Genomic DNA, 124,296 nt, shown 5'->3' with positions numbered 1-124,296 from the left:
GGATTGGAAGAACAAATATTGTGAAAATATCCATGCTACCTCAAGCAATCTACACATTTAACACAATATCAAAATGCCATCAATTTTTTTCAAAGAAATGGAACAAATAATCCTAAAATTTATATGAAACTAGAAAAGATCCCGAATAGCCAGAGGAATGTTGAAAAAGAAAACCAAAGTTGGTGGCATCACAACTCCAGACTTCAAGCTCTATTAAAAAGCTGTCATCATCAAGACAGTATGGTACTGGGAAAGAAACAGACACATAGATCAATGGAACAGAATAGAGATCCCAGAAATAGACCCTCAGCTCTGTGGTTAGATAATCTTTGACAAAACAGGAAAGAATGTCCAATGGAAAAAAAAGACCGTCTCTTCAACAAATGGTGTTGAGAAAATTGGACAGCCATATGCAGAGGAATGAAACTGGGCCATTTCCTTCACCACACATTAAAATACACTCAAAATGGATGAAAGACATCAATGTGAGACACGAATCCATCACATCCTTGAGGAGAACACAGGCAGCAACCTTTTCGACCTCAGTCAAAGCAACTTCCTCCTAGAAACATCACCAAAGGCAAGGGAAGCAAGGGCAAAAATGAACTCTTGGGACTTCATCAAGATCAAAAGCTTATGCACAGCAAAGGAAACAGTCAACAAAACTGAAAGACAATTGACAGGATGGGAGAATATATTCGCAAATGACATATCAGATAAAGTGCTAGTATCCAATATCTATAAAGAACTTATCAAACTCAACACCCAAAGAACAAATAATCCAATCAAGAAATGGGTAGAAGACAGGAACAGACATTTCGGCAAAGAAAACATCCTAATGGCTAACAGACACGTGAAAAAGTGCTCAACATTACTCAGCATCAGGGAAATACAAATCAAAACCACAGTGAGATACCACCTCACACCAGTCAGAAGGCTAAAATTAAACAGTCAGAAAATGATAGGTGTTGGTGAGGTTGCAGAGAAAAGTGAACACTCCTACACTGTTAGTGGGGATGCAAGCTGGTGCAGCCACTCTGGAAAACAGCATAGAGGCTCCTCAAAAAGTTGAAAATAGAGCTACCCTATGACCCAAAAATCACACTACTGGGTATTTATCCTAAAGATACAAATGTAGTGATCCAAAGGGGCATGTGCACCTGAATGTTTATAGCAGGATGTCCACAATAGCCAAGCTATGGAAAGAACCTAGATGTCCATCAATAGATGAATGGACAAAGAAGAGGTGGTGTATATATATACAATGGAATACTATGCAGCCATCAAAACCCCAAAATCTTGCCATTTGGAAGGTGGTGGATGGAACTAGAGGGTATGATGCTAAGCAAAATAAGTCAATCAGAGAAAGACAATTATCATATGATGTCTCTGATATGAAGAATTTGAGAGGCAGGGCAGGGGTCACAGGGGCTAGGGAGGGAAAAAATGAAACAAGATGGAATTGGGAGGGAGACAAACATAAGAGACTCTCAACCTCATGAAACAAACTGAGGGTTCCTGGGGTTTGGGGGGGTAGGGATAGGGTGGCTGGGTTATGGACATTGGGGAGGATATGTGCTATGGTGAGTGCTGTGAAATGTGTAAGCCTGATGATTCACAGACTTGTACCCCTGGGGCAAATAATACATTATATGTTAATTTAAAAATTATGTTTTGTAATACACTGAACTGGGCTCAATCCCATGACCATAAGATCATGACCTGAGCCAAAATCAAGAATCAGATGCTTAATCAACTCAGTCACCCAGGTGCCCCCAATATTGCTCATTTTTACTAAAATTTTTAAAAAGGTGAAAAAAACCAGAAAAACTTGACAATAAAAAGAAGAGTAGGAATGAAAATAGTCCTAATTAATCCCAATAAACATAAATGAAAGTATTTGTTGGAAGAAGGGGATTTTAGATAGAATTTTTAAAAACAAGATATAACTTACTAATCAAGGATCATGTTGAGGGGTAACTGACTGACTCAGTCAGTGGAATATGTGACTTGAACTCAGGGTTCTGGGTTTGAGCCCTACATTTTGTGTAGGGATTACTTAAAAAATAAAATCTTAGAAAAAAAACAGAATCATGTCTAAAATTTACATAGAATGTTTGAGAATAAAAAGATAGAGAAAGACATACCAGGGTGCCTGGGTGGCTCAGTTGGTTAAGTGTCTGCCTTTACCTCAGGTCGTAATCCTGGGATCCTGGGATCGAGCCCCTCACTGGGTTCCCGGCTCCACCCTCTCTGTCTGCTGCTGCCCTTGCTTATGTTCTCTGTCAAAGAAATAAATAAAATCTTTTTTTTAAAAAAGGGGGAAAAAGACATACCAGAAAAATACTCATGAAAGCATATTTTGTTTCCTTCCTCAAATGGCAAAATATCAGCCTTGGAGCTACTTTGTTAGCTTAAGTGCTTTGTCATTCATGCACTTCCCCTAGTTAGCACAGGGCCTTACACATAGAAGGTTTTCAATAAATGCTCACAGAGGGTCAATAGAAAAGTTTGGGAGAGTATTTGAAATACTCTTAATTTTACATATAAAGTGAATATGGGGTGGGAAGTAATTGACTTTCCCAAAGGCCCCGGGGAGGTCATACCGCCCCTGGCAAATAAACATCCTATGCTTTCCAGTTTACAGTGCACTCTTAAAATGTTTGTTTAGGTATATTTATGTAAATATATTTATGTAGTACATGTAAATACATTTATGTAGTCTATTATATAAAATGGACTGTGTGCATTGAAAGTGTACAACTTGATGAGTTTTGACAACTGTGTATGCCTATGAAAACACCACCACGATCAAGACACAACGTTTTTACTACCTGAGTGTTCCTGCCCCTTTGCAGTTTACCCCTCCCTTCACCTTCGGCCCTGTGTGATCATTGATCTGTCGTTTGACACTTAGATTGGTTTGCATTTTCTAGAATTTTATATAAATGAAATTGAACAGTACGTTCTCTCTCTCTGTGTCTCACTTCTTTTGCTGAGCATGATTTCGAGATTTATCCATGTTGACTCTATCAGTCATTCATTCCTCCCCGCCATCCCCTGCCCCCAAGTTGTATTCTGTTTGTGGAATTGTGATATACCACAATTGTTTATGCATTTGCCAGCTAACAAACATTTGGGCTGTTTCTAGCTTGTGGTTGTTATGAATAAAGCTGCTTTGCATATTTATAGGCAAGTCTTTGTGTGGACAGACATACGTTCTCATTTCCTTTGGGTAAATACTTAGAAATGGAATGGTTGCATTGTGTAGTGTTGTTTTTTTTTAACAGCTTTATTAAGATAGAATCCACATACCATACCATTTGTCCATTTAAAGTGTATAATTCAGTGGCTCTTAATATATTCACAGAATGATCTGGCAGCTGACAAAACCAAGATGGCCGCTAGATGTGCCACCTTCCTTATGAATGCCAGAGCCAAGGGCCTGTGCCGGTGAAGTCCTTCACCATCGGGGGCCTTGCTGTAATTCTGCCCCCACTCAGCCCCCACATCATGATCAACATCATGATCAACTGAGCCACCCAGGGCCCTTCTGAGATGATGGGAATGTGCTCCACATGCCAACCACCCTAGGATCCCCAGGTCCAAGCATGGAATGGCTGAAGAAACTATGAGGCCCCCCTTCCCTGTCAGAGGCACCCATAAACGTGTAAAAACCAACCACAAGGGGCTGGGAAGGAGAGATTGATGTGGTAGAGTTACATATGACCCACCAGTTACACTCCTGGGTATATATCAAAGAGCAAGGAGAACATATGTCCCTGAAAAAGTTTATACAGGAATGTTCATAACATTATTCACAATAGCCAAAATGTAGGGAAAAAAAACCCCAAAATGTCCATTGCTGATGAATGGACAAATTAAATGTGGGATATCCATACCATGGAATACAATTCAGCAATGGTAAGGAATGAAGTAAAGATTCATGCTACAATAGGAATGAATCTTGAAAACATTTTGCGAAGTGAAAGAAGTCTGTCAGAAAGGCCACATAGGGTGTGATTTGATATGAAATGTCTGGAACAGGAAAGCCTATAGAGGCAGAACGTGGATCAGTGATTGCTGGGGCAGTGGAGGAAGGGAGCTGGGGAAACATGGAGTGTTGAGTGCTAAGGGGGGGGAGGGGGGATGGAAGTGTCCTTAAAGTCATTATGGCAATAGTTGCACAACTCCATGAATATACTTAAAAACACTGATTTGCACATGTCAGTCATGCTGTTATAGAAAATAAGAATAATCTGGAGTTTCTTGGAGGTGAGAGTGGAGCCTAGCCCGTGTTGACCAGTGTTCTGTTCCTTAGAGCCAAGTAGGGCTAAGCTAAGGGAAGTCAAGCTCATTGACTCCTCCACCCTTAGAGCTAGGGCAGGGGCCCTGCTAGTGGGTCCTGTGGGCTGCAGGGTGGCAGGCGATGGCACCCCAAAATGGGACGGTAGGAGGTCGGACGTGCTGCCCCAGGAAATGCAGCCTTGGCAGACCGATCATGTTGAGTTGAGCTTGAAAAACAGCAAATACAGGGAGAGGCTTTCTTCAAATTCTCCCCATCTACCTGAAGACAGATTTTCCAAAGAAACTCAATTGTCATAAATCTTCTCGCTGGGAGTGCCATCAACCACATAAGATTGGCTCTTATCACAGGAGAGGAGTTTAGAAGTCAACCCCACACCAGACAAAGTAGGTCACAAACTATCATACCTCTCATCTGTTCTTTTAAGGGCCCATTCATCTTGCTGAAAAATCAATTTCCTTCCCCTAAGATCATGAACATCTCCCTTCCCCTTTCTTATTAAGATATTTAATCCTGAATTCTGAGCCCCCTTGGGGAGTTATTCATTTTCCCCCAGTTATCTCCCGTGTATCCATGAAATATATACATTAATAATAAAGTTCTGTTTGTTTTTCTCTTGTCACTCTGTCCTTTATTACCGGGGTCGCAGCCAAGAGCTTAGAAGGGTAGAGGGAAATTCTTCTTCCCCTTCCACAGGGCTTCTGCCTCAGAGGAATTCCTCCCACGCCCTTCAGGGCCAGGAGTGAACAGTGCTGCTGGTGTTCCAGAAATGAGGAGGGCTGTGGCACTTTCTTCCCTTCCCAAAAGCCGAGGGGCTCTCCCAGGACGGGTGTTTGGGACGGGGGAGAGGATAGCACAGGGCAAGGGAGTATAAAGCAATTTCAGGAATTACACAACTTCTCTGGTTATGCATCTGGCACGAGGTGACATGCAGTGCAACTGGGAAGCAATGAAAGAGAGGAGTTTCTCTGGCTTGGAAAATCTTGTCGAGACTGGCTGGACACTGACAATGAGAGAATTGAGAGAGTGTGGTTTGAAAGAGGGTGTGCCTATGGGTACACTGAACCACATGGAAGACACGGGAAGGCGGATGTCCACTCCTACAAGGAGCTGCAGGCCATCAGCACAGCCACCATTGCTGGGAGTGTGATACTGGCCTCGAGGACTCTCTTCCTAAGGGGGACCCTCCATGCAGAGGTGCTGGGACTGTGCAGCCTGGGTGCCATGTATCCGACCTTGGATTCTGGAAGTCCATAGTTCCAGGACTGGATGAATGAGAATCGTGGACAGAACTTGCCCAACGATATAAAGGTGACTGGGGTCCCTGGCCAGCCCCCCAGTGTTGGTAGAACTGCTGAGGGAGCTCAGTGTTTAAAAATCTCTGCTGCATCTCAAGTCTATAACATTTCCAGTGCATCCCAGCTTATGCAAGGGTTTCTGGGCTGTGAACAACTCATCTGTAAGAAAGCGTGTTCCAAATTCTAAGTCAACAAATCTTTGGAGCACAACATCTTTGCTGGCAAATTAGACACTTGCAGTAGCTGGGTCCCAGAAAAGTTGCTCTAAATACTCAAAGGACCTGAGCCACTCGTGGCCAGACACAATGTGGGAGAAGGCTCCCCAGGTCTTTCATGGGCAGCTGGAGGGGTGCCTGTCCCAAAGGTCCCAGCTCCCTTCAAGTCACTCTTTTTCATCTCACCTGGCTGCGACCCCAGTGGGACTGGGAGGACTCAGCATGCCCACAGTCAAGAACAGGAGATCCACGGGACCTCAGGGTCCTGCCTCCACATGACTCTGGTCCAGCTGGGTCCCTCGTGCCAGGACCACGTGCTTCGAGAAGAAGAGGGGAGCTGACGCAGGGACCACAGAACATCATAATGGCAGAAACTACCTCAGCGCTAAGAACAGAAGCTGTAATTACAGGAGAACAAACCCACAACAAATTCCAAAATGTGACCCTTATGATCCCCAGGCCGGAAAGGGGGAAGTTAAGTGGAGGTTCTCCGTATCCTGGTGAAAGTGGCAGCATGAGGAGCGCTGTGCACTCAGGCTGAAAATTAAACAGATGTGAGTTTCTTTAATTCGAAGGCTTAATTATTCTGACGTTTTCCATAACTTAATCTGAGCCATCACTTCAACTTTAATTAGGCATAATGAAATGGATTATTTACAGTAACTAATATGACAGGAAAAACTGAGAGGTGAGAACTGGTAACTTGGCAACTGTTTCTTCTTACGTGTCCAGCCCGCGTTTAGGGAGGACCTCCTAGTTTTTCGCCTTTGCCGTGGCCCTAGAGATGTCCTACTAGGAAAAAATAGTATCGCCAGAGCATATCCAAGGGCCGGTTTCTTTCTCTTCGTTATCTTATTGCTGCTGGCAAGAATACGGCATGACTGGCGTTATCCTCCTGGATTTATAGGAGCAGAACCGAGATTCTGGAACGTTAGGTAATTTGCCTAAGGTCACACGGCAAAATGGGGAAAGGGGTCTCAGGTGGTACAGTGGAGGCTGGAAGGGGCTTGACGATGGTTTGGATGCCGTGGCGAGGAGGAGGCCAGTTTTACTTTTGCTTCCATCTCATACTGGACCAAAGTCCCATTTCAAGGCTCGTGCAGCGGGAGCTGGGACTCGGAGAGCCTGGGGCCTGGACGTGGGGTGTGGTCAGGCCTCCCCCCTCTGTGAGGGAGCAGAAGGACAGGGAGGAGGCAGAGGGGAAGCGACTGGTGTGTCCACCTAGTGGGCCCTCATGACTGTCTCTCTCGATGGGCCTTCCTCTGGCTCAGACCGACTAACTGGCCAGTGGTGACCTCTGAGTGGCCAAGTACTGGTTCAGTGGTGGGGTGCCCCCACTCCTGCCATCAGCCTTGGGCTCCTGGGCACCCCTCATGCAGCAGGCAGTTTTCGAGTGTGAGGAGCAGGAGGGAGGGGCCAAGTCTGACTTCCTTCTGCTATGTCAGCTACTATCCACTCCCCACCCCTCCCTCTGTGCCACCATTGCTCCTGCTCTGAGCAGAGGCTGGACCCCAGCCCACCTGTGTCTCACTCACCAGGCCTAGGGGCCCGGTCTGGGGCCACATCACTCTCCAGTGGGTGGAAGCCTCACTACCCCAGTCACCTTAAAGCCACAGACTTCATTAAAGGCTAGAGGGCCGGTGGTGATGGGCGGGGGTCTATCACAGCCAGTCAGCCTTGAGGAGGGGTCTGGTCCCAACTCTGAGCCCTGCTCCTTAATTCAGAGCAACAGAAAAATTCCCACACAGCTCTGGCCTCTGGGAATGACGAGATGCCTGGCTCCAGGGTGGTGGGGACCATCGCGGACATCGATGCTTACGGTCATCTTTTACCACCATCTCCGGGCTTCTGCTTTCTTTGCTCTTGCGGACTTTTAAGAATGGCTCTGTGAGCTCACCAGGGCTGGCTGGTTGGCCTTTTGGGTATCATGAGGTTACTGAAGCAGGTAATCAAAGAACAAACAGTCCCGTGGTGTTTGGAGTCTCCCTGAGTTACCAGCAAAGCCTCTGTTTGATTTCTCACATGGCAACAAAGCCAAGAGCTGCAGATGAGTGGCATCTGGAATAAAGTCTGGGTGTTGGGCGGGACTCTGCTGCTGGATAATATGCTGGAAGTGCCTACAGACGTGAACTCTCCAAGATGCAGGGAGCAGTTTTTCTCCTAGGTCTCCTGGGGGCCATGTCAGGTAGGGACACCATGTTGCCGCCTCCCTCGGTCTAGTTACTATCACTGAGTGATAATGCCCCCAAAGAGGAAATGGCCTCTGGGAGGTCTTCTTCAAAGATGGGCTCATTGGCACTGGTGAATGAGATGATACAGCAACAGGGAGCTCTTGGAGGCTGGGGTGGGGTTGTCCTGGAGAAGAGGGGCGCCGAACGAAGCCACAGTCTAGTCTCTGGTCTCGCAGACTTCACTTTCTCTCCTTGCCTACTGGCCTGTGCCAGACGTCCTTCCAAGATATAAGGTTGGGAAAATGAGTTTCACAGCAGAGCTTTGTGTGTATGTCAAGTCAGCCTTTGTGGAGACTCTGGCTTTTCTCTGGAGCCTTCTGGAGGCAACCGGAAGTTGGCAAGTCATCCTATGGGAAAACCGAGGTATCAAGGGGCTCTTGTCTCAGTCTTGAGCAAAGAAAACATCTTCTGATTGAAGAACCAGATTCACTCTAGAGTGTCTTGTACTCCCACTTCCTTATTCAAGAGTTTGGAGAATCTTGGGTGATCCTTTTAATGTCGTCAGGTTGGGTTATGGAAATTGAGCTTTTTAAATTCAATCTTATTTTTGAATAGGTAGTATATGCATAATGTATGGAATTCAATCATGCTAAATTTGCAGATTAGTTTGGGGTAATTTACATATTTGATGAGTTATATAGTAACACACTTGGAAGAGGTACATGGTAAATGCTTAGTAAATGTTAGTGATTATTACGTTAGACGTTGAGCCTTCCTGTTTGACAGTTCTAGATACTTGTTCAAGTCTTTGTTTTCCTCTGGAGTAGTTTAAGATTTCCTTCACAGAGATCTTGCACATTCTGAATACATTTGTTTCTAGTTCTTTCTTCGATTTTTTTCTTTTTCCGTATTTGTGAATAACATCTTTTCTTCCCTTGTCTGTTTTCTTTTTTTTTTCTTTGTAGAGGTATTGTTTTATTATTTTTTTTAAATTTATTTTCAACAGTATTCATTGTTTTTGTACCACACCCAGTGCTCCATGCAATCCGTGCCCTCTCTAATACCCACCACCTGGTTCCCCCAACCTCCCACCCCCCCACCTCTTCAAACCCTTCAGATTGTTTTTCAGAGTCCATAGTCTCTCATTGTTCACCTCCCCTTCCAATTTCCCCCAACTGTTTTCATTGATTATCATACAATGGATGAATGTCTCCTAATGCCTTTTCTTATTAATTGTCACGGTTTTGCAGGTGCCTCTCATGCATTTCCCACGTTTGAAAATAATCAACATTTATACTTCTCCTTGCCTATTTTTCTGTCTTGTATTTCTTTCTCTTATCTAATTAACCAGGCCCATACTTTCAGGCTGTTGTTGAATAATGATAAGAATGTGCGCTCTTGTCTTATTCGCCATTAAGCATGATGTCAACCTTTGGTGTGAAGCAGAAATGGTTTATATGTTAAGGAGATACTTTTGGTTTGTTTTTTTTTTTTTTCTTCTGGTATTTATTTCTGAACCACAGTGGATTTTTAAATCAAATGTTTTTTCCAGATTTATTGAAATGACCACTTAATTTTCCCCTTTGATCTGTTAATAATGTAAGTAAATGACTGGGTTTCCTTATACTGAACCCTCTTTAATCTTGGGCTTCTCTTCTTGGCAGAGTGCAAGAGGAGCAGGGGATATGAGGCCAGGTCTCGAGCAGCTCAGACTTTCCCTTGAAGCAAACATTTGAGATTTTCCCGGAATTATAGGCTTTTTGGACCATGATCATTTGAGTTAAGAGGTGACATTTGTTGCCACTGGGGGAAGAGTGAGGTTAGGAAGAACCCAGTGGCTCACACTGAACATTATTATTTGGAACTTAATCATCAGACATGTGTGTGAAAGGGACAGATCACAAAGGTTTGCAAGCATATTTGAAATTCCTTGACAAAACCACGCTCACATCCCTCTGTTTCCAAAAGACCATGCACTGTACCCTGCTTTTGCTTCCATGGGGGCAAATCCTGGTTTGTTGAAGGTCTGCTGTGATGCAGGCTGTTTCCCTCTCACCTTCTTTTGTGAGTCTGGGAACATGATTCTCATCCTGGCTCTCCAACACCAGAGTCCCATGGCATGAAGGGGAGGGGTGGGCAGCCACACTGGTAGCTGCCTTAAGGCTGTTGGAAGCAGGCATCACCATAATAATCTCAAACAAGCTAACATGCTCCAGTGTCCTCTTTCCTCTCATTTTCTCTAAGTCCTCTACACCCCTCAACAACCAAGTCAAGCCCCACATCCCCCACGGAGCCTTCCCGGATTGCCCCAACTCCCAGTGGGTAGTCTTCCCGCCACACCATTGGCGCTCCTTTTGCCTATACACGGAATGTATGCCAAGGTTTGGTTACAGTGCCCAACACAGAATAAGTGCTCAAGAACAGGCAGCATGAGTTATAGAATTCATCTGCCACGTTTCCACGAGGAGAATGTGGGCCCTACAGTCACAGGTTTTGCTTCTCATATTGCTCTGTGGTCCCCGCATGCCACACACATATATGGGACTCAATAAATATTTGTTGGTTTCATTGATCATCATCCCTTTTGGGGTCTTTTTTTTTTTTCATATTTATTGAGACCCCTCCAAATGCAGAAATTTACATCTCATGTCGGCATTTTTTTTAAAACGATTTTATTTATTTATTTGAGAAAGAGACAATGAGAGAGAGCATGAGCAAGGAGAAGGTCAGAGGGAGAAGCAGACCTCCCGTGGTGTTGGGAGCCCGATACGGGACTCGATCCGGGAACTCCGGGATCATGACCTGAGCCAAAGGCAGTCATCCAACCAACTGAGCCACCCAGGCGTCCCTCATGTTGGCATTTAAATTAGCTTCTGTCTTGGGGCGCCTGGGTGGCTCAGTGGGTTAAGCCGCTGCCTTCGGCTCAGGTCATGATCTCAGGGTCCTGGGATCGAGTCCCACATCGGGCTCTCTGCTCAGCGGGGAGCCTGCTTCCTCCTCTCTCTCTCTCTGCCTGCCTCTCTGTCTGCTTGTGATCTCTCTCTGTCAAATGAATAAGTGAAGTCTTTAAAAAAATAAATAAATAAATTAGCTTCGGTCCTTCCCACCTCCTACGAAGATGAGAGAAATGAAACCATTTCTCTTCAAGACTTTGCGGATGCCACAGTGTCCCATTCCCCCCATGGCTTACACGGGAAGGCCCCAGGAGAACATAAACTAGACAAACCCTCCCAAGCACAGCGGTGGGAGAGTTGGGTTAAAACAGTCTTCTGGGGACACCTGGGTGGCTCAGTTGGTTAAGCAGCTGCCTTCGGCTCAGGTCATGATCCCAGCGTCCTGGGATCGAGTCCCACATCGGGCTCCTTGCTCGTCGGGGAGCCTGCTTCTACCTCTGCCTCTGCCTGCCATTCTGTCTGCCTGTGCTCGCTCTCTCTCCCTCTCTCTCTCTGACAAATAAATAAATAAAATCTTTAAAAAAAAAAATAAAACAGTCTTCTGGTTCCATCGGTTCTGAAGGAGCGAGCATCATTCACGAAGCTAGAGGACTTAGCGAGGACCCCTCGCTGTGTTTAAATCCACCACATCCTGAAGTTGTCTACATTTTTGAGAAAGTTCCTCCAGGAAACTAACTTTTATATCACTCTCTTGGAAATAAACAAATGCCAGGGTGTTTAATGAGAGAAGGGTTCCCCAGTAGCTAGAACATCCATGTGAGCCCAAGAAAGGTACAAACCTCACTGGTTTGAATTTTCCTGGCCGAGCACCAGGTAGGAGGCTAACTCGTGTCTCTGTAGGAAGAACTCCTCCCCCAAGCCTGCCATCGCGCCTGGCCCCCTGCGAGGCAATGTTGGGAAATCAAAAAGAGGCCCAAGACTCAGTGTCTCAGGCTCCTTGAGGAACAAGGAGCAACCCTTCCTTATCCAGGCTCCCCTCATTTGAAAAGTCAGGAAGATGGAGTCCATCTCCAGAAAATCTTGTTGGCTGATTAATACTGTATTGGGGGGGTCCAGTGAACATTGCAAAAGGTTTCTACTTTTCCTATGATGTCACTTTTCCTGTTCAGAGTTGACATCGGAAGGAGAAAAGGTGTCCCTCTTCTTGGCTTTCCTCCCACCCCCTTTCTGTGGCAATCTGGCTGTCTTCCCCTCTCCAGCTCCAAGACAGACTACTGCTCCAAAACAAACACATCTTTCTCCTGCTACTTGTGACCCAGGGTAATGTACAGAATCGCAAGTAGAGTCACCGTCTTCCCTTCTGCGTCCTCCTATGAGCTCCCCACCGTTAACCTTGCCTGGCATGGATCAGCCCTCCCAAAGAATGCGGGTGAGCGTCCCATCCAGGGAAGAAGATATCATGTAAATTAAAAGTAGGAGAAGGCACTGCAAGTAATGAAACCACATTCTATAATGTTTTATGGTTTATCGAGTATCTGCATGTTCAGGATATGGTATCTGTGCTGGGAGAGTGAATTCTAGTGGCCCTGAACTAGCCTGAGTTGCTTTGCTAAAATAAAGTTCCTGCCCAGAATGGACTTAGGGTCAAGGCCAGAAGTGTGCTGATGAACAGTGCTGCTTTGGAGCCCTGGGTCCAGGGAGTCTTGCAACGGTTTGTAGGGGCTTGTAAGCTTGTGCGTGGATAACGGTGAGATTGATGATTTGCACCTGGCTTGGAAGGCTCTGCCGCTGAGGCTGGTTACGTAAGGGTTACGTAACGAGATGGTGCTTACATGACCAGCAGAATATAAAAATGTCCAGCCGAGACTCTATTTTGGGCTCCCTGGTTTCGAGGCTACATCGATGGTTTCTGATCGGAGCGAGTGCATTCTGTTATGGCCCAGAGAGAAAAGAAGATGATGGAGGCTGGCCCCTGGCCTCTTCAGTCCTAAGGTCCTAGTAGGCAGCCCTCAGCTGTGGGACATACGAACCCGCCTCCTTTCTCTGTAATAAACCATAGACGTGTAAGCTTTCCCTTCGGGTCCTAGATGCCTTCTTGAGCAGTTAAGCTCTGTTCCATGGGCACTGGTAGTGTGGCACCACAGCCCTGAGGGACAGAGCTGACAGAGGGCCCCAGAGAAGTTAAAGGACCAGCCTAAGGTCACACAGTCAAGCGGTGGCAGAGTCTACCTTGAAGCAAGAGCTCTAGTTGCCAGTCCTGTGCTCTTTTCCCAACACTCTCCCATCTCTCTCACTACCGTTTTCAGTACTTACTGGAGAGAATGAAAAGGTCTTTATGGAGCAACAGTCTTGGGCGAGGACTGCTCTGTGTATTGAAGTCACGCTGTAAGTGACAGCTGCTGAAGCCCTGGGTTGGGGAGAGGGCGACTGCACCCATGTTTCCTAAACCCCACCACCGCTTTGGTGTCAGAGGTCCCGGCTGGCCGGCTTCTGCCCCCACAACTGAGGCTGTGGAGGCCTTGTGGGTCCATTTCTGGCAAGGTGATAATTTTGCTCATTTGGAAACAAGTGAACACGTCATGTCCCCAGATCTCTACAGCAAGGAAGACATTTGAGTGGGCTCAGTGACTGATAATAAATCTTCTGCATGCTCTTTCTTTTTCAAAGTGTACGCTTCAAGCAATTCTAATTTGATCCTTAATTAAGATGCATGTGTAAGTCAAATTCCATTAAAGCCTCCTTCTTGGTCTCCAGCACTCAGACCACCGGAGAAAGTTCGGAAGACCAACCTTGGAAGGCAAGTGTGTGTAGTGTCTTAGAGCCATTTCCTGGCTTCTAACCTTCCGTCTGCCCCTGATCAGCTGAGTACCTTTGGGCACATTCCTTAAACTGATTATATAATGAATGGTTTGAACATTTGGTGAGTTTTGTGTCTTATTAAATGCTCTATTTTGGGGGCATGGACCCTAGGCACCAGTCGTTATTATTACTATGGCTATTAATGGTGCTCCTACTACTTTTTGTAATAACAAAAGGGCTGGAGGAGCTTGTTGTTGACCCAAGAATCAGGAGATCTCAGCTCGACCACCTTTCTTACCAGTGTTTTTGGAGGATCTGCCACGAAGGCTTCAGGATTTGGTGGCATGCCCCTGGCACATGTGACCTTGCCCTGGGAATGGACGCCACGGGCTGAAGCACAGAATATCTCCAGCAAGAATGTGAGCAGAGGGCTGCACGGGTGGCTCAGTTGGCTAAGCGCCCAACTCTTGATCTCAGCTCAGGCCTTGATCTCAGGGTTGTAAGTTCAAGCCCCCAAGCCTACTTAAAAAACAAAACAGAAACAAAGAGCGAGAGAGAAAAGAATGCCAGAAGAAAGGACATATCCAAGGATACAGCCTGGCTTTAGCCATACATGAAACAGGCAGTCCCCAACACGAAGTGCTTGAAGGGCACAAATAGACCCACTCCTGCCCTCAACATATCTCTCTCACTCTGCCACACACAAAAAATGGCCATTCAAGGAGGACTATGGAAAGGTCCATAATGTATGGAGCCATGCAAAGAGCCCGTCCTTGGAGTCTGATGCCTTGGATGGGAAGGCTGCTTCTTTCATGGAATTAGTTTCCAGAAACCAGGGCTTATCGAAGTTAAAATAAACACAACAAGATCGATGGACACACTCTCAGCAGAGTAAACTAGGAGCGATTGGCAGGGGATATTTGAAGAGCACAGTGTATCTAACCTTCTCAGTTCATTGAAGGAGATTCAGCCAGGCTGGTGGCCATGGCTCAGGGCAAGGCTGCGGAAAGCCTCTCACCAAGCCCCCTCCCCCCACCGAGCCCATGTCAAGCTGATACTGCAGCACAATCCTTTATCTTGTTCCCCCAGACAGCCTCCCCCAGATTGCATCAGCATGACCTAACATCTGGGTGGAGGGGCCAATGTCGTACCAGACCCCGGCACCATCTGGCTACCATGTCACCGGGTCATAGAATAACCATAAAGCGTTATGTGTGTGTGGTCACCTGACAGGCATGTGACAGACTGTCTGTAGTAGGTATGTGCCACCTGTTAGCGGGAAGCCCCAGATGCTGCGAGCCAGGCCTCCCATGGCCCCTCACTGTGCCACCTCAGGCATGTGGAAGGGTGACAGTGACACTTGCACCACGGGCTTGTGTTGAGAATGGCTGAGATCAGGCAGCAGAGCTGCACAAAACCTGGTGAATAGGTGCTCAGTAAAGGCAAGTGGTTACTTGTTTGGGTCCGTTCATCTGGGCTGGGCACGTACCTAACCACAGGCGATTCTTGAGAAAAATCCAGTGAGCTCTATCTTTGCTTAAATATGAGCAGAGTCTTCCTTCCTCCTTGGCGGGAGGGGCCCGAGTCACTGGGGTGAGTGGGAGGGGACAAGAGAAGGTGGGGGTTTCCTTGAAATTACCAACCTTCCACTTTGCTTATGACCATCCCTGTCTTACTGAACAGAGAGGAAACAGTCTGAACAGAGGAAACACCAGCTCAGTGGGCCTGGTGACTTCCGGCCACGGGATGAGAGGGCGTTGAGGGAATGATGTCTAAAAAAAACCCCAAGCACCAAAGCAACTGATTAATTTGCTCATTTAAGGAAACTATTTGGGGGGTGGAGTGCCTGGATGGCTCAGTGGGTTAAAGCCTCTGCCTTCTGCTCAGGTCATGATCCCAGGGTCCTGGGATTGAGCCCCACCTCAGGCTCTCTGCTCAGCAGGGAGTCTCCTTCCCCCTCTCTCCCTGCCTGCCTCTACCTACTTGTGATCTCTATCAAATGAATAAATAAAATCTTTAAAAAAAGGGGCACCTGGGTGGCTCAGTGGGTTAAGCCGCTGCCTTCGGCTCAGGTCATGATCTCAGGGTTCTGGGATCGAGTCCCACATCGGGCTCTCTGCTCAGCAGGAAGCCTGCTTCCCTCTCTCTCTCTCTCTGCCTGCCTCTCCATCTACTTGTGATCTCTCTCTGTCAAATAAATAAATAAAATCTTTAAAAAAAAATCTTTAAAAAAAACAAACAAACTATTTGGGGGAACTTCTTTCTTTCTTTCTTTTCTTTTCTTTTCTTTTTTTTTTTTTTTGCCTTGAAATAGCTTATTATTTGGCTTCCAATTTTTACCACGAGAATGCTATAATATTAAAGTCAATTTTAATAGATTAAAAAAAATCTATTCCCATCCATGTCACCCTAAACCTCAGCTGCTTTGTTATTTCTGAGCCCTTGCTCTGTCTGTGTCCATAACTGGAACATTCGGGGAGCAAAAATAACTTATGCATAATGAACTTTAGTCTCTAAACTAAAATGATTTTAGATTTATGAAAGCTTGTACCAATGTGTTTGTATTTCAACTTTTCCTACATGGCCATCTACTTCTCTACATCCCTTCCCCCAAGTCTGAATAAAAACATTCTCTGACAAAAGCCAGCACTTCCTCATGGCTCATTTGTTCCCAGAAGTTCTACACTTTTTGGTAGGACAGATCCTTTTCCTGTCCCCGGAACCTTCCTCCCATTCCAAGTGGCTTATCCCCAAGGGCTAATGGGGGCCAAGATCAGGAAGCTGGCTTTACTTCTTAAAGTAGAGCTTCAGTATAAATTTTGGTTTTTTACTTATTATTATTCAGCTCCGTTTTCTTATCTGTAAAATGGTGCCACTAATACTCATCTCTGAGAGGATTGTTTTGGGGAGTAAGTGAGAGAAAGGATTTTACATTGTGTGCTTACTTGGAACAATGGATAAATGGTTTTTTGACTTTGACTTTTGACTTTGACTTCCTAGAGTGGCCATAATAAACCACACACTGGATGGCTATGAGCAACAGGAATGTGTTCTCTCATAGTTCAGGAGATCCGAGGTCTGACATCAAGGTGCTCGCAGGATTGGTTCCTTCTAGAAACTCTGAGGGAGATCTGTTCTCCATGGACTTCCTAGCTTTCGGTGGTTGCTTGCTGGTCCTTGTTATCTAGCTGCATCAGTCCATCTTCTGTCTCTATCATAACGTGGCTTTCTGCCTCCTGTGTGTGTCTTGGTGCCCTGTCCTCCTCTTAGAAGGATGCCATTTGGTGGGTTAGGGCCCACCCCGATCCAGAATGGCTGCCTCTTAACCAATTCATCTGCAAAGACTCTATTTCCCAATAAGGAAGATTCGGAGATTTTGAGTGAACATGGATTTTATTTTTGGAGGGGGGACACTTTTCACACACACATACCCCCTCCCAAGAGTAACCATCACTATGGAAACATGAAAGAAAAGGACCTGGCCCTCTCCTCCATACCTGCAAAATCTTTCAGAGGATCAAGGAGACTGAAGAACATCCCAAGTCTTTCCTGGAAGAAACATCCTTTCTCTTAGATTGTAAAACTGTGGCTGAGACACAGCCCAAGGCAACGCGCATGCCTTCCCTGAGTCTCTCTCATTTCCTTCCCTGTGAAATGGGAGTTAATCTGTCAATCAAGATGTACTGATGGGTCTTCAGCATCATGACAAATCCCCCCAACCTAGAATGTCAAACAATTGTCCTTGAGATTAGTTATGGATGCGGGGAGGTCTACCATGATTTTGGAGCTTGGCGGTCATGCACACTCAGTTTTGATGACCTCTGAATCAGACGCTGACACAGACAAGGAAAAGAAACTCCCATAAACTCCCGGCCCTTGTAAGAGGGTGTGTCATGGCCGGCCTTGGTCGTCCAGGGCGAGGTCTGCCCCCTGAGGCATCACTTTCCTCTTTCCCAAGCTCTTCACAAAGGCTGTGAGAAAAGAGAAGGGGCGCAGGCAGATGAGGAAAGCAGCAGCTTTCTTTACAGAATGACGGGAACAGATTTCATGGTTGTTTGGTGGTGGTCATTTTCTTGGCTCCTGGAAGATCCTATATTTCCATTTCCAGTCCTTGGCAAGAGTGTCTGCTCTTGGGGAGTGACCAGGTTCCATCAGCGCCCCGGGCTACAGGTTGAAGCCACAGACCAAGCTGTTCAGTCCTTGTTCCCAGCACAAGGCTTTGCATTCATGCCATTTTGCATCCTTTTTAAACCCGCAGGGAGAGAAGCGCTACACCTTGTCCACTTGCCGGCTACAAGCACTGTGGCTGAAAATTCTCCACCTGAGACGCCAGTGCACAAGTTTTCTGTGAACTTATCAGCCTCGCTGTCTCCTGTGATCCCAGGGTGGCCCCTGATCATCAACACGAGCCCCCTCACTGAGGCCTTCAAAGTGAACTGGCTGTCAGGCACCGACTTTGAGGCAAGTGCATGGCCCTGGGGGAGGTGTCCACAGAGACGGGTCTTGAAGATGAAGATGGATGGATTCTAGATGGTGGACCTGTTCCTTCTCTTTCCCGGGCTCACTCCCTCCTCTACTAGGACCCAAAAGGCCCGTGTGGGGCTTCTAAGATCTCTCTTTGAGAGAGGCCTTTAAATACTTTGGACCTTCTTTCTGCACTTAATCCAGTGCGGTAGACAATATGCTCAAATTATTACAAATTGTTACAAATAAAAGTCCTGTTTCTCATGGCCACCCGCCCTCAAGGGACGTCAGCTGTTGGCGTGTGCAGACTATCTAAATCCTTTGGGGGGGGGGGCGCATTGCGTGGGGATTCATCTCCTCCAAAACCAGGCCCTGATGAATTTGTGTCTGTTGATTCTGTTCTTCTCGTATTCTGTGATTTGTCCAGAAGGAAATCTATGAGGAGACTTATTTAATATGGAAGAACACACCTTTCATAAAAATACAAGCCTGAAAGCCCAGCTGTGCTGTGTGAATGTTTCCTCTTGGATAATTCAGACCCCGTCATTCACATTCAGGAGCTGTTACACTCTGCTCTCTTTCCTAGTTTGTCATTTAAGTCTTTTCCAAAGTCGGCGCTCCTCCTTAGGTAGGACAAATCTATCTGTGTGTTTTCTATTGGTACCTTCCGAGGCCCTTCCAGGGATGCCTTTAGGATCCCGACGTCTGAACCCCCCACCCCCAACCCCTGCCCTTCCCTCCATCCGCATAGAGACCTCTGGCGGTTATCATTAGCCCTGAGTCCTGCCTGCCATTACCCTGGGGAACTGGTGGGACCCTGTGGGCTCAACCTGCTTGGTCGAGTCTTGGTTGCCTCCTTGAGGTTAGGTATTCCTAAACACAGCTGATCATGAGAGTCCTGAGGGGAGCTCTTAAAAAGCGTGCATGTCTGGACCCCAGAGCGGACCTGGACAACCCGTGACGTGCAGACAGAGCTCGGGAAGACAGTACTCTGAGCACCCCGGGGGGGCAGGTTTTCCGGTGCATACGGAGTGCACATTCAGCATCCGGTGTAGAGGCCCCAGCCCCAGAGGCTGATTCTGTGACTCATCTCCCCTCTCTCCCTGGCCCTGGACATCTGGCTCGTCTTCCACAGCTGCTGCGCACCTGGTCCTAGAAGCCCCGCCCACAGCTTGCACGCGTGTGGCATGGCGTATATGCTGGACACCGTGGCGCACGCTTCACGTGTGTTTCCTCTTGTAATATCCAAACAATCTGATAATTTTATTGCTGTTCCTATCCCCTTTTCACAGGTGGAGGAAACGGAAGCAAAATTCGTTAAATAACTGCCCCGGGTGGCACAGCGCTTCGGGGGCGGAGCTGAACCTGGAACCCGGGCAATCTGACTTCAGACCTCTGCCTATTTTTGAAAATGATATAATTCGTACAGCATGCAACTCGCCCATTGAAAATGTACAATTTGGTGGTTTTTACTGCATTCACAGACCATCACCACCATCTAGTTTTTTTTTTTTAAGATTTTATTTATTAATTTGACTGAAAGATCACAAGGCAGAGAGAGGGGGAAGCAGGCTCCCTGCTGAGCAGAGAGCTGGATCCCAGGACCCTGGGATCATGACCTGAGCAGAAGGCAGAGGCTTAACCCACTGAGCCACCCAGGTGCCCCATCACCACCATCTAGTTTTAGAACGCTTATCCTGTTTCCCCCAGTCCCTGCACCCCCTGATCTCCTTTCTGCCTTATGGATTTGCCTATCTTGGGTGTCATCTATGAATGGATTCATATTGTATGTGGTCTTTAGTGACTGGCTAGTTTCCTTTTAGCCTGGGTCAGCTCTTCCTTCCTTTTCATGGCTGAGTAAGGATATATCCGTAAGGATAGACCACAGTTTGATTATCTGTTCAGCAGCTGACCAACATTGGGGTGGTTCTCCCTTGAGAACTCTCACCCTTAGCCTCTAGAAGTTTATTGCCTTTGATGGTGACGATGGCAACCGTGCAGCGGTCCCACCACACATTCTCTGGATTATGTAACCTCTGTTTATGACCCCAGTTATGTTTAACTGGGGCAAGGAGTATTTGCCTGATTATAATCACATGGAAACATAATCCAGTAGTGACCTCTGGATTGTCACTACTGACACTGACGTTACCACCATTGCAAAGGATTTATTTCTATTTTCAAACTAAGATCACAGAGAGACGGCAGGGTGGGCTGGTGTGTCCAAGATCATGTAACCACAACAGATGAAATACTTAACTCAGGTCTTCTGATGGCCAATCCTAGGCTCTTTCTTCCATGTTGCCCTGAGCTTCTGTCGCTGGTTGGTGAGCCCCCCGGTCAGGTAAAAGGACCCATCCTTTCCAAGTTTGATATGATTCCAAAAGGGCTCACAATCAAGGAAGAATTCCATCCTGTGTCTGACCTCTAGAAATGGTGACTTTCTTAGCACCTCAACTGATGTTGGCTCTAGTGTCCAGTGTACTGTCTGAGGCCTGGTGCCCTCCTGGGTGCTATGTCAGTAACTAAGAAGGGCCACACGTTCATGGGTCCTGAAGCAATGACTGCTTCTCCCCAGAAGCCACCCAATAGCATCAACTATCTCCCCACCCTGCAAGAAAGATCCTATTCTCCAACCCAAAATGCTCACAAGAGTTGCTTCTGCGGCCTACAGAATGGGTCAGTGCCATCCCCTTGGTGGAACTTGACTCTCCCATGGGCCAACTTGACACTCTGCAGGAGAAGGCTAGCGACAAGGTTTTTGGTCTCTGGCCCAGAGGTCTGGGCACTGTTGGCCTTGGGACTCTGTTATACTAGGCTTTCTGAGGGTGACCTCTGATTCATGCCAGGAGCCAGTCCTCTCTGCTTTTAAACACAGCTGCTGGGACGTCTGGGGGTGCAAATAAGGGGGGTTAATAATAATGAGGCTAATGATAACAACTCTTATTTATGGTGCTTTGACCATATACAAGGAATCCCCCCTAAATATTTTGGGAATTCATTTATTTAATCCCCATAACAGCCCCACAACACAGTGTACTACTATTATTTAGACGTTAGAGGTGGGGAACTAAGGCACGGGGAGGTCTCACCTGTCACACATCAAGCATAGAGACAGGTCATCTCTATGTATGTGGGTCCCAGGCTGACCCTTCTCACAGGTAGAGATGAGACTACGTCATTTCCTCTCTCAACCCTCCTCTGCACTTTCTGCCTCCACCGCATGCACTCATTCCCATCTGTGGTTGTCTTCTCTCAACCAATCGAGATCTTGCACAGCCTCTTCCATGAAGTCTTCCTTGACTACACAGAGCTCACAATGAACTTTGTCCCTGATTCTCCACAGTATCCTGATCTAGCGTTTTGTTATAATCCCCTGTGTTACACTTCAGCTGTTTTACTGGGGCAAGGAGTATTTGCCTAATTATAATCATATGGAAACAAAATCAGGGAAAGGTAAAGGACTTTCTCAAGGTCACACCCATCAGGTCACACTGTCAGTCACGACAGTGGGATGGGAGCTAAATGCTCTCCTAACGACAGGAGAATGAACACCTGCCTGGCCCCAGGCGTTTTAGTAAACAAAAATCTCCATAAGCATAATTAAGACATTTATGAAATTTAGTCCTTGAGGTCCCAAAAGGCCAGGGGCTCTCCGTGGTTTAAGCTGGTGGCAGGAGCATGCATGTAGGTCTGAGAGGTCACAAGTTGGCCTCCAGCTGGCCTCAGGAGGACCCTCACTTGTGGACCAGCTGGGTTCCTGCTGATGATTCCAGTGATATTTCTCTGGCTCTGGTTCTTGGTGTCCCTCCCACAGCTCCAAAAACACTTAGAGTGCAAGGAACAAGTTTCCACCAGTGGGAGAATGTGTGGAAACGCACTAAAACCCTGAACCGGCTGTTGATGTAAGTGTATATTGTTCCTTATTTCAGCAGATGTATCCTTCCCTTGTTTATTCACGGACGTGGCCTTGGGAAAATTAGCATGGGGTGCCGAGTCAAGATGTGACTTCACAACAATCCCAGGAAAGTGCAGTGGCTTAAAGACCAGAAAGTCCAACCATCTTCAGGGTGGCTAAGGGACTCGTCTAGATGCCTGCCCCAAGTAGTGACTGCGTTTTAACTCCTGGCTTTCCATTGCCAGTCAATGGAACCAGGATGCCGCCTAAATATTTTTCTTTCCTCTGAAAAGCAGCTTCACGCGCAAGAGTCCCTTCAGTAGAAATCTCAGGGGCTTAGGTTGGAAGGACGAAGGCAAAACAACCAGTTCCTCTGGTGGTGGGGGAGAGATGTTTTCCAGAATGCTGGTTGCTTCCCTCCTAGTAACGTCCCTTTGCAAAATGCATGCATACGAAACAGATCTCCTTTCACCTGGTTACTAAGAATTCTGCCTTTGCTTTTAGGTTGTCACCACGGGGAAGGAACAACTAGACTTTGAAACAGGACCAAACATATTTGATTTGCAGATTTATGTTAAGGATGATGTTGGTGTCACTGACCTTCAGATCCTGACTGTCCAGGTAACAGATGTGAACGAGCCGCCTCAGTTTCAAGGCAACTTGGCACAAGGTAAGATTCACTGGGCTGTGCCGTGTAGCCCAGACGGTGGCATCACGGGGGGACCCTGGGGGACAGAGCAAAACAGAAAAGTAAGTAAACAAGCAGCTGTTTGCCTGGAACAGGCAGCTGCTTAATGAGCAGGGGATAAATGAAATGTCCTCCAGGACAGGACTCCCCAAAATAATGCCCATACAAAGCCCCTCACCTCTGTGGTTTCTCTTGCGCCTCTTTCAGTCCTTGGTGGTGGGGGGGTGGATATTAAGGCTCAGGGCCCTCGAGCGGGTCATTCTGGAGGAAGCAGGGCCCAGCCCATCAGAGGCTCATGTGTGGTCATTGTGTGCTGTGGTCATTGACTGACCTGTTTATTCTCCCCATGGACTGGGGTGTGCTGCAGCATGGGGACCAACATACAGGACTGGAGCACAGGGTGACTTCCTGCGTGAGCTCTCCCAGGCTCATGACTTTGACCGTCATCCATACTCACAACCACCAACTCTGTCAATTTCGTCCAGCTTCTCCTCTGAACTCCTGACTCCAATATCTGGCCATCTTATACCACAGCTCTGTCTGCCCTGTCTAATAGGCATCTGGGATGTTGTGAGGGGACTTTTGGAATGCCCCCAGGTCACCTAAGTATGAGAACTGGTTGCCAGAGGAGCCAACCATGTGATTAGAAGGTTGAAACTTTCAGTCCTGCACTCTGCCTTACCCTCACCTATGGGAAGGGGAGGAGGGTAGAGAGGGAACTCACCTGCCCATGGCCAGTGATGTCATCAGCCACACCTGTGTAATCAAGTCTCCATAAGGCACCGAAGGGTGGGGTTTGGAGAACTTCCAGACTGGTGAGCCACCTCGCCCTTCCAGGAGAGTGGTGTGCCCAGAGAGCATGAAGGCTCTGTGCTCCTTTCCCCATGTCATGGTCTATGCATCTCTTACTTCTGTCTGTTCCTGAGTTAGACCTGGTTATAATAAAACCAGTAATCTAGTAAGCAAGTAAAATATTTCTCTGAGTTTTGGGTTCCCCTGTAGCAAATTCATCGAACCCAGAGGTTCGATGGCGGGAAACTCAGATTTATAGCCCGTGGGTCAGGAGCATGGACAATAACCTGAACTTGGAATTGGTGTTTGAAGTGGGATGGGGTGTGTCTCGTGGGGGTGAGTTCTTGGTCTGTAGAATCTGAAGGCTAGCTCTGGGTAGAAAGTATCAGAATGGAGTTGAATTGTAGAACCCCCAGCTGGTGTCAGAGGATTGCTTGATGCTGTAGGAGTATCCCCCACACATTAGAACTGGTGTCAGAACACGACATTGCAAATTTAACATGCCTCCAAATCAAACTCTTGACTTCCACTCCACGCCCCACCCCACTCCAAAAACCCTGCTTCTCCTGTCTTTCCCATTTTAGCTAATAGCACCAATAACCTTCCAGTGGCTCAGGCCAAACTTCAAAGTCAGCCTTGATTCCTCCGTCTTTCACACCCAACATCAAGTCCATGAGGAAATCTTGCCACTTCCAAGTCTATGAAGTCTGACTGCCCCCTGGCATCTCCATTGCCACCAACATGGGCATGTCACTAGTCATTGGTCACCCACCTTACTGCGATGGCGATGGCAATAGCGAGCTAACCGGCCTGCCTGCTCTGCCCTTGCTCCTGTCAGTCTATTTTCCGCAGAACAGCCAGAAGAATCCTGTTGAATGTCAATCAAATCAAGGCAGGCCTCTGCTTCAAGCCCCGTAAGAACTTCCCATCTCTCTCGGGAGCAGTGCCAGAATCTCAAGGCATCATCCAATCTGCCCCCTTCCACCCCCACCATGTCCTCTTCCACACATTCCCCCCCACCACTGCGGCCCCTCGCCTACAGCATCTCAGTGGCTCTTTGCTCTTCCCCTGCATCTCTACGATCCTCATCTCTTTAAGAATCTAGACTCAAGTGCCGCGAAGCTTCCCCAACCACTATTTCACGCAACAATCCATTCCCTGATTTTCTCCAGCACCCAGCTCAGTAATGTTTACATATTTTGCTCATTTATTTTATTGTCTGTATCGTCCCACTGTCATGCAAGCTCCGTGAGAGCGTGGTTTCGCGTTGGGAGGACCGCTTTGTCCCCAGTGCTTGGACAGATCGGTGTCCGGTATGGAGTGAGGACTCCGTAAACACCGTTTTAAATGCAAGCGCAAGCCGTGATAAAGGCGAATGAGAGCTGGAGCTCAGATGGAAGTCAGGCGGGGCTTGAATTTGTATGCTCTCACCTCCTTCCTCACTGAGACAGCCTCCTAGTTCCCACAAGCCTGTTTCCTTGTCTGTAAAGTGGAGAGAATTGCAATGCCTACGTACAGGGGTTATGACGATAAAGGAGGAAACATAAGCCCTCGGCACAGTGGCCCCAAAGAGTGAGCTGGTATGCACATTCTCAGCCCTCTTGCGGACAGATGGGTGCTGGGAAAGAGAGGCCGGGGGGGGGGGGTGGTGGTGGTGCGGGGACCCCTCCGGCCAGGCTGCTGGGGCCTCCTGGTGCCGGGTTCCCCCTGGCTGCCCAGAACTCTGAAGGAGATGAAGCAATTTCTGGTCCCATTCCTGGGCCTCTGCAGCCCTCTCCCTTATTCCTGCTGCAAGTCCTTTCAGCTGATGCGCTAAGTCACCTTCAACAGGTGACCGTAGCATGGTTTTGGAGGAATTTGCCCGTGAACATGGATCAGGCACACGGAGGAGCCGTACCGGGAGGTTCCTCCCCTAGATCACCTCTCAGCGGAGGAAACACGATCCCACCTCGTCCCCCCTCCCCCAGTACTTCATAAATTCCCATGAGCTGTCTGCTCATGCCAGGTGGTGGGGAGCTGACTCCCAGCCTTATCCCCACTTCCCACCACACCAAGTGTGCTTGGTTCTCCTTGGCTGCGTACAGCCGTCCTGGTTCTGTAATTCCTCATCGGCTTTATCTAATAAAATGCCTCTTCTTACACTTTGGGCGCTGATCTAGGTCTAGACCTCTACATACTGGAAGGAACAAACCCGGGATTCATTTACCAGGTTGAAGCCTTTGATCCGGAAGACATAAGCCGAAACATACCCCTCAGTGTAAGTCTCCTTGATAAATGAGTCGGGCTTCTCTGTGCTGCCTTTGACACGGGAGCCTGGATCCTCGGCCGGGGGCTTGGGCAGTGGTGAGGGGAGGAATAGGCTATCTACCGCCATGGCCAGAGCACAGGGGACGTTGGAATGGGTAAGGGAGCTCTGGCCGTAGACACACCAGATCAGACTCGTGAACTTCCCATTTCTTCATCTATAAAATGGAAGCATAAAAGCACCTACACACCGGGGATTTTAAGTATAAGATAATGCATGTAAAGCCACTTAGCACAGGGCCTGGCATATTGAAATTGCTCAGTATTTTTAATTCTAAGGTGCTAAAAATCCAGCTGTATTCTTTTAAAAGTAAGCAAAAAATGCGTACCCCAAAGACCGGCATTAACACTTCGTTTTCGAGAGGTGATGTCAAGCTGCTTGGAGCTGAGTTAGAAAGTAAAAAATAAAAAAGTTAAGAGAATCCCAGAAATTCCAAATAAGAGGGAGGAAATCCGGCAGGGGAAATTGGAAACTGGGTCCCGGAACTTCCCCTCTCGTTTCATTCCGGGACAGCTGATCACTCTTCTTCTTAAATCCATTTCCTTCATGCAGTTATCAGTGGAGCTCTTGTAAACACCAACCCTCAGGCGAAGGAGCCTGTCAGCTTGTCCCTGGGTCAGGACGCTGTGGCTCCTAGCTCTGTCCCCTCAAGTGGTCCATGCACCCTGCTGCTGGGGAGCTCAGGCTGGAAAAAAAGAAAAAGAAAAACAAAAACAAAGCTCACACCAGCCAGCCAACTAACCTTGGAACAGGCATCATTCCTGCAAAGCCCGCCTTACAGAGAAGGGCATATTTGAAATATGACACTCAGGGAATTGGTAACGCTGGGAGGCTGTTTCTGCTGTTGGAGGCTTGATTTGCAGCTTCAAAGGGGCTACTTTTTCTAACAGGAGGACTTGAGCCTTGGAAATAACCTCCAGGACCCATATAATACGGTCTACAGGGTCTGAAACAGCGCTGTTTTCAAATTAGCAGACACATTTTGAGTTAGGAAATAGTCTGTTCTTATTAGAAGATGACTCTTCTGTCCCCAAAATTGTTTATTCAAGGTTCTATTTGCATGAGTAAGTGGAATAGGCAAACATTTAATGGGTCCCTACTGTATGCTAAGAACAATACAAGGTGTTTTAAATGCGAACTTACGAATAGCATCCTTGTTATATCAGTTATAAGTATGCTTGTCTGAAAATAACAGAAAACCACAGTGGCAGAGGTGGGATTTTTTTTTCCCCCTCCCATTACAAGAAGTGCAGAGGAGGGCAGGCAGTCCAGGGCTGGTTTTGTTCTCTTTTTGTTTACCTCATGATCACAACATGGCTGCTGCACCTCCAGGCTTTAAGTTCCAGGCTGGAAGAAGAAGAAAAAAAAGGGGGGGGGTGCGCCTGGGTGGCTCAGTGGGTTAAAGCCTCTGCCTTCGGCTCAGGTCATGATGCCAGGGTCCTGGGATCGAGCCCCACATTGGGCTCTCTGCTTAGCAGGAAGCCTGCTTCCCCCTCTCTCTCTGCCTGCCGCTCTGCCTACTTGTGATCTCTGTCTGTCAATTAAGTAAATAAAATCTTAAAAAAAAAAAAAAAAAAGCAGGAAGGGGTACAAGGTGAAGGGAGTAGGCCAACCCAGTCTGTATCTCAAAGATCCTCCTGGAGGCCCTACTTCTCACCAGCCAGAAATGTTGGCCACTGTTTTTTGACGGTGACCAAACGAAAAGGAATTTTGGATGGGTCAACAACCCAGAATATAGTACCTCATTTATACATTTAGTTCTTTCCAACACTTAGCAAGAATCCACGATGTGCCAGGCTTTCTATTGGATACTTGGGGCACAAAGACGAGAAAAGACCCATCTTTGTACCTCCAGAAGTTTACGGTCTGGGTGGGAGATGTTCACACATACAACAGATTATTAGAATTCAGTAAGGCAACTACTCTAAAGATATACAAGACACAGTGGGGGCCAAGTGGAAGGAATCTCAAGTGTCAAAAAAATGTTTATTTTTAAATCTCCATCTTTAAATTATCTAGAAAGAATAAGGTCATGGCACCCCTTTAAAAATGCCTTGTAGAGGGGCGCCTCGGTGGCTCAGTGGGTTAAAGCGTCTGCCTTCCGCCCAGGTCATGATCCCAGGGTCCTGGGATCAAGCCCCACGTTGGGCTGTCTGCTCCGCAGGGAACCTGCTTCATCTTCTCTCTCTCTCTCTGCCTGCCTCTCCGCCTACTTGTGATCTCTGTCTGTCAAATAAATAAATAAAATCTTTAAAAAAAGATGGCTTGTAGATCAGGTTGTTGCCCTTTCTGAGGAAGGGAAGCAGCCCCACGTGGGGAGCAAATGCAGGAGCAGTGTTTTTCCCTTGGGAGAAAACAGTGCGGTCCAAAGAGGTCTGAGAGTAGCTGCAGAGGCTTGGGACCTGGAACTAGGGGGCCTGCACCTGTGGGTTCTGCAGTGGGTTTAGGAGTTCTCTGGGGAGGGGAGCTCCCCACGCAGCAGAAAGTGTTAATCACACCTGCACTAGCACGGACAGCTGCCCAGACCTTTGACAGTCAGCCTGGAGGGACAGTGAGCACAATCCAGAAGGAACCTTTCTCAGATGAGAAAAATGTACTAACAGTTTAGGAAGTGACATCGTGTGGCCTTTGTGCTTAGACATTTTATTCTGGGCGCTTGGAAGGTATGAAAGGATAGACTTTGTCCTATATAAGGAGAAAGGAACTGGGTTGATTTACTATGACCAAACCCGTCCTTGTCACTGAAGCCCGTGGCTGTCCGTTGAAACCAGCAGACGAACTTTAAAAAACGACAGGTATCTGGGTCCTGCCCCCCAGGAGTCTGATGTGGTTGTCCTGGGATGTGTCCCAGGGCTCAGGATTTTTGGGGCCTCCAGCTAAATCTCTTGCACAGTGAGGACTGAGAACCACCGGTTTAAGACATGGCTCCCCAAATTTCCCAAGTCTCTCTCTTGGACTTTCTTTTTCCTGTAGGTCTGAGAGGGGCCTGGGAGTCTGTGTATTTGCCAAATCCCCCAAGACAAGTCTTTCAGTCAGCATGGCTGGGAGGGCTTTCTCAGAAGGTGTTAAGGCCCCTGCTTGAGAATATATATAGGCCACTTTAAAAACAAAAACAAAACCAGATTCTGACAGTTAAGGTGGCCGACTCTTGATTTCAGCTCAGGTCCTGATCTCAGGTTTGTGAGTTCAGGTCCCACACTGGGCTTCTTGCTAGGTGCAGAAGCCTACTTTAAAAATTAATTGATTAATTAATTTAAATAAATGAAAAAAGCACAGATTCCTGGAACACAAACTTCCCAGGTGATTCTGATGCTTTGTACCCTTCGAGAACCCCTGAACCGAAGAAACAAGTGGAGGCTTTAATGAAACATCAGAGCAGGGCCAGGAGCCGCGGCACGGATCCCGCTGTTGCTGTTGGGGCTCTTCCTGCAGGGCCTAAGCCACCACTGGCCCTGCAGGGGGACCAGCTGTTGAAGCTGGGGCTCAGGACATACCCCAGGCCTCTGCTCACGAGCTGCGACCAGTGCAAGGTGAATGGGGTCAATTTGTCCCCCAGAAACTAGCCCATCCCCAGGACGGCAGCTCCTGCTGGGCCCACAGCACCACCCACCCCACAGCAGATAGGGTCAACACAGGGAGCGTCTACCTGGAGTACCGTGACCTAAACCATGTCATTTCTGTGGCCAGCTGGCTTGTCAGCCATGGCGCTGAGGACGGCATGGTCCAGAATTTGTGCGGAGAACCCTGGGGTGAAAGTGAGCCTGAAGGAGGATATTGAGACATACTTATAAAGATGGGAACGGTGCCCATGACAACCTTCCTGCTGGGGAGTCCTCTCTGTGTGGGACTCCTCTAAGACACAGGTCTTCAGAAGAGTGGTGTTTGAAAAAATGGCATTGTGCCCCATGATCAGAGGGGAGCCTGTGTTAAGGATGCTGGGTTGGTACTTCCATGGTCTGAAGGATCTGGGGTTGATAGTCAACGTATCTGGCGGCGGGTCTGGTCACGGCACTTTGCAGCAAGCTGGGCACTGGCTGCAAGGGTGGTCCTGAGGGAGGAGTCTGAAATGGGATGGCGGGGCCTCCTGGTTCCCCTGCCGCCATGACTGCAGTCAACCCTCTACTGGCAAAGGTGTGACCCACAAGATAATTATGGGATCTCCGTTTAGACTTACCACCAGTTCTTACATGATCTTGGGATCAAGTGGAGGTGGAGGGAGAAGGTGCCCATTTCAGATGGCTCTAAACTGATGAATAAACTACGTGACTTCCCACAAGGAAGAACGAAACAAAACCAGAACAAGAACAAACCAGCAAAGCATGAGTGTGAAGACACCTTGGCTTGGTTTGTGCCTATCAGCTTTCCTGGTGGGTTCCAAGGAGCTGCCTTGCCAGTGGGAACCGCTAAGGAGGAAGAATGAATTAAATAGCTCTAGGAGGTCTCCAGAAACCCCTTCAATGACAAATCCTACAATCCCTACCCACCTTAATAAATTGAAACTCTGCTGCAGATAACATGCAAGTGGGGCTGATGCAGAAACCGCCGGTATTTGCTCCCTCCTTTCCAAAGCAGTTGTAAAAGCCGGTAGTTGTACGTTGTTTGGACCAGCACTGCCCACAAAGCGGGCTTGTGAGCAGAAAATGACACCCGTGTATGCCATTTTAAATGCTCCAGGAGCCACATTAAAAAATAAGATGGAACAGGTGAAATTAATTTTAATACACTTCTTCAATGTTTAAATACTCTTATCCAAACTACTATCCTTTCAACATGTGACCAACATCAAAATGATTCATGAGCTGTTTTACCTCCTTTTTGTTAATAGTAAGTCTCTGGGCTCATCGTTTCCGTTATGCTGATTTATAGCTCGTCTCCTCTCAGACCAGCCCCACTGTAAATGCTTGGTCATCACAGGTGCCGGTGGCTGGTGGCTCCTGCTCTAGGGAGCAGGCTTGGATCTGGCAGCAGCTCCCCCTCCCTGGGCGCCTTCTGTGTCCTTACGAGTTCCAGGAGGACGTTCTCAGAGGGATGTGTTTATACTGGGCTCGGAATTGTTTGTCTGCGAATAATCATACCAACCGGCAGTCCTTCTCTGGGCCCCCTCCCCCAGCGTTTTCCCTACCCCTTGAAGGAGGTTCAGAGAGATCCAAGCCCCTCCCACCCAACTCCCCCGCTCCACCTCCCCCTCTGCTCAGCGAGGGCCACCGTGATGGCAGGGAAGCCTCCTCCGAGACTCTCAGGACGTTAATCAGTTTCGCAGCTGGAGGCAAAGTGATCTAGTGCAGCGATTCCTCCATTAAGGAGCTTTCTCTCGGCCTTTCCATTAGGGAAGGACTTTTGCATAAAGTGAAATGTGCTTTGTCTTCACTGGGGCAGACAAAGGATGAAATTAAAAGAGCAATGACCTTGCTACTAGCTGAGCTACTGGGAGGGCAACAGGGGAAGTCATTCTCTCCCCGCTCCGGCTTGCGCCAGGCTCTGAGATGCGGCAGCGAGCTGTTCTTGGCCTCTTCCTGGGAAGAAGGTTGTCCCTTCCGCTGTGGGTGCTGGCTGGCTGGGACTTTTTAGGTGCACTGAGCAGCGTTTTATTTCCGGATGAGGGAAGGAGCTGAGGCCTTTGCCTGGGCCCCGGAACTCGAGTGAGAATCGAGTTCTCCTGGCCCAGCCCCTGTTCCTTCCCTTCTAGCTTGTTCCAGCAAATTCTGTTCTTGTTGTCCCCTTGACTTCCCAAGTGACAGCACCCTTCCCGCTCCCCACATGTCTCTACCCCGCCCCCCACGCACACCACTTGTTCGTTGGTTGCCCTGTGGCATCTGCCTAACTCAGGAGTCTGCAAAACACGTTCTACTCCAGGTTCTTCTTGCTAAAATGCTCAAGAAAGGAAAAAGTAGTTTTGGACAATTCCCTCTCCACATACAGCACCCCTGATGACTCTTCATATGTTGGGAGAGACACTTCTTCGAATAGATGGAGTCTGTTGTCCTTAAGATCAGTGAAGCCTGAATCAGAAAATAGGACCGAGGCAGATTTTGGAAAAGGAATGAGAGATTTCGAGAGGGTCGAATCCTTGGCAGCCTTACCAGTAAAGGATTCCGTACCTATAGCATTTTTCGTTTGTAAACGTGGCTCTTAAAAACATTCGAAGGCTTGCCTCTCACCCGCTTACTCGCCCTCATAATAATACTGTCCAAGCCAAGTTAAAGGTTCACAGTAGGATTTTTTATGGTGCTTTTTTTTTTTTTTTTTTTTCCTCCCAGGCACTCTTCCCTCCTACTTCTATCCCCCACCTCCTATCTCTGAGCTGGGATAGGGGTGGAACCAGGGAAGAAAGAGGAATCAAGACTTTTATAAAATGTCCACCTTACACTGAAAAAATGCAGTGGGAATGTGGCCTCATATTTATAGCCCCCTACAGCCCCATTGGAAGATGATGCTGTGTGCTGTGCATCCTCGGCGGGGGTGGGGTGGGGGGGGAGGGCAGGGCATGATCTTGGGGGCTTGCTGACCCATTGGCATTCCTGGCCTTAGGAGGCAGAAGGGTCCTTCCTCCCCGCTGGAAACATGACCCCTGGAAGTGGACGGCTCTGTTCTCGGGAGACCGGAGGCTGAATTCTTGTCACTCTGTTCCACGGCAGGCCTGAAAGCCACGGATGGCTGCCCATGAGCACAGGTTGGATCAGAATTTGCTCGTGGCCCCGGCTGCAGTGAGTGAACCCCGCCCAGGTGGTGCGCTCTGCCCCTAACCGCCCCCCCACCAGCCCCCAGGAGCCTGACATTTCAGGAAACTGGGCCAGCTGCCTCTCACCCTCCTTTTTCCCAACACTAGTGACACTAGCAACACGATGAAGGGGGAATGGGGCAGAAAGCTCGGGCTCTGTTGTCTTCCACACTGAAGACATTGTGTCCCGGAGCAAACTGTAGCTGGCAAGGGGCTGCAAAGAGAGAGACCCGGTAAAGGAATATTCCCAGTGGGGACACTCCGGCGCTTGTCTGACAAGCATCTGTGAACCGAATTGATCTGATTACTCAGGACTTTTCTTAGCCGGTGGTGCAGCAGAGAGGGGCTGCAGTGGCTTCTCATTCTATTTAATTTCTGTTTTCCAAGAATGAATACCAAGGGAGCAGCTTTGATTAAACAAGCCTTTAAAAAGGGGAGTGAATGCCAGGTTTTACAGAAAGCTTTACCAAGTTGCTGGCAAATGGCCACAGGACACAATATTTTTAGTCTATGGATATTATCTCCTAAGTACAAAACTGCTATTCCCATTAACTCAGGCTCGGAGGTTCAGGGATAAGGAAATTAGCCTGGTGTTAAAAGAAAAAAAAAATCAGGATTCCAGGAAATCAGCCTCTTAATCAAAAAGAAAAAGAAATCCCCCCACGTTCCTGATTCTATAGTCACTCACCCTTTCTGCCTGCTGCTGTTCGGTTTTTCTTGTTTGCTCAGACCTAGGCAGAACTGGGGGAGATTTCATAATCAAGCTTCGCCGTACCGAAGTAAAACAGATTTTTTTTTTAATTCAGCAAGATTTTCTTTGTTGTTGCCTTTTTGTTTTTTTTAAGATTCTTTAGGGTGGGAATGCTGGTCTCCGGTGGGACATAGGCAAGAAGAAAAGCCCGGTATTTAACATTTCACAAATAGGTATTGATTGAGGAAAATATTTATTGAGCATCTTTTATATGTTAGGCATTAGAGATGTAGTAACGAATAAAACGAAGCCCTTTCCCTCATGGATCTTACACTCTAACTGACAGTGGTCAGTTAATTGAGGGATTACCACATGCCAGGCACTGTTCTAGAACTTTATGTGATAACCCCTTCGACATGCTCTTTTACTATTAGTCTTTGTTGCACAATCTCTCACAGCTGCAAAGGAGTAGAACTGGGATTCAGACTGAGCAGTCTGGCTCCAGAGACCCTGCCCTTGACTCAACCACCCCCATTCGTGACTCTTCAAAACAGTGAATTCTAGATGGGGCTAAGTTCCTCTTCTCTGTTCCCATCATATCCTATGTTTGTCTCCCTCTGAGCACGTCTCCCACTTTTTCCCTGTATGTTCCATCGGTTGCCTATCAGTTTTTGGAGAGCAGTGTCTGTCTGTCACCTTTGTATCCTGAGATTTTCTCCTGTTTGAGACTGAGCAGAACTCTCTCTTAGGGGATACATAGAGGAGAGATAGATAGGGGACCTTTCTCCTGAGCATTAGACGCTCTGGAAAAGCATCCCGGTCCAGGTGCATAGAGTGAATGCTCCCCTGGGTCTATAAACCTTGCCATCACATCCAGCTTGCACCTCTGATCTATGGATATGGGAGGATTCTCTGCAGGGAAGGCTCAGCTCAAAGGCACAGAACGGCTCTGTGTACAGGCAGCTGCTGCCCAGGCTGTGAGCTGGAGAGAGAGTGGGGGGGGTGTCTTGGGATTTAAACGTCATACCTTTGAGCACTGCCAAGCTGTTTATACAACCTGGGGGGCTGGAAGAAGGGTGTTCCTTGGTGCTGCCCATTCCCCCTTAAAAATGGGTAAGAACCTCTTAAAGGACCAGCAAGAATGACCTAGTAAAGTAAGCCCTACAGTAGAATGTGTGCCATCATTAACCAACTGGGCTGTAAAGGAAGAGTTAAGAATTTGGGGAAGGGCTCAAGCTGGAAAGGGAAAGAACGAGAGAATGTAATTTTGACTAGAGCATCATCTCAAAATTTTTTTGGAGGGTGTACGTTTGCATAGAAAAGAATGGAGGGCTATTCATGAAAATCGTAAGATTTTACAGGTGACTACTCTTGAGTTTCTTTTTTATATTTTTCTGTCTTTCCTATTTTGTGTGTACAAAGCATGTTTTATTACAATTAGGAAAATGTTTAAAAACCTCCTAATGGCCCCAAACAGGATCGTTAATCTCTTTTCTGTGCGTTTGCTCTTCTCCTATGGGGAGCTTAGCTGTGAACGCACAACAGAACAAATCGCTGGGTTGGAAGCCTTGGCTGGCGTTTCCTTTGATTCTAGACTTCAGGGGCTGTGGCTCTGACTGCAAAAACTCCACTGATTATCTGATCCAGAGATCTAAGGCCTGGAGGATAGATCCTCTCTCATCCTGGTAGGAAATAATCAAACCTTCAAACCTTCAAGCCCTTTGGGGTAAATGGCCATAAACACGGAAGCAGTGCTTTGCATTTTCCAGTGTGGCTTCTGATGGAACCCTCATGATAACATAGAGGAGCGGTTGGTGGTATCGTCCCTGTAGGACAGACAAGGAAGGGACCTGTCCCAGATCCCGGGGTGAGGACCAGAACTCGGACTCAGCTCTTCCGATCCAGGTCCTTCACCTGCCTCATTGACGTCATCACCGCAGCGAGAAAGCAATCTTGGTGAACAACGCATGGATAGCACGGGGGTGGTCTTCCCATGGGGCTATGCAAATAAGCTTGTATTTTTGTCAGAGCAAGTGTGGCTAGTCAGGGGTCATCATGCCCAGGAGCTGGGCTGGGCACTGGGAGCCATAAAGGACTATACTCTCAACACCACCAAGAGGCGGAGAGAATTCACCCGTGGCCATAAACCTGAGATCAGACTCTGAAACAGCCCTCGTAGCTACAAACCAGCTTCCTACTTGGACTTGAGGTCCTGCTAAGTTTTCTCCTCTCTCACTCCTGTCCCTTCACTTTTCCCTGCCATCATGCCAGGGAATGATGCTTGTGAACATGTTTGCGCCCTCCTGTATCATAAGTTCTTCCAAGGGTAGAGACCAGGTCTTACTTACGTTAGTATCGACTTATTGCTTAACACATGGTAGCCGTGTTTAAATAGTGCTGGTCAAAGCCAAGACCTGGACTCAACCCCAGACATTATCCTGAGAAGCACAAGTGAGAGACGGTGACAGGGAACAGGAGACTGGACTCGGAAGCAGAGTGCCTAGACCGGGAGCCTTCACGCTCGCTCTGTCACTGAAGCAGGACCCAGGGACCATCTCCTCAGAGTGTGGCTTCTCAGGTCAGAGGCTCAGGCCAGCAGATGCAGAACTTTCTTGCTTCAAGGATCACTGAGTCTGCGAACTGTGCATTGGGCCTCATCCTGAAGCATCAAGGATGTTCCATGGGCCAAGAATATAAAACAGGAATGGAACAAAATAGTCTCCCCAGAGAAAGAAGAAGAGGTACATTCAGTTACATTCTTTCTTCTCTTTGTTTTTTAGTATTTCCTGATCGTCTCCTCAGTGAACTTCAGGATGTCTGCTAATGGGACCCTTTTCTCAACAATAGAATTTGACTTTGAAGCAGGACACAAAAGGTAGCCTTTGCCAATGACCTTGGTTGAAGTCTGAGGGTCGAGGAGCAGGCGTGGGGAAGTGAGGGAGGCCCCGAGCAGATTCTGCTGCCTTCCTGCTGAGTTCAGAGGGTAGGGAGACCCCCAAAAGGAAGAGGAACTAAGGCATTATAGGGAAGGCCTCCTTCCCCATTGCAAATCTTCATCTCCACATAATAAGGGCTGGGTGGGTTTGTAGAGACAAGGAAGGGGAAGTGTTAACCTAGCAGTTCTGACTCTGTATGTGCATTTGGAGGACGGTGGGCAGAATGGGGCAGACCAACCTTCCCCCCTCATCCCAGTCCATCTTCCCCCAACTCCACTTTGAGGTACTGTCAGCAAAGCCTGAGTCCCTCACTCTGGGGGGTTTCCCTGACAGTTTCCTTCTGCTTGCGGGAGTGAGAGATAGCCAAGGGCTCAAAGCCTCCACAACGCTCCAGGTGAACATTGTGAATGTCAACGATGAAGTCCCGCGCTTCACCAGGTAGGCCTGAGGGTGTGTGGGGCTCCATGGGCCACAGCCGCCATCCCTTCTGGGTGGCCCGGCTTTCTCAGACACATTTAATATACGCTAGAGGGATGCCCTTTGCCCTGGCCCGGAGGAGAGACAAGAGGCCTGAGATCTTCAGTGTCTTTTCTCTGACCTCCGGACATCCCCCTGCCAGCTTTGCTCGCCTTTCCTCTGCACCATGGGGTTGTGGGTATGGTGGGGAGTGGGGCTGGACACGACACCCCTGCTGCGGGGCTGGCCGCTGGACCTGTGTAGGAGGTAACGACAAGGCAGGTACTATTTTTTTTTTTAAAGATTTTATTTATTTATTTGACAGAGAGATCATAAGCAGGCAGGGAGGCAGGCAGAGAGAGGAGGAAGCAGGCTCCCCGCTGAGCACAGAGCCCGATGCAGGACTCGATCCCAGGACCCTGGGATCGTGACCTGAGCTGAAGGCAGAGGCCTTAACCCACTGAGCCACCCAGGCACCCCAAAGCAGGTACCATTTACTAGAGTGTCCAGCATGAATAATAGTCAAGTTCAAGGGCACGCGCCATCAGTCAAGGGTCTATAAAGCCCACTCTCAGAATGGTGTCCTCTCTGACTGAAGAGAGGTCTCTGACAAGGGTGCCTAAGAGTATTGCCCATGGTGGGGTGTTCTAGATTTATTCCTGCCGTTGTGGGTCCAGAAGAGATCTGGTGGTGTCCTGGCCCCCAGCCCAGGCCCAAAGGGGACAGTCAAGCCTGTTATAGATTGGGATCCCAGAGGGAAGATGGGATTCTGAGCTGGAAAATGACTTGCAAACCACCCGGCCTACTGCTTGCCAGACTCGCCCCATCCCCGTTGCTGAGCTGGGCTCGGGAACCAGCCCAAGGGAACAGTGAAATCACCAGCCTGGTGAGTGATAGTAACCGCTCTCGTGGCTGTGAGTAAAATACAGAAAGTTGGGGAGACTCCAACAACAGAAAGGCCCCGGGCCCCAGAACTACATAGAATGTTTGCAAAAGTCTTCTGCGACCGGCAGGTATAAGGTCTCCCTATGCACTGGATAAGCTGGTCCCGTTTGGCAAAACACAGCACAGTTGTGAGCCTTCTGAATGCGAGGAGTCTGCAGCCCAGGAGCTGTGGGTCCACGTGGAGGGAAGAGCAGCAGACACACCCGTGTCAGGCTTTCCAGCGACGCCCGTGGCCCCATGAAGCTCAGAAGGCTGACGCGATCCGTTTCTGAGGACGGGTTCCTCCGGGAGCCCAGCTCCCGCGGTTCATAACAAGCTGTGACATCCCCACCTGGATGCAGACTCCAGTACTCACCGGCACAGCAATCCCGACTCATCGGTAACCCCCAGGGGCAGGCGACGGCCATGCGGTCTGCTGTGTCGGCCCCCCCACCCCACCACAGTTCCAATCTGTGTCATGGGGAGGCAGGCTAACAGGGTTGCAAAGGGAGAAGTAAGTTCTCCCAAGGGGCAGACTGTCTGGTTTGGACGACATCTTCCAAAAGAAAGAGAACGTGGCCTTGGCTGGTTGCTGGGGCCCCCAGAGATGGGTCTGGAACTTTGGTTCTCCTTTTTGGTTTGAGAAATGATCCTGTTAGGCTCCATGCCAGACAAAAGGTCTGTGTGACTGTTTAACCATTTCGTAACAAGTCATCGGGCTTTAGGTCAAACAGCGACCCGCGGGTGTCGGCAGGGATGGGCCTGTAAGATCCTGTCCCTGGAAGGCCTGGGGCAGGGTAGAGGGCTGCCCTGACTTCACCCACGGGCTCATCAAAGTCGACCTTGTCCCTCAGCCATCCGTGGTTTGCAAGAGTCTGCTTGGTTTCAAAGTAGGTACTGACGTGGAGGGCTTTCCTAGTTCCCTTGAGCCATGATCCTTCTTCCCCTTCCAAACCAGTGCCAGGATGAGCCATGAGTTCTTTAATTGAGAATTAACACGATTAAACCCTCAGACTGATTCAGCTACACCGAGTTCGAGGGTGACGCAGAGCTGGGAACGTGGAAATAACCGTCCCATCTTTACTAGCTGGTAAAGCCCCGCACTGAATACAGCCAAAGAGAACGAACGCCCTTTCTGTGGCGGAGAGCTCACTGTCTTACCCCTGGGTGGGGGCAAACCCCTGAATGCCCTGTGGCCTCCCGCTGTGTACTCGGGGATCCTGCTATTATTACAGCCGAGCACCTTTTTGTAAAAGTACTTGACTTCCATTTACCCTTTACAGAGCAAGCACCGTGCTTGCTGCTTTGTTAGAGCACTTCACCTTAGACTGCAGCAGTCTCTCTCCCACTGCCCGTTTCTTCGGTATCTCCCCGCCATCGTTTTTAACCTGGTGCCTCTCAGTGCACGCACACTTTTATGCACCGACTGCATATGCATTCGTAACACTGAAGCCATCCTCTGGGATTCATACCCTTCCGTGTGAGTGTGGCCAGTGGCCCGGTGTTATGGGGGGATGGGCAGTAGGAAGAAGATGGGGGGATGGGGATATAACGGTATCAGAGCTTGACCCCGTTGGCTGACCGCAGGGCCCCTGGCTGTATAGGTCTTAACTGTGGGCTCAGGGTCCTCCCGTTATATACACTTGGGTCTTGGGTCCCCAGACCAAATAAACCAAAGATTTTTTGCCTTCTGCCAGGCTAGCTATCAGGTGAGCCAAGGAGAGAATGGTGTACCTAAGAGATAGCCTCACCAGTCCCCTTCACGGGACCTGCTTTCCTGGAGTGTCAGGTGGGGGGCAGAGGAGCCTGCAGAATGGCATGCCCTAAGCACCGGCTCTGTGGACATTCCCCGCAGTGGACAGTGGGTGCTGACCCGCACACTGTATGGGGTGTAGCTGCACCCCAGGGCTCTCCCCCTGGAGTCCAGTAGCAGCCCCTGCCTCCACTTGTGACAAACAGCACAGTCACTCCCAACTGAGAACCACTGTCTTGGAAGAAGGGGAGTCTCCTCCCAAGGTGTCCTCTGTCCTAGGACAGCCTGGGTGTCTGGGGTTGTCACCTCTGGTGATTCCTTGTAAGAGCTCTTCTCAAACTTTGAAGTGCAGACAAGTCCCTTGGTTGTCTTGGGAAAACGCAGCTCTCGATTCTGCAGCCCGGAGCTGGCCTGAGTTCTGCGTTCAGATCCAGAATCTCCAGGGGGGACCTGTGAGACACGCAGGGACCACACTGGGAGCAGCGGGGCCAAGGGGTGAAGGTGCGCAAGAGCCGTAGCAGTCTCTTTGTTCGAAGTTAACAGAAGCCACTCAAAGTAACCAAAGAAAAGATAGAACGCGTTAGAAACAGAGGCTCTCACATCAGGAACATAAGGGCTTAGTACAGCTCTGGGAGCTGAGGCTACCTCCCTCTCTCCTCCCGCTCTGGGTTTGGCTCCTGCCACCCCTGCCTCCTTGGTCCCACTCCCCTTTGTCTACTCCTCCCCCACGATGGGCTGCAGCCCAGATTCACTGAGAAAGGCGTCAGGCACGTGGATCAATGGGCAGTGTCAGGGAGGCACTGGGTGACCTCTTGGCCTGAACAAGATTACTGTCCCCCACACTGGAGTGCACCGACAGGAGGTCACCTCAAGAATGGGTCACCTCAAGACCCAGAACCCAGACAGGAACCCCGGTGAGGGAGGGCCTGGTCGCAGCCTCTCTCGGCCGGCCTCGATCTGACATTAGTTGGACATTCCCTCTCCCTCTCCTTTCTCTTCCCTTTGGTCCCATCTACCCTACGAGGAGGATGAGACAGAACTGCAGAAAAATCCTGATCTCACCAAACGAATGCGGTCATTTAGACCTGAGATATAACGTTTCCCTCTTAAGGAAGGGAAAATCCAAACTTAGGAAACTGGTAAATCGGGGGGTGATGATTTGTCCCACTGAAATGACTTTCCCTCAGCAGAAGGATTTCCTGCAGGATTATTCTAAACAATAAGCCTCCCTTGGTGCCTTCAAAATCACTCAATTTACCCAAGTCATGTTGTTAAAACTTGGAACCTATCTGCCTCACTATCATCCTGTCCCCAAAGCAGTGGAGGCCTGAGGAAGATGGGTAAGTTGGCAATTTGGGGTTATCTCGTAAGAAGTCATCGTCGGAGGGCAGTGACCTTGGCGTCTCTGTTCAGAGAGCTGACCTTAGGAGAAATGCAACTCAGGGAGGTGTGCAGGTTCTGTGCATCAACTCTGCTTCTGCAGGCAAGACAGAATAAAACGAAGAAGACAGAGAAGAAATAAAAGTACTTATCGTTTATTGACCATCGCTTCTGGTGGCAGCCAGGGGATGAGCCAGGAACCTGTGTCCAGATGGATTTTTAAAATCATTCAGGGAGCTTTTGCACAAGAATCGGAGAGGGAGAGAAGGTGGCCGGATCGGCCAAGCATCCCGATTATAAAAGACGTTAACGCCCAGGCCGTTGTGAATCGGTGTCAGGCATGTGCGGCGTCAGAGGTCGAGGCCACTGTCCATGGTGGCAGCCGCGGGGACGTGATCTTTGGAAACGCAAAAGCCTGTCCCCCCTCCTTTCAGCGGTGACTGCTTTCTCCGAGCCTGCGGATGCAGCTTCAGAAGCTCGCGGCTATATTTAGCGCAAACCAAAATACCCACCCCACAGACTCCACCCTCCCATGCCCCTGAAAATGAGCTGTGTCTGCTATATTTCTGCTCAGCCTGGTGCGAGTGTACACGATTGCTGAGGAGCTGGCTTCAGGCACCATTGTGGCCAGTGTCACCGCGGAGGACCCCGACGATAAGGGTTTCACCAGCTTCCTGCTCTACAGCATCACGACTGCTAGCCGCTATTTTGTGATCAACCAGTGTAAGTTACACACACACACACACACACACACTCACCTTCCTGTGCACCCTTTCAGCCATTTTGATTCTTTCACAAATATTTCATCTGTCTTCTGTTCTGGGGCATGCCCTTCTGTTGAGAGTATCGTAACACATCAGGGTAACGGATGCATTAAAAGCAGCTGGGATAGGGATCGGGGAAACTGAACAGGGTCCCAAGGTGACCAGCTATGTCCCTCCTTCACCTTCGAAGCAGGTATAAGAATGGGTGAGTTCACTACCCTAAGGGTACCTGGGAGTTTCCTGAAAAGAAGATCCTGACAAATAAACAGGACAGAAGCCATGTGTGTAAGTTTAAAGTCCAGTAGCTGCATTTTTAAAAAGTAACAAGAAACAGGTGAAATTATCTTCAATAAGGCAGCTGAGTTATCCCAACATAACCAAAATATTGCCATGAAATGTAACAAATATCTTAAAGTTATTAATGACATATTTGACATTATCACTTACTGTACCAAGTCTATAAGTTTGCTGTGTATTTTATAGTGACCACACATCTCCATTTGGACTAGCTACATCTCAAGTGCTGAAACGTGGGGCTAGTGGTTACCAGACTGGACCGTGTCATTCTAGAGCAATCTGCCGGGCTGCTGGGAATTATTTTCCCAACTAAGTATGTCAGTGCAGAGGAGAGCTCTCCCTCCTAGGACAGCCATCTTCTATTGGGGTCTTCCCATATGCTATGTACTATCTTAAGTTACCCACATATATTTCATTGTAAGTATTCAACTCACCACAGCAACCCAATGAAATACCGTAACCCACACTTTATAGATGAGGGAACTAAGGCTAAGAGAGAGACTTGGGCTGGGTAAATGACTTGTCCAAGACAATGACTTGTCTTCAGGGTACGAAGCGGATTCAGACCAAAGATTGTGACCCAAGAGACCACTCCTAGGCAATACCACCTCGTAAGTTCCTATTACATTCTTCCAAAGGACTTCACTTTACATAATGACTTTGTGGAGGCAAACATTGGACAGTCCCAGAAAGACGATGTTATTTGCCCCATCGGCTTTACGGTGAAGGATGCCTGGTCCCAGGAGAGGCAGGCTTAGGCAATAATCGTGCTCTATCTCTGAGCACTCTCTAGTCCTGTCATTAAAGACCTCACTCAGCTAATGGTGTAAGCATGGACAACCATGGTTTAGAATTCTGTTCACGCTAGTACTGCAAATACAACTTTTAAGAAATGCAGTGGTTTTGGGGGGCATCTTTATTAAGACTCTGGTTGCAAGTAACAAAAATGAAGGCAGGCCAAACCAGGCATGAGAGGAGAAAAAACAGATAGGGGAGACCTACCAACAGGATCCTGGCGATCCCATGAGAACAAGTGTGTGGGTCACTGCAAGGGTGGGGACTGGCGCTGCCCCGCCCACCACAGTGGCAAGAGTCCTGGCCCCCGATCCGTAGCTCCACTGTTAACCTGCCTGGTGGGTCTCGGTGACCTGTTTTCCAGTGAGAGAGTGCAGTGGGTCGAGCTGGAGTTGGCTGTCTGCCAGTCCTATAGCGGGCAAGGCCAACCCTGAAATTTGAGGCAACACGTTCTAGAAGGATCAGGCCGGGCATCCCAATCGATGTCCAATACAGGAATTTACCTGAGTTTTTAAAAATGTGTTTGTAGAGAGGGTATTTTCCCTGCAAGCCAGAACGATCTTTCCAATTGTCTCCAAGTCTCCAAAGAGTCGTGTTCTCACCTTTGCCTTCTCAGTGACTGGTACAATCCACGTGGCCCATAGGCTAGACCGAGACGCAGGTGAATTAAGACAAAATCCCTCCATTTCTCTGGAAGTTCTGGTGAAGGACAGACCCTCGGGAGGTCAAGAGAATCGCATGCAGATAACCTTCATCGTGGAGGACATTAATGACAACCCGGCCTCCTGCTCCAAGACCTCCTTCAGGTATACTCATGGGCTGGGCGCCGCCCCTCCCCCACCCTGGTGCTCCGTGGGGCCCCAATTTCTCGGTTTCTCTGGCAGGAACCGAAGAATCAGGGGCATCTGGGACATGTCTCAACAACAGAAGCCCACCTGAGGTGTCCGATTTCGGAGACGGTTTTCCTGTCTTGATCTTTTTCTCTTCCCTCTCTTCATTTTCTTTCTTTTTCCTTGTTTCCCTTCTGCACCTTTGTACTCTGGCAAAATATATATATATATATATATATATATATATATATATTTTTTTTTTTTTTTTTTTTTTTTTTTTTTTTTGCTCCCTCCTACAGATGTTCATCTTTTTTGGCGAAACGTACCACAGAGACTCCCTGGGCTGTGCCTTTTCTTTTTTTATTGCCGTCGGTGGCCAGACGGTGCTGTTAGTTAGCGGTTATAACAGAGACCTGAGACTTAGGATTAGTAGCTAGGAGCTTCCCGAGAAACACATCGCCAGCAATAGGAATAAATCACACCATGTATTTACTTAAAACAAAGCAAAGCCTCGAATTCACCATACACAACTTAAATTCTGGTAAACCAAAGGCAACGGAAAGGGGGAAAAATACAGAAACAAGTTCTTTTGTACATTTTGACCTTTGCTTCGTGTCACACCTCTTGGGTGTTATTTAAAAATAAAGTCCCTAGTGATTCTGTGTTAATATGCCTTTTGGCGAACAGCACTGTCTCTCTACTAGCTCTTTTGTCTAAATGTCACCCGAGTTGCTCCCGGGGTTGGCTTCCTACTTGCTAGTCTCCAGATTCTCAGGACCATGAAGGTGGCTCCTCGTGGGGGTGGGAGGGCACCCCACAGTGATGCTGGCTGGAGCGTTCCCTGCATCTGAAACAAGGCTCAAGACCAGAGCATGTCCCCCTTTAAGATGTCCCCATGGAGAGTCTTCCTCTGAGGTGTGACATTTGATAGGTCCTGCAAGGTCACTTTTTAAGCTCCAGGAGACTTTGGACACAGATCTAATCCACAGTGTGGCCATGCAAAGGACCGTAGGGCAAAGGACCGTAGGGCAAAGGACAAAGATTGTTGAGGGTTGGCAATAGAACTATGAATTCCTTTGTTACGCTTATGATTATCTCCCTGTTTTCTCAATGGGCGAGCCCTGCATCGATGCTAAAAATCAGTGTGGCCTGGAGTCTGGCAGCGAAACAGTTAAATCCAGGTTTAGACAGACCCTATTTGCCCCCTTCAGATGCAGCTTCCAGACTTCCCCACCCTGCTCTGTGCCCCGGGAGTATGGAAACGACCTACACGGATATGAATTGGCTCCCTTGCCCTGTAGCTTCTGCTAGACCATTGGGAAGCCCTAGAGCAAAGGGGAGCGTAAAGTCAGGGTATTTACCCCCCTGGCTCCCTGCCTGTCAGCTGGAGAAGTCCTCCACCTCCTGAAGTTCCCAGATTGCACACAGCAGTCTCTCCTCTGGCTTCAGGAACTGCTCCCTCCTGGGGCTCCTCTGGGCCAGGAGGAGGTAAGGGAACTCGGCCCTCAGGAGCTCTGAGATACTGCACCATCCCTGGGGATTTCCATAAATACCCTGTGTCCACCTTTGTAATAGCCCTTTACCAAAGCCCTTCCTAGAATCATCCGAAATTGTCATCTGCTTCCCGCTGTGGCCCTGATCAAGTCAGGAAGAGCCTTGATCATGCGATGGGTTTCTATTCCAACCCTAACCTCTGAGTCTGTTTGGTGGGTGGGGCTCGTCGCCGCGGGGTAGTTCAGACTGTGACTTCTACACTATTCTCCCATAAATGGAACCCACCTCTGTTAACTGAGCCTGGGCCCTGGGGATGCAGTCGAGATGCTGTGCAGAATCCCACTTCTACTTTCTTTGAAAATCTAAACCTACATTCTTGGGTGGTTCTAGGGCCTGGGGACATTTCCTGTCCTCGTGCTCTGCCTTTCTAGGCCCTTCTGCTCTTCCTCGTTCCCCTACCCTGAGAGGTGGAGGGCGTGGGTTGAGGGGTAAGAACTCTGGAAAGCAGTAACTGGTGAGGACTGTGCTGTCTCCAAGCTTCCTTGTCCATTTCCTCCCCTCCCAGTGCACTTCTGGCATGGTCCCAGCTCCCCTGATATGTGGCTTGTAGACCGCATTCCATATTGGTTGGGAAAACTATAGTTTGATGATCTGAGGCTGTGCAGGCCACCCCTTGCAGAGTCCCGCTCTTGATAATCTCTCCAAATTAGCCCTGAAGGTCAATGCCAGGCAGAAACTAGACTAATTGCATTGATCAGTGAAGGTGTTGAACAGTGTTCAAGACCCGATTCTGGGCTTTTCCAACTTGCATCCTGTGAAAATCAGGATCTGAGGAGGGGCAGATCCTCTGCAGGGGCTCCTTCCTCTGCAGCCTCGGGAGGTGGAAATCTTTATTCCAGAAACCCAGCCTCATTTGCAAACTCCACTGGCTGGAAAACCTGACCCGGCATCTCCCACCCCCCGATCCTTACCACCTTCCCCATTTCCACATGCCGGAGCCCACAGGTATGTCCAAACCAAACAGAAGAGGACTGACAGCAGCTCTGACAACACATCCCTGAATATTTATTCCTTCTCCAGGGCTTTTGGCATGGTCCCTGCTGGGGAGTTTGGGAGAGCAGGTGGAAGAGAGGGGGACGGTGCCCGCACCCAGTGGGTTGGAGGCAGGTGGCTGCGTGCCAGGCTCCCACCTGCCCCCATGGGTCACACGGGTCCTGCAGGCGCTCAGGCCAGCCTGGAGACGGAGACAGCCCCTAGCACAGAGGACCTTGCAGCTTTCCCAGGCTGGTGATGAATGAGCCCAGGGCCTGATGGAGGCATCAAAGGCGCCGAGACAGCCCCTGCTCTGGTTGTAAATTGCCCTGTGCTTGGCTGAAAGCGCTTGGCAAGCTGTTTGTGAGCCAGAGGCGGAGAAGGTCAGTGGGCTCAGACTGCGGCTGGGCCAGTCACCTGTGCGCAGGGAGGGAACGTGGTCAGATGGCTGGGAGCAAGGGCAGCCGGCCTTTGAGGCAGGCCTTGATGAATGGGGGGAGTGGTTTTCCAAGTCATGCATTTGGGGGGAAAATAACCAAGCGTCAGGGAGGAAAGAATGAGAAGAACATGCTAGGCAGCCCCGAGAGGCACAGTGCCTGAAACGTCTGGCTGCAGGATGTGGGATTCTTGGGAGGATGGAGCACTCTGGCTTCCAGAGTCGGAACCAGGGTTTGGATCCCCCAAACCATCTGATATAATAAATAATACTGTGTTTTATTAGGGAGGCACTTCTTGGGAAGAAAATGGGGGAGAGCTAGACAAGGCTGGGAGAGTCATGAGACCGCAACACAAGACTGGCCTCAGCGTAGGGAAGTGGGAAGGAGGGTGGGCAGAAATGTTCTAGCGTGCTGTGTAGGCTCTGGAAGGTTCGGCTAGGCATCAAGGAGTCCTAGTGCCAGAGTCAGCTGTCCTCGGACAGGAATGAGCCTGCCTTAGCATCTGTGACGCCTGGTCGCAGGCATGTGGCCTCACTGCCTATGAAGCCGTGAAATTCAGAGCACAGCAGCCTAGGGTCTGTGGTCAGCTACGTTCCTTGTTTGAGGGTCTTCTGGACACATTCTTGTGGCAGCCATGATACATTTTCATAAGAGATAACTGACTGAGGTAGACAGCAAAAACCAAACCACACACCAGCCACAAATTCCTCAGCCACACCGTTCCTCCCATCAAGGGATGGGTTTCTCTTTCTACTCCTTGGATCTGGACCTGACCGTGTCAGTTGCTTTGGCCGCTGGAACATTCACAGATTGGATGCAGCCCAGGCTCGAATGGTGTGTGTACATGGGACTTGCCTTCTTTTGCTACTTTTGGGAACCTGAGACGTCCGTGCAAAGAGCCCGGACCCATCTCATGGAGGGTTATTGGCAGCAGGAAGCAGACACCTCCTGCCGACCTGCCACCAGACATGTGACCAAAGCCATCCTAGACCAGCCAGACCCAGCCGAATGGCCAGACAACAGAGACTAGAAGCAAGTGAGACTAGAACCCAAAAAACTCAAGGATAGCCCTCAGTACTGCAAGAAATAACAAGTGCCCCGTTTTAAGCCACTACATTTGAGGCTGGTTTGTTAAGAAGCAAAGGTGACATGATTTATGTCTAGATTACAGATGGGAAACCTGAAACTTGGGGGCACAGTCAAGTCCCTGAATGAATGGAAGCCTGAATGGATTAATCACACTTCCTTGCCCCACTGCCTCCCCCCCCCCCCAGCCCCCGCAAGCGTGGCTGGACCAGATGGCTCTGGGGTGCGGGCAAATTTCCTCATTTGTGCTACTGGAGTCAGCTGAGGTTGGGACCCCCAAATTCCACCCTTAATGAAGCTCTCTTGGGTGAATGACACTAATGTGTTAGGGGGCCCTTTTATGATGTCAAAGCCATTAAAACACAAGGGGCAGAAATCCTGAGTTGCAAAGCATGGGAGGTGAGGTGGGTAGGCACTGGGAGATTTTCCCTAACCAGGTCCTAAACCCCTGGCAGGCAGGGCAGGTTTTCTGTTTCTCTTTTATCCTTCTTCATGGCTCTGCTAGTCTCCTAAGTCACCATTCACTCAATCGATGGACATTAGCGAACATGCCAAGAAGAGAGCAGACAGATTTCTGTCCTCCTGGAGCTTACATTCCAGGGGGGGAAGCAGGAGACAAATGGGATAAATGAGTAACTGTGTAGTAGATGGGAAAAGGATACGTGCTAGGAATTTAAAATAAATGGGGGGAGGCGGAGGGGGATCAAGAGGCAGGAGCGGCTGACATTTGAGAGAGGGGCCCCAGCCTGGCTGCCTGAAAAGGCAACATTGATTGAGACTCAAGAAAGTGGTTGAGCAAGCCGGGTGGGCGTTTGCGAGGAGAGCCTTGCGCAGCTAGCAGGATGGCCTGAGCCCAGACTTCCGGGAGCACCAGGGAAGAGTTCTAGAAGCACCCGCAAGCCTGGTGGCGGGAGCCAATAGGGAGCATTGTAGCGAGCGAGGAGTACAGACAGGCGAGGCGAGGCAGGGTGTGCACATCCTGTAGAGCCTCTAGATCAAAGCGAGGACTTGGAGTGAAGTAGCATCCATTTGGGATTAGGAGCAGAGGAGTGGCGTGACCTGACAACGTTTTAACGGGATCCCTCTGGCTGCTGTGTTAAGAAGAGTCTGAAAGGAGGCAAGGGCAAAGCAGGGAACCCATTAGGTGATGACTGCAGTCACCGTGGACTAGCTTTGAACTGAAATTAAAAGCAGAGGTGTCAAGCCTAGGGCCTATGTCAGGAGGAACACTCAATCACCATTTGTTGGGGAAAATATTGAATCGTGTCTTTTCGCCAGCATTATGGTGCCTGAAAGAGCAGCCAAGGGGACGTTGCTTCTGGACCTGAACAAGTTCTGCTTTGATGATGACAGCAAAGCACCAAACAACCAATTCAACTTCACCACGCCATCTGGAGTGGGGAGCAGCGGCAGGTTTTCACAGGATTCAGCTGGCTCTGGGAAAATCGTGGTCAGTGAATGGTCATTGCATCATTGAAAGGGCATCGGGGAGGCTGGTGTAACACGCGTAGCGCTTTTGCTGCCCCGTAGAGGGAAATTTCCAAGGTAACTCCCTCTCAAAGCGACTGTAATTGACAGACTTAATAGTGACTCCGTTTTCCCCATTCGCTCTTTATTTTACCCAAGTTCCAGGAATCATTTGTTATGCATAGTTGTGCCTGGGGTGCTAAGGACTGGATGCTCTCCTGCAAAGATTGCAGCTGGCGTGCCTGTTCCGTGTGCCCCTTGCGGTCACGGTCACGTTAGCACTCTGGGCTCCAGCCCTTTGGTTTACTTGAGTGCTCTTCTCTGGCCCAGAGGGGTGTGAGGGGAGAGAAAATCCAGCGCCTTGACTGCGGGACCTGAGGGAGTAGGGGTGTGTAGATGCCCCCCTCCGCAGCACCTCCACAGGGGCACAAGAGCAGAATTGGAAGACGGAGGGGCCTGAAAGGTAGGTCCCAGTGAGCTGTACAAGACCCTTACCTACAGGGCTCCTGCTGGAGGCTGTTGGGGAAGGAGGAGAGGGAAGTGGAAGGGCAGAGCTGTCTGGGAGGTGGGGGGAGGTCTTTGCATCAGGGATAGAGAGCCTCAGGGAGAACAAGCAACCCACTAGGCATTCTCTCCACACCTCCCATCTCAAGCCCTTCTTCCACCCCCAAGAAAGGCTTAACAATTTTATGCACACATGTCAACTAAAAAATAATTTCTATTTTTTCTGTTTAGGAAATTAATACATCTTCACTGCAGAATGTAGAAAACACAGAACAACATTACCATTCAATGTTAACCATTATTAACATTTTGATATGTTACCCTCTTGTCTTCTTCCCTATGCATAGATTTTTATGTATATTCCATACACATATGCATAAATATTTTAAAGGACAGAAATATCCCTGCCTATAGGATTCTATATCATGCTTCTCTTCAACTAACCTGAAGTGGTGAGCCTGTGCTGTTAGGCAATAGTGCCTGATGAACATCTTTAAATATAGATTCTCTCTCCTGGTAAATTCTTTTGAATAAATTCTCTAACAGTGGGGAAAGATATGGATGTAACTTGTTAAAACTCCTCTTACAGGCAAAATGTGTCATAGGAAAGGTTTTGCAATTTACATATCCACTAACAGTCCATGTAAGTGTCTCTGTCAGTTAATTAAAAGGATTGTTTATTCTGTGTAATATGCTATCTCTGTTTTAATCTAGTTGGTTGGTGACCTAGATTATGAAAATTCAAGTAATCTAGCAGCCGGCAATAAGTACACCGTGATAGTCCAGGTGCAGGACGTTGCCCTTCCTTACTATAAAAGCAAGTATCGTTTTGATTTATTCCATGAAGCATCTTTGAGTAGCAACAGCTAAACTGTGTTAGGCAGCACTCGGTAGTGAGCTAGGCATTTGTGCTCGAAAGCAGACTTCAAAAACCCGAACACTTGGGAATCAGTCCCACCTTCTCCTGTCCTTTGCCAGACACTTTGGATCTGTCTCTGGGTCCTTTCTTCGGTGTCACCTAAAATCGCAAGGATCTGCTGCCCCTCCTGCCCCGCCCCCCTCCCCTAGTAGTGCTCGAACGCAGAACCTCCCTTTCTTGGCTCAATTACAACACTAAGAGCCTTTTAAGGATCTTTCCGTCCGGCTTTTGTCTTGCCCCTTTCCAGGGCACCCTCCACGTCCTGACAGTGATTTTCGGGAAATGCAAATAGCATTATATTACTTCTTCTCTGGAAGCCCTCCGAGTGTGTCCCCGCAGCTATCAAGTTCAAGTCCAAACTCTGGCTTGGCACACAAGGGCTCTCATCGCTGGCCCCTGCCTAACTCTCTGGCTTCAGCTCTGGTTGCCCATCTCTGAGCTCCCCTTTTCCCAAACCGCAATTTCCCTGAGACAGTCCTGCAGTTCTCGACCTCGGTATCCTTGCGCATGCCCAGAACCACCCCGCGCCCCAGTACCCCGGCTCAACGCTGGCCTACGTGTGTAACCCTAAACATCCCTATGAGCCAGCTTCTTGCCCTTCCTCCGGTGTCCGCGGTGACCTGCACCCATGTTCAGCCAAAGGTGCTAACTACTCTAAGCATCGTGAAGGCAGGACCCATGGGTCTTCTTCACCTTGTATCCCCTCCGTTTTGCACGGAGCCTGGGACACAGAAGGTGAATAAATAAATGTGTGTTGTAATTTAATTTTTCTCCTGTGTCTGCTTTCAGACAACATCTACATTTATATCTTCACAAAGCCCGAAGATGAGTTTCCTCTTGCCTTTGACAGGCCATCCTACGTATTTGAGGTGTCAGAATTAAGGCCAGGTAAGGAGGCGACAGGACACCGAGGGCAGTGCTCTCCATGGCCCGTCATCCACACACGCCTTCCATGGAGTGGAAACTGCCTTCAGCTCAGGGGCCCTGAGTGCGCTTGCATGCGGCAAGTCACAGCACCTTCGTGTTTATTGCATCTCTTGTTTCTTTTTATTTTATTTTATTTTTTATTTTTTTGTTTAAAAAGCCTTTATTCATTTTTGATCAGGGAAAGGACAATCTCAATGTCAACTTCTCACCTAATCATAAATTTGAACAGGATTCACTGCCCTAGAGACACTGCACCTACAGACTTTGACAACATAACTTAAAATCAAAATCTTCCTCCTTCCCTAACGTTGCATGTCGATATAATGAACAGTCCCTTGCAATAACCAACATTGGTACTTGGCCTAGGTTTAAGGTCAAATAGCAAAACAGGATGCAAAGGAGGCCAAGTGCATTGTAACTCGATAGCCAGCAAGTACAAACATCACTGAACAGAGAAAAGTTGCAGGCACCAAATGAAACAAAAGGCAGGTTCATCAGCATAAGAAATTAACATTTGGTTGAAGGTGAGGTCAACTACTACGCATCTGAATATGTATGCCAATCCTAGAGCTTAATGTGGAACCACAGAAAATAGAACTTAAAAACCTTAAATCCAACTACACTGAATGTTAAAATTCAAAACTTGGGTTTACCCAGGAAATTATCCCAAATCTAGGGCTAAAACTGCTTTTTGGTGCACCAGGAAGATGTTTTAATGACTCAGTCACTTAGATTTGCACTGACATACATAAAACTTAAAGTGTACTTTCCCCTATTACTCCTTCCTATATCTGAATTTGGGTATGCTTAACTACTCGGCTCATGCACTAATGCATTAAAAATGATGAAATCTACTACCATGACTTTTTCTAAGAACTCACACCACATTAACAGTAAACACCCAATATAGCTTCCTAAAAATGCCCCAATAGAAAACATTTTGTTCAGTTTGGTGCTTGCTTTGACAATACCAGAATACAACTATATTTCCTCAGCCACTACTACTTCAAATACCTCAATCTAACATTTGCTCAAATTTTAACCACCTATCTGCCAAAATGCTTGTTAAAATTAGTTTTTGATACTGTTAAACTGTAGCTTCTACATACAGTTTAACAGGGCCTTTTGCCTGGGTACATCTGGACATTTTAATCGAGAAAACAAAGTCAGGGTATTATGATTAGCCGAAGCTCTAACAGACCACACTGATCCTGATTTAGCCTATCTCTAATGGCTTCCCAGAGACAGGAACAAAGCACTATCTTTTCTATTCATGAAAGGAGCTACCAACATGCTTTGTGCCAAAAAGGTGCACTTCACCAAGACACAGTCCAGAAAGATTCATGGTCTGCTAGAAAACCTCCACTACTGACGACCCTATGACAAGGCCTCCAGATACACAAAGAACATTAAAGGTGTGGTAGAAATCTCTTTTAGCAGGGAAATGAAGCCTTAGAGGATAGTATACATCTAACAAAAATGGGGAACAGGGGGACACTGTAGCTGGCTATTCATAAAGGACCACAGTCTCTCCCTATGGACCAATACTCCCTACAAAATAAACTGTCCCTTAATTATTGCTTATTTTAAATCACACTTTTACAGAGCTATTTAGTACCTGACGCAGAAAAACAATCACATAAGGAAGCATTTATTGGAGGTTTAACATGAAATCATACAAATAAAATTTGTATAAACAAATCCACATCGAGTCATAACACAGATAGCAAAAGACAAAGTAAAAACAAAGAAAACTAATTGGCGGCTATATACAGCTGGACACAGTTGTGTCTTGTACACTAGAAAGTCTTTTACAAAATAATCATCTTAGATCAACAGAAGACCAATCTTCAATGTCGTCCTGCAAGATGGGTTAACTTTAGCAATTTCCTCCTGTTTTCTCCAACGTCCTCCTTTAGTATGGCTGGTAATTGTTTTGGTGATTGCCACCCCCTCGAGATGCCTTGCCGTAAGTGCTCTGTTGGCCACTGTAGTCTGCATATCCCTGTCCATATCCATAGTTCCCATAGTTATACCCAGTATAATCATAGCCGCCATAGCCACTATAGTTTTGATCACCACCATAGGCACTATTGTAATTTCCATATCCTTGATCATAATAGTTATTAAATCCTTGGTTCCAGTTTTGGCCCTGACCTCGTCCACGACCCCTAGTGCCACCTCGTCCACCAGCTGCAGCACCTCTTCCTCCTTTTTGTTGCTGCTGTTGCTGCCTGTATACCTCTTTGGGTGGTGCAACTTTGATTTCACACTTCCCAGAACCGATTTGATGATATCTGCTTTCTAATAATTTCTTTACTGGCTCTTCATCTGTATACGTGATAAAACAAAATCCTCTTCTTTCGTTTGTTTTTGTATCCATGGGAAGTTCAATATTTTCAATCTCTCCAAAGGCTCCAAAATATTCTTTAATTTGTTCTTCAGAAGTACCTGGGCTCAATCCGCCCACAAAAACCTTTTTGGGCGGTTCTTTCCCTTTTAAAGCTTTGGCCCTTTTGGGGTCTATCAATTTGCCATCCAGTTTGTGTTCTTTCAGTTCCAAAACCTTGTCGACACTAGCAGCGTCTTTGAAAAGCACAAACCCGAATCCTCTCGATCTTCCGGTCACCGGGTCTGTCTTAATCGTACAGTCCACCACTTCCCCAAATCGGGACAAATACTCAGTCAGATCTTTCTTGCTTGTATCCCAGCTCAAGCCTCCAATAAACATTTTACCGTCATCCTGCTGGTTCTTGCTCGCATTGATCTTGGATCCCTCTGCGAACTCCTCTATGTTGCTGTACTCGTTCATGTCCTCCATGGCGGCGGAGCTGTCGGCCGGGGTGCTGGCGCGCAGTCCGGGTCGCGGCGGCAGCGGCGGCGGAGCGTTGTATCTCTTGTTTCTTTTTAAATTGTCCTCACCACTGAGGAGCTCTTCAGATGAAACCCAGATTTTGAAAACTATTGTTTAAGCCGTGTTTCTCCGAATCCCTGATTGCTTCCTTGTCTGCGTGCCTGATTCCTCTCATCTTCCCTTTTTGTGATCTAAGTTCTCCCTTGGTCTCCACTGTGATTTTTATCCTGCTCGAGCAGAGAATTGAAATGTAAAAATAGAGAACAGATTTCCCGTTTGTAGATTTCCTTCATTTAAAACAACATAAGATTCTCGTCCATAACGGGAATCCCCAGAGGCCTCTTTCGTGCCCTCTGTCGACATCTCGGTTTCTGAAGGTCCTTCCTCTCTTCCAGCTTCCGTGAGTCCCCATCTCCCCTGACTTCAAAGGGGGACCATTACCTCCAGTATAATCCCACTTCAGCCCTGCTTTTGATCCTTTACTCATGGATACTTCCTCTTTCTCTCTGTTCAGCCAACCAACCCAAACACTCCCTCGACCGTGATCTCTTCTCCATATTATTATCTGTCTCGAGGATGGTCTCCATTTCCTGGAGTTAAGTTTTAAACAAAGTGCAAAAAGTCTCTAATGAGAATGCTTTTTAATTCCTTATACCTTATCCAGTGGCTACCAGACGCAGCAGTCGTTGGCTTCTCACGCTTCACAAATCATATCATGATTATCGATCACCTACTTGGGGTGGAGCACTTAGCACTGGGGCTATACAGTTAAATAAGAGGTTTCTGCCCTTGAGGAGTGCAATGTACAAGAAAGATCTACAGAAGCGGCCAGCCAGAACTCTAGCAGCCCCACCAACATACATTGTCAAATAAGCAAAATGGAACAGCCTCTAAAAGTCTGTAGTCATCGCTGCTAAACCCTTTTAAAAACTTTCTTTGTCATCGTGTTCTGAGGGTGATTCACACTCACTACAGATCATTTGAAAGAGACAGCGCGGCATTAGACGACACTGCTGTCACCAGAACAGGTGTGAGATGTTCTCTGCAGTGTTGCTTATGATCACGTGATAACTGGCTTGCTTGGAGTCTGTATAAAGGCTTGGCTCGTAGGGCCAATACCTGGTGTGTATTCATTAGCATAATTTGGTTTTAATAGAATTGAAGACATATACAGAATTTGAACAGGAGAGAGACCTCCAAAATTCTGTCTGCCCGTGGCGGTGGGAGTGTGGGCTCCTGTCGTTTCCCCTCCCCCTCGCCCAAGCGGGACTAATCTCAGGTTCTTTATTCTTCCAGCTCGAACCCGGGTTGGACTAGTGCACGCCACCGATCAAGACTTCCCCCAGAGCAGGGTCGTGTATTCCATCTCCACAGGAGGAGCCAGCCTCCAGTACCCAAACATATTTTGGATCAACCCCCAGACGGGAGAACTCCAGCTGGTGACAAGAGCAGACTACGAAACGACCCCCATCTATATTCTCAGAATCCAGGCCACCAACGGCGAGGACAGCAGCTCAGTCACTGTGAGTGGTGCCGTGGGTGTGTTCACACCAGCCTGACCCGTTGACTTAGGATCCTTCTGGCACCTTCCACGTGCAGCTGTAGTGATAAGGAATCTTGACAGGGCACATCCCGCAGATGTAAGGGGAAGTGACTCGTGGTGTCCAGGACGCCACACTTGGACACAATTAGCAGGGCTAGGAAACAAAGAGTGCATCCATAGGTCCAAGTTTGTGGGTGGCTGGGAGGCATGCCAAGATTGATGACCAACCACTGCGCAGCCGGCTTCCTCCCATTACCCTTTAGATCTCTCTTTGCTCTGGCAGTGGGCTGGTGGTGAGATGCATGCTTCCAGAAGGGTGGTGTGGTTCTATTGCTAATAGTCCTGCTGTGTTCCTACCCCTCCCCACTTCACATCAGGTGTGGAGTAGGCCTTCACAGGATGTGGCTTGACCCAGGGCGGGGCAGCTTCTCAACCGTGGTGTTGCGTATCTGCTTAAATGTAGATGCTGAGTCAGCGGGTCTCAGTGGGCCTCGGAATCTGCATTTCTAATACATTTCCACACTTCCACTGATGCAGCTGGTCCAGGGCCACTCTTTGAGTAAACTCTTTGAGTAATACTCTTTGAGTATTAAAGAGAGTAACTCTCTTTAATAGTCTGTGCTGTCCATGGTTAAAATTACCTGGAGGTAATATGATGGCCGCAAGGACAAAACTGTTTCTTGGTCTTTCCCATTAGTAAAGTGAAGGAACATGAGGCAAGATGAACTCTTGGCTAGCGGCAGGCAGCCCCGTGTGATCCAGAGAACGACTGTTCAGTCAGGAGACGGAGTTCATTTCTCAACTTTGATCCCAATTTTCCAAGGGGGTCTGAGCAAGGCTTATCTTTTGTCCCAATTTCTCTCTCTCTTAAATGGAGAGTCACCTGCTAACCCATCACCTGAACAGTCCAGTTCCTCTGATGACTGGCTTTGAATTAATGGGACATGTTTTTAATGATGTGCGAGGCCCGGCGCTGCTGAGCAAATGACGTGCTAAGTCGCCGATAATTGTCATGTTTGTTCGGCTGGGTTTTTGAAAAAATGAATGGAGTCCACTTTGGGAGCTAACTGGAGTGAACATTTCAATTTATTCCTGGGCTCAGAAATAGCTGAAATCCCCAAATTTCAAAGGTAGAATGAATATGACTCAAAATTCATAAGCCTTTAAAAAGGGTGATGATCACATAAGTCCCTTTCAGGGCTGACGTTCAAGGATTTCGTGCTGGCAGGCATCCCAGTCCATATTCCAATTCACCAGGCATAAAAGACGATGAGGAAACAGAAGAGGCTGTCTCCTGCTCCTGGCAGGTTAGGCCCACCAGCTTCGTGCGGTGCTCATAGCCCAGGTCGCAGATGAGATCCCGGCTTAGCCGGGTCGACTCCTTGTATCCCGGTGCTTCTCAACCCTGGCTGCATATTAGAATCAGCTGGAGAACATTTACAAACGTGCCTGGGCCCTACCCTCCTGAGAGTCCAATTCACCTGGTCTGGAGCGAGCCTGTGAAAGCAGGAGAACCAGTGTTCTATATGCCGAAGTTAAAGACAGAACTTCCAATTCGAAAGGGCAATGGACAAGGGACGACTACAGGCGGTCACTGTGAATTCGTCATCATTACTGGAAAAACAGCTCTGCATCCTGGGGGGATGAGCCCATGTTTCTTAGATGCCTGTGGGTGGGGTGGTGAGTGAGTGTGCACATTTATGGTGTACACGAGAGCACACACACTCGCAGAACAGAGGTTAATAGCCCAGGACTTGGAATAGGACTGACCCGAGATCAAATTGCTTGAACTGTGCCCCTCACCAGATGGGACGCCCTGAGGTCCACTACCTAATCTCCCTAAGCCTCAGCTTCCGCATCCGGAGAATGGGAATAACCACATCGTCCAGCTCAGGGGAGGCTCCATGAGAGCCAGGGGAGGGCACCACAAGTACCCTAAGTTCTCTGTGAGCGTTGGCTGGTAATCATGGCTGCCTTCTTGCTGTTCTAGGTAACTGTGAACATCCTTGAAGAAAATGATGAAAAGCCAGTTTGTATGCCAGACTCTTATTTCTTGGCCATCCCAGTGGATCTGAAAGTTGGCACAAACATTCAGAATTTCAAGCTGACGTGTACCGACCTGGACTCCAGCCCCAGGTCATTTCGTTACTCCATGGGCCCAGGTACACAATTTCCAGGGGCTTTTATTGTTAGAGGCCTCAGCAGCTGTTTAGGGAGAAGGGGCTGTGTGCTCACACACTGAATGGAGCACAGTGTGTGTGTATGTGTGTTTGGGGGGGGTGGTATTTTGAATGAGGGAAGCAAGGTTGAGGAGCATAATGGTTCCAGACCTCCAAGTCCTCTGGCTTCCCCATCTCACCTAAGTCTTCCCAGACTCTCGTCCGTGGTTGTGCAAAGGCCCCAGGAAGAGTGAACCCTATGGATGGCACCCCCTACCCTTCACAGTTCCCACCCACCATGGTGCATGAACCATATTAGTATAGTTTAAATTTGGGGGGTCCCCCTCCTCCACCACCTCTTTTCCTGCCAGCCTGCCGTGGGGGCAGGGAATCCCAGTCCTCTTTCTGGATAATAATAGATTAAATAGATTAAATGCATTCTGAAACGTGTCCTCAGGAATTCTCTTTTGCTCCATTCATTTTCTCTCTTTAAAAATATACCACCGTGGGGAGAAAAAAAAAAAAAAAGAGCACCCCTCGATGGAAATGGGAACAAAATAGCTCATCTAATGAAGGGCTGGAGCCAGAGATTGAAACCCAAATAAGCAGAGCAATTCCATGGAAAAGAGTACAAATCCATCCCGGCTGCCCCAGCAGAGCAGGAACTCAGAGGGTAGGGAGCCTTGTGAGCAGGCTGTGTCGCAAAACCCAGGGGCAGAGACCGCCTCCGACGGCAGTCACCGAAGATGGAAATAATCCGTACTGAGAGCCCTCGGGCCTTTATGGAGCTCCTCGCTGCTAAGGGAGTAAAAATTACATCACCTCCTGCTCCATTTACAGGTTTGCTGTCGGTAATGAGTCTGGAGCCACCAGAGGACTGAGCAGGGGCTGCTTGGGTGGGAGCCTTTCTGCCCCGGGCGCTCTGAGCTGGGAGGCTTGAGCCCCAGCCGCACTGTGGGGGAGGTGGGTCTGGGGTGGACTCAGGAGGACCTGGGACCATGACCCCCTGTGAGCCAGGAGGTACCACCGCTGTGGCTACCAAGGTGGCCAGCTAGGTTCCACTCAAGACAATGGAGTGAATTTGACCTAAGGCTGGAGACGCAGCCTCCTCTATCTTCTCCCTGCTGCCCCCACCCCGCAGGTCTGAGTGTGAGTTACACACTGTTACCAAACAAACACTGGCAATGAGAGTTGGCTAGAAAGGCTGCCCCAGGACTATTACTTCTCCACCTGATGCCCCGAAAGATGGCAGCCATCCTCCTGGGACAGGCATGCTGCTATTCTTAAATTTTATTTTTTATAAACATATATTTTTATCCCCAGGGGTACAGGTCTGTGAATCGCCAGGTTTACACACTTCACAGCACTCACCATAGCACATACCCTCCCCAATATCCATAACCCCACCCCCCCTCTCCCAACCCCCCTCCCCCCATCAACCCTCAGTTTGTTTTGTGAGATTAAGAGTTACTTATGGTTTGTCTCCCTCCCAATCCCATCTTGTTTCATTTATTCTTCTCCTACCCGCTTAACCCCCCATGTTGCATCTCCTCTCCCTCATATCAGGGAGATCATATGATAGTTGTCTTTCTCCGATTGACTTATTTCGCTAAGCATGATACCCTCTAGTTCCATCCACGTCGTCGCAAATGGCAAGATTTCATTTCTTTTGATGGCTGCATAGTATTCCATTGTGTATATATACCACATCTTCTTTATCCATTCGTCTGTTGATGGACATCTAGGTTCTTTCCATAGTTTGGCTATTGTAGACATTGCTGCTATAAACATTCGGGTGCACGTGCCCCTTCGGATCACTACGTTTGTATCTTTAGGGTAAATACCCAGCAGTGCAATTACTGGGTCACAGGGTAGTTCTATTTTCAACATTTTGAGGAACCTCCATGCTGTTTTCCAGAGTGGTTGCACCAGCTTGCATTCCCACCAACAGTGTAGGAGGGTTCCCCTTTCTCCGCATCCTCGCCAGCATCTGTCATTTCCTGACTTGTTAATTTTAGCCATTCTGACTGGTGTGAGGTGATATCTCATTGTGGTTTTGATTTGTATTTCCCTGATGCCGAGTGATATGGAGCACTTTTTCATGTGTCTGTTGGCCATCTGGATGTCTTCTTTGCAGAAATGTCTGTTCATGTCCTCTGCCCATTTCTTGATTGGATTATTTGTTCTATGAGTGTTGTTTGCTAAGTTCTTTATAGATTTTGGACACTAGCCCTTTATCTGTATGTCATTTGCAAATATCTTCTCCCATTCTGTCAGTTGTCTTTTGGTTTTGTTAACTGTTTCCTTTGCTGTGCAAAAGCTTTTGATCTTGATAAAATCCCAATAGTTCATTTTTGCCCTTGCTTCCCTTGCCTTTGGCGATGTTCCTAGGAAGATGTTGCTGCAGCTGAGGTCGAAGAGGTTGCTGCCTGTGTTCTCCTCAAGGATTTTGATGGATTCCTTTCTCACATTGAGATCCTTCATCCATTTTGAGTCTATTTTCGTGTGTGGTGTAAGGAAATGATCCAATTTCATTTTTCTGCATGTGGCTGTCCAATTGTCCCAACATCATTTATTGAAGAGGCTGTCTTTTTTCCATTGGACATTCTTTCCTGCTTTGTCAAAGATGAGTTGACCATAGAGTTGAGGGTCTATTTCTGGGCTCTCTATTCTGTTCCATTGATCTATGTGTCTGTTTTTGTGCCAGTACCATGCTGTCTTGATGATGACAGCTTTGTAATAGAGCTTGAAGTCCGGAATTGTGATGCCACCAACTTTGGCTTTCTTTTTCAATATTCCTTTGGCTATTCGAGGTCTTTTCTGGTTCCATATAAATTTTAGGATTATTTGTTCCATTTCTTTGAAAAAAATGGATGGTACTTTGATAGGAATTGCATTAAATGTGTAGATTGCTTTAAGTAGCATAGACATTTTCACAATATTTATTCTTCGAATCCAGGAGCATGGAACATTTTTCCATTTCTTTGTGTCTTCCTCAATTTCTTTCATGAGTACTTTATAGTTTTCTGTGTATAGATTCTTAGTCTCTTTGGTTAGGTTTATTCCTAGGTATCTTATAGTTTTGGGTGCAATTGTAAATGGGATGGACTCCTTAATTTCTCTTTCTTCTGTCTTGTTGTTGGTGTAGAGAAATGCAACTGATTTCTGTGCATTGATTTTATATCCTGATACTTTACTGAATTCCTGTACAAGTTCTAGCAGTTTTGGAGTGGAGTCTTTTGGGTTTTCCACATATAGTATCATATCATCTGCAAAGAGTGATAGTTTGACTTCTTCTTTGCCGATTTGGATGCCTTTAATTTCCTTTTGTTGTCTGATTGCTGAGGCTAGGACTTCTAGTACTATGTTGAATAGCAGGGGTGATAACGGACATCCCTGCCGTGTTCCTGACCTTAGCAGAAAAGCTTTCAGTTTTTCTCCATTAAGAATGATATTTGCGGTGGGTTTTTCATAGATGGCTTTGATAATATTGAGGTATGTGCCGTCTATCCCTACACATTGAAGAGTTTTGGTCAGGAAGGGATGCTGTACTTTGTCAAATGCTTTTTCAGCATCTATGGAGAGTATCATATGGTTCTTGTTCTTTCTTTTATTAATGTGTTGTATCACATTGATTGATTTGCGGATGTTGAACCAACCTTGCAGCCCTGGAATAAATCCCACTTGGTCGTGGTGAATAATCCTTTTAATGTACTGTTGAATCCTATTGGCTAGTATTTTGGCGAGAATTTTTGCATCTGTGTTCATCAAGGATATTGGTCTGTAGTTCTCTTTTTTGATGGGATCCTTGTCTGGTTTTGGGATCAAGGTGATGCTGGCCTCATAAAATGAGTTTGGAAGTTTTCCTTCTATTTCTATTTTTTGGAACAGTTTCAGGAGAATAGGAATTAGTTCTTCTTTAAATGTTTGGTAGAATTCCCCCGGGAAGCCATCTGGCCCTGGGCTTTTGTTTGTTTGGAGATTTTTGATGACTGTTTCAATCTCCTTACTGGTTATGGGTCTGTTGAGGCTTTCTATTTCTTCCTGGTTCAGTTGTGGTAGTTTATATGTCTCTAGGAATGCATCCATTTCTTCCAGATTGTCCAATTTGTTGGCGTAGAGTTGCTCATAGTATGTTCTTATAATTGTCTGTATTTCTTTGGTGTTCGTTGTGATCTCTCCTCTTTCATTCATGATTTTATTTATTTGGGTCCTTTCTCTTTTCTTTTTGATAAGTCTGGCCAGGGGTTTATCAATCTTATTAATTCTTTCAAAGAACCAGCTCCTAGTTTCGTTGATTTGTTCTATTGTTTTTTTGGTTTCTATTTCATTGATTTCTGCTCTGATCTTTATGATTTCTCTTCTCCTGCTGGGTTTAGGGTTTCTTTCTTGTTCTTTCTCCAGCTCCTTTAGGTGTAGGGTTAGGTTGTGTACCTGAGACCTTTCTTATTTCTTGAGAAAGGCTTGTACCACTATATATTTTCCTCTCAGGACTGCCTTTGTTGTGTCCCACAGATTCTGAACCATTGTGTTTTCATTATCATTTGTTTCCATAAATTTTTTCAATTCTTCTTTAATTTCCTGGTTGACCCACTCATTCTTTAGAAGGATGCTGTTTGGTCTCCATGTATTTGGGTTCTTTCCAAATTTCCTCTTGTTATTGAGTTCTAGCTTTAGAGCATTGTGGTCTGAAAATATGCAGGGAATGATCCCAATCTTTTGATACCGGTTGAGACTTGATTTAGGACCAAGAATGTGATCTATTCTGGAGAATGTTCCATGCGCACTAGAGAAGAATGTGTATTCTGTTGCTTTGGGATGAAATGTTCTGAATATATCTGTGATGTCCATCTGGTCCAGTGTGTCATTTAAGGCCTTGATTTCCTTCTTGATCTTTTGCTTGGATGATCTGTCCATTTCAGTGAGGGGAGTATTAAAATCCCCTACTATTGTTGTATTATTGTCGATGTGTTTCTTTGATTTTGTTATTAATTGGTTTATATAGTTGGCTGCTCCCACGTTAGGGGCATAGATATTTAAAATTGTTAGATCTTCTTGTTGGACTGTTCCTTTGAGTATGATATAGTGTCCTTCCTCATCTCTTATTATAGTCTTTGGCTTAAAATCTAATTGATCTGATATAAGGATTGCCACTCCTGCTTTCTTCTGATGTCCATTAGCATGGTAAATTCTTTTCCACCCCCTCACTTTAAACCTGGAGGTGTCTTCGGGTTTAAGATGAGTTTCTTGTAGGCAATATATAGATGGGTTTTGTTTTTTGATCCATTCTGATACCCTGTGTCTTTTGATTGGGGCATTTAGCCCATTCACATTCAGGGTAAGTATTGAGAGATATGAATTTAGTGCCATTGTATTGCCTGTAAGGTGACTGTTATTGTATATTGTCTCTGTTTCTTTCTGATCTACTACTTTTAGGGTCTCTCTTTGCTTAGAGGACCCCTTTCAATATTTCCTGTAGAGCTGGTTTGGCATTTGCAAATTCTTTCAGTTTTTGTTTGTCCTGGAAGCTTTTAATCTCTCCTCCTATTTTCAATGATAGCCTAGCTGGATATAGTATTCTTGGCTGCATGTTTTTCTCATTTAGTACTCTGAATATATCATGCCAGCTCTTTCTGGCCTGCCAGGTCTCTGTGGATAAGTCTGCTGCCAATCTAATATTTTTACCATTGTACGTTACAGACTTCTTTTCCCGGGCTGCTTTCAGGATCTTTTCTTTGTCACTGAGACTTGTAAATTTTACTATTAGGTGACGGGGTGTGGACCTTTTCTTATTGATTTTGAGGGGGGTTCTCTGAACCTCCTGGATTTTGATGCTTGTTCCCTTTGCCATATTGGGGAAATTCTCTCCAATAATTCTCTCCAACATACCTTCTGCTCCCCTCTCTGTTTCCTCTTCTTCTGGAATCCCAATTATTCTAATGTTGTTTCGTCTTATGGTGTCACTTATCTCTCGAATTCTCCCCTCGTGGTCCAGTAGCTGTTTGTCTCTCTTTTGCTCAGCTTCTTTATTCTGTGTCATTTGGTCTTCTATATCGCTAATTCTTTCTTCTGCCTCATTTATCCTAGCAGTGAGAGCCTCCATTTTTGATTGCACCTCATTAATAGCTTTTTTGATTTCAACTTGGTTAGATTTTAGTTCTTTTATTTCTCCAGAAAGGGCTTTTATATCTCCCGAGAGGGTTGCTTTAATATCTTCCATGCCTTTTTCAAGCCCGGCTAGAACCTTGAGAATCGTCATTCTGAACTCTATATCTGACATATTACCAATGTCTGTATTGATTAGGTCCCTAGCCTTTGGTACTGTTTCTTGTTCTTTTTTTTGTTGTGAATTTTTCCGCCTTGTCATTTTGTCCAGATAAGAGTATATGAAGGAGCAAGTAAAATACTAAAAGTGTGGCAACAACCCCAGGAAAATATGCTTTTGCCAAATCAGAAGAGATCCCAAATCGTGAGGGGGGAGAAAGGGGATAACAAGGGGTTCAGAAAGAAAAAAAAAAAAAGAAACTATTTAAAAAAGAAAGCCGATAAAAAATATAAAAAGGAAAATATATATATATATATATTAGATAAACTATTTAAAAAACGTTAAAAAAGAAAACGGTAAAAGTTAAAAAAATTTAGCAGAAGAAGAGAAAAAAAATTGAAAAAGAAAAAAAATTAAATTAACTGCAAGGCTAAAGAATCATGGGGAGAAAGCCATGAGTTCCATGCTTTGCTTTCTTCTCCTCTGGAATTCCGCTGCTCTCCTTGGTATTGAAACTGCACTCCTGGGTAGGTGAACTTGGTCCTGGCTGGGTTTCTCGTTGATCTTCTGGGGGAGGGGCCTGTTGTAGTGATTCTCAAGCGTCTTTGCCCCAGGCGGAGTTGCACCGCCCTTACCCGGGGCCGGGCTGAGTAATCCGCTCGGGTTTGCTGGGTTTGCTGGGTTTGCTTTCGGGAACTTTTGTTCCCTGAGTGCTTTCCCTAGAGTTCTGGAAGACGGGAATGAAGATGGCGGCCTCCTGGTCTCCGGCCCGGAGGAGCCGAGAGCCCAGGGCCCCACTCCTCAGTGCGCCCTCAGAGAACAGCGCCCAATTACTCCCGTCACCCTGGCCTCCGGCCGCGCTCCGAGCTGACCGAGCCTCCGACCGGTTCAAGGTAACCCCGAGTTTAGAGCTCACTCCTCGGCTCTGTCTCTGTAGCCGGCTTCCCCATTCTAATACCTGTAAGCTCTGCGACACTCAGACACCCCCGATCCTTCTGTGACCCTGTGGGACCTGAGGCCTCGCTGACCCCGCCTGGGCTTCACCCCAGTTAAGCCTCTGGAGCGATGTCCCTCAGCGGAACAGACTTTTAAAAGTCCTGCTTTTGTGCTCCGTTGCTCCGCCGCTCGCCGGGAGCCGGCCCCTCCCCCTCGGTCTATCTTCCAGTCGCTTTGGATTCACTTCTCCGCCAGTCCTACCTTGCAGAAAGTGGTTGATTTTCTGTTTCTAGAATTGCTGTTCTTCTTCTCTTCAATCTCCTGTTGGATTTGTAGGTGTTTGCAATCTTTAGATAAGCTATTTAGCTGATCTCCCACTTCCTGAAGTAGTCTCAGCCTGCTACTTCTCCACCATCTTGACTCCATGCTGCTATTCTTTTCTACCTCATTCTTGCTGCAGCCTCACTGCAAGAGTTTTTGGTTTTGGTTTTGTTTAATTATTTTTTTTAAGATTTTATTTATTTGAGAGAGAGCATGTAAGAGAGAGAGAGAGAGAGAGAGAGCAAGCATGAGCAGGGAGAGAGGCAGAGGGGGAGGGAGAAGCAGAGAGTCTGACGAGGGGCTCCATCCCAGGACCCCAGGATTATGACCTGAGCTGAAGACAGATGCTTACCTGACTGAGCCACCCAGACGCCCCGCAAGAGCTCTTTTGTTCCCATGAGATCTCTGGTGTCATTATGGCCCCCGTCACATCACTGACCTGGTTCTGGTGTGTCAGAAACACAGCCGATAACTGAGGCATGGATGCTTGAGGAAACGATGGAATGCGGTTTTCGTCTAAACCCTTTGCTCACTCTCTTTTCTTTCTTTTCCCCAAATCCTTGTATCACACCGCCTTTAGGCAACATCAACAGTCATTTCACCTTCTCTCCCAGCGCCGGGTCCAACGTTACAAGCCTGCTCCTTGCGACACGCTTCGACTACGCCAGTGGGCTTGACAAGATCTGGGACTACAAACTACTTGTCTATGTAACTGACGACAACTTGCTGTCTGGCAGGAAGAAAGCTCAGGCTCGCATTGAAACAGGGACGGTGACGCTGAGTCTTAGCGTCATTCCTCACCCCACCACAACTGTCACTGCAACCCCCGGGGTAAGGGCTCTGAGTCATTGTGATGCACAGGGATGGAGCCCCTTGACCCAGGAGAAATATAGGATAGGCTGAAAAGAGTTGAGGTGCTAGGATGTTGCAAGGAGCGCCAACTACAGGCTGGACTGGAGCAGTCACTGGGTGGCAGACAAAGTTCAGAGTGAGACCTTGGATTCGTAGACCCATTAGCGTTCCCTGTGTTGTTAAAGAAGAATGTGCACTTCCACACCGACTTTTGACAGATCAGGTATTGACCTTGTATGGTTGGCACAGGAGTCAGTTTTCATGGACATGTGGTCAGCAGCTACTGTCTCAATCGCTTCTGGGCTTGCTCTTAAGAGCCACTGTGAGTCAACGTCCATAAACGCAGCTGCTTGTATGCTCTTTTCCACTTCTTTTGAAGAGTCCCTATGCACCAACCTGTACCCTACTGCCCTCCCCCACGCCAAAAAAATTCACTGGTTCAATCTACAAATATCAATTCAACACCTATAATACACCAAGCTCTTTGGTGAACAAGCCAAAAATGATCTCGGCTGTCACGAGCTTCCAATAGATCAGTGGTGCCTAGACCATCAGCAACATCATCACTTGGAAACCTGTTAGGAATACAAATTCTTAGGCCCACCCCCAGAATACTGCCCTTGCGATAATCACCATGACCTCTAGGGAAAGATAGTAGAACCTGGAGTCCTCAGCCACGTCCCCAGAACCACTGGATCAGAAGCTCCGGGAGTGGGGGCCCAGCAGTCTGGGACTTTAATAAGGCTCCAAGGGGATTCCAACGTGCTCTACAGTTTGAGAGCTGCGATCTAGAGAGGGAGACAGATGACAGACAGGTATCCAAATTCATTCATTCACTGCAGATCATAGTAGAGAGTAGGAAGCAAGCAAGCAGGTGCCCTAGTAAAACCAGTGTGATGAAGGAAGGGAGAGGCTTGAAGTCTGACAATAGGATTATCTCCTCCCTCTCCTTGGAGGGACTCTAACTCCTGTTCCTAGGAAAGATGAGCCCTTAGCAGGCAGCCCCACACATGCAGTGTGCTAGAGAAGTCATCAGAACCTAGCTACCCGTGACCAGTGGTCAATTTCTGCTTGTCAGAGTCCTAACATGAGCTGGTCCATGTTCATCTCCCGTGAGTAAGGAGCTGCCACCCTTCTGGGGCTTGCATGACCCGATGGTGACATCTCCAGCCCCCAGATCTCCATACCTTGTTTGGGTCCTGTCTCCCTCTCTAGAAAGCAGATGCCAAGCTTGAGGCTTCACTGCGCCATTAGCCCTGTGTTATCTGGCAGTGCAGCTTGCAGCAAGGGGACACGGCAAAGTCTACAAAGTGTTAAAGAGAACAACTTTTGTGGCGCATGCCTTCCCAGTGAGAGACAATGGCTATATTCGTCCCAGGGTTATGCCATGATTTGGCAGGGAAAAAAGCCAATGGGATTTTTAGCGTTTGGGAAGGGGAAGAAAGAGAGTAAAAATAGGCCTGGAGTTGCTTTTCAGTTCCCTAAATTTTCTGGGTTTTGATCTCCTGGGTGCTTGGAAAGACTATAAATAAGGGGACGGGTTGAAGCAGCAAAAACTGGGAACACATGGATGCCCCAGACACTTGATGTGAGAGAGGGCTGATGTCAGAGATGGCTCCAAAACCATTCTCTGCTCACGTACCCCTCCCTCTGTCATTTAAGCCCAGGGTCATCTACCAGGTCCTGAGAAAAAACGTCTATTCTCCATCAGCGTGGTATGTGCCTTTTGTCATCACTTTGGGCTCCATATTGCTTTTGGGACTCCTGGGGTCCCTGTTCGTCCTGTTGGCCAAAGCCATCCACAGACACTGTCTCCGCAAGACTGGGAAGCACAGGAAACTTCCGTAAGTTGTGAGTGGGCTGGGCCCTTTCCACCACTTCCTTTAGGACACTGTTTCCAGCGATGTCAGGAGAGGGAATGGAGGGAATTGGGATTTCTCTCCAGGGTAGGGAGGGAGCCTAGAGTGAAGGAAGAAGTGGGTTGGGGGAAGGAACCCCAGCTCCCTTCAGTCCTGGTTCCCTCTTCATCACCTGCTGGGCCAGGAAATGGCTCCTTTGGTTTTCCCTGCCACCTGCCCCGTCCTTGATAACATTCCCAATGAAACCGGGGCTTCATCCTCCAGTGGCCTTGCCCTGGATAAAAGCCTGGTTTTGAGTAGTGATAGGATATGCTATGCTGGTATTTGCAGAATATCTAAAGGATGGGAGGGAATTAGAGGAAGCACAGAAAATTGATAAGGGATTTAAGCTTTTGGCTCCAGTGACTCATTGGGCTTTTGTGTGACTAAATCATCATTGTTCATTTGCATGTGACCCCAATCTCTCACTCTCCAGAGCTGGAAGCAGCGGCCGTTTCCCCTCCCTCTTGTTTCCTCCTGCTCACTCACGTGCCTCTTACCAGGTACTCCGTGGAGTGTCTTTTCCTGGCTGAAGTGAGCCACCAGAGTGAAATGGAGAGAGAGCGCGTCGTTGTTCCAGGCTTCCCCAAGACCCAGTTTCTTGAGTCTCAGAAGCTCCCACCATGACAGCATGATGGTTCTGAGCCTGGGCTTTGGAGAGGGACAAGGACCAGTTTGGATCTGGGCTCACCATTTTCTATATGGCCTCAGATCAGTGGCGACCTCTGTGAATCTCAATTCCTTATTTGAAAAGTAGACAATCAAATGAGCAAAGGCAAAGGAAACACTTAGCACTGTTCCCGATGTTGAGTAAATGCTTAATATAGTGTTTGTTGGGGCTTGCTGCATTATTTTTTGTGGCTAAGTCCCAGTGAGCTCAGGATTCTAGATTCGAAGTTTAGCTCTATGCTCAGGTATCTTGGGCAGTTGGAACCCAAGTTTTGGCACAACGAGGGAGAGATGGGACTTCCTATACCTTTTAAAGTTATTTTGCCGATTACCGAGTACTGTCAAATAATTTAAAATCTATGGATGAAAAGCGTGTTCAAAAGTATAAGGCATTAGCATAAAGATGTGCATTGCATTTTGCCATATTTATTGGGGAAGTTCGTTGCTATTGGCAACCTTGACTTCAAGGTAAGAAATCCGTGAGCATCTGCTGAAATTAAAAGAGACATTTTTGTTTGGGCTCTACTCACAAATTGATTTGCAAGAAAAAATTGGCTCCAAAAGAGTGACACTTAAGCTTGTAAGGATGGTTGGTGCTTCATGATGGGGTTTGGACAGAAGTCCTTAAAGGAAGTCATCCACTAGACACCACAACTCTCATGTAATTTGTGGTTACGTGTACCTTGAACCTGGTTGTCTTAATTTACATCCTAAATATTAATTGTTTCCGACATGGTTGACTTAAAGAAGAAAAACTGGCTAGTAATACAGACTCAGGCCTGGCCTCTCTGGAAATTAGGTGAACTATATGGCAGCCAACGTTTGTCCAACAGCAAAGAAGATAAGAGAGTTGCAAAATTATGGAACCCAAGGTTATCCCAAGAAGTGGCTTAGCAACCTAGTCCAGGTCTTCCTGTTATAGGAAAACAGGGTTTATGCCAGCTTGGAAGCTTCCACTGTGAGCCAAGCCTTCTGCTCAAGCTGGCCACTGGAGAGGAAAAGGAGGCAGGAAGAATTGCTGGGCGCGCTGGTCATGTCCTCCCCACCTGTGCTGTCAGAGGAAATGCATTCCCTCAAGTTCGATAAGGCAGTAGTTTTCAAACTTAGCCAACTCCCAGAACCTCTTTAGTTCCCACACCAATAGTGATGGAACTGCTCTGTTTGGAGCAGGGATGGGAGCCCAGCCTTCACTTTAGTCCCCAAGCCTGGCCCCTCTTTTAATCAGTCCCTGAATCCCAAGGAACACAGTTGCCCAAAGGCCCCAAGTTATTACATGTGAACCAGAGCAGAATACTGTCGGGCTCATTCTTGTCCATCTCTCGTTTTTCCCCATAGGGTGAAGAAAGGAGGTAAGTATCACGCCAATTCCCTTTGACGGTGGCTGCTCTTGTTGTTGGGTCTTTGCCTGTTCTCTCGTACTAAACAGAAGGATTCCAACTCAGCAGAGAATCAGGGTGTAGTTCTGTCTCAGTGTGTTTTCAATCAGGTCTTCTGCAGCTGAAATGACGCAGAGGTCAGGTGTAGCCAGAGAAAGGGCAGGGCAGGGCGCACGGTGCCATTTGCGCACTCAGATCTCTCCTCTGAGTCCTGCCTGGTCCCTACCCAGGATTGCCTCCTTCCAGCGGAACGGAGGCACATAGAGGTCTGTTCCTGCCAAGTGGGCCAGGAGTGAAGAATTCTGCAGGAGTGAGACACAGACTGTATCTACTGGCTGTTGCACATGGAGGGGTGGGACGGCGCCGGAGGACAGCGAATGCTCTGTATTGGACAGATGCCTCTTTTGCAAGAACAAATAACACTTTATTCCCAGATTGTAACAGATTTGATCATTTTCACAAGTTATTTGGGTCAGGCGAGTGGGAAAGGGGGGCGGGGTACAGCTAGATGGGCGGGGAGAGCTGGGCCGCTGGTGAGTTGAGCAAGTTCCCACCTGAATAAGGACACCAAGCCTAGGGGGACGACAGACCCAGCCCCGAAAGTTGCTGCCTTGAGGAGAACCCAGGCTATGGGGAGAGACAGGACAGAGAACTGGGAAGTGTGTTTAAAAAAAAAAAAAAAAGCCCTTTTTAAAAAAAGATTGTATTTACTTATTTGAGAGAGAGTGAGAGAGCATGCACGAGAGGGGTAGGGTTAGAAGACAAAGCAGACTCCCCACTGAGCAGGAAGTCTGGTGTGGGACCCGATCCTGGGACTCCAGGATCACGACCTGAGCTAAAGGCAGTTGCTTAAGCGACTGAGCCACCCAGGCATCCCCAAAAAGATTGCTTTAATCACTCAATCCATAGGCATGCCTGGCTGATATGCATAAGGCACTAAGTGGGGTTAGAAATTTGACTATAATGGTTATTGATCACATCAAATGAAAAGATTTTAATGAGGTCTTCGCAGACTGTCACCCACCCTAGTTACTTTATTTTTTTTATTTTTTTTAAAGATTTTATTTATTTATTTGACAGACAGAGATCACAAGTAGGCAGAGAGGCAGGCAGAGAGAGAGAGAGGAGGAAGCAGGCTCCCTGTGGAGCAGAGATCCCGATGTGGGGCTCGATCCCAGGACCCTGGGATCATGACCTGAGCTGAAGGCAGAGGCTTTAACCCACTGAGCCACCCAGGTGCCCCCCTAGTTACTTTATAAAAAGGGCACGGGGAACAGATGCAAAGAATCCTCACAATATGAACAAATGTATCAACTGGATCTTTCTTTTTTATCTTTCCGTGAAAAGCTTATTACCCGGGTCCAGTAATAGGAGTAAATTGGGAAAAGAGTAACATTCCCCAAAAAAATTCTGTACATTATTATATGAGTGTGCATGTGTGTGTGTGTATTTTTCTGAGAAAGCAGAAAACTGTCAATAAACATTTCTACAGACAGGGTGGGTGGCTCAGTGGGTTAAGCCTCTGCCTTCGGCTCAGGTTGTGATCTCAGGGTCCCGGGATGGAGCCCCACATCGGGCTCTCTGCTTGGCGGGGAGCCTGCTTTCCCCTCTTTCTCTGCCTGCTGCTCTGTGATTTCTCTCTCTTTGTGTCAAATAAATAAAATCTTTAAAAAAAAAAAACATTTCTACAGACAGAGAATTCCTTGTCGGGTCTGTAATACTAGGTTCAAAGCCTGTTGGAAGAGAAATCCCATTGTGGAGGTAGAATTTTAAGGTCAATTTAGTGTCCAAGGAGCTTCACTTCTATCTGTTCTACTCCCTGCAGAAATGAAGGATACGAAGCCAGAGGTTTTGGTGGTAAGTGTGGGTGGCTGTGGGGCCCCTGGCTTGGGTGACATGTGGTGGGCCGCTCCCATCCCCTCTCGGGCAGACCCTACCCCAGCCTCACGGGCGAGTTTATCATTCAGGGAGATGCCTGCATTTGGCCACTGGAACAGATTGCTGTGTGACGGGCCCCTGATAGAATTTGTTCCCTCCACTGAACATGTCTGCTGATATATTTGCAGAAGAAGTGGATTTCATAAATATTGAATAGTGGTGTTTATTATCTACACCAGCTTCCCGGGAGAGTGAGTTGGGGGGAGAAGAGCTTAAAGACCAGAACGGGAGCCTCAGCCTTCGGTGGGATTGATTTTTTTTCTTTGCTGTTCCACAACCTCGTGGAAAAGCGAGGGAGATGGGGCGGTGCTTGGGCCACAGGTCCGCTCGGCAGGCTTGGCTGTATGACCTTGCAGTCTCCCTCGGCCCGTTTAAGCCTTGGATTCCTCACCTGTAGTAGGGGCGTGAGAACACCTGCCCTGGGGTCGCAGGTGAGGAACTACCTTGCAAGCTGCTGAGACTCACACAAATGCCAAGGTTTACAAGATAGCTGGAGAGTCTCCCACCGCCCCCCAGGCTAACCTCCTTGCTTTCCTTTACTGAACCTGATCTGCCCACTGGGAAGTGACAGAACTTGAAGGTGACCACCCCCCAGTCTCCCTCACCCCCTGATAATAAGATTCTGTTATGATCCGAGACCAATAAATGGGAGGAATGAGATGCACAATGATGAATGCTATTCTGTGCTCCAGAATTTCTGCTTCAGGTCCGGCACCTAAGTGCTTATCCAGATGAGCCTGTCTACACTCGGGAGGAAGAGGGGATCTCTTAAGTCCCCTTGGTGATGCCACTCAGAGAGCACCTTAGAAATATGTACTATTAAATTAATCAATTAAATAAGTAAATCTCCATGGCCATAAAAAGTGTTGAACTCTTCGCATGAATAAAACCCATATGGTGTCCATTTCCTCTGTCGTTGGAGTTGGGGAGCTGTGGGCCAGTACGTAGATGATGGCTGGTGGGATGAGAACTGGTGTGGAAAGGCCCCCTAGATGCCAAATACCGTCCTCATTAGCATTCTAGAGAGGGGCAGCTCTGGAGGGCCCACTGTGAGGGAATGGAATGTTTCCATGGGGACAGAGGTCAAGTCCCGGGAGGGTGGAACAGAGAAGGGGGGAAGGCGGGGAGCTGGAGCCCAGGGCGTAGGGAAGGCAGGCCCGGCCCAGATGCAACACTGTGTTGGCCTAGGCAAGGGGATACAGTCAGAGCCCACAGGCGGGAGCATGTGAGTTTTCCATTCTGCCTGCCTTGTCTGCTTGTCTGACAGATCCCACTGAGGCCTAAAGGGGGTCTCAGTCAAGGTTGTGTGGCATTTCTGCTCTTCTTTCTGTGCAGCTTAGATAGTATTTACTTGGGATGCTTTCCTGCCTCCCAAGTTGGATTAGATGTCCTCCTGCGCCCCCCTCCCCAGCACGTCAGAGTCCTATGGTCCACTTTATCACCCTATGCTGTGCACTTGTTGGCAGGGGCTCCCCTGATTGCAAGCTTTGTGCACACAGCCCCCACGCCTGTCATGTTCACTGTTGGGTCCCCAGCATCGAGCACATGCCTAGCGAGTAGACAAGGGTCAAGAAAGCCCTGGGTACAGAAAGCAGCCAGCTGTGATGATGAGCGGCCTGGCCTGGCAGGGTGTGTGTAGAGTTGGGCTTCAAGCTGTCTCTTTCTCCTCCTTAGGAAACAATCCAGATGAACTCTGTCTTTGATGGAGAAGCCATTGACCCAGGTAATGAAGTGGCAATGCTGTCCATCCAAAAGGTGTTTTCTACAATGCCGGTGGGTAAAGTCATGGAGGGACCCTATCCAAGGTCCTGCCCTTGACTCCGTTTGTCCCTCCTTTTGATGATGTTGCCTTACCCTTCTGGCTGTCATCCCGGGGGGAGATGGCCTTGGAACTGGCAGATGCCCGACCACGGGTGAGGTCTTCCGTGGATTTCCACGGAAAGCCCCCTGCCCCGGCTGTCCTCCCTTCCTAAATGGCAAACCAGCTCAGGGGACTGGTGCCTTCTGCCTACCGTTTGGCGCGACCTCCTCCCCCAGTCCTTTCCGAATGCTCCTAACCCTGTCCCATGGGCAGTGAGAGAGATGGAGCAATGGCATGCTTGGCTTCCTCTCCCCCTAGATCAGGGCCAAGAATTTCTTCTTGGTCGGCAAGATGAACATAAGGTAAAGCTGGCCCCTAGCGCTCCCCTCAGCCCCATGAAATCAGCTCCAAATTTAGCTCCTTTACACACATCCCTCCACTCACAAAGGCTCAATTATAGATGTGAATAAAGGGAAGGAAACCAAACTCGGGAGGCAAGGGTGTTGGCACGTTGCCATCCTCACACACAAGCCGCTCGGTCCTTCTCGGAAGGATGGCTCCTCTCCAGGAGAGGCTGCTGCTGCTGCTGGAATTAAATTTCCCTCTATTATTAGGTACTTGTTACCATAATGTGCCCACATTAGCATAAGTGCTGGTGGGATCCTCTGCCGAGAGGCCACTCATGCTGCACGGAAATGACAAGAGCAGAGGGTGGCCTGAGACTCCGTCTCCTGGGGCCGAAGCCCGGGAGCCCACGGCTGTTATCTACATGTGTGTGCTTGAGAGAAGGGGACAAGAAAGAGTGGCGCCAGTGCACTATGCGAACAGGCACACCAATTAGTCTCTGCAGCTCTGACTCCGCCAAGATGTCTTCCTGTACCAGCTCCGTGTCTGTGCCTCCAGATGCCCGCTAACCCAACAGACATCGAAATCAGAGTCCTGTTCTCCTTACCCCGGGGACTTCCTTCTTATACCTGGGATTCATGGGGCTTTTAAAAGAAACCCATCAGGGGCGCCTGGGTGGCTCCAACGGTGAAGCATCTGCCTTTGGCTCAGGTCGTGATCCTGGGGTACTGGGATCGAGCCCTGCTTCTGGCTCCCTGCTTACCGGGGAGCCTGCTTCTCCCTCTGTGCCCCCCTCCCCCCAGCTCAGGCTCTCTTGCTCTCTCTCTCTCTCTCTCTCTCTGCAAAAAAAAATAAAATCTTTTTTAAAAAATCAGAACATAATGGGGAACCCCATTAGAAACTGAACTGAATTTATCCAATGTGGACGTAGAATTCAAGATTTATGTGGCTTTCTAACCCTGCAACCAGGAGCCTGTCCTAAGCCCATCTATCCGGGGAGGCGTGATATTTGCTACCCATGTGGTCAGAGTCCTAAAGCTCATAGAAAGGGCAGACTGGTGAAGATTGTGCCATTCACGGGCCTGCTTCATCTCTCCATGACTCACCCCTCCTCGTGCCTTTCCTCTTTCCCTGGGGTTAGAAGGGAGTGGGGTGGACATGGGGGAAGACAGCATTTGAATTCCCTCGTTTATGTGGTGGTTATATATTTTTTTCTCCTAGTTACTGGGGCAGTATATGAATTCAACTCAAACACGGGAGCCAGAAAGTGGAAAGATCCCTCAACCCAAATGCCAACATGGAAAGAGCCTGGCCCCCAGGGAGCTGCTCCCTATAGAGCCAGGCCACCGAGGAGCACCGGTGAGCGACATGGGCTGAGCAGCAAAGCCCCGGCTGAGGACAACCCAGTTCCAGAAACCAGGATGCCAAGCCCGGCACCCCAAAGAGCAGAAACCCAGCCCTCACAGTCAGGGCTTCCCCCAAACTGCACCCAGGAAAGTAAGGGGTTTCTGGGTGCAGGCCCCACATCACAGCATGGGGGAGGAGAGTTGAGTGTCCCTGGGAGACTGCCTCTCCCTAATTCCCATGTGGGCAGGGGTGGGAGCACCAGGGGTGAAAACATGGGCTGAAGGACTCAGAGAACCAGGGCCCCAAATGGGATGTTTAAAACACATGTAGTTGCCCTTTTCTGAGAGAGCACAGGAGAAATTTCTTTTGGGTCTCTGTCCTCTGATCAGATAAACTGTTAACTTTTGGATGTGGAATCGTGTTTCTTCTTCGTGTTGACTGCTGGGAAGCTCTGTAGGAAGCACTCGGGGATTTCCTGATGAAAACACAGAGGGCTCCCCTCCCAGTGGGTTTCACCACAATCCCTTGCCCTTAGTGTAACACTGCTCTGATGGCTTCCCTGATGAACACACCCAAAGCCACATACCTTCCTAAGTCACCTCAAATCTGTTTCAAAAGAAGCAGAGCAGTGAAAGAAAAATGGACACATAAATAATGAGATATTCATCTGGGAAGAAGAAAACACAATGGATGCCTTCTTGTATTCTTTTTTTAATGGAGGTATAACTTATAGTCAGTCAAGTGCACAGATCTAAGCCATTCCGCTCATAATAGGCTCCCCTCTGAGGCAGCCGCTATTCCGATCTTTATCATCATAGATGATTAGTTTTTGCCTTTTCTGAATTTCTATAAATGCAATAACACAGAACATGCTCTTTGTGTGTGGCTTTTTTTTTTTTTTTTTGAGATTTAGTTATTTCTCTTGGTGGGGGGAGCAGCAGAGGAAGACAGAGAATCTCAAGCGGATGCCCCATTGAGCTCAGAGCCGGACTTGGGGCTTGATCCCACAACCCTGAGATCATGACCGGGCCGAAACCAAGAGTCGATGCTTACCCGACTGAGCCACCAAGGTCCTCCTTGTCTGCTGCTTTTGCTGGGCATCACGTATGTGAGCATCACCCACGTGACACTGTAGATTAGTCATTCAGTTCTCTCCGCCATGTGTCCTCTTCCACGGCAGGACCATGCCTCGGTTTATTTATCCATTCTGCACTTGGGTGGCTGCTTCTGCTGTTTTACTATTATAAATCCCATCGTTATGAACTTTCTTGTGCACACTTTTCACAGCTCATAAACCCCTGTTCCTTCTGAGCATATTCCTAGAAGTGGAATTGTCAGAGCTGTTGCTGGAATTGGCCCAGAATCCCAAAGTGGGTGGTTCTGATGTACACTTCCCTCAGCAATGACTGAGAGTTCTGATGGCTGTACTTCCTTCTCCACACTTGGTGTTGTCGGTCCTTTTCATCTTAGCCATCCCGGTTAAAACTTCTCTTGAAATGAAATCACTCTTTCTCAAAGCTGAAACAATACTCACCGTCCCACCTCCCTGCCCTGTTCCTCCCCTACCTCCTGCCATTGGAGGGAACCACAGGACCCAAAGTGGAGACACAATGGGAAGCTCAAACCAACCATACAACTGGGACTTTCCCCAGGGGGCATGAACCATAGCAGGATGGAGCAGAAAGTGGAACTTTCCAGTATGTGCCTAGTGGAGGCTGAGCAAGTCTTGCCATAACTCTATGTCCTGCTACCCCCCCCCCCCCCCCCGCTGCCAGCTGCTATGCTCCTAGTCCAATAACCACAAGAAAGGCCCAGGCGAGAGTCTATTAGAGCAACACACCCCCTTCTCAGCTGGGGAGCCAGATGCGACCTCCCCAGGCCCACGATCCCGCAAATGCAGAACCTTGAGGGAGCAGCTGTGCGTCTACTGTGTTGTTGTGCATCAGTGTGACTTCTCAAGAGAAAGAAACATTTAAAAAAATGCCCTGTCCTGGCCTAGAGCAGGCGTGATTTATTAATAAGGGTTGGTTGCCAGGGAACTCCCCTGAATAGATTTAAATTTCGCAAAAGGAGGCAGAGCTGTTCATTTGCGGAGGTTAAAGTGGGTGAAGAGGCTGATTACCCATTTAAGACTCCACAAGTCTGGGGAGCTCTGAGCAGAATGCCTTCCTTAGAAGCTCTCAGCCTCAATGCAAGTAAAATGAGGCTCAGAGAAGGCTGAAGGGGGTTCTCGTAACTGTTTACGAGCCCATTAAGGATGATTAAAAGGAGAGCAGTGAGCAGCTGTTCCCCCCTTCTCCAGAGATGACAGGGCAAGCGGGAGCTGAGCTTCTCGGCCATGAGAGATTTAAGTCAGGCACAGGGAGGGACTTCCTGAAGGCTGGGGTCTGCTGGAGGAGCTCGGTGTCTTCCCTGGTGTCAGGCAGGAAGAGCCACTTGCCCTCCAAGCCCCAAGAGGAGAGCCCGGAGGAAGCCAAGGCACGGGGTTAAGAGCAGCACCAGGAGAGGCTTTCTTTGGCCAAGAGAAAATCTGCTTTTTCCTTTGCACTTTTGGCTCCTGGGTGAGGGGAAATCAGAAGTCTGAGGTCCAAGGCAGAGGTCATTTGTTTTCTAACATTCACCAGGTTTGGGGCTTGGGGGGGGCGTTATCTGAGTAAAATTAAGCTGGGGAGTGCTATGGATCTTGTGAAAAAATTTCTCACATTTCCCTTTCAAGGCCTTATGCACATACGGACTTCTGTAACTGACGTCCGGTCGCCTGCTTCTGAGTCATGAAACTGGGGCAGAGGTGTTCAGGGATGAGACCACAGGGGGACCTGTCCTCGCTGAGGGATCTGAAACCACGTGCTGAATCCCGGAGTTCAAGCTTTCCTTCGTGCTCCGTGGGAAGCAGGGCGTTTCGAGCATGTGTGGCTCCGGAACAGAAACCGGGCATGGACGCTTTCACGCCTCAGAGCCCTCTTCTGCATCTATGCTTCTATCTTTGCCTTTTTTTTTTTTTTTTAAATGTAATGTGCTTTGTGATGGCTGAGGCAGTCAAGGCAAGGAAACGAGTGACTACTGAAAACAATAGCTACTCAAACTTGGCGTTTCAAACTTAATGTACACATTTATAACTCCCAGTCATTCATAAGTATTTCTGGAGCATCTACTGTGTGCCAGGTGTCGATTCCTGAGTAGACACAGCTGCCCCCAAGTCCCTGCCCTTGAGGAGCTTCTGTTCCGTCTGCTACGGTTGACCTTAGCCTGCTGATAAGCCCTCCCCGAAGATTCTACTCTCCGTACCATCCTGGCCTATTTATTTGTTGGTTCCTTGAGAGAGCGAATGTGTCTGTGTGTGTGTGTTTAAGATTTATTTATTTATTTGAGAGAGTGAAAGCCGAAGGAGGTGCAGAGGGAGAGAGAGAATTCCAAAACAGACTCCCCACTGAGTGCCGACCCTAACTTGGGGCTCGATCTCACAACCCTAAGATCATGACCTGAGCTGAAGCCAAGAGTCAGGACACTTAACCTACTGAGCCACCCAGGCGCCCCCTCCCTGGAATGTTCTGTCTGAAAGATAAATTAACCCAAATCTTTCTGGAAGAACAGATAACTCAGAATTACTCAAATATTTTTGTAGAAGACTTAATGGGAAGCCCGTCTCAGAAAATAATTAAGATGCCCGAAGAGAGGGTCCCGGGCTTGGGCTGTCAGGCCGGCATCCGTCTCCAAACGGCAGTGCTGAACCAGGTGGGACTTCTGTGTGCGGAAAATGGCAGGACCCCGGGGCCTGGTGAGACATGTGATCGGGAGATGTGTGATCAGGGAAAAGGTCATAGCAGGGGAGGGGGGATGGAGAGAAGCTCAGACCACCTGTTTTGGGGGTAAGAGGCAGCTCCTGCTCTAAAAGGGAATAATCCAACTGAGAAGATAACCAGCTCATTAAAAAGACGACCAGCTCCCACACAGGCCCTTTGTGGGGGATAAACGAGCTTCACAAGTAATGGGTGCTGGAGAAAGCAGGTGTGGGCCCCAGCAGTCTCTGAGTCTAATGCGGGATCCGGAACCTTCGAGTCCTTAAAGGTGGAGATGAGTTCAAACTGCAAGAGAAGAGAAATTTTGAGCAAAGGTGAAAGCACTCAGAATCCCAGCCTTCAACCCATTTTCAGCCGATGCTTGTCCTGCGTTGCCTGACTGAGTAACACAGCCCCAGACAGAGCCTCCTGGGTAGGCAGAGAGCATTCAACAAACGTCGGGAGACTCGGACTGCATCCTTCGAGCTTGCGGTGGGTTTGCTGCCCGGGTCCTGCAGCAGAACCACGGTACGTCTCACTAGATCTGGACAAACATTATGATAATCGGTGGCAAACAGTCACCACGTGCCTATGAGGCTTCAGACACTATTTTAGGCTCTGGGGTCCGAGCAGTAAATAAAACAACATTCTTACCATTTATATCCTAGGGAAGGATGAGAGACTGAGTAGACAGAGGAACAACGGTGGTCGGACCATAGATAAAAAACAGCACTCTGACCCACAACCCCGGGGAAACCATGCCCCGATCTACACTGAGCGGCACAGGACGCCAGCCTTCTGGAAGACAGGCTCGAGGGAAGCCAGATTGCTACCTCCAGAAACACTCCAGGAAGGGGAGCAGTAACTTCTCTAACAATCCGCCCAGAAGGGCCAGGGCTTGACGAGTTACTGACAGCTAACTTTATGTCCACTTCCAGCTGAGCACCAACCACAGAGAGCCACATATCCACTCCTCACCAGCCACAGAAGCTGCTCCGTCCCCTCCAGTGAGCCCACCTCCAGCCTCCCCAAGCCCACAGCCCCTAGGCAGACCATGCCTGAAGCCTTCCCTTTGTTCCTCCTCCTCAGCTTCCCTTTGAATGTCTGCAAGAATTGAAGTGGTGTGTGTGTGGGAGGTGCTCAACAGCTAAGCGTCTGCCTTCAGCTCAGGTCATGATCCCAGGGTCCTGGGATCGAGTCCCGCATCAGGCTCCCTGATCAATAGGGAGCCTGCGTCTCCCTTTCCCCCTGCCCATGCTTATTATGTTCCCTCTCTCGCCATCTAAGTAGTAGCCTTTGCTTTTCTCATATGGTTGGTCTTGGCTTATCGCCACAGGAATGACAGACAAATGGATTATACATATTACATATGTATCTGTATATATATAATCCACCTACAGACGCATGACGGGTTAAGGGTGGTAAATGCCACTGAGAAAAGTGATTGGGGTCAGGGTTGTGGAGGGTGGGGACGGCCACGTTAATGAGGGTGCTCAGGGAATGGCCCCATGGTGAGCTGAGAAGCAATTGCTGGAAGTGGGAAGAGCTTCTGGGCTGGGAATACAAAGGCAGGGGCGAGCGGAGGCTCAATAGGAAGAACAGGGTGAGGAGCATAAGGACTGGAGGTGACCGCAGAGGGGGCTTTGTGGGGGAGGGGGTACATCTCTGTGGGGACAGGCTGCTAATGTGTGTCTGTGGGGCATGTATGGTGAGGAGTCAGGAGATAATGTGATCATCATGTAGGGCTTTGGGGACCCTAGTAAGGACTTTTGGCTCCAAGTATGATGGGAGCCATTGCAGTGTTTTGAGGGGTGATATCATTTATATTTTAACAAACATCTCTCTGGGGGTGCCTGGGGGGTGTGGTTGGTTAAGCGGCCAACTCTTGGTTTCGGCTCAGGTGGTGATCTCTGGGTCATGAGACTGAACTCCGCAGTGGATCTGGGTGGGATCTGCCTGTCCCTCTCCCCTCCACCCTGCTTAAATAAAAAAAATTTAAAAACAAAAAAACAAAAAGCATCTCTCTGCTGACTTGAGAATAGACTGGGGGGCAGGGAACAGGGCTGGAAGTAGAGCCCAATTAAGCAGCTCCTGGATGAATCCAGATATGAATGTCGGTGGCTTGGTCCAAGGTGGCAGAGGTGGGGGATGGTGGGTATAAGGAGACTTTTTGAGTGTTTCAGAGAAGCAGGAAGTCCGGAATTCTCTCGGGCCCTATTCCATATTAGAAAAAGGTGCCCCCTGGGGCGCCTGGGTGGCTCAGTGGGTTAAACCTCTGCCTTCTGCTCAGGTCATGGTCCCGGGGTCCTGGGATCAAGCCCCACATCGGGCTCTCTGCTCAGCAGGAAGCCTGCTTCCCCCTCTCTCTCTACCTGCCTCTCTACCTACTTGTGATCTCTCTGTCAAATAAATAAATAAAATCTTTTAAAAAAAGAGAGAGATAGAAAGAAAAAGACGCCCCAGCAGGGTTGGGCACTCGGTCAGTGGAAGCTACCGACTGTTTCAGAGAACACCGAACAGTTCCTCCCAAATGCGACTACCCCCATGCCTGGTCTGTGACATCTGTTGCTCTGGGGGGCTGGTGGTCACGTGTGTGTTGGGGAAGTAAAGATAACCCCTCCGCGTTTCTGCTGCATTGAATTTCCTGTCAATGTCCCACACAGGCTTTGAGGAAACAGAGGAAACACTCATCGATTGTCTAGGTCTGGAGTCTGTGCCCAGCCACAGGAAAGGTTGTAGGCACTTCATTTGACCCAAGAACTGCATTAGATTTGCTCTCAGTCTAAAAAGTACAGTAGTTCCCCCTCATCCATGGGGGGGGACATTCTAAGACCCCCGAAACCTGAAATACCTGAAAATGGCAGATAGTACTGAACGTTATATGAACTATTATTTTTTCCTACATGTACCTAAAGTTTATGATAAATCTTCATTTATAAAATAGGCATTGTCAGAGATTACTAACAATAACTAATAATAAAATGGGACAATTTTATCAATATACACCTCACTAAAAATTATGGGAATGTGGTCTCTATCTCTTAAAATTTCATATTGTCCTGTACTCACTCTTCTCCTTATGATGATGTGAGATGAGGAGATGAACTTGGTGAACCAAGCGTGAGCTTGGTGACACTGAGGTACCATCGACCTTCTGACCCCATGCCAGAAGGAGGATCACTGCTTCTAGAACGTGGTCAGTCGACCGCACCTAATGAAAATCTCTGAAAGTGAAATCACAGATCAGGGTTGACCACTGTCCAGCTTGGATTAAATACCTTTCACCAGGAGGCCCGAGTTGTAGGCAAAAAATTGTTCCCTGGGACTCTCCTAAAAGTCTAAGCTCTTAGAGGGATGTGTCCAGGAAAACTGAACCCTTATGATCAGATTTGGGGAGACAGTCGTAACTTAAAATGGTATGTTCCACCGTCCCCATGAGCACAAACCATAATTCTCAGTCCTGATTTGGAGTTTGGAAAACACTGTCCTTGTAAATCTTAAGACCAAGGCAAAGCACACTCAGGAGCCCTGCTTTCTTCCTCTGTGTTTCCCGCTGGGTGGGGCTGGCCCAGTGCCTGGAGGCCTGCATCCTGCTGCCCACACGCTGAGCCTCAGCATCCCCGTGGCTCTTTGATTTCTGCAGCTTTGGCTTTGAGAAAATGGGGAGGAAGCCCCAGCCTCTTCCGAGCCAGGAACCGTGGAGGGAGGGAAGCTGGTTAATCTGATTTATAGGCAAGGCTCTCCGCCCCTCCCCACACTGCCCATCTCCTTTCTCCATCCCCAGTAAGAGCATTCTCCAGCTGGCATGTGAAACCGCCTTTTTTTTTTTTTGGTAACAATTTTATTATTCATAATGTGATTTAATTCACATACCATAAAATTCAGTGGGTTTTTAGGATATGTGCAAAGTGATATGGCCACTACCATTACCTAATTCTAAAATATTTTCATCTCCCTCCAAATAAACCCGGATCCCATAAACGGTCATTCCCCATCCCCAGGCCCTGGCACCATCTGTCTCTATGGATTTGCCTATTCTGGACATTTCACAGAAATAGAATCATAGAGTATTTGTCCTTTTGTGACTTGGCTTATTTCATTTAGCATAATGTTATCAAGATCTATTTCTGGTGCAGCAGATACTAGTACTTCCTTCCCTTCTCTGGCTGAGCGATGGTCTCCTGGATGAGAACACCGTATTGTGTTTATCCATTCATCAGTTGCTGGATATTTGGGTTGTTTGCACCTCTTGGCTATTAGGAATGATGTTGCAATGAACACTCACATACACGTTCTTCTGCAGGCCTATGTTCTAATTCCTCTTGGACCGTCTCTAAGAGTGGAATTGCTGGGTCATGTGGTAATTCTAGATCATTCTGAGAAACTGCCGGATTTTTCCAAAGTGGCTATACAATTTTGCCTTCTCACCAGCAAGGCATGAGGGTTTCCCAAATTTTTAAAAGAAAGGGAGGCACCCCCAGTCTGGGTTGTGGTGTGGGGAGTTCAGCCCTTCCCAGATCCTGGCCACTGTGGCAGGAGGAGTCTAGGGGTGGTCTGGAGTGCAGGTGGACCTCCCCGAGTTTCTCCATGGCAGCTTCCTCTGCCTCCGGGTGGTCCATGGCTAGGTCTCTACCAACCTGAGGATGGTGACTATGTGTCTGACATGTGCTGGGCACGCTGCCTTGCGTGACCTCATCCTCTCAGCATTCCTTTGCGGATGGTCCCGTCATCTGCATTTCACGGTTGAGAAAGCTGAGGGCTGGAGAGATGAGGGGACCTGCCCAAAGGTCACAGGGCCAGGACAGGAACCTGGGGGTGCCTGCTCTGAGCCTCAGCAGGAAGGCTTCTGCAATGGCCCTTGATCTGCGTTGTGGTGGGGTCAGGTGTCGGACCACTGAACACTCAAGTGTCCTCTGACAGAATCACTCTCTTCCCTCAAAGTCCAAGGCTTCTGTCGGCTGCAGAAATCAAGCTTTCACAGGTACAGCATCAATACCAGCTTCTGGACCAGCAGATACGCCCCAAGAGTGTCTGTCCTTTCCCGTCTGGCTTGGATTGGGATCTGAAATGTCCACTGAACTCCCAGAACCCTGCCAAGCTCAGAGCCCTGGGCTTTGGGCGGCATAAAAAACAGTCTATTCTTTTCCCCGTTCTATACACACCCCCTACCTGTCTGCTGCTCAAAAAAAGCAGGCTCGTCTTGGCCATGAGTATCCAAGTGCCTCCATAGACGGTAGATTAAGATCTGGGTCACTGGGAATCAGCTCCCTCTTCTAAAGGCAGATGGACGCGGCTGCAGTTACTAGTCCCGACCAGCAGGGGCTCTAGTTACCATTTAGCTTCTTCTACCGAGTAGTCCAGAACCGCCTCGGTAAGAGACAGAGGACTCTGCCTTCTTTCCACCTTTCCCCAAGCTCTCCAGGGTGTGAGGCCTCGGGGCCTGCAGGCAGCCGCAGGGCACCCACAGTCAGGATTCTGCCGCGTGGTCACCCACAAAAACCCATAGTAGCTGTGTGGTAGCTGGAAACCAGGGAGGTGTGCTTAACCTTCGGGAGGGGGAGTGCGGGTCGGCTCCGCCCACAAGTGGCCTTTTCCCAGAAGGCCCCAGGACAACTCGCAGGGCGGTTTGCCAAGCAAGCTACTGCTATTGACCAAGACAGCGCCCAGCTGGGCTCAGGACGGCTTCATCACTGTTGACGTGAGTAGAGAGGGTTAGTTAGCATCAGCGGTGCTGCTTGGCACGTCTGACCGAGTGCCCCCAGACGCTGTTTCCTTAACACACGGTCTTACCACGGGCTTCAGGAGAAATGAGGGCCTAAGGTCTGTACCTTTGGCTGAGTGTGTGCTTACGTGCCTGCCTAAATGTCCATGTAATAACAATTAAAATCACTTTGCATTTATAGAATGCTTGCAATGTGTAAGATCCCATGGGGTCCTTTGTGCTTAATAATTTTACTTAATGGATGCATCTGGAGGTACTATTTAATTTACCTCTGAAGAATCGAAACTCAGAAAGCTTTCACAGCTAAGTAAGGTCAGAGGTCTCACAGTTTAGTGAGTGGCAGAGGGAGATGGGGGTCTGAAAGCCACCGTGGCTCCTAACCCCTTTGTGCCAGGACTCGGGTAAGATAGCTCAACCTTGTGCTGTTCCCACCCCAACATGGCCTTGGTTTTGTGGTTGCGCTGGAGAAAGGGGACAAGGCCAGGGGTAGAATCAGAAGGGGAAGGTGGAAGGTGGAAGGAATCTGCAAGCTGGTTGGTGTGGGAGCTGGTTGGGATGTCTTGAAATTCACCAGGCCAAGGCTTCTAGCATGGCAAAGAACCCCTGAGGGCTCATTAGTGTCACCGGGCACCAGGAGAGAAAGATAAAAAGAGGAATAGAGGCTAAAAGGGAGGGGGAGAGCAAGGGCTGAGGCCATGAACGGGGAAGGAGTGGCCCTGTAGCTGGTGGTCCAAAGACCCTTGCCAGGGAGCCCCTGCCTGGGGGGCTGGGAGAGCAAGCAAAGTCTTCATTTTCTCAAGCAGGGCCAACAAAGGGCAGCTGAATCACAGGATTTCTCAAGAAATAAAAATTCCTAGCACACCCCTGGGGCCTCGGGGAGGAAAACTGACAACGTGTTGATTGAAAACAGACCGGGCTCAAGTGCGCCCGCCGCGTGAGGCCCGGCTCTCGCGGGCTCACAGCGACACCTAGCGGTCGTCGCGGGCACCTGCCGCCTCCGTGGGAACGTCCAGGCCTGTGGTGGGAAGAGAGTATTTTGGGTCTAGAGCAAATATTTCGCTTGCTGCTTTGTGGAACATTTCAATACTCTGCGGGGGGTGGAGGGGGTGGTCCACACATCCCCAGGGTGGGCAGCCAGTTATGTATATCCAACTGACGGCACTGGCTGGATTTTCTGAGGTGCTCAATTGGTCGCTCCAAGTTTATACTTTTCATTTATCACATGTAATTAGATTTAATGGTGAGATCTTTGAAAGACTTTTACACAAATGAATGACCCTGTCAGAGAAATTTCTTTGTTAGACTCCGTGTTTGGAAGGTATAATGATGATATTCCTGTATTATTATTATTATTTTTAGAGAGAGGAGGGGGGAGGGGCAAAGAGAGAGAGAGATCTTAAGCAGACTCCATGCCCAGCGCAGACCTCGACACAGAGCTTGATCTCACAACCCTGAGATCATGACCAGAGCTGAAATCAAAAGTCAGATGCTCAACTGAGTGAGCCACCCAGGCGCCCCTGTGCTCCTATATTATTAAGTCAAAGACCTCAGCTTCTGAAATGACTCTGATCAATAAGTCTGTAAAAATGAAAACCATGCATCTCTTTCTAGATAAAGGTGCTTGAACATCTTCATTCTCATTCAGGTAAGCTTTGGCTGAAATACTTGTCCGAAGGCTCCCTGGGGGCCGAGGACGTCCAGTGTTAGCACAATCGTACAATGAATGCCTGGGACATAGTTGATACTCAAAATCTTTTTTTTTTTTTTAAGTTTAATTAAGTAATCTCCACACACAATGTGGGGCTCGAACTCACACCCCTGAGATCGAGAGTCACATGCTCCACCCACTGAGCCAGCCAGGCACCCCTCAAAATCTTTCTTAATTGAATCACTTGAGTTCCTGAGAGCAGTGGGGAGCCACAGGAGGGAGGGCAGAGAATCCAGTCTCCTGGAAAGTACGACTCCAAACTTTGAAGGAAACTTATCACAAGAGGAAGGCCTTGCCAGGGAGCACCCCCTCCCCCGGCAACGTGGCTTCTTACCAATGGCTGGGGATGGTCTGTGGTTAAACAGTGGCCCACTGTGGCATTCGTAGAGCTCTATAAGAAGGCCTGTTAAATGTCTGTGGGTTGGTACCCCTGGGAGGGCTCCGCATGGCCATGCTTTCCAGGTACCTTCGAAAGCCCCACTGAAGACTTTCCTTTTGAAGAAGAAATCTCAAGCTTCTGTGATGCGGTCAGGCTGGGAAGGAAACACTCCCCCAGGCTAAATTTTCTCCAAATTGCCTTGGCCAAATTACTTGTGTTAACTGCCTTCCATTGGTTGCAAAGAACAGAGACTCACAGATTCATTGGCAGGACACATGTGGAAATAAGGAGTCTTGGCCCCATGACTTGAGCTCTCCGGAACCCAGAAGACATAGAAGACCCAAACTGTTTGAAGTGTGGCCTCGTGGCTGTGGGTCATGTTGGTGCCAGCCGTGCATCATTTGAACAGCCTTTCTAAGTTAGGAAAGTAGGCCATGTGACACGCATTACGTCAGCAGGGTGGAGATCCGAACTCAGTTTCCCAAACTCAGGGCGCAGCTAGGACACAGGCACGTGTCCTGGGCTCTGCCAATGGGATGTTGCAACGGGAGACTTCAGGAAGAATGGAGAGCAAGGAAGCAGCTGCTGCATGGGCTTGTCTCTTGGGGATGGGAGCAGATGGGGGCAGAAGACGTGGAGCCCCTGGAGCCAGCAGGGCTAGAGAGGCTCCCAGGAGCCTGAGACAAGGGTGGTGGGTTCGAGCCTGGGCCCGGACGAGTGGGGACTTGGGTATTGTTCATGGCTGCAGAGACTCAACCCCCATTTTCTGACTCTGTCAGAGATTGTGGGAGCCACTAATACCCCTTAAGACATTTGTTTATTTTCTGTTTAAACAAACCAGAGTGGATTTTGTTGGTAGGTAAGAAACCTGATTAATAAACCCAAAATATAGCTCCCTCATGGAGCCGGGAACAGAAAGTCATTGAGCATTAGCTATATGAGGTTAACATCCGGAGTTCAAGGATCATTACTCCAGAGAGATTGCGCTCAGCCATTTTGTTTGGGACTAAGGTGGATTATCTGTTTATTGCCTCTTCAGCATCCATCCCTCCAGTAACAACCATTTTCTGCCCCAGGCTCGGAGTTCCAGTGCGGATGACATCATGCCCTAGAGCCGGAGCTGGACACGTGATCCTACCCAGGCCAATCAGATTGCTGCTTCTCCCTGGTCCCAGTGATTGGTTCAGAAATCAATCCGTGTGCTAACGTGGACCAATGAGAGCTGTCCGCGAGACTTGAGCCCTACTTCGAGGCATTGCTCTTGGCCTAGAGGCTGCTGGGCTGGAAGGAAGGAAGCGTGCAGCGTGCGGCCAGCGTTGACCACCTTGTCAGGTGTGGGAGGAGCCTGACCACCAAAGCAGAAAGCCAGGGCAGGGAAAGCAGAGTAAGAGAGAAGGGTCCGCTCCTCATTTTGCAAACGTGGATCCAGCCATGGCTAAGTCAGTTCTGTCCTTACGTTTTTCAATTATGCGAACCATCTAGTTCCTTGGAAGGTTTCAGTCACTTGAAACCAAAGGGGCGCGAATCCAGTGGTGCACGTTCAAATACTAGAATTTTTGTCAAGCTTTTAAAGGAATTAAATCCCATCCCTGCTTCCATCCCGTTCACTTGGTTCCTCTTTGAGCCCTCAAGTATCTTCTGTTTGAGGATAAGTAGTATGGCCCCAGCTACCTTCTATACGCACAGGACCAAACTGGCACACCCATGCAAAGCACAGCTCCGTCGCACTCTTCGTCGTTACGCTCTAGCTCTCCCCGCCGAGGAGCCCACTTACGTTCTCCGTTCTGCCGGTAGCTCTGCTCTCAGCATTCTGTCTGACAAGCGCCGTTTAACAATACACACCTTCAGCTGCAACAAAAGCTACGTCCTCCACCTTGCGCACAACGTGGTGGCCCCCTGTGAGTGCACGTTGCCAGCCCGTGCGCGGAGACATTTGTGCTGCTGGTCCTGGTGCTCCCCGGCGTCAATGACTTGGTGACGGCACACTTCACTCCCCTCTTCTAAGTGTACCTGCATGATTCTTGTCCTGCTACCAATTGGCTCGTTTTCTCTTTATTTCCAAAATCAATTCCGTAAGAGAGAAAGATAGAATTTGATCCATCTACTTGCTAATTCTAATTCTCATTTGGGCAGGATCCATTGACATGGGCTTCATTAGACAATAGCAGGCAGTGCCCCATGGGTGGCAGGTCCTGGGCAAGTCATCCACTCCTGGCCAATCACACTTGGCGGAGAGAGGGTCACATGGTTAAAAACACTCAAAGGTCGGATGAGGAACAGCTGGGGACACCTCCCTCCTTGGGGGCTACAACTGGGGCAGTTTTTCTTAGCCAGGCATCAGGGGTATGATAGATTCCATGATTGTTATGTCTGGTAACTTCTCCTTTCCTAAAATTGTGATGGTGACTGGAGTGGGGATGTTCATAATTGTCAAGGGTTGACTGCACCTTCAACACCTCTGTTCTTCCTGCATCTCACCTCCTGGCTATTTCTGTGACTGTTGCCCATTTTTATTTTCCTATAAGCCAAAGGCTGCCTGAGCTCATGCCCTTTGAGGGACTCTGGGGAGAGATTGCTGAGCATGATTTTTTTAAAATTTATTTTTTTAAAAGATTTGCTGAGCATCATTTTAATACTCCTTTTCCCTGACACAGAGCACCCAGCTGCCATCTCTAAAGGCCAACTCCAGAGCCTCCAACTATAAGCCAAAATGCTTTCAAAAGAAGCAGGAAGGGGGCACCTGGCTGGCTCAGTCAGTGGACTGGTGGAACATGTGGTTGTTGATCTCAGGGCTGTCAGTTCAAGCCCCGCGTTGGGTGTAGAGACTACTCAAAAATAAAATCTTTTTAAAAAATAACACCACAAAAAGACACAGAGAAAAACATAAAACAGGAGGTTCATACCTAGGAGGCCTGTCTCAGACCAGCCACTCATATGGCTTATTGGAAGCTCTGCCATTATCCCGCCATGATTTTTTCCATGAATTGAAAGGCACCAGAATGCCTCCACTTTTGATAAAATAACCATAACCACCACAGTTGGCAGTGGGAGACAATCTGGTAAGGAGGTCCCTATTTCAACTTGGAGTTTCCCCTGGTCTGGCACAGTCCCTGGTTCAGCCAGAGCATGAACCTGGGAAAGAAAGCCACCTCTCTGCCTGGACCCACTTCCGTCCAGGCCTCAAATGCTGTCCCTAAGATCTAATTCCTCCTTGAAGGTTCCTAGAATCCTAGAGACATGACTTCTCAAACCTCAGTAGCTCATTGTCTCCAAAGATGCCAGGTCTTTGTTTGAGTTTTGTTTATTTAACCCACCAAGTTCTGGTGACTCTTTGGACTTTATTGCTGAATAGTGGCTCAAGACAAAACATGATCTCTAGTCTACATGGTGGCCTCACCAAGCTGACCTGTCCCTACTCTGGAGAAGACATAGCTTAGTGGTGAAGAGTGTCGACTCTCATAGTAGACGTACTGGGGGTCAAGTATTGGTGCTTCGTGACCTTGAATAAAGTTTTTTAACATCTTTGTGCCTCCATTTCGAGGATGGTGATATTGAGGACCATAGCAGTGTGAGTCTGCCCCCTAGCGGTGTGTGTATATTAAATGAGATCATGTACCTAATAGGCAGTAAACATTCAGTTTTTTCTAGCTGGGTGGGGTTTCCCTGGGCATCCTCAGCTCTTTTTCCCTAGAGACCTTGCTGGGGCTAGTACCCGTTGGGGCCCTTTCAGGTGACAGAAGCATCATAGCTGGGTGCTGTGGGGTCCTACATCTCCCTCCTGGCTCAGTTCCTCCTGCCTCTCTAAGGACCTCGGGCCAAACATCACTGGTCCCAGAGAAGATGATTAAGACAATGGCCGACTTGGAACATGCAAGTCTGGACTTGGGCCTACCCTGCTTCCCCCAGAATCCCCAAAAGTGCTGGAACTTTCGTTTGGCTGGAACTTGAAAGATTTAGCCCTGGTTTGAACCCATCAGGATTGTTAAGCATGGGCTATTTTCCCAGCACTGGACTGGTATGTGCCCCTCGAGCTCAGGGGCTGTCCTTGGTGCCACAAGGAGGGGACAGAGACAGGTGGCATTTGCACATTCAGTTCCCCCAAGAGCTCTGAGGTTGGCGAAGCCAACCCCTGTGTTGGGGCCCCGCCAAGTGGCAGGGAACTGACTGGAGGTGCCTTTTGGTCCGTGTTGCCTGTATATGAGCCCATCTCTTCAGACACACATCTGACCCGCTGCATGAAAACAGCATCTTTGCTGACTTACTTAGTGTCTGTTAAGTTCACGTTCAAATGAACAGGCAGGGAAAGGAGAGGGGCGGGCTTACAACACCCAAAGGAGGTAGGAGAGACCTTTAAAATGTATGAAGATCTGTGTACCAGATGTTTGTTTCACTCAAAGAAAATAAAATAATAAAACAAGAAAGAACACAACACTGCAACCAAACGCTGTGACTCTGACAGCAGGAAGGGTAACTTTGGGTCTCCACGTCTTCCCTCCTTGGAGTCCACTGCAGGTCCATAATGGGGGGCTGCTGCCGATCTGCCCAGCAGTGGTCTGTAGACAGTCACGGGTCCCAGATCTTTGCAGGATGTGGTCAGGGCTCCGGCCATCAGTACATACACAACAGACCCTCCAAAATCTTGAAAGACTCAGAAGGTCCTTGCACATGGAAGGGCTCAAGGAATTGGCAGGCTATTCAGAAGGCTGGGCAGGGGGCAGATCCAAATGCTGAGGAGCATGTGGTTTCCCCTGCGTGGGGGGCAGAGTAAAGGGTGGGAGCATCGGAAGGAATGCCTGGAGCTTTCTCTGCAGTGCTTGGATGGGAGCTGACTGGGACCAGGCTCCCTTGCCCAGCAGCTGGAGGGGCTGGCCGCAAGCTCACACACACTTGCGGAGCTTCTCCTAGGCATCATCCATCTCCAAGGTGCTGAGTGAGCAGTGGCCAGTGTGTGGTGGGCTGGCCTGTGCCTTCTTCATCACTGGTACCCCGTGTGCCAGAGCATCATGTGAGGACATCTGACCAGTGGCTCTCAGGGTCAAACAGCAAAGGAACCCACAGGGACACAGGGGTGGAGAGATTAATGTCAGACTCTGAGGGCTGGAAATTCAACCTCTCTCTTTCCCAGTATTCATCAGAGCGTGGTCTTTTTAACCATGATCCACTGTCAGGAATACATCTCACATTACAATCCAGTATGCACATAGGCACATATGTGTAGATAAATGAATATATGTACTTCTGGCAACATTTTATAAGATACAACCTTTGTTACATGCAACGGACTCTGCTCTATTTTTTATTCTGTCCTATCCTATCCCAAGTTTTCCAAAATGCCATTCATGAATTTTGCATCCCACTGAGGGATGACAAATGTCAGTATGAGAAACACTAAAGGAGGGAAGGGAGGCAAGGTAGTCGTGAGTGTGGCAGGAAGAAGGTGTGCAATTGAGTCCTATTTGAAATGCACTCAAGACATCCTCTACTTAGATTCTTCTATAAATCAAATCAACCTCCTCTTAATTTGCATTTATGAAGCCCCAACCTTCTGCTTTGGGCTTTGCTTAAAGCAAAGTATGGCCTGCCAGCCAAATCCAGCCCTCTGCCTGTTTTCGTAGGTCTGTGAGCTAAGAATGATTTTAAATGGCGGGGGGGGGGGGATCAAAATAAGAATACTTTCACGACATATGAGAAGAATATGAAATTCAAATCTCAGTGTCTCTAATTATTGGCTCAGAGCCGCCCTCGCTCGTTTGCCTGTCGTCTATGGCAGCTTCCATGCCACAGCAGCGGACCTGGGCATGGCCTGCAAGGCCCGAAATATTTGCTCTGGGGTCCTTTACCGAGCTGGCTTAGCCACCCTGGGCTTAAAGCACGGCGTATCTTATGCTAGCGAGAGGGTGACCACAAAAGGAGTAGTTCTGCTGCTTTGGGGCCCTTAAAAGACCATCTGGCTGAGAACATCTGGCTTTGCTGGGGTCCCCCTGGCTGAGCCCGCTTGCCGGCCAGCGGGAGCATCAGGCTGGCGTGGCAGGTGAACTTGAACCACATGACAGCCTGGGCAGCAACCATCTGGCAGCCGCTCAGAGACTCCTGACTCTCAGGCACCGAGCGGCCGGGCCTGGGGCTGGGGCTGCACTGGGGCTCGGAGAGAGCAGCCTTTGAAAAATTAGCCAGCGCTGGACCCTGACTTCTCCACTTGACCTTTCTCTTCCCTCTTTGCCTTGCTAGCAACACTTTCCTCTACTCTGGCTCTATCTTACTTTGAGCTTCTCTGACTTCTAGGTCACTGCTTCCTGACAAAGTATGTGGCAAAGTCAATTTTTTAAAATATTCATAGATGCCTGATTCCCCTTCTTCATTTTTTTTTTTTAAACCTTCCTCTTCTCAAGCTCCCTGCCACCCCTAGGAGCCAGGCTGTTCTGTGTTCTTGTCTCAAGAGAGTTGGGGGCAGGGGGGACAGGGACTTTAACTTCAAGGATGGGGAGGCACTGAAAACTCTCAGCAAAATCCTCTTCGGGGGAAAGGAAGGGAGCGAGCAAGGCTCCCCCACTTCTGTTCTCTGGTGCGAAGTAGAATGGGATGCTGTGTGCTGAGACATTGGGAGTCACAGCCCCTGAGGACAGCACCTGGGCTTGTCAGCAGAAGGCCGCCTTAACCTTAAGCCTTCACAGAAGCAAGCAGCACTCAGGGCCATGGGCTGGCCTTCGATCACCTGGGTGGGAATGACTTCAGCTGCCGGCTCATCCCTACAATGCAGAATACCTTCTGAACCTCCACTGTGGCTCTGTGTCCATCTCACCTGCCCTAGGAACTCACCACCCGGATCAGATTTAATCCCCGATACAGAGAGGGGGGCCTGGACATTTAGGGGGCCCTGGATAGTAAGTGGGCCAGAGTCAACCTGAGAGCCTTATCCCACTGGGGAAATTCTTGGTGTATCACAGGGACTTCACGTCCCATGGCTTCGCAATTCCCATCGCCAGATTTGGGACTGGATGTGTGTGTGTGTGTGTGTGTGTGTGTATGAAGGTACCTGTGCACTCACATGAGTTTGTGTGTCCATGAGAGTCTGTGGTGGGATATGGGACTTAAGGGAGAATGAGAATGAATGGATAGAGAGACAAGTAGCCTGACACATGCCAGGGAGGAGTAGAAAGGATACCCGTTCTCCATACAAGTGTCATCTGCTGGGTCTGGGGGTGCTGGGGTCCCTGCTTTTCTGCTCTATTCTTACTGTTGGTTCTTCCCAAAGAAGACGTTGAATTTTCTCTCACCACTTCTCTGGCCCCACCTGTGATAACTTTTTCTGATTTGAGAGGCAGAGAGCCTTCTCGGCCCTGCTCCCTCTAACGGACAGTAGGCAAAAGCTTGACCTGCATTTCACAGAAGTCTGCTTGAGTTCAATTACAGTAGATCGCCTGATCTCATTTATTTTCTCCTGTATACTTGAAGTTAGGACAGCTTTAATTTGAAATGGAAATTTATGCAAATGCTATGTAAATTAGGTCATTCCCAGATTAACTGGGGGAAAAAATCTGGTCGCCTTAGCAGGCACCATCTGTTCCCTCCTCATTCTTTCCATATCTGTATCCCAACCCCCCCTTCCCCAATCCACTTTGAAACTTGTTTTCCTGGGGCTGAGAAAAGAGATCTTTCAAGAGAAGGAAACAAATCTCCCGGTGCTTTGCTAGGTGGGACGCTCGCTTGTCCATTCCTTCCCAGTATGAGCGCGAGGTTTAGGGGTAACTGCAGGCTGCTGGCACTTCTTTTATGAAGAGAGCCCCTCCCATCCCCCACACCTACCCCGGGGGCTATCGGTGCAGGCCGGGATGGTTCTGAGCTGCAGAAGCCTGGGGTCTTGGAGCGCCCGTGTTCCATGCCCCTCTTTCCCGCTCTCTTCCTGGCCTCTGCTTCCCTGATGATTCTTCCTGTCCCCCTTCTCTTTGCCTTTGCCCAAAGATTTCTGATGGCACCCAGAAGCCCTCTTACTCCCTTTTGGACAGTTGTGCTATTTTAGGCACTTTGGGGTCTAGGTGGATATTGTCTGGGACCCCCCTCCCCCTCCGCCAGTGCCCAGGACTCCCGTCCCTCCCAGACGGCCGCAGCTCACATCTGCTTTGGGGCAGTGACGGTTTCAGTCCCACCACTGTGGGGTGGGGGGAGACAGCGCCTAGTATCCTTACAGCCGGAGGAAGTTTCTACTCCACGATCCTGCAGACTTCCTTTCCTTATGAAGGTCGTTAATGTGAAGGAAGCTGGGGGGCGGGTCTCCTGGCTTTGTTCAACGTCACCCTCTCCTTGAAGGGGGTGAGGGAGAAAACAACTAGGCAGTAGCTCTTCAGGACATCATCCTGCCACAAAGAAGCCAGGGGCAGAGCCATCGCTGATTCCCAGGGAAATAAATAACTTGGGGGTAAATACTTCTGTTGCTGTTAGCCACTGAGACTCTGAGGTTGTTTGTTACTGCCAACAAATGTAATGAAAGCTGACTAGTATGCTCTCTATTATTTGCATTAAAGCTGCCTTGAATTTAAAAAAATTCCTTAATGTGCTCATGTGATATTTTCTCAGTCTAAGGCCAAATGAGAATGAAAGCCTCTTCATAAAAATTTGCAATTTTTGGACTCACAATATGACAGTACAAACTGCATTTGCATAAATGGTTTCAAAAATCAGACCTCCAGGCAGTAGGAACAGTTAATGCAAAGGCCCTGAGGCAGTAATGTAAGGAGCCCGGTATGGTTGGATCAAAGCAGGCAAGTGGGATAGTCGTAAGAAATGAAGTCAGAACACAAGACAGGGTGGCTTTATATTACTCCTCACAGTCATGGGTCCCCATACAAGCTGAAGGGAGAGGAGGAGGCAAAGACCACTGTCCCAGCTCAAGGCCTTCTGCCAGGGAATCAAAGTCCAGCAGGCACTAAGCAAATCATCAACCACAGACTCTTAGAACGAGAACTTGAGATCTCTTGATCTAGTTGATTGCCACGTGGGGTCCATGATACCTGTGGAGGGACTCCAGGATTTTGGGAATCCCCTGAATTGTAAAATTGCAGAATGCACTTTTCAGAGGAAATCTCCAAAGCTTCACTCAGGAGTTCTAGGATCCAAGGAAAGAAAAAAGGGGGTGGGGGGCAAAGAACTTCTGATCTAACCGGTTCTCCACCCAAGACCAGACTATACCAGACTTGGCAGGCAGCCTGGGCTGAATCTACATTTTACTGTCAACCTGGAGACCCAGATCTGTATGCCCGTCCTCTCTGGTGGAGGAACCAGAGAGTGCCCTGAACCTCGAAGTGGGGGCACACTGGGGTTCCCTTCCAGAAACCCGAGCTTTTGTAAGCAGCTGCAAACTCACAGGCAGACTCCCCACTGTCCTTAGATAGAATAGACAGCAAACCTACTGGACTGCTGCTTTTCCAAGGTGCCTGGATGCTCCTTTGATAAAGAAAACATCATTGCACTTAGTGGGGTTACTGAATTCACAGCCACTTTCATCAGTGTGTACTTTCTTACCCACCGGATGCTCTGTTTAAGCCTCATCTATGATCAGTCTAACTAACATATATTAAATCCCATATAAGTCCATTGTAATGGGGCTGGGGGGTGTAGGTCAAATATTTTGAGCTAACTGGAAACTATATTCAAAGTGGTCGGAACTGTGGTGTGTGGCCAGGGAGAGGAGAGGCAGAGGAGTCTGATAAGCATGGGGTGGGCAAGGGATGGCCCCCCGGCGGGCGGCCGCTGTGGGCAGCAGCAGAGCGTGAAGGCAGAAGTGAGACCCGGCCCTGGGAACTGCCCAGATGGGGCCACAGACAGAGCTGAGGCTCCCTCCACGCTCGTCTGATAGGAAAGATGCAAATTTTTAATTTAGCATCTTGTTTTTAAAAAAAAAAACAAAAAACAAAAAAAGCCTACCCAAACCCTGGTACTTCTCTATTTGTTACTGGTGTTTTAAAATACCAGTTAAATACCACGTGAACCAGTGTCCCTGCTGGAAGCCCGACTTCCCCTCCTCCCCTGAGAGTGGGGCTCAGAGAACCCTAGCCCTGACCTATGGACCTCAGGTGGTCAGACCTGCAGGAGTGTGGTTCCCCAGGGAGGCTCTGAAACCAAAGCCTGAGCAGAAGGGAAAGGCTGAGGACTGAGAGCAGGCAAGCCAGGAGCAGGTCAGTGTCCGTGGAGCCTGCTTGAGTGCTGGGCAGACTTGCAAGGTTCAGGTTATCCAGTTAACTCTGGGGGAATCACACCCGGCCTGCCACCCTGCTCGGGAGGCGTGTGTGGACCTGGCCGCTGCTGGCCAGCTGGCGTCTTGTGGCCCCTCTCCGCGCTGACTTCCATTGCCTACGCAGACCCGACTGTGGCTCCATTGTCCGCTGTGGCCTGGACTGACCAGCCTGGACTGGAGCCCTGCCCGGGAGGATGCAGGCTACCGCGGCATCACAAAGCGTTGCTTTGTGGCCTTGACAGGAAGGTTTGTCATTAGCTGTGAGATGGTCCCTGGCAGATCCTGGCATGTGGTGAGCAGACAGCTCAGTGCCGGTCACAGTATTTCCAGCACCCGCCGTTGGATGCAGCATCCAAACTGTCCCCCATGTGTTGCCTCTACCTCCCCGTGGGTGCCTATGGATTCCAAATGCACAGAGGAGTAGTCTGTGCCCAGAGCCCATCGTTGTGCAAGTAGACAGCGGCAGCACCATTAAGTTGTTGTTCGGGGCCCTTCCTGACATCAAGGCATGCTGAGGGCTGCCTGTCCCCACCATGGGGCCTGGGCACAGGTCCCCAAGGGGCAGCAGCTTCCCGGGGTCGGGGGGCATCCAACCAGAACAAGACGCACACAGGCAATTGCAAGCCATAAAAGATTCACACTTTCAAGTACATTAAGTTTAAGCATCTCAGTTTAGCGCAGGGGCTTTCAAGAATTTCAAAAGATAAGCCACAAACTGGTAGAAGAGATGTATGACACAGAAGTGACAAAGGATGAGAATCAAGAATAGATCAAGGGTCTGGGGACTCCAGGGGAGATGCAGGCAGTGGGAAAAGACACCAGCAGTTCAATAGAAAAATAGGCAAAAATGGGCAAAAATGATACAAAGGTATCTCACAGAAGAAACACAGAGAGCTAAGTACATATATGGAAATGCTAACCTCAGCAGTATCCAGGACAATGCCATCCCAGACCACAATGAGCTATGTTTCTCCCAGCGCAGGTGCGCATTCTGGACCCACCCTGCCTGGGGAGCTCTTCTGGGATGGTTTTCAGTGACCCTGAGCCTTTCCCTGTAGCCTGACCTACTGGGCTCCACAGAGCCTTTATTAAGTTCTTGCCCCAAACACCCTTCCATCCAGAGCCTGCTGGGTCCCCTGAGCTTTCCCTTCCTCTCCCCACGGCGGGGGGGGGGGGGATCCCTGCCCCATCCCCACTCTCAGGGCTGTCCCTTGGCTCTTCTCTCAGGTTTCAGTCTGGCCAACCGGGCTGCAAGGAGATCTTCTGAAACCGGAAACCAGTCCACGTCACCTCACAAGCCCATGGAGAACTCAGGGTAGACTATTTATGACAAGGTAAATCTGCTGACAATGAGCACCTTCTGGATGAAGTCCAGGGGAAGGAGGGACTCCCCCAACTGGCCCCAAATCCCCCTTCCTCCCCATGGGCAGCTGGGTCATGCCTCTGGCTGAAGTGGATGCCTCTCGCTCAGAACAAGGAGCACGTGTAGCCTGGGGCCTGCCTGGAGGAGTCCCACCCCGATGGGTGGCTCCCTGGCTCTGCCCACACAGAATCTTGCTGACACTTTTCCTTTGGGACTTACCTGGTTCAGAAACCTTTAAGAACCAAACAGGCCGCTGAAAGTATATCCTGAAATGACTGAGTCCACGCTCGGAATGAGAACTAGATGCCGCTGAGCCTGTTGGGAATTTCTGCATAATTAATTGTCCAACAAATAAACACTAAGTAATGGGGTTTGGGCATCGCTTCCAGCCTCCCCAGTGAGACCCTTTGGTCCAATGTGACTGAGGGACGGTTCTGGTCACCTTCTGCTTTCCTTGCTGCTGTGCTCTCAGAAATCCGGGTCATGGCTCCTTTGCGTTCCTCAGCTCCCACCCCCATGGGGGTGCCAAGCCAGCTCAGGCCACCATGGCTGCCATGGCCTCTGTAAAAAGAGCAGGCAGGGAGCTTTGGTGGGGGGGAGTTGGTGAATGCATAGAGATTTGGGGAGAATGGTGCCCCTGGAGGGGCACCAGAGCTCCGCACCCTTCCCCCATAGCTTGGCCTGCGCATCTCTTCCCTCCACCTATTCCTGAGTTTTATCCCTTTATACCACACTGGCGATCCAGGAGGCAGCTCAGAGAAGGTCAGCTCTAGTTCAACATCAGGAGTACAGCCCCAGTGACCGACAGCTTTGGCTTGGCCAGGATTACAAATGCAAGCCCCTTACAGGGCAACACGACATAACGTCACTTGAAGAAGATGTACGCGGACGGTGACAGTCAGCATCCTGTAGTGAAGAGGAAGTGAGATGACCTTCAGCCTCAAGCAGAAAGAACAAAAAATATCTAGAACTTGACAGCTTCATGTGATGCAAGTATTTTTACCAGCGGGGTCGCAACAGAGCAAACAGGCGGCAAATCATCCGATTTTTATTCCAACTGCAAATGTTTCTAAATACATCATTAGTTCTTCTGTCTAATAACGATGGTTATTTGTTTTTGTTTTTGTTTTTGTTTTTTTTCAAGCCAAATCACAAAGCCCCCAAACCAGAAAACAAAACCAACAGGCAGGGTGCGTCTTGGATCTGCAATGGTTCTCCTGGACCGTCCTTGTCAGCTGCATTCCTAAAGAGATTTTACTTCTTTCTTTCAGTCCCTCTCCCTCTCTCTCTTTTTTTCTTTCTCTCAGCCAACAAATCGAGCTTTCATTTTGCACCAGATGGTCTTGTAGGCACCGAGGATACATCGGTGAACAGCCATGAGTCCCAGCCCTCATGGACATGCTATTCCAGTGGGAGAGACCAGACATGAAGTAAAAGGTGAAGCCTAGGACACATGACGTGAGGAGCAGCTCTGAGAACAGCTTCTGTTTGCACCACACAACGGCTGTGAAAAGAGTTAACTTCGCTTACCTTTGAGTGACAGTGAACGTGGACTCAGCAGTTGCCATAGCCGCGCCCCATCCGGTGACTCAGGGCATTATCTCATTTAAATGGCTTAACAGCACGTGTGGTTAGGTGCTATCATTATATATTTTTTGAAGATTTATTTATTTATTTGAGAGAGAGAGAGAGAGAGCACAAGCAGGGAAAGGATCAGAGAGAGAGGGAGAAGCAGACTCCCAGCTGGGCAGGGACCCTAATGTGGGGCTCGATCCCAGCACCCTGAAATCGTGATCTGAGCCAAAAACAGATGCTTGACCGACTGAGGCTCCCCTGGATGGTGCTGTTATTATCCCAATAAGGGATAATTTTCCAAATAAGGAAACTGGCAAAGAGGGAGACTCAGTGACTTCCCAAGATCACCACGCTGCGAAGAAAAGGGTCAGGATTTGAATCTAAAACCACGGGACTCCGATGTCTCTATGTTTATGCCTCTCCACTCTGCCCTGACCCTCCTCCATACTCTGCGGCCATACTCTGTGGTGAGGAGGGGGCTGTGGGCAATGAGAGTTGGGCGGGTCTGAAATGACTGCTCTCTGCCTTCTGCAAAGAAGGGGCCTCTCCTGGTCCGGGCCATGGCTGCTCAAAGGTCCCCGCCAGGTGCCCGGGGGCCCTGCCAGGTGCGTGGCTTGGGCCCCAGCTTGCACTGACCGGAGACAAAGCACCAGTCACAGGGGTCTCCTGTGGCCCCATCGGCCAGCAGCTCACCAAGCAGGGTCTAAGGGAGACCCTGGCTCCGAGGGGACAGCCTGAATGTGCCTGGGGCTGGACTAACGGTGGTCTCCGACTGTAGAGAAGCTACCACAGCCGCAGCCCCTGTGTTCTGTTTCTCCGAAGCAGAGGGTACTATATCGGGGAGGGTCATCTCCGGGTCCCTTCCTTGCCCTTGGCAACAGGAAGCGGAACCTGAGAAGAAACAGAGCACGTGTGTGTGCGCGAGCGCGCGTGTGTGCTTGCCAACGTCTTGCCAGAGCTCAGTGCATGAGGCTGAACAGCAGGGCTCCCTCCTCCCTGCCGTCAGGGTCAGGTCTGCACAACTGCACAACGAGTCTGCACAACTCGTTTTCCAGTCCTCCTGCTAATAAGCCCTATGACCTCTTTGGGACGGGATGCCTTGTCTATAAAAAGGGGAGAACTCTTTTCCTGCCCATAGTGAGGAGCACAGGAGATCGTGGACTGAGCGTGCTTTGTCATCACACTGGGAAAGTGACAGGCACAGCCAACAGCCTCGAAGCCATGGACAGAGGGAGTACCACCAGCAGCAGGATGCACCAGGAGGCTTGTTTAGGGGTAGGACCATCCGGGGTTAACACCAGGTTTGGAAACCCTGAAAGCTCTTCTGAAGCATTACGGAAGACCTGTCCCTCTCCTTCCGCACTCCGCCAGCAGGTGTGAGTCTGGGGAGGTAGGAGGAATCAGTGAGCTTCAGAGATGGCAGATGTCTGTCTTGGGAATTGGGTTGCAGGAGGCCCTTCCACCGGGGTGGGGGCTGGGGCGTGGGGGCTGGGGGCGGTGCCCACAACCTGCTCTGTTTAAAAAGGGCCCTACTGCTCATGTCACCCCTGTGGGGGCCCGGCCTCAGCGGGAGGCCTCTTCCCACGCTAACTGGGGGCGTGGTAGACGTGTATCATCTGCTCTCCAGAGTGACAGATGTGACCCTGAAACCAGCGAGGCCCTTGCTCCGAGCAGGCTCACCGGCTTCTCATCCCCTCTCTAGAGGGAAGGAAGTGGTCACGGATTCCAGCTGCTTGGAAAAAGAGAGCTCTCGTTTATTTACTGGGCTCCCTCTCCTGCTTCCCATATGTTAGTTGGTTGAACGCACCCATCACCATGTGAAGTATGAGCCGCATTCGGGGTGAGAAAGCTGAGCCTGGGACCCGCGGAGGCGTTCATCCCCGCTTCTCTGCGCCACTGGAACCTCGATGCGCTGGACCTCGCATCGTGGGCTCTGACGCGGCTCCTTATTAACCAGGCGGTGAATACGTCTGAGGACGTGATGGCCCCGGATTGCTGAGGGCATGAACTGCGCAGAAGGCCTGGCCGGGCGTCCCGGGGAGGGGGCAAGCCTGCAGTCCAGCTGGACCCCTCCAGGGGGCTCGTGGGAGGAAGCTGGTGCAACCTTCAGCTGGAAATTCCACTCCTCACCCAGTGCTCTTTCTGGGCCTTCGAGGGGTGCGGTGGGCGTGGTTGTGGCCACTGAGGAACAGGCCTGGAGGGGACCAGGGCCGGGGGCTCGGCCTCTGGCTCTTGCCCCTGAACTGACCTGAGCTTTGCCAAGCCCACTAGCCCGGGTGAGCAGCTTTTTCCACTTCTGCGGCAGCCCGGCTTCTGGGAGCCAGGCCAGCATTCACAGCCTTTCCCCTCCTTTTCCTTTGTGGAAAAGGGAAAACTTCTGAGGGTTGCCAGAGGCAGCAGCTTACTCGGGGTGCGTTGCCCACCTCTTGGCTGGACTCGAGGGCTGAGGCCTCTTGGAAGCCCCATCCTCTCTGGGTCTGGCCATGTTGGGGCTTCCCCTCCTACAGCAGCTGGAATCCACTGTCTTCGGCTGCCTCTACTCATGGGGCTCTCTCTTCCCAGTCCTAACCCCCGTGTCCTTTGTTCCTTAAAGCAAGCAGGCTGGTACCTCCAGTGGACGGGGGCCTCCTGGTAGACTGTCCCCAGACAGGGCCTACTGACCATGGTGATGTGGGTGACTTGACCTGACACTTTCTGAAGTATGTCTGAGAGCTGAGTCTGAAGCACCTTCCTCCTCTGTCTCCAGGGCTCACTGCTGCTGTTTGAAGTCAGTGTCCCGGGGTTCCTTTCTAGAATGATCTGGGGACTATTTGTTCACACCTCTGGAAGGCTTCTCACAACCTTAGAGTGTCTCATGCAGACTACACAGAATGTTCAAGTGTTCATTTACAAGTCTTTTGTTTTCTTGAGTGATTTTCTCCGACTTTCCCAGGAGGCTTTTATCTACATAAGCTCTTGTTCTAGGCAAACAGGAAGGGAGATGGATTCACTAACCTCAGAAATTAGAAAGCATGAAATTATGCAGGCTCTGCTACTGCAGGGCTCCTGGGGTGTGTGGGAGGCACTAATCACAGCACTGTGGGGCTGTCAGCAGTCCGTGGGGTCAGGCTTGAGCTGGACGGGGCCCTTCCACACCTTCCTGGCTGCTGGGCAGACCCCTTGAATCTCCCCCCACCCTGGCCCACCCCCAGAACGCAGGTTTCCCTTGCTGTAAACAGGCACTAACTCGTGCCCTAGGCCCCTCTGAGGGTTAAGAAGTATGAGAGGAAGGCCGGAGAAGCCAGCTCTGGGCAATTCTATGCTTTGAACAGAACTCCCCCAAAGGGAACCCCCTTTGGCCTGCAGATTTGTGGAAGTCCCCCACATGCACTGGTGTCACCTTAAGCTTTTAAACATCGGGCCACATGTGATTCTGGGTTGGCGTTACTTTAACCTCAAGACCTATGATCATTTTCCATGTAATAAAGTTATAGAAAGACAGTAGAATTCCACAGAGTCATTTGAAAGAATGGCATTTTTTTTAGACCCAGAAACAGTGTGAGCCAGGTTAGGAGGTCTGATCAGACACACACAGTCCCTAAGGGGCCATGTGTTGGACAAGAAAGAGGCAAACGTATCTGAGATCAATCCTGGCTCTAGTGTGTGACTTTGGGCAAGTTAATTAGCTTCTCTGTACTTTTGTTTCCTCATCTGTCAAAGGGGAACCATAACCCCCATCTCCCTGTGTTGCTGTGAAGATTGAATAAGAAAAGGGATTTCAACCGCCCCCTGCTCCCCAGTACCTGGCACACAGCCAGGCTGGGTCAAGGAGAATTCCCTTTCTCATCTAAAATCTGGGATGCCTGAGAAGGAGGCTAGCATTAGAAATCTCAGCATTGGGGCTGCCTGGGTGGCTCAGTGGGTTAAGCCTCTGCCTTCGGCTCAGGTCCTGATCTCGGGGTCCTGGGATCGAGTCCCACATCGGGCTCTCTGCTAGGCAGTGAGCCTGCTTCCTCCTCTCTCTCTCTGTCTGCCTCTCTGCCTACTTGTGATCTCTCTCTGTCAAATAAATAAAATCTTTAAAAAAAAAAAAAGAAATCTCAGCATTTACTGGCGGAGCTGTCTGGGAAATCAGAAGTGTTTGGGAAGGGGCTTAGAAAGGAAATGGGGTCTATGAGAATGTCATGTTGCCACCAGGAATCAGGGGTGTGAGAAGTCCTTTAGCAGAAATGAGGTTACCTCTTCCGTCTGAGTCCTCGTGATGGCTGCTTACATGATGAGTGTGATGTACACAGAAGTGAAAGCATTTTCTATTGATGATATGGGAAAACCATCTCCTTGACATAGGGCCACAGGCTGTAGGTAGCTCATTGCCACTCTCCAGGTCCATAGGGCCCATCCTGTATCCTGATTCCATCTCCTTCCCCAGCTCTAGTCCTTGTGAAGTATGTAAAAGTTTCCTAGGGGCACCTGGGTGGCTCAGTGGGTTAAAGCCTCTGCCTTTGGCTCAGGTCATGATCACAGGGTCCTGGGATCGAGCCCTGCATCAGGCTCCCTGCTCAGCGGGGTGCCTGCCTCTCCCTCTTCTACTGCTCCACCTGCTTGTGCTCTCTGGCTCTCTCTATCTCTTCGTCAGATAAATAAATAAAATCTTTAAAAAATATTTTCCTTGGCTTATAAAAATTTTAAACTTTTATTTACATGCACTAAAATGCCCAGTTCTTGAGTACATGTCTCCATGAATTATTAGCTCTGCATATACTCATGTAACTACCCCTCAAACCAAGATACAGAATGTCCCATCTCCCCAGAAAGTTTTCTGTGCCTCTTCCAAATCCAAGGTCAAATCCACCCCAAGGTCAGCATGTTTCAGAAATTTGCTCTTTTTTTATAGCTGTGTGATATTCCATTATGTAAATATACCACAATTTGTTTTCCATTCTCCTGTTGGGGGGCATTTGGGGTATTTGGAATAAAGCTATAAGAACTTTCTTGTTCAAGTCTTTTTGTGCCCATTCTTACGTGACCATTTCAAGGAAGCCCGTGTCTCCTGTGTATGAGTGGGTATTATCAAAGGAAACCCTTCCTGACAAGGCCTGGAACTTGCTGTGGATCTCTGCCTAGGGTAGCCTTAGGGATCAGCAGGTCCAAGAAACACTGGACAGGAACTCAATTCTCCATGCAGAGGGTAACGTCATTTTACCTCAATCGTTTATTTCATCAAAGATCAAGAGGTTTGAGGGGAAATATACCAGTGGTCTTGAGCAACGATTTTCATGTGCTTAGGGAACTTTTTTTTTTTAAGATATTTTTTATTTATTTGACACAGAGAGAGAGAGAGAGAGAGAGAGAGGTCACAAGTAGGCAGAGAGGCAGGCAGAGAGAGAGGGGGAAGCAAGCTCCCTGCTGAGCAGAGAGCCCGATGCGGGGCTCGATCCCAGGACCCAGATGCTTAACTGACTGAGACACCCAGGATCCCCATCAATGAAAGTATTGAAAAGAAAAAGAGTAATTGGAGAAGGTGTGAGAAGGTCAAGTTAAATGGGGACTGTTCGACTTGGTGTTGGCCTCCGTCTCCAGAAAGCCCTGTAACCCGCTTCTCCTTGGGGTTTCCCCGGTGGAGTCACATTCTGACCCTGGAGCCAGCAACAAACCACTAGCCATTGGATTTACCTCAAGCGATGTTTCCAGGCTTTCCTCACAGTTTTGCAGATAATATTAAGCCAAAATTTTGCACTTTGAAACTCTCCGCTGAGGTGCGCCACATTTCCCCTGAACTTCCTGAACCAATCACTTCCTTACCATAATGGCCACCCGTGACCTTCACTCACCTGCACTCCACTCCCAGTGAATCACTAAGTCCTGTCAATTCTACATCTCTCATATCTTTCACACTCGTCCATTTCTCTCCACTCCTAATGTCCTCAATCCAAATCAGCATCATCCTTCTAGAATACACACCAACCTCCTATCTGGTCTTTCAGCCTCCAGTGGTCTTGCTCTCTTTCAATGAACTCCTCACACTGCTACCTTTACTGCTACCTCATTACTCTAAAATGCAAACACAAAATACTTTAAAGGATCTTGGCTCCCGGATGGATAGGATGGTCATAGATAGGTAAGTCAAGGAAGATCACTCTACTGAGGTGATAATCGAGCAAAAGCTTGAAGGAAGAAATTACTTGTCACCCCACACCCCAAGTGTATGCCATAGTCATTCTGATCTGGCAATTCCTAGAATAGGCCATGCTCCCTCGGCCTCAGGGCCTTTGCATATACTGCTTCTTCTACCTGCAATGCCCCATGCTGTCAAGAACTGCAAAGTGCCTGGGATTTTGTCCTCTGTATAGGCTAATAAATCAGTGTGCCACAATGTCATGGATGTTGGTGGAAGACATGAGACTCTTGGGCCACAGAAAGACAGTTTGTTACTCCTAGAAATAGTAATAGCCAGAGTCTCAGCATTTCCCCCCAGCTTTCTCACCCCAGATGACCCAACACCACCATTTAATAAGATAGATGGGGTCTACATAAGTCAGTCCACAGCTGTGGAAGGGATTGAGATCGTACAAAGTAATATGGGAATAGTTGAGAACAGAATACTTGGAATTGATTACAACATTCCCAGTACCTGGGTATTGGTAGAGGCCTCAGTATTAGGTGATGGACGCTCTGCATTGAACTGTTCCTGCCCTTGATTGAGAACCTGCTCAGGGACATGGTGGGGAGAAGGACAGGGCCAGGCTGAGCTCTCAAGCTCGGTGGAGATCCGCACAGAGGATTCTGGAAGCCCACAGGTTGGACAGGAGGAAGCCACTGAGGTGAAATCTTGAGCAGATGGGCAGGAACTCCTCAGGACTTGAATACTGGCCTTGAATATGGCATTGCCTGCAGGAGGAGGAAAGGTGCGTTTCTGAAGCCCGAGTCCCTTACGTTTCACATCTACGCAAAACAGTGCATGTGTTTTGCGGGGGGGGGGGGGGGGGGGGGGGGAGGCAGGGTGTCATGTGTCCACCTCTACCTGACCAGATGAGGTGACGCTCTGTTCCGGGATTGCCTAGCAAGGAATGGGAAGAGAGGGTGGTGGGGCTGGGGGCAGCGGGGGGCCTGCTCTCTAGGCTGGCTTTGGCTGTCGCGCTCACCACCCCAGGACACATCTTTAGCACCTTTGGCACAGAAAGAATCAACTCAGGTTTTTCTGGTGAGAACATGCCCCAAATTCCACCAGGCCTGCTCGCTGCCCCGGCTGGCAGGATTTCAGCATCAGTGCGGCCTGCAGACTACCGCTGCCCGACTCCCTCCCTGCAAGGCAATCTCGGATCCTCTGAGGCCAGCGGTGGCTGTAGGGATTCCTAGAGAGTCAGGAGGGCCAGGCTCATCCTGAACTGCAACGGGGGCTGGGCTCTGTCTTCTGAGAGCAAACAGCCCTGCAAATGGGGTGAGGGAAAGGGCCACATGGCAAGCTGGCAAAGGCTTGGAGTCCTGAGATCCCCAGAGCCTCTAAGTCCTTTACCTGGCAGTGAAGGAACGGAGGCCCAGGGAGGGCAGGGCGCCTGACCAGGGTAGTGTAACTGCTTAGTGAGCAAGCTCTCTCCTGCCCAACACCAGGCTCTGCTCCCTCTTCCCAGCTCTTCCAGAGATCCCTGCAGACCCCAGCCGGAGCCCCAGCCTTTCCCATGGAAGGACCCTGGGAACTTGCCTCCTCCTAGCTAGACTGTGAGCTCACTGAGTGGAGGACCTCAGCTTTCTCACCCAGTGCAAGGAGGAGCTCCGTGAGTGCCTGAAGAAAGGGCCTGGAGAAGGCTGGATGCTACAAGGTGGCCCAGGAAGGGCCAGTGCGGTCACTGGGTCATTGCTTCTTCAATGCAGACGTTGGGGGCTTTTGCTGGACCCAACTTCAGGAAAAAAAAAAACAAGGTTATGCTACTTCGTCCTTTCCACCCCACCTCGTCCTCCAGCCCCACAGTCTGTCCTCCTTGCTACCCAGTACCCCAGCTGGAGGAGCAGGTGTGGGGAAGCCAGGCTGAGCAGGGGACCTACTCACTCCACCATTTTTTCCACTGCCTGTTGGTCAGAGCTTCTCCCCCTCCCTCTCTCTATCCGTTCTCAGTGGGGCTGGTCCACTTGGCCTTCCAGGGAAAGGAAGAGGGAGTAAGAAGCTCAGGGGCCAGGGGCGCCTGGGTGGCTCAGTGGGTTAAGGCCTCTGCTCTGGGCTCAGGTCATGATCTCAGGGTTCTGGGATCAAGCCCCGCATCGAGTTCTCTGCTCGGCAAGGAGCCTGCTTCCTCCTCTCTCTCTCTCTCTGCCTGCCTCTCTGTCTACTTGTGATCTCTGTATGTCAAATAAATAAAATCTTAAAAAAAAAAAAAAAAAAAGAAGCAGCTCAGGGGCCAGGTGGGGAACAAGAGGGAGGGAAATCCACCTGTGTCTGGTCTCCTGTGAAACATGGCCTTGAGCAGCTCCCCAAGGAACTGGGACCCGCATCCCCCTTTCCATCCCTGAGGAGGAAGCTTTCCCGGGACAGGAGGGAGGGCGAGGGGGGAGGGGTCGAGCCCCTGCTATGCTGCCAGTCTTTTTTCTCTTTTTGGAGCCTGAGTCTGCCTGGCTCTGAGACACCTTCTGCACTGCTGCGGTGGGTTCTGCAGGAAACAGGAAACCCGGTTTAGCAGCCATCCCCTCAAGCCCCCGGGAGTAGCGGGGTGTGCCGTTAGCTACGGGCTAGAATGAAATTTTGCATAATGAATGAACACCGGGTTCCATTGGAGAGTTCTTGCCCCGAGACTCTCGGTGGTTGGCAGCCACTGGTACCCCGGGGGCACGCGTACGCTCTTCTGACTTCTTAGGAAATGCCCTTTGGGGGCATTAAAAAAGCAAGAGTACCTCAAGTTCCCTTTTTGAGCCTCTTTTTTTTTTTTTAATTTTTAAGAGATTTTATATTTATTTGACAGAACACAGAGAGAGAGGGAACACAGGCAGGGGGAGTGGGAGAGTGAGAAGCGGGCACCCCTCTGAGCAGAGAGCCCGATGCGGGGCTCAAATCCCAGGACCCCATCCCACGACTCCGGGGATCATGACCTGAATCGAAGGCAGGGGCTCAAGGACTGAGCCACCTAGGCGCCACACCCCCACCCCCGCAACCCCTTTCGGAGCCTCTTAAGCAGCATGAAAAACTAAAGAAAAATCCAAGAACAGGTGCTGGTTTGGTCTCCCCAACCAAAGGTGGGCCACGAAGGCTCTGTTTGGAGGGAGGAGAGGGTCACCCCTGAGCAGCTCCAGGCCCATTGCAGGCCTGGTGCTCACAGTCAAGCACAAAGGTAAACAGAACATAGCAGTGGGTTAAAGGGATCTTTTCTCTTCCTGCTGCTGACAGACATGAGCTTTGGCCTGGGGCCCAAACTTCTTATCCTTGAAAAACACATTTTACAGATTGCTGGCAAAAAGCAGCCAACCCAGATTAAGCTGCCAGACCTAACTATTTTCGATCTTCCTCCTACTCCTCTTGAAAAAAATAAGAGATAAAGATTTTCTAGGATGCTTCTTCCCTTGTCTTCCCCAAAAGACAATGAGATCAACTAAAAGAAAGCCGGGGGGCCCTGTGAGGGGTTTGCTGCCTCCCAGAGCCGAGGGCCCCTTGTATAAAACTCCAGGCCAGCTCAGGAACAAGGAAGGTATTTGCATTTCGGGAGGATTCTTGGGTTTCTGATAGGATTCCTTCACCAGCGGGGGATCCACGAGGATATTTAAGGATTTATTTACAGATCGTTAACTTACTTGTCGGGGAAGCTGAAGGGCAGAGAAATTTGGAACTGACATTTTGGGAGTGTTGCTCTCAAAGAGCGATGAAGCAGAAAGAAAGATAAAGTGCTTTTGAAATGATAATGTTAAGTACCGGGGACAAGCGTTTGTATCCAAGGTACTCATCTCCCTCCACAGTGTCAAGGGAAGCCCGCACATATTGGTCTACATTGACTATATAATTAATATTTCGGTGACCGGCAACCCTTGGTGGTCCCCAAAACACTTTTCTAGAAGCCACCACATAAACGGGATCATCGCGAAACAGGTTTCTGCAGAGTGGATTCTATTTTTTACCACACGACCCAGGTTATAAACGTGGAGCTACATTCCTGCTTAGGGACTTGACATCAAACACATCAGATAGGATTTGATGAGTTCTGTTGGAAACGCAAAAATAAATTAACTTTTAACTCCGTGGTCATTATACCTAGTACCATCATGCTCGACGCACGATACAGTGGGTGTAAAGGGACTCTATGCGTCCCGGGGGGTCTCCTGTTATTCCTCCTTGACTACTGACTGTCAGCGCGTAGAACCATGTAGAACCGTGCAGGACATCGTCACACTGACCGTGAGGTATGGAACGCAGGTGTTGGTTCTTGAGTTCAACAGATGGGGAAGTGGGATTCTAAACTCGCAGCTGGTCGGAACCACAGCAGGGACTTACAGACCGTAAGGGGTTCCTTTCTTTTCCTAAGTGTAGTCATTTTGAACCATAGCATAGAGTTCCTGAGAGAGGGTGGACAGTGTGTATTTGCTTCTTTGCCCTCTGGGGGAGCAGGATGCTGCTTTAAATGCACCCTGCTCTAGCCCCCCAAACTCCATTTTGTTGCTATCTCTAATTTTTGTTTTTAAGTAAGCTTTATGCCCAGTGTGGGGCTCAAACTCATGACCCTGAGATCAAGTCCCATATTCTGCAAACGGAGCTAGCCAGGCGCCCCTAGTTGCTGCTTCTAAATCAAAACGCCTTTCTGTGTTTTTATGAGGAAACCGAGGGCTATATAAAGTTATAAAGATACTTTTAATAATGACTCACACAGAAGGAAAGTGCAAGGCATGTTACACTATAAATGTGATCTGAAAGTGACATTTAAAATAAACATTTACTTTGCAATACTCCTATTTGTTTTTTCCAGAATTTAAATGAGGCTTTTGGAACCAGATTTTTAAAATAAACTGTAAACTGTCCCTAGGGAGCCTTCGCTGACACCTTTTTTTGTTTCTTTCCTGAAGTTCCCAGCCAAGGTTTTCAAAATCAGTCCCCTGACCTTTGAGCTGCTGGAAATGCAGTTTGACAGTTTGTTGACAAGAACAGCAACATTTCACACTTCATTGGAAAGCCATAAAAGCATGTTCCAGGTCATTAACTGAGACTTTTAAGAGGAGTTGCTTGCAGCATTTGGGTGGTGGGATTAAGGAAATTTCTTGTACAGTGTTCATGGCCTTCATAAAAAAAATGATTTAAGACATGGGTTTCCAATGCGCAGAATGCAATTAAAATTCTTGATTCATGGCACACTCTCATCATGGGAGCAGGCATGACCCTATTTTGCTTCATGGTATTTTTCTCTGCTAATCTACACCTGCTGGAACTAATGCCAACCAAGAACTAGCCTATCACCAGCATTTCCCCTTGACCTAAGCAAGGGTGACCCCCCTGTCCTCGCTCTCTGCTTCTTTTTTTTTTTTTTAAATGATGGTACTGGAGTAATAGTTTTTTGGGTTTTTTTTTTTTTTCAAGATTTTATTTATTTGACAGACAGAGATCACAAGTAGGCAGAGAGGCAGGCAGAGAGAGAGAGAGAGGAAGGGAAGCAGGCTCCTTGCTGAGCAGAGAGCCCAATGTGGGGCTCGATCCCAGGACCCTGAGACCATGACCTGAGCGGAAGGCAGAGGCTTAACCCACTGAGCCACCCAGGCGCCCTCGCTCTCTGCTTCTTACCCAGGTTATTCCTCTCCTAAATTCGGTGTGTGCCGTTCCTTTGCCTTTTGAAAAGGAATTTTACCAAATATGCTCGTACATCTGAAATAAAGACATAATTGGGCTTGCTTGGTTAATAAAATTGGTACCGCACTGTATTTACTCTTCTCTAGCCTATTTTTACTTAATGGTGTTTCCGAGACGTCCACGTGGTTAGTCAAACCTCAGCTCATTCATTTTCACCTCTGTATTATCATTCATTGCGTGACTCTACCAAATTGTATTTATGTTTTTCCCTGCCAATAGAGAATTGGGTTGTTTCTATTTCTTTTTCTATTTTTTTAAAAAAGATTTTATTTATTTATTTGACAGAGATCTCAAGTAGGCAGAGAGGCAGGCAGAGACAGAGGAGGAAGCAGGCTCCCCCACCGCTGAGCAGAGAGCCAGATTCGGGGCTCCATCCCAGGACCCTGGGATCATGACCTGAGCCGAAGGCAGAGGCTTTAACCTGCTGAGCCACCCGGGCGCCCCTAAATTTCTTTTTCTAATACAAACTTTCTGTCTACGAACCTTCTCCTTTCTATGTCACATCGCACAGGTGCTCATTTTGTGTGGGGGCAAATACCCAGACGTGGAATTACTGGGTCTTAAAGCATGAACAACTCTACCAGATGACAAACTAATTTTCTAAGTGTTATATTAAATTTACATTTCTACCAGCAGTGTGATCACATTGGTTCACACTCCCTTCAAACGTGGTGTTGCCAGACTTTGTCATTCTTATCTGCACTTATACAATGATACCTCTATGTGCTTTTGACTTACATTTCCCCAGTAACGAGGTCAAGAGTGTTTCACGTTTATCCACTATGTCGGTTTCCTCTTCGGTGAAAGGAAGGCCTGTTTGAATTTATAGCACAGTTTTCTATCAGGTTACTCTTCTTTTTCTTAGTTGTTGGTAGGAATCTTTGTATATTCTGCATGCTAATTCTTCTACTTGTAAATTTTGGTTTCTTTACAGTATGCTGATGACATGTTTTGATGATTCATTTTAATGTGTCTGGGGTTTGTTAATAACACCTTTCATATTAGTGTCTTTGGTCAACTTGTTTAGAAAACTCTTCCCTATCTTAAGATTGGAAAGATTTTCACCTACATTTTCTTCTAAGGGCTCAAGTTCCCTTTTGACATTTAAGCTTTTAATGCTTCTGGGTTTGATTTTTGTATAAGATGTGAAATAAGCTCAGATTTCATTTTTTTGGCCCCATTTGTGATTCAGTGTTTCTTTTTCCCACTTTCTACTTCCAACATGTCTTAAAAATTCAAATATGCATGGCTCTGATTGTGGGCTCTCTATTCTACCCATTGGTGAGTTCGTTTGTTCCTACCTCATTAACACACTGCCTTCATTATTATAACTTTACAATAAATCATTATATCTGCAGGATAATTCTCTCCATTATTTTTCTCCTTCAAAAGTATCTTGTCTAATGTGCTATGGTGAGTGCTGTGAAGTGTGTAAGCCTGGTGATTCACAGACCTGTATCCCTGGGGCTAATAATACATTATATATTAATAAAAAATATTATATTAAAAATATCTATCCTTGGCCTTTTGCTCCTTCACATATATTAGAATCAACTTCTCATGTTCTATGAAAAACCTTGTTGAGATTTTTGACTGTAACTGATTTGCAGTACATGTGGAGATCAATTTGGAGAGAACGGGCATATTTATGATAAAAATCTTCCTATCCATAGAGATGGGATATTTCTCCATTTAGGTACTCTTTCATGTTCTTTTGCCAAAATTTTCTAATTTTCTATGTATAGATTTTGCACATCTTTTGTTAATTTTTCCCCTAGAAATTTTTATAGTTTTATAGTATTATAAATTAATAATATTGATATTTTAAAATAAAATTTTAAATTGTGTCTGGTAGGGGTACCTGGGTGGCTCAGTCGTTAAGCATCTGCCTTCGGCTCAGGTCATGATCCCAGGGTTCTCGGATCAAGCCCCGCATCAGGCTCCCGGCTTGGTGGGAAGCCTGCTTCTCCCTCTCTCACTCCCCCTGCTTGTGTTCCCTCTCTCGCTGTGTCTCTCTGTCAAATAAATAAATACAATAAAAAAAAAATAAATTGTGTCTGGTATATGGAAATGAAATTGAATTTGTTATCATGTCAAAGTTTTCTATTATGTCTAATAATTTATTTTTAAATTCTTTAGGGGATTTTTATCTAGACAATCATATCATTTGCAAATAATGAGTTTTATTTCATCCTCAATCCTTATGCGTTTAATTTCTTTTTTGTGACCTTTTGTGTTGCATAGGATCTCTATAGATGAACTAAAGAGATAAAAGCAGGAACCTTTAGTTCTTTCCTGACTTTCAAAGGAAAATTTCCAATGTTTTCCTACTTAGCATGATTTTTTATTGTAAGGGTTTTATTTAAGATTGGATGTTTTAAAAGTTTGTTTTGTTTTTAAGGAAGATTTCTTTATTTTAGAGAGAGAGGGAGAGTATAGGGAGGTGCAGAGGAGAGAATCTCCAACCAGACTCCCCACTGAGCATGGAGCCCAATGTAGGGTTCCATCTCACAACCCATGAGATCATGACTGAGCTGAAACCAAGCTTAACCGACTGAGCCACCAGGTGCCCCAAAGATCAGACTTTCATGAGACTCTTGAAGTCTCATATAACATTCTGTTTTCATTCCATTGGCCAGAATTTAGCCATCAAACTACACATGGCTGCAAGAGAGGCTGGGATATAGTCTTTTAGTTGGGTGGCATGGAGCAAATGGATTTCTGTTAATTTAACATAGAAAGGAAGGAATGGATATTTGGTCTTTACCACATCTTGGGGATGTTGTCCAGAAACCAAGGTGGGCAGTTAATCTAGTATCACATGGATATCTTGCAAGACAAAAAAAATGTCTTCTAAAAAAAAAATGTCTTCTAGAAATGTCTTTCCATGAAATTATAAAAACAAATAACAACACTACAAAAAAGCTGCAAGCTATTTCTTTAACCCATGGGTCAACCTAATCTACTTCCTGATTTCAGAGCTCCAATCTGGGGCAAACCCAAGATTCTTTTCTTGTCAGAAAGGGAAGAATAGAAAGCCTATCGCTGTTCATTTATTTATTTTTTATTATTTATTTATTTATTTTATTTTTACTGTTCATTTATTTTAAAATTCTCAAAGTGGGAGTGCCTAGCTGGCTCAGTTGGTGGAACGTGTGATTCTTGATCTCAGGGTCATAAGTTCAAGCCCCATGTTGGGCATAGAGCTAACTTAAAAAAAATAAAAATAAAAAAATAAAAGTAAAATGTTCAAAGTGGAATAACTGGGGCCAAAGGAAAATCTTCATGGTAGAATGAAAATTTGAAATCTTAACCAGTTTTCATTCCCAGGGCCACTTGTCACCCTACTACCCTGGCTTCCTTAAACTTTGAAAGGTACTCCACCAGCCCAGGAAGCTAAGACACTACATTTGGTAGGTTGTTCCTGAAGAAATGTAGTGGGAATCAAACGAGTTAATGCACAGGTACTGTATATTCAAAAAATATTTTTTGCAGTCTTTCATAGAGAAAAGGCTTAAAGAGCTTGGGTCTTTGAGCATACTGGGTCAAGGTCATGACATAAAAAAAAAAGATATAGAACAATAAATCAGAGCGAGATTTCTAGGGCTAAGGGAGAGGAGAAAAGAAAGTCAGATGCTCCTGGGAGTGTCCAGGAGGCTGGAGCTAGTTGATGACCATAGCCCCGGGTATGGACATATTGGCTAAGAGATGACAGAACGCCAGACAGTTTTGAGGATCTGAGGTCAGAGAACACCCATGTCTGCTTCCTGGGTGGGGGAGTGGGTTGGAAATAATGGTAAAGTGTGTGTGGACTGAGGGAGCTTGGGATCATTTTCAGACTCTCAGGCTTCTGAGCAGTACAGGAACACCCAGAGGGAAGTGGTGAGAAAGTGACTGAGAGCAAGCAGGCAGATCTGAAGGGGCCGTGGGGGTGAGGCTGAGGAAGACCCAGCTGCTGGCTCCTGGAGCATCTCAGTGTATTTGTTATGGGGGTGGGTGTGGCTTCACCCTAGAGCAGATGGGGGACAAGGGCATGAGGGGCAGATGGTGCCTTTTAGGGCTATCATAATATGTAAGCTCCCCAGAATCAAAATGCCATCTTGGAGGGGAGGAGGGTGGAATTTAAAAGTTGAATTAACCGAGTTTAATGAGTTTATCAGAAATTATCTAGGATTATATTAATAAAGCCTCAAAATGGACATAAACTATAAAAAATAAACAGGTTACATTTTTAAATACCTGTGTAGTGAGAAAATATTCTACCTTTTGCAATTTCAGGACTCTAGGGATGTATTGCAAAATAGCCCAGCAGAATATGGGCTTCTCAACTGCCGGAATGATAGATTCATTATATTTTTCTCCCCCGTACCTAGCGGAGCTGTCTAGCACTTACTGGATACTTAATCAATATCTGTTGGATGAAATCATTTTCCAGAAAGGTTATTATTAGCCATTTATATAAATGGTATGCATCTACTTATTTAATCAATCTGAAATCTATCTGGGGAATAACAGAATCTAACTTGCTTTTCCCCTAAATGTCTAATTTTCTCAATGTCAGTTATTGAATGATGTTTCTATCATCTATTGGTTTTTGACATTTCCTTTTAGTCTAAATCATTTGTAAGATGGTATATTTCAGGTTTAACTATTGTACAGATACATTATTAATAAACCGCTTAGTTATTCCTTTTAAAAGTAATGATTACTCCTCAGCTCAAAACCCAGCAAAGGGTCCTCATTTCACTGAGAGTAAAAGCCCACGTCCTTACAACGGCCTATAAGACCCCTGATGACCTGGACCCCAGTATACGTCTCTGTCCTCATCCCTTACTAGTTTGCCCCGTCCATGCTCAGCCCAGTCTGGCGACCTTGGCCTCCTTGCGGTTCCTCAGAATTTTAAAGTGTGTCATCTTTGCTAAGCAGGAAATAGATGTCCCAGAATGCACTTCTCTTTCCTGTTTGCAATGGCCTCAGGAGAACCTGGTGTGAGGCCTGGAAGGCAGCGGTGGAGCAGCAGCCACTGTGCTGCGAAGGTGGGAACAGGGGCCCAGTGCCAGTGCACGCGTGCGGTCTCGGATCTGCTGGCTCTCTGTTCATGACGGGCAGCTCTGCCAGTTGCTGCCGGATCTTCGTCTTCTCCCAGTTCTGAGTCAGGTGTGTGCAGCTCTGCAGCTCAACTCTGCAGTTGAGGTGGGTCTGGTTTCACGGATTCTGGTTGTTCTTCTGTTTCCTATTCTTCCCTGATTCCCACTCAGCTTTCCTTCCTGATTGCTGGTCCTCCTGGTCTACCATGACTTCCTCATACCACCAGATGCAGAGGCCACCTTCTTCCCCAGGCTTTGTCACCAGCTCCCCGGACTGCGTGAGGCCCAACCCTTTGAACAAATCCCTTTGAACTCTGATACGTTTACACACGTGAGACGTGTTTCTACCTCAGTACCTTTGCCCGAGCTGCTCCCTCTGGATGCTGTTCCCTGAAAACCTCAGGATCAACACCCTCGCTTCCTTCAAGCATTCCCTCCACATTTGCAAAGAAAAAAACTTTAGTCTCTAGTCTCCAAATCTCCCTCAAAGTTTTGAATCATTCATTTCTCTTTTCTCTTTTGTTTCTGTCACAAAATTTTACCTAATTGGTTGGTAACACATCCTTTTTTATTTACCGAGCTTATGTGTATCCTTTGTTGTTTGTCCTTTCCTCTAAAATGTAAGCACCATGAGGCACTTTGTTTGCCTCACTGACCCATCCCTGGCGCAAAGTAATACTTCATAAACATTTGTTAAATATATGAATTGTTACAGCATTACGTTTGTATTTTTAAGTAATTATGGGGGACATTAAAACATGTCTTTTACTTAAAAAAAAAATGCCATGACACCTTAAAGAAGGCAATAACTGGTCAAAAAACCAATACAGAACTTTCTCCTCTATGTTGGTAAATCATCTGATTTTGCCATCAGGTAGCATAATTAACAGCGACTAAAACCTCACACATATATATAAGTAATCTTCCTTTTTTCTCCAAAGTAAATTATATATGGCTTTTTGTTTTTGTTTCTTGCCAAGGGGAGAGTGATCGTGATGCTTTGCTCTATGGGGAAGAATCCCCCCTGCAGAGAAGGACTTACTACACGTGTATGTGAAGGAAGAGAAGGCAGAACTAACTTCCCACGGTCACTAGTGCAGCTAGAGAAAAACACTGTAACTCAACACTACTGCCAGCGACCAGAGTGGTTTTGATAGCAATGAGGAGTCTGAGATGAAGGTGGGACAGACAGAGGAAGGAAGCCTGTAGGAGGACAGCTGATACCCTGCCTTGAACAAGATGGTGGACACAGAGAGGGAGCAGAGTGGGATGCTGATGATTAGACAGTAAACAATGAGTCAAACTGAGAAGAGCCATAGGTGCCTCCATTCACAGCTATTGTCACAGTCTTATTAGGCACGTTACCATGTATTTTTGTTTTTTCTCCCTTAAATGTTTTTACTATGTAGTATTTGATACATTTGAAAGTGTATCAACACTCTTCATTATGAAGTATAATGATACAACAAACACACATGAACCCACCACCCAATTTATACTAGAACATTGTTAGTGCCTTTGAAATCCCCAAGTGCTCCTCCTGGATCCCAACCCCCTTTTCTCCCTCCAAGGTAATCATGTTTTGGAATCTTATGTTTATCATTCTCTTGCTTTTTTAGAAAAAAATGTTTAACCATGTATCACTGTATACCTACACAGTAGTTTGCATTGTTTCATTCTGAGCTTAATATAAAAATAGTATCACAAAGTCTTCTATGATTTGCTATTTTTACTTCCCATTGTTTCTAAGATATACATGTTGTTGTATATAGATGTAATTTATTCATTTTCACAGCAGTGAAGTCCCAAAACTTTAATATTGTTATAAAATTTTTAAAGTTTTACCTTTCACATTTAGGTTTTTCTTTTCTTTCTTTTTTAAGTTTAATATATTTAAGTCATCTCTACACCCCATGTGGGGCTCCAACTCATGACCCTGAGATCAACAGTCACAAGCTTTTTCAACTGAATCAGCCAGGTACTCTCTCATTCGTTTTTGACAGATCTGAAACTTATCTTAATTATGGTCTGAGAGAGGAATCGATTTTTTAAAATCTGGATAACCAATTGTCCCAGCATCAAATATTAAAGAGCTCATTCTTTTTCTACTCATTTATCTAAACATTAATTCAACAAATATATACTGATCACCCATTATGTGCTAGGCATTTTGTAAACACTGAATCTGCAATATCTTCCACATCATGTATCAAATTTACATATTTGCACAGTTTCCTTCTTAAATATTTCTTCTATTGGTGAGTTTTGACTTTCCTTCACATCATTACCATATCAATTATAATAGGTTCATATTAAGTGTTACTACTTAATCTTCTCTAGGAGTGTCTTGATTATCTGAGGGCTTTTGCTCTTCCATAGGAATCCATTTGTCAAGATTTTCCACAAACTTTGGAATTTTTATTGTAATTGAATGATGTTTGTTTACTAAACAGAGAAGTTTTATAGTTTTCTTACTAATAATTTTGCATATTAGCTTTATCTCTCACTTCATAAGCCTTTGTTACTTTAGATTATATATTTTCGTAAATTATGGTTTATAACTGATACTCTACATAGAAATGCAGTTTTTGTATACTGATCTTATATTCAGTTATTTTCCTAAACTCATTAATTCTAGTACTTAGTTGGTAGATCATTTTGGGTATCTATGTGGATACATGTTATGTATTAATAACAGCTTAGTTTCTTGCTTTCTTCTTTTTTCAAAATTTTTTGCTTTCTTATATGTACTTTTTTCCTTGTCTTATTGCATTGGCTAGGATCCCCAGTACAATACCAACTCATTTTTATGTACTCTATGTCCTATGTTCCCCTCTTCATTCAAGCCTCTATACCTCCTCTCTCCTCATTCTCAGTTGGTGACCTTGCTTTTTAGTTCATGTTCAGAAACAGGTGCAGGGGCGCCTGGGTGGCTCAGTCAGTTAAGCCTCCGACTCTTGATCTCAGCTCAGGACTTAATCTCATGGTCATGAGCTTAAGCCCCACATTGGGCTCCAGGTTGGGTGTGCAGCCAACTTAAAAAAAATAAAAGGAAAAAGAAAGAAAGGAAACAGGTGCAAAGAGAAATTCTTCAGTCTAATCACCAGAATCTACAAACACAACTTTAAAATTCTGTTTTTCTCTCCTAATATAATGGATGAGAACTGTGTTTGCTTTCACCAATATCAGCCTTTCCTTTGGGTATCAGATCCCTTCTCACACATTCTCAAGGACTCAGCTCTGCAATCATCCCTCCTCTTCTTGCATCATCAATTTTCTTTTTAGACCTAAAGTGAATCAATCTCAGCTTAAAAACATGCTGTAGGGGTACCTGGGTGGCTCAGTCATTTGAAGGACCAACCCTTGATTTTGGCTCAGAACATGATGTTAGGGTTGTGGGATCGAGCCCTATGTCCCCGCTCTGCACTTGGCAGGGAGTCTGCTTGAGATTCTTTCTCCCTCTCCCTCTGTCCCTCCCCCTGGTGTGCTCTCTCTGTCTCTCTGAAACAAATAAATCTTAAAAATGCCCCACATCCGGGCACCTGGGTGGCTCAGTGAGTTGGGCCACTGCCTTCGGCTCAGGTCATGATCTCGGGGTCCTGGGATCGAGTCCCGCATCAGGCTCTCTGCTCAGTAGGGAGCCTGCTTCCCTCTCTCTCTCTGCTTGCCTGTCTACTGTGATCTCTCTCTGTCCAATAAATAAATAAAATCTTTAAAAAAAAATGCCCCACATCCACCTTTAGCTTTTCCAGTTTTCTGCCCAACTTTATCGCAAAACACCTCAAGAGTCATCTACACTTGCTAGTTTCCACTCTCACCACAAATCATTCCATTGGACTACTCAGGCTGTTCCCAGAACTCCAGTGAAATGGCCTTAGTCAAAGACAATACACTCCACATTGTCAAATGCAAAGGTTGATTCTCAGTCCTCATCTTACTTAATCTCTCAGCATTTTACAGTTGATCTTGGGTGTGTGTGTGTGTGTGTATGTGTGTGCACGTGTAGGTGTAAATACATGGTGTTTGTGTATTTAGTCACTTACTCACAATTTATTTTTTCAAAGAGGTAAAGCATTTGGCTATATGATACAGATATATCTCTATTTAAACCACTAAAGGATGGTTTCTGTTATTTGCAACCAGATGTATTCCTTGCTGATTTATATAGTTTTCTTTAAAATTCCAATAAAAGAAACCCTTGAAGCAAACAGTTATTAGAAGCTTATTAGAAGCAAATAGTACAGTGGGAGGAAAAACTGAATTGAGAGTCCAGATTTACTTTCCCTTTGGGACTAGAGTGGATGTTATTTCCATCTTCAAGCCTGCTATACTTCACGTCCCACTTATAAAGTGACTAAGTTGGATCTCTAAAGCAATGGTTTTTAAAATTATCTTTTCTCAGATCATGGGTAAAATCAGGAGCATACACACAACCTCTGATTTAAAACTGACTTAAAATGAAATTATACACGATTTCATTTGAATTCCTGGAAAAAGGAAAACTATGTCAAAATGATTTCCATTCCTTGACGATTGCTCCAGCATGTCTGGTCACTGTGCTAAGCAGGAAGAAAACAATTACTTAGGGAGAACAGTCATTTTCTCTACTCATCTTCCCTCCTCTCACTAAATATGTAGTTCAGCAAATAAGAAAATGAGAATTTCTGCTTTCCATAAGATGGAATAGAGATGTACTTTTCCCTATTTCTCTAGTGAAGAACAACTAAAAACCTGGAACATCATATATAAAACAATCATAAGTTTCTGAAAGATGGAGAGATGATGAAACAGTAGCCAGGAACCTTGGGACCCAAGGAATACACAACGCAGTGGTGATTCCCTGGATTTTCTATTTACCTCATACATATCAGACTTGGAGCTGAAGAAGCTGGTGATCTGGAAACACCAATAGGTGTGCATGCGCGCGCACGCACACACACACACACACACACACACACACAAGTCCTGGCAAAAGGCGACTCTCTCTAGTCAAAGGATAAGAGAAAGGGCAGTCTAGTAAGAAATGTTTAGACAATAAACCCACTCTACTCCAGCCAAACAGCACAGGAAAAAACTGTGGCCCTGCCAATACCCACAAAGTACAATGAGGAGCCTATAGTTGTATCCATGTGAGGTAATCAAGAGGTGGCCTGACCTCTCTCTGCTGGAACAGTCAATGGAGGCATGCTAAAACAGAAAGCTGATGTAAGCACCAGAGTCTCATAACGTGATGCCCAAAATGTCTAGGTTTCAAGTAAAAATCACTCATCACACCAAGAACCAGCTGAATGAGAAAAGTCAATGAGAACACTGAAGTGATGGGTTAGAATTACAATTCTGAAGCAGTTCTAATACAAATGCTTCAACAAGCATTTATAAGCAGTCTTTTTTTTTTTTTTTAAGATTTTATTTAGTTGACAGAGACATAGCGAGAGAGGGAACACAAACAGGGGGAGTGGGAGAAGCAGGCTCCCCGCTGAGCAGGGAGCCCGATGCAGGGCTAGATCCCAGGACCGAAGGCAGAGGCCTAACCCACTGAGCCACCCAGGCGCCCCAATTATAAACGTTCTTGAAGCAAATGAAAAAATAGCAAAGAAGTAGTAAGTCTCAGTAAATAAAGAACTGAATGGAAATTTTATTCTTTTGAAGTTCAAGTAATATTTATACCCAATGTGGGGCTCAAATTCACAACCCCAAGATCAAGAATCATGGATGCCTGGGTGGCTCAGTGGCTTAAGCCTCTGCCTTCAGCTCAGGTCATGATCTCAGGGTCCTGAGATCAAGGCCCACGTCGTGCTCTCTGCTCAGCAGGGAGCCTGCTTCCCCCCTCTCTCTGTCTGCCTCTCTGCCTACTTGTGACCTCTCTGTCAAATAAATAAATAAATAAATAAATAATCTTAAAAAAAAAAAAAAAGATCAAGAGTCACATACCCTTCTGAGTCATGAGAAGCGCCCCCCAATGGAAACTTTAGAACTGAAAAATACAATACCTGAACAATGGATGGACTCAACCACAGAATCAAAGACACAGAAGAAAGAAATCAATGAGTTAGAAGACAGATGTTACACAACTTCTGGAGAGAAAATAGACTATAAAAAGCAAAATAAGAGGAGATCTCTGAGACCTGCAGAACTGCAATAAAAAAAAAAAAAATCTAACATTTATGTCATAATTGTCCTAGAAGAGGAGAAAGGGGGCAGAGCTGAAAAAGGCCTGGAAGAAGTAACGGCTGACGACTCCCAAATCTGGCAAAGGATATAAATCTATAGATTTAAGAAGCTGAGCAAATCCCAAACAGATAAAACTTGTTTTGCCTGATCTCTTTTTTTATTATTGTTTTATTTTTAATGTATTGTATCCTATTTACATGAGCTTACCATATAGATTTAAATAGTAAAATTAATAACCTAATATATAAGGCAAACCATAGAACACCACATTCAATAGAATATATGTTCTTTCAAGCACATGAAATAACATTTTTGATCATAAACTAGGTCAAAAAGCAAGTCAAAGCAAATTTCAAAGAGGATTGATCATTGCAGAGACCTCAATGCAGTCACCTTAGAAGTCAATAAAAAAAGAGTTAGAAAATGCCATTTTGCGAAATACGTTACCAAATTACCAATAGACCAAAGAAGAATTGTAATGTAAAATGTGAATACACTTAGAACCAAAATGATAAAAATACCAGACATGGACAACTTGTGTGATAAAGCTAAAACAGTTACATAGTGGAAAATATAAAATCACAAACGTGTGTATTAGGGAAAAAGCTTGAAAAATTAATGAGCTAAGTGACCATTTCAAACAAGGGGGAAAAAAAAAAACACAGCAAAGCAAATCCAGAGAAAGTAGAAGGAAAGGGCTAATGAAGGTAAGAGCAGAAATTAAAGAAAGGGAACAAACTAACAAGGATCAATAAAGTCAAGGATCAATATAATTGATCCTTTAAAAATATGGATCTAATTTCATGCTAATAAATTTGAAAACTGAGATGTAATGGAAAAATTCTCAAAATATTATTGATTCAAGAAAGACTTAAAAATGACTAGTCCTATAATCACAAATAAGACTGAGACAGTGACTTATTTTTTTTTAAGATTTTATTTATTTAACAGAGAGAGA

The 124,296-nt window shown here is 47.8% G+C and overlaps 2 protein-coding genes across 2 annotated transcripts; one reads left to right on the top strand and one right to left on the bottom strand.

Moving 5' to 3' along the window:
- The first annotated feature begins 7,865 nt into the window (after nucleotides 1-7,865).
- Nucleotides 7,866-75,810, top strand: CDHR3 (cadherin related family member 3). Its single transcript, XM_047695529.1, is given in 20 exon segments — nucleotides 7,866-8,004; nucleotides 17,942-18,144; nucleotides 22,550-22,715; nucleotides 25,685-25,782; nucleotides 36,020-36,114; nucleotides 36,509-36,613; nucleotides 41,263-41,411; nucleotides 43,161-43,350; nucleotides 48,702-48,873; nucleotides 50,109-50,211; nucleotides 51,103-51,201; nucleotides 55,391-55,617; nucleotides 57,628-57,799; nucleotides 65,899-66,149; nucleotides 67,833-68,014; nucleotides 70,073-70,086; nucleotides 71,939-71,970; nucleotides 73,726-73,774; nucleotides 75,419-75,598; nucleotides 75,601-75,810. Coding segments are annotated over 20 exon segments (2,631 nt in total). The 5' UTR covers nucleotides 7,866-7,958; the 3' UTR covers nucleotides 75,699-75,810.
- Nucleotides 51,381-54,114, bottom strand: LOC125081086 (heterogeneous nuclear ribonucleoprotein D-like). The gene has a single exon (XM_047695528.1). The coding sequence runs from the start codon at nucleotides 54,059-54,061 to the stop codon at nucleotides 53,156-53,158; it is 906 nt and encodes a 301-aa protein (XP_047551484.1). The 5' UTR covers nucleotides 54,062-54,114; the 3' UTR covers nucleotides 51,381-53,155.
- Nucleotides 75,811-124,296: the final 48,486 nt, after the last annotated feature.

This window comes from Lutra lutra, chromosome 11 (assembly GCF_902655055.1).
Source record: "Lutra lutra chromosome 11, mLutLut1.2, whole genome shotgun sequence".
Lineage (NCBI taxonomy): Eukaryota > Metazoa > Chordata > Mammalia > Carnivora > Mustelidae > Lutra > Lutra lutra.
The sequence above is the reverse complement of the archived record's forward strand: the minus strand, read 5'-3'. Positions and strand labels throughout refer to the sequence as shown.

Coding starts and splice junctions, on each gene's coding strand:
- LOC125081086 (XM_047695528.1), bottom strand. CDS start 54,061: ATGGAGGACATGAACGAGTACAGCAACATAGAGGAGTTCGCAGAGGGA.